Below are 119,581 nucleotides of genomic sequence, written 5' to 3' on the forward strand. Positions count from 1 at the left end.
TATAGAGATGCGGACATGCACGGCTAGATTGCCGCTAGCAAGTAAGGACCAGAAGGTGAAGAGAGCCACAGAGCTAGAAATGGCAGCAGGGAGCAGGTACGTATAGGCTCTTTACAGGTCCTGCTTTGTGGGGTGGGGAGAATAAGAATAAAAATAAAAAAATCCTGGACAACCCCTTTAAAGTTAGTACTAACAGGGCCTGGCACCCATGGCTTCCAGGAATAGGGAGAAAGTAAGGGCCTCCACCAGAACCACCTAACAAGGTGCAAGTCCTCCACAGGTGCCCTTGTCAGGGCCGGCCTAGAGAGGGCGCTGTGACTCCTAGCTCCAGTCCTGTGTGGAGGTCCTCTGTCTCTGCTATTCCCTAATCAGCTCCATTTGCCAGCTTTGCTCTTGGCACTGCCTCCTCGGGGCTTCCTCTAGCGCTGCCGCCCTCCATCTTCTGGGTGAGAAATCCAGCACCACCTGGAAGGTTACAGCAAGGTATGTGTGTATTATGTATATGTGTGTGTGCACTATGTATATGTGTGTGTGTATATGTGTGTGTGCACTATGTATATGTGTGTGTGTATATGTGTGTGTGCACTATGTATGTGTGTGTGTGTGTGTGTACTATGTATATGTGTGTGTGCACTATGTATGTGTGTGTGTGTGCACTATGTATGTGTGTGTGTGTACTATGTATATGTGTGTGTGTGTACTATGTATGTGTGTGTGTGTACTATGTATGTGTGTGTGTGTACTATGTATATGTGTGTGTGTGTACTATGTATATGTGTGTGTGTTCTATGTGTGTGTGTGTGTGTGTGTGTGTGTGTGTGTATATGTGTGTGTGCACTATGTATATGTGTGTGTGTATATGTGTGTGTGCACTATGTATATGTGTGTGTGTATATGTGTGTGTGCACTATGTATATGTGTGTATGTATATGTGTGTGTGTATCTATGAACAGTATATTTCTGTACAGTGTGTGTGTGTGCTATGTATATGTGTGTGTACTATGTATGTATGTATGTGTACTATGTGTGTGTACTATATATATGTGTGTGTGTACTGTGTGCACTATGTATATGTGTGTGTGTATCTATGAACAGTATATTTCTGTACAGTGTGTGTTTGCCCGGTATTATGTGGGTGTATGACCAGTGGCACAGATATACCATGTTGACGTGGTTATGAAGTCTGTCAGTGTATTACCGGACACAAGCCTCTCTCCAGTGTGGCAGATACCTGTACACGTATAGTAGCGCTGAGACCACCCACTGGCTTCCATCTTCCTGCCATTGTGCACCTTAGAGACTTCAGAGTCCCCTGATGAACCTGACACATATATAAAAGGGGAAACGCGTCGGGACCTCTGACATATAGGCACCTACTGCATGGGAAACCTTTTAATAGGAAGGGAATTTATATTTAGGGTGAGTCACCGATAAGCGGGGCCGCCCCTTTCGGGGAGAAAACTCCACTTTTAGGCAGGGACATGGCAGATCTATAGGGAGAGTATCCCAAGTGCCTACAAGCGGATTTTGATCAACGCTGCAGCATCTGACATCCGATTATCTCCAAGCAGGGATGTGACAATGTAATTTGCCCCCAACATCAAGGTCCACAGAACCGTGAGTGACCACAAGTGTGACAATACCTGGCACACCCCACGCCGTATTTTTCATCCGCTGAGTAGATGCCTACGGTATTTGCATTATCTGACACATTATTTTTTGTTATTTTTAATTTTTCATGTGGGAATATCATAATGCAGTTTAATTAAAAGTTATATTTTCTCCTAGACATCAATTGACGCATGTCCTCTACAAACACCCACCACTTAGGGTGTGCAGATCTCATATCTCCCTTTTTTTAGATCCTCCGTCATGTCATACAGCGAGCAGAAAGACCGAAAACCTACTGCTGACCCCACAGTGACACATGACGCACGTCTGGTTTGTGGTGGAGCAGTTGTCACGATAGAAGAGGAAGAGAAGCAGTGAAGGGACAAAGACAAATGGAGGAGGACGATCTCATGTCCAGCACAGAGTCTCCGAGAATTATTACATCCTTGGAGGAATGGCAGATCTATGTAATCACATGGAATATCATCAGCACAGGATGGAAGAGGCAGAATATCTATATGTCTGTCTGTCTATCTGTCTTATATCTATCTGTCACATCACATAATCTATTATGTATCTATCTCCTATCTATGTATCCGTATCTATCCTAATCTATCTATCTATCTATCTATCAAATATCTTTTAATTTATCTAATTATCTGTCACATCACATAATCTATTATCTATCTATTTAGTTTCTATCTGTCTGTTATCTATGTATCAATGACCTTATGTATCTATCCAATTCAAATCAGCGTTATTGGCAGGACTAAATACATTTTAACATTGCTAAAGAAAGTGGGAAAGTATTTTCTATCTATCTAATATCTATCTATCTATCTATCTATCTATCTATCTAATATCTATCTAGTATTATCTATCTATCTATCCATTATTTATCTATCTCACTATCTATCTTAGGGCCCTTTCACACTTGCGTTGGCCGGTTCCGGCATAGAGTTCTGTCGTCGGGGCTCTATGCCGGAAGAATCCTGATCAGTTGTATCCTAATGCATTCTGAATGGAGAGAAATCCGTTCAGGATGCATCAGGATGTCTTCAGTTCCGGAACGGAACGTTTTTTGGCCGGAGAAAATACCGCAGCATGCAGTACTTTTTGCTCCGGCCAAAAATCCTGAAGACTTGCCGCAAGGCCGGATCCGGAATGAATGCCCATTGAAAGGCATTGATCCGGATCCGGCCTTAAGCTAAACGTCGTTTCGGCGCATTGCCGGATGCGACGTTTAGCTTTTTCTGAATGGTTACCATGGCTGCCGGGACGCTAAAGTCCTGGCAGCCATGGTAAAGTGTAGTGGGGAGCGGGGAGCAGCATACTTACCATCCGTGCGGCTCCCGGGGCGCTCCAGAGTGACGCCAGGGCGCCCCAAGCGCATGGATGACGTGATCGCATGGATCACATGATCCATGCGCATGGGGCGCTCTGACGTAATTCTGGAGCGCCCCGGGAGACGCACGGACTGTAAGTATGCCGCTCCCCCGCTCCCCGCTACTACTATGGCAACCAGGACTTTAAGGCTGGTTTCACACGGGCGTGACGGATTTGATCCGGATGCGTTCAGGGTGCGTTCAGTGAAAATGCTGCGATTTTGGCACTAAAACAAGTCAGTTTTGTCTGCGATTGCGTTTAGTTGTTCAGTTTTTTCCGCGCGGGTGCAATGCGTTTTGATGCGTTTTTCACGCGCGTGATAAAAAACGGAATGTTTACAAACAACGTCTCTTAGCAACCATCAGTGAAAAACGCATCGCACCCGCACTTGCTTGCGGATGCAATGCGTTTTTCACGCAGCCCCATTCACTTCTATGGGGCCTGTCCTGCGTTACAAACGCAGAATATAGAACATGCTGCGATTTCAAAGCATTGCAGAACTGATGCGTGAAAAAAAACGCTCATGTACACAGACCCCATTGAAATTAATGGGTCAGGATTCAGTGCGGGTGCTATGCGTTCACGTCACGCACTGCACCCGCGCGGAAATCACGCTCGTGTGAAAGGGACCTAATAGCGTCCTGGCTGCCATAGTAACACTGAAAGCATTTTGAAGACGGATCCGTCTTCAAATGCTTTCCGTACACTTGCGTTTTTCCGGATCCGGCGTGTACCTCCGGCAAGTGGAGGACACGCCGGATCCGGACAACGCAAGTGTGAAAGGGCCCTAAGCAAACAATGCCTACAAATTGACAACTGACTGTTGCCATTCTCCATACCAATGGGACATATACAGTCTGACGCTGTCAGTGATGACGCAGTATTCTCAGTATAGATTCTCCGGATTTATTATTTTATGGAGAATACAAGTATTTTCTGAGGCAGACATGTCCGGAGAGCGGCAGGAAAGTGGCAGGTTCCCTTTAACGATATTCCCTAGCCCCGGAGTAGCCTCAGATTAGATCAGGCCGGATCCCGCTGCTCCGAGTACAATTGCTTTTCCGTGTTATTGACTCTGGCAGGACCCTGTGAAAGGCTCCACACAATGCGGGTATTTCTCAGTCACAGATGACGTTCAAATAAGTCAAAATATTTTTCTTTAAATGTTATTTCAGTACAAGGTGGATTTTATTCTAGAGAGCGTCACATCTGTCCAGGAGGAAAAGAGCTTTCATCACCAGTCCTCATCACTGGGAAGACCTTCTTCAGGGAAAAGGTGCTGAACACCAAGCCTACCACCCCTTTCTTCAGGCTGAGATGGCTATAAGCTGGATAGACAGATAGATAGACAGACAGATTAGTACAACTGCAAAAAAGAGGGTGAGTCAGCACATCCCAGTGCACAGGTGCGCGCTGCCATGGCTAGAAACACAAATGAAAAAAACAATGCATTATCACTCTGCAAACCAAATAAAGTACAATAATGCCATAATTATAGAAAACATTCTGGCGCTAATGCTACGCTTATTCTGTAAATTTGAGATTCTTGGCAAATACAGATACTGACCCCCTTTTTTTGCAGTTGTAGTGGAGCTGTGTGGCTGACTCCAGTTAGGCCTCATGCCGCCGTATAGATCATACAAGTGTATTACTGTACAGCGGCGGCAGCATGAAGCGCACGGCATCATAGCAACCAATGACAGCAGGCCGGGTTTTCACGGACCGTGGTCCACGTATGTGTGAATGAGGCCTTAGTCTTGCACCCCTGACCAGCCTGTCTGCCCCATAGGCTGATTTTAATCAGTGTAAGTATAAAGCTGTAGCCTGCTCTCACTGCATTCATTGGAAGCCGTCTGGCACCAGGAGAGGTATAGACTGGGCTCAGCGTGCATGTTGGTACCTGCATTCCCTGAATTTAATGGAGGCCATTATGGCACATAACAGGTAGGAGATCGCCTTGACGTTTGGCAGACGGGCCCAAATAATTTTGTACAAATTGTATTTGCCAAGAATCTCAAATTTACAAAATAAGCGTAGTATTAGCACCAGAATATTTTCTATACCTAGATAGATTAGGATGGATAGATAGATAGACAGACAGACATATAGATATTCTGCCTCTTCCATCCTGTGCTGATGAAATTTCATGTGATTACATAGATCTGTGCTGGACATGAGATCCTCCTCCTCCATTTCTCCCAGGGTGGAGACGATGTCCTTGTCCGTTCACTGCTTCTCTTCCTCTTCTATCGTGACAACTGCTCCACCACAAACCAGACGTGCGTCATGTGTCACTGTGGGGTCAGCAGTAGGTTTTCGGTCTTTCTGATCGCTGTATGACATGACGGAGGATCTGACATCCCATACATGTCTCTGTGGGATAGATATAGAGGATGGATAGATAGATAGATAAGGGATGGATGTATAGATAGAAAGATAGATACACAAAAATAGATAGATAGATACAGTAGATATTAATTGCACTGGCACTTTTCACAGATGAAACTATTTAATTATGCACAGGCACTTTACAATATAGTATACTTTATACAGTAATGGGGTTGTCCAAGTTATATTTATTGATGACCTATCCTCAGGATAGGTCATCAATATCAGATCGGCGGGGGTCCGACACCCGGCACACCCGCCAATCAGCTGTTTGAAGAGAAGGCGCGCCGTGCCAGCGCCGCCTCCTCTTCGCTGTTTACCTTCTCACCGTTGCATCTGTAATTACACCCAAGCCGTCCCATTCATGTCAATGGTACAGATCGCTTCTATACAAGTGTATGGGAACGTTCTGTACTATTGAAATGAATGGGACGGCTTGGGTGTAATTAAAGGGAATCTGTCACCGGGATTTTGTGTATAGAGCTGAGGACATGGGTTGCTAGATGGCCGCTAGCACATCCGCAATACCCAGTCCCCATAGCTCTGTGTGCTTTTATTGTGTAAATAAAATGATTTGATACATATGCAAATTAACCTGAGATGAGTCCTGTCCCTGACTCATCTCACGTACAGGACTCATCTCAGGTTAATTTGCATATGTATCAAATCGTTTTTTTTTTACACAATAAAAGCACACAGAGCTATGGGGACTGGGTATTGTGTATGTGCTAGCGGCCATCTAGCAACCCATGTCCTTAGCTCTATACACAAAATCCCGGTGACAGGTTCCCTTTAAAGATGCAACGGCGAGAAGGTAAACAGTGAAGAGGAGGCGGCGCTGGCACGACGCGCGCCTTCTCTTCAAACAGCTGATCGGCGGGGGTGCCGGGTGTCAGACCCCAGCCGATCTGATATTGATGACCTGTCCTGAGGATAGGTCATCAATAAATATAACTTGGACAACTCCTTTAAAGGATGAGTTTATACATGAATAACTGTTGTGACATAAGTTTTTACATGATGTATTATTGATGCACCTGGAATCATGTTCACTGTATGTAATTTTATGTTATACACCTAATCATGTATCATTAGTGACCAATTATATAATGACGTATTCTAATCACTTTGTGGGTATTTAAACCTCTGTGGGACCTCATTTGTTTGCTTGACAAGGGCCCCATTGAGCAGGGCTGAAACGTTGCGACGGGGTAATAGACGGGTCCCCCACCCTCACCTTCTTTGGAGTGCTGCCTCAATTTATGTTCTTTTTTTATTATCTGCGGATTCGGACCTGGAATCCAGGAGGGATTGCACCCACCTTCATCCTTGAAGAGAGAGAGCTGCTGTTGTTTTTTTAGATAAAGAGAACAAATCTGGTAGCACTATAAAAAAGAAAAATGGGTGCAAGCCCAAAGGGGCTAGACCAGTGATGGCGAACCTTTTAGAGACCGAGTGCCCAAACTGCAACCCAAAACCCAATTATTTATCACAAAGTGCCAACACAGCAATTTACCCTGAATACCAGTATAGTCTATCTTCCATGTCACTTTATCATTTAGCTATAATAGCCTGCCTACATTCAGTGCGCTGCCTGTGCCGTTCATAGTGCACCCTGCGCTGAATGAATTGCAGGAGAAGTCTAAGGCATATAGGTACACCATAGACTTTTTCCAGGGTGCGGGTGCCCACAGAGAGGGCTCTGAGTGCCCCCTCTGGCACCCGTGCCATAGGTTCGCCATCACTGGGCTAGACTATTGCCAAAGTTGCCGAATAAGATGGGCTAAATAAAGTCTTCACCTTTGGGGGGTTTTGGAGAGCTGCCTATTTTTTCAGTTTATTTATTAAGGATTTGTGGCTTTCCCTAAGGATAGATATGAGATAGGATAGATTACTTTATGACATTTATAACTGAGCATGTGAGTGCAACTGATAACAAGTATTTTCAGGTGAAGTCAGTGTGAATGGCTCCTTATAAGGAGAGACCGGAACCTCCAGGAGATAAACATAGTACATGATAGACAGATATGAGATAGATAGATAGATATGAGATAGACATATAGATAGATAATTGGATAGATAGATAATAGATATATAGATATAGATATATAGATAGATATTAGATAGATAGACCGCAGATAACATCAGAAATCTGTCACAATCACATGTAGAAAAAAGAATATTACAGGAAAAACCCAGCAAGAGACGGCTTCACGATGGTAGGTAGGCAGTGTGATCAGACAATGACTGGGAAGAACGGGTTTGGGACAAGTTTATTCTGCAGCAGGAAAGTATTTTGCTTTGCAGACAGTTCTGAATATGGATCTTTCTTGCAGGCCTAGAATTTACCAAGGTTGTATGGCTGACAATGCTGTAGGAAGAGCTGCCAGGGAACAGGTTAAAATAATATGTCAGCGACTCAGCAGCAAGCATATGCCGGCATAATATGGCATGGTGCATTCTGTATGCATCGATGAAAAAAAATAATATTCTGTGTGTCTACAACTTTTTACGAGTATTAAAGTGAAACTGTCACGTGTCCGATCCGCAGGCTACACATCATACAGCAGGAGGAGCGGAGCAGATTGATATATAACTTGCATTTTATTCATTGAAATCTGTATGACTGTGCATATAGTGTCAACTGCTGGTCACTGTTAGGACCGCCCACTGGACTCCTAAACATAGGAAAAGAAGGGATCTCAATAAATAGAGTTCAAGTTATACTGATTTGTTTTACATAACACTATACATCACTCTGCTCAGCTCCTCCTGCTCTATAACCTGCTGCCTGCAGAAAGGACTGTATATTCAATGTGACAAGTTCCCTTTAAGTTGGTCATGCATATAAAAAAGTTGGTTGAGCCTGCCAGTATGTACAGGATGACTTTCTGCTGACAGTATATGTTTGCTCCACTAACACCATGTCCTGCACCTATATCGCGGATCCCAAATACAGTACTATTCATGAGCCTTAAAGGGTTATTCCCGTCTCAGACAATGGGGCGTATCTGCCCCAATGTCTCATAGCTGTGGAGCCCACCTCTGGGATCTGCACCTATGCTCAGAACGGAGCCCACAAAGTCCCGGACCGCCGTCCATTAATTCCTATGAGAGCGCCAAAAATAGCAGAGAGCTGGGACGGCCCCATAGAAGGGAATGGAGCGGTGTCTGTGCTTGCACCGTGCGCCTCCCATTCATTTCAATGGGACTTCAGAATATAAACTCAGTGTGCTGCTCGGCTGTTTCCCGGCGATCCCATAGGAAAGAATGCAGGATGGCGGCGCATGCGTGGTGCACCCTCCGGGGCTTTGGGGGCTCCATTCTAAATATAAGTGCAGGTCCCAGAGGTGGCGATATGCCCCCAGTGTCTGAGATGGGAACAACCCTTTAAAGGGAACCTGCCACCACGATGATGCAGTGAAATCTGCGGGCAGCATATTATAGAGCAGGAGGAGCTGAGCTGAGGAAAAATTCTGTAAATCTCTGCTCGTTCTGGGCTTAGGAGTCATGTGGGCGGTCCTATCAGTGATTGACAGCTGCCTGTGTATGCAGATATAAAGGGACGGCTGGTGACAGGTTTTTTTAAGTCCCCCCATGCACAATTATATATACATACAGTATATTCAAAAGTAGGTTGATTTCAATGGGAGACATCGGAAGGAATAGCTATTGGCTGTAGCGAATGAGCTTTTGGCCTAAGGTTGCCAAAATACCAAAATTTTGATTCGATTTCGATACCACAAAAAAGTATTGCGATACTCGATACCATTTCGATACCACGCAAAAAAAATAATACTCCAAAAAAGCTGCGTGCATTCGCCATTTTGTGTAATGTCTGGACCATAATAGAACAGTCCGATCCTATTTTTTGGGGGGACAAGGTGACTAAAAAATGGCGAATCGCGCAGTTTTTATTACATTTTTTCTGTTACAGCGTTCACCGTATAGTAGATATTTTTTTATATTTTAATAGTTTGGACTTTTCGGACGTGGCGATATGTAATATGTTTATTTATTTATTTACTGTTTATATGTAAAATTGGGAAAGTGGGTGGTTTATACTTAATATTTTGGTGTTTGTTTTTTTTACTTTTTATTTAATAACCGTTAGCCCCCTTAGGTCGGGTCATAGAGGTCGGGTGCCGGGTATGTGATTCTGCCGCCAGCACCTGCCGTCTATATTTGAATTAATGGGTTAGTTATCTTCATTGGTGGCGGAGTGGCCACAGCCCCTCCCCTCTCCTCTCATTGGTGGCAGCAGGCACACGGGGGAGGGAGAGACTTTCTCCTTCCCCCCTGTGCTGCTGAGGGAACATGGCGCGCACTGAGAGCAGCGCGCTCCATGTTTTGTGATACTAGGCTGTACAATTGGGTATCGATAATTCAATACCCGGTGCAACCCTAGTTGGGCCCAGAGTATGGATGGTGAATGGTGACTTTATTATCAAGCCTTTTATGGCCGGCTTTCTAGGAAATGCATTGCATGGCTTATATCATTCCTCTAATCGTCTTTATAGCAAATATTGAGTCACTGTGTAAATCTTTAAATCTTTTGCTTCCTTATCTTTTCTGGATCCCAAGTTACCTAATGTTTTCCTCTCCATTCATAATATCTAAAGTTGGCCATACATATTAGATAGCTGCCGACCAAACACTAGTTTTCCCACAGCCTTCTCTTCAACCCCTCTATACACACACTCAGCCTGGCTGAGCATGCATGTGTCCGGCAAGACAATGCTGGCAGCAGCTTATCTTTCGAGAAAAAAATGATTGTGCAGTTGAAATCCAACTGCCTGATCCTTACCTACCCCAACACCCGCGGTCGGGGGGGGAGTTTGGATGCCCTTATACACATAAGATGGTCGACTGCTCTAACCGAAATCAGCAAGCTCGGCCGACATTTATTTAATGTGCATGAGTCCTAAAACTACTTTCCAGGAGTAGATTAAGTGGCTCAAAGGCCTTGGACTGTTCCAAGATATTACATACAGCGCTATCACAAATATAGGTAATACAGCGCCACATACCTCATACATCCAGTGATGTCTCCTGTTCTCTTTCCTCATCTTCTCAATTGGGAGCAGACCACCATGATGACATCTTTCAGCCATGTTTTGCCTCTTCAGAGTTTACCACACAGACATCTTAGATTCTTCACTTACCATCATCTGCCCCCTTCTGGTTCCCCAACATCGTCATCCTGCTGCTGACCCCAATACTCTGCCCGCTGTGCTCCCCAATGCCCCGAAATACTATACTGCAGAAATTATACTGCCATACAGATTGTACCCCCATAGTGCTCCCCAAAATCCCACCAATAGTAAAAATGATCATACACACTACCCCCAGTAGTAATAATACCTGCATTAGTTCTTATTCCCCCAGTAGTTCTTATTGCCCCGTATGCACATTTTTTTTGCCCCAGTAGTAGTAAAAAGATTTAAAAAAATATCAAAATACTCACCTCACTTCCACCATCTGCGATGCAGCCAACGAACCTGTTCCGGCTGTGGCCTGATGTCACGGACGTTTCAGCGACAGGTGGCAGGAGATCGGTAAGACTGGCCACACGTGGTTTGATCTGACATGTTTTCCTTCTGGATCAAATGACGTCTGTGTTGTTTCTGGTGCTTACCAAACCTTCTTTCCCCAGGTGTAGCTATTATGGTCATTTAACCTTCTCTATTTATTGTTGTTTCTCCCACTATGCTGTGCGGTTTATAGCTTCTGTTGGAGTTGTGGATAGCTGGTGTGTGGCTCTCGGCTGAGTTTCTGGTGCGTCCATAGCCACTTGAAGTTAAGTGTTTTCGTTCCCTTTTGTATTTTGTTTAGGTTATTTTGTGTGTTGCATTTCCCTGTCATTTGTATTAAGGCCGGAGGGAGACTCCTGTTCGTCCTTCCTTTTGGAGGAACAGGTAGTCTCAGTCCTGACATTAGTACCAGGGTCCTATAGGGTGAGTTAGGACACTAGGTATTCCTGTGTATGAACTCACCTACCTTTGGGGTTTGTTCATACTGCTAGTTAGTCAGGACTTTGATTAGGGTGTTACAAGGAGGTGTCCATCTCCTTTCCCTAGTTTCCAGGCCTTATTCCCTCACCCCTTTCCCTCCTATGTTCGGTGTGGTGTTTCCCTCCCACATCCGAGAGTGACACCTGATCCTGGTGCGGGCAGTCGTGATGACATCATTGCGCTGCACAAAAACTGGAGCGGGCACATCACATCAAGACCGTCTGTGACGCTCTATAGCCTCATAGGGTTCCGGCCTAGTGCCCTGTGCCCTATGACCTTTTAAGAGTGAATAGTGAGGATGGGAGTGATGTGCTCTTGTACCCCGCCATCCCAGATGTCTGCCCAGGGATAATGGCCCCAAAGCTTTGGGCCCCAAACACCCCTATTATAACCTGGCATTGGTATTTTCACATGAGCTGCCTTTGGTGTGGCAGAAAGTTGCACCATCACCACCCTGTAATTTTGCTAGGGTCTTGCTGTGATTGTGGCAAATGAGATACAAAAATGAAAGCACCCCCCCCCCCCAAAAAATAAAGAAATAAATAAAAATCTATTTTAACCCAGTTGTGTAAATGGGATTTTTCAAGAACAGATATCTGCCTTTGATTTCCTGTAGCCAATAAGCAATGCATTGTTACACAGAACAAACTTATACCATATTTTTCACCCTATAAGACGCACCTTCCCATAAGACACACCTGGGTTTTAGAGGAGGAGAGTAAGAAAAAAATATTTTTCATTAGACCTCAGCTCAGACCCCCAATGTTAATCAGACCTCACCTCACATCCCCAATCAGACCCCCAATGTTAAGCGCTGCATTTATTGCATTTCAGGGGGTGGGCCCTTTCTCAGGGGTTATGTCCACTCTACTGTAGTTCTCTCCCTATTACTGCTCGGGCGGGGGTGTCCTTTTTAGGGGATATGTCCTTTCTACTGTCACTCTCACCCTATCACAGTTCAGGGGGTGCATTCTTTTTCAGGGTGTGTGTCTCTCCTTTCTCAGTGGGCATGTCCTTTCTGCTGCAGCTCTCTCCATGTAACTGTCACAGCTTCTAACTGTAGATAAGGCTGGTGGTAGTTGAAGGATAGAACTAAAAATTTGTGACCACCTCAGTGATGTTACTGTTGTGGACAGAGAAATAAGGAAAAGAACAAACAGCAGGTGGCGCTATACATATTCATTTTATTGAATAACTCACTGGCTATACAAAATTTTTAATTACATGCAGTTTTCAGATCCAGGCGCTGGTTTGAAATGGGACAACCCCTTTAAACCTGAATACAAAATACAAAAGCAAATTATTTGCAAGTCACACGGTTGTCATTTGATATTTTTTTAATATAATTGTGAAGTGTGGGGGAGCTGATCAGGACCCCCTGTATGAGCCAAACCAGATGAAATACTGCAACTACTTTTCCACCAAAAGGAACACTGAGCAGCCAATGGCAGCTTCTTCAGGAAAAAAAGCCAAAGATGCCAAAGCAACCACACAGTTTTGTTTTTTGTGGTGTTTTTTCCGTGCAGTTTTTGCAATTTGTTTGCCCTCTAGCATTTTTTTTTTGTCATATAGTTTTCCTCTCTAGAGAGGGTGATGTGAAAAAAACCACCAAGAGCTCTAGCATGCTACGTTTTTGAAAAGAAGTCCAAAAGACAAAAAAACTCCCATTTATTTAAAAACACCAGGCGCCCAAAAAAAACTCCACTTATTTGTCCCACGTTGTATATTCCCAGTAGACCTTCAGCTAACATGAGGAGCTGGCGTTTTTACCGTAAAAAATTCTACAAAAAAATGCAAAAGGGCAGAAAATCGCCTGCCAACCTATGTGTGAAATCAACCTAATAATGCAATAGTCACATGACCATGTACATCCCTAATTTTCCCTTCCACACATCCCGCATTATGTAACAAATGACTATAGGACATCTTCTATTTTGATAGTTCAGTGATGTTCTACATAGAAAAGAATGGGTCTGAATCCGCAAAAAAACAAGGATCGGATGCGTCCTGAACATACAGTCGTCTGTACGGAGCCGTACTAGTCTAGCAGCAGACAACGTCTCCAGTCACGTCCCGGCTGTCTGCAATCTGACATTCTGAGCAGTGTGCCCTGTTTTATGAGGATCACACTGTACATTTCTACTTGATGGTATCAGCCAATGACCTTGTGTTATCTCAGATCGGGATCTGTACTTGTCATTTCACCCCTGTCACTGATTAGGATCTGTTATCTGCTTATCTGCAGTATTCAGATTAAAATCAAAGGTAAGACATTGTATAATGTAACTGAATAATGTGTTCTAATCCAGGACAAATGTATTCTCTTATGTATCAGTTCCTGCCTCTATCTCCTATCTATCTATCTATCTATCTATTATATATCTATCTATTATCTATCTATCTTTCTATCTATCTCCTATATCTATTTATCTATCTATCTATCTCATATCTATCTATTTATTTTTCTATTTATCTATCTATCTCATATCTATCTATCTATCTATTATCTATCTATCTACCTCTCATATATATCTATCTATCTAAATATCTATCATCTAATATCTGCCTTAGGGTCCATTCACACGTCCACAATTTCGTTCCGCAAAAGGAACGGAATTTCGGATCCATTCATTTCTATGGGGCAGCACGACGTGCTGCCCGGACACGGAATTGCGGACCCGCACTTCCGGGTCCGCAATTCCGTTCCCGAATTCCCGAAAAAAAATAGAACATGTCCTATTCTTGTCCGCAATTGTGGACAAGAACAGGCATATTCTATTACCGTAGTGCTAGCAATGTGCGGTCTGCAAAATGCGGAACGCACATTGCCGCTATCCGTGTTTTGCAGATCCGTGGATCCGCAAAACACGTTGCGGACATGTGAATGGACCCTTAGGCTACTCTCACACTAGCGTTCGTTCGGGATCCGGCAGGGTTCATCAAAAACGCTTCCGTTACTGATAATACAACCATCTGCATCCGTTATGAACAGATCCGTTTGTATTGTCTGTAACATCGCCAAGACGGATCCGTCATGAACTCCATTGAAAGTCAATGGGGGACGGATCTGTTTTCTATTGTGTCAGATTGTGTCAGAGTTAAATGGATCCGCCCCCATTGACTTGCATTGTGGGCCATGACGGATCCGTCTTGCTCTGCATCCCAGGACGGAAAGCAAACTACAACATGTTGCGGTTTGCTCTCCGGTATGAGAACGCAACTAAACGGAACGGAATACTTTTTGGAGCGCTCCGTTCTGTTCAGTTCAGTTTTGTACCCATTGACAATGAATGGGGACAGAACTGAAGCGTTTTTTTTTTTTGGTATTGAGTCCCTCTGACGGATCTCAATACCGGAGAACTAAAACGCTAGTGTGAAAGTAGCCTCAGTGTCTTATCCATCCATCTATCGTCTTTATATCCTGCAGGACTGTATTCATGGATTTCTCTAGTGTAATCCGTATATATCAGTGCGGCCTGCAGTTTTCTGACGTACAAGTCATAATGTTTGCAAAAGCTGCTTTTTACTAGAAAATCTTTTTGCCAGTTAAAAAAAATAAAAAGAGTGTGTCTTGGCAGGAACGGTGTAAATTATAGCTCAGATCTCCGTCATCTCACGCCAGCACATTACGTACGTAGATGCCAGCCTTCATGAATTCCCTCCATAGAGCTGGCAGCACCTTAGACACTAGTCCGGGCGTGTACCAGATGTAAATGGGCAGCGCGGGGCGAGAGCTTTCTTATCTGCACTTGTGTCTAGAGTTACAACATTCTCATTTCCTGTTATTCATAGAAATACATACTGAGGCTACTTCCACATCTGCGTTTTCAATTCCGCTACTGAGATCCGTCATAGGGTCTCAATAGCGGAAGAAAACGCTTCAGTTCTGTCCCCATTCATTGTCAATAGGGACAAAACTGAACAGAACGGAGCGCTCCAGAATGTATTGCGTTCCGTTTGGTTGCGTCCCCATCGCGGACAGAAAAACGCTGCGAGCGATGTGGTCCGGAGCAAGATACACAATGTAAGTCAATGGGGACGGATCCGTTTTCTCTGACACAGTAGAAAACAGATCCGTCCCCCATTGACTTTCAATGGTGTTCAAGATGGATCCGTCTTGGCTATAGAAGACATAATACAACCGTATCCGTTCATGACGGATGCGTGCGGTTGTATTATTGTAAGGGAAGCGTTTTTGCGGATCCATGACGGATCCGTAAAAAAATGCTAATGTGAAAGTAGCCTATGAAAAAAAACACGAGGACGTGGATTGTCAGAATCTACAGTTTATTTCACTGTGTGTCAAAGTTTAGAACAATCGCAAATCCCCAGCAAGACTCCAAGAGGCGGGAAAACGTCTGAGAGAAGTAGGATAAGGAGGATGGGGCGCGGAGAAGTCTCCCCTGCTCCGAGGGGTCGTGCTTATCTCTTCACTACCTGCAGCCCTGCAGCTGTTGTAAAACTACAACTCCCATCATGCTCGGCTGTAAGCTGATAGCTGTAGGGTTTCCGGGCATGCTGGGAGTTGTAGTTTTGCAACAGCTGGAGGGCCGCCGGTTGGGCATCCCTGGACCAGAGCAATCAATTAGGATATCTTAAATACCTACTTCTGCAGATTTTGAAACAGATATTGTCAGAATTTCCATGGATTTCACGCTATGCATTGCGAAGGATAGAATCCATATTGATGAAATCCCACGCACTTCGCTGCTGTAAAGGGCTGTGCGCGGTCTGACCGCAATACAGGACTGATGAACAACGTATTTGCTGCATGTGAACAGTCACACCCGTATAGGGCTGTCCAGGTTTTAAGGCTGGGGTTCTAGGGTTAAAGGACTATTCTCATTTGTGACATATCCCTGGACTCCATCCTGCAGACTAAGCAGGGGTTCGGGGACCTCCACAGTGTATGGGTATGTTATAGGGCGCTGTGTATGGTTATGTTATAGGGCGCTGTGTATGGGTATGTTATAGGGCGCTGTGTATGGTTATGTTATAGGGCGCTGTGTATGGTTATGTTATAGGGCACTGTGTATGGTTATGTTATAGGGCGCTGTGTATGGTTATGTTATAGGGCGCTGTGTATGGTTATGTTATAGGGCGCTGTGTATGGTTATGTTATAGGGCACTGTGTATGGGTATGTTATAGGGTACTGTGTATGGGTATGTTATAGGGTACTGTGTATGGGTATGTTATAGGGCGCTGTGTATGATTATCTTATAGGGCGCTGTGTATGGTTATGTTATAGGGCTCTGTGTATGGTTATGTTATAGGGCTCTGTGTATGGGTATGTTATAGGGCGCTGTGTATGGTTATGTTATAGGGCTCTGTGTATGGTTATGTTATAGGACACTGTGTATGGTTATGTTATAGGGCACTGTGTATGGTTATGTTATAGGGCACTGTGTATGGTTATGTTATAGGGCACTGTGTATGGTTATGTTATAGGACACTGTGTATGGTTATGTTATAGGGCGCTGTGTATGGTTATGTTATAGGGCACTGTGTATGGGTATGTTATAGGGCACTGTGTATGGTTATGTTATAGGGCACTGTGTATGGTTATGTTATAGGGCACTGTGTATGGTTATGTTATAGGGCACTGTGTATGGTTATGTTATAGGGCGCTGTGTATGGTTATGTTATAGGGCGCTGTGTATGGTTATGTTATAGGCCGCTGTGTATGGTTATGTTATAGGGCGCTGTGTATGGTTATGTTATAGGGCACAGTGTATGGTTATGTTATAGGGCACTGTGTATGGTTATGTTATAGGGCACTGTGTATGGTTATGTTATAGGGCACTGTGTATGGTTATGTTATAGGGCACTGTGTATGGTTATGTTATAGGCCGCTGTGTATGGTTATGTTATAGGGCGCTGTGTATGGTTATGTTATAGGGCACAGTGTATGGTTATGTTATAGGGCACTGTGTATGGTTATGTTATAGGGCACTGTGTATAGTTATGTTATAGGGCGCTGTGTATGGTTATGTTATAGGGCACTGTGTATGGTTATGTTATAGGGCACTGTGTATGGTTATGTTATAGGGCACTGTGTATGGTTATGTTATAGGGCTCTGTATGGTTATGTTATAGGGCGCTGTGTGTTACTCTTTTATGTCTCTGCCATCGTATAATGTCTATTGGACCTTACAGGAAGCAGGGAGAGATGGAACAGAGTAACGCATGACTGCAGCCGCAGACATATTTGTCATCTGTAATCATGGAGACACATAGACCTGCATAGGAGCTGTAGACACAATACGGTAGGACATTTTTTCTATAAATTATTTAGAACGTTGATTCATTTTTTTTGTTTCAGACACCGTGGACCACTATTAAAAACAATTGTTTGCCAAGCTGGATATGGCCCTTAAAGGCACGGCATGCATCATGCATTGTATTTGGTCTCCATGGTATGTGACGTGCAGGACTAAGTGGACTGTAAATCACTTTCTGATGTTAAGTATGCATGTCATCTTTTCTGGTAAATATACCTGTCCATTAAAAGTTCCATGAATGCCACCTGAAGGCGGTGAATAATAGTTCTTAAAGAGCACCTGCCAGCAGGATGAACCCTATAAAGCCAGGTATATGGCATGTTAGGGTTGACCCTGCTGAATATAACGATAACCGATCTTGTGAATATCTCGACCGCCTGCTCTGAAATGCAGGCGCTGCAGACCGGTAGTGGCATGTGGCTGCACCGCAGGCGACGGTGTGGAACGAGTTGAGTATTTGATTTGTTAGTTTTTTTTCTTGATCATTTAGGGAGCATTAGAGGGGCATCATAAAGGGCAATACTTGGGGGCATTTTTAATAATGGAGGCACTATAGGGGGTATGACTTTGACTGGCCTCACCCACTTGTGTTATCCCTGCATACAACATCGGGCCTCTTTTAGTTTTTTTTTTCAGAGCCACCTTAAAGGGATTATCCAATCCTATACAATTTCCCCCCATATACCGGGCCCCCCACCCTGAATATACTTACCTGGCTCCCCGCTCCCTGCGCCGATCCTGGTCCCCGCACCGCCGCTGCTGCTTCTTGATGAAAACATCCAGTGTCGGGGGTGGGATGGAGCAGCCAATGGCAGGTGGGGATGGGGACGAGCCTTCCTAGCATCGCGGGTGACACTAGGTTGGCTCGTCCCCGTACCCGTCTGCCATTGGCTGCTCCCAACACCAGATGTTTTCATCCGTGTATGGGGAGAAGCAGCAGCGGCGGTGCGGGGACCAGGAGCCGCGCAGGGAGCAGGGACCCGGATAAGTATATTCAGCGTGGGGGGCCCGGCATATGAGGGGGGGGGCTTTTTTTAGGATTGGATAACCCCTTTAAAGGGGTTGAGCCAAGTTTTTAAGTTATCCCCTATTCACTAGCTGGTCGTTGGGGGTCTGACCACTGGAACCCCAAACAATCACAAGAACGGTGGTTCCCTTTCCCTTGTTCTGATAGAGTGGCAGAGTGATCGGTGGGGGCTCCAGTGGTCGGACCCCCAGCAATCTTCTATCCTGTGGATAGGGAATAACTAAGAAACTTGGCACAACCCCTTTCAGTTCCCAGTCTGTCCCTGAAGGTCATAATGCGGAAACCAAAACTTGGCCACATTATTGTCATCTACAACCACCGGTGATAAGATTTACTGTAGAAAGATATTTCACAAAGTTGCGTGGTTCTTCCATCCGTGAGCTATTCCTCTTCCTTTTTGGTAAAATCCTGACTCAACCATGAATCACATGTAAATCAATGTAACAGGCGCACAGCCTTCTTCAGGTGGGAGGTTCATAGTATACGGTGTAATCAGTCACATGCCGGCAGCGTAACCCGAATATGGATTTCACAATAGTTATGGAAGCAAATTATGTACATAGTATTACTGTCTGCATGAAAATCTTGCATCATCTATCTATCCATCTATCTATCTATTATCTATTTATCTATCTATCTATCTATCTATTATCTATCTATCTATCCATCTATCTATCCATTATCTATTTATCTATCTATCTATCCATTATCTATTTATCTTCTATCTATCTATTATCTATAATCTATCTATTATCTGTCTGTCTATATCTTTATCTATCTATCTATCTATCCATCTTTCTGTCTGTCTATATCTTTATCTATCTATCTATCTATCTTTCTGTCTGCCTATGCCTATGTATCCATCTGTCGTCTAGTGTCTGTGATTTGGGCCATATCTCCAGCACATAGAATAGTCCTGTCTATTATGATCACAGCAATATTCCGTCTCATCCTTCTAGGGGTCAGATCTGCCCTCGAAATGAAATGATACATTGTCTGTTTTATTAACAGTATGAGGAGTGTGATATAATACACAGTGTTATTATGGTACAGTAGATTACGGTAGACTGTCCGGTCTGTAGGGAGGTGTACCGTACTTCCGATCAATCATCTGTGCCGTCCCGTGCTGTGTGCACTGTATACGGAGCCACTGGTTTAACCTGTTATTTCTTGTGATTGCAGAAAACAGGAGGTTGTCACTTCGCGCCTTGATACTCATTTAGGGGTTTTCCAATCTTCTGAAGTCATGTCATATCTGTAGGATATTCTACCGGGGGGGGGGGGGGGTCCGACCTCCAGGACCCCCACCAATACTTAGAATGAAGGGGATACAGCACTGAGACAATTTAATATATGATACTATAACGTTGTTATTAACTAGATTCAGAGCCGAATTAAAGGGAGGACACCCGGACCTGAGCCCCGGAGCCACCAGTAATGAGGGAATAGAGGCCTCCACCAGAACGTAGATTATGTACAATCATCCCCTTAATACAAATGTGTACAGGACCTGTTGCTGTAGAAGGACCTGCACAGCTGAGGTCACATGACCATATCTGTGCGGGTCCTAAAGCAAGACGACGGCTCTGCATAGTGTGACCTGCTGTGTGTGCTTGTGATCTGTATTTAGGGGTCCGGTCTAGGGTCTGTATTTGTTTACAGAGTCTCGTGTGGGTCTGTATTTAAATTTTTTTTTTTTTGGGGGGGGGGGGGGGTCTGTTTTTATTTGGGTGGTCTGGAATCTGTTGTAAAGGGATTTTCTGGGATGTTCATATTGTTGGCCTGTCCTCAAAACACTGTTTTTCTTTTGTTGATCTGAGACTCCGTACCAGAGTTATGACGCTATATAAAAATGCATAGTAGGTGTTTAGTGCACTGAGGGTGTCATCGTTGCTCTTGTTGCACCCAAGCTCCATTCTTTTCTGTGGCCAGCCCTTCCCTCGTTGCTTTAATTGACAGGGCCAGGCAGTGGCAAAGCAGCCATGGTGGGGTTGGCCACAGAAAGGAGCGGGGCTTGGGTGGTACAAGAGCAAAGGTGATGCCCTCATTGCACCAAATCCCTAATTTGCATATTAAGAAAAAGTATCATAACTCAGGAAGGGAGCCTCGGATCAACAAAAGAAAAACAGCGTTTGTACCACAGCTAATGAAAAGGCACCGGCACTCGTAGTAGCACCGTGGCCCTCTCCCCGTGCTGTCCATTTGATAGAGGCTGTGCTTGAATTGGGCTGAGCTGTGCCTAGGCCATGAACCTGACTTCACATAGCCTAGGCAAAGCTGTGAGAAGGCTGCTGGGCTAATGAGGGCGCCTGGGCCTTCTCAAACAGCTGATTGGTGGGGGTCCCCAGTATCGTACACCCACCGATCAGATACTAATCATCTATCCAGAGAATTGGTCATCAGTAGAAGTCTCGGAAAACCCCTTTAAAGGGGATGTCGCACCTCAGTAAATTTCATTTATGTAGAGAAAGTGAATACAAGGCACTTACTAATGTATTGTTATTGTCCATATTGCCTCTTTTGCTGGCTTGATTCATTTTCCCATCACTTTAAACACTGCTAGTGGTTTAAACCACTCCATGGTTACGACCACCCTACAATCCAGCAACGGTGGTCGTGCTTGCACTCTATAGGAAAAAGCACCAGCCTATGCACACTCCCACGGTCCCGGCCATTGTGAAAGCACGACCACCACTGCTGAATTGCCATGAGGTCGTAATCCCTGGAAACGAGCAGTGTATAATGTGATGGAAAAATCCACCCCTGAAAACGCCCAAACGAGCCAGGACTGCCAGGTGACATAAGACCCACCAATCTTGGCCATGGGACAGCCGAAATTCTGAAAAATTATAACAGTCTCTGCAAATTGTGACTGTTGACAACTACGGTATGTAATAATGGATTAGGGGCAAGCTGTTCCATTCCGCAAAATACGGAATGCCCATGGGCGTCATCCGTATTTTTTGCAGATCCGTGTTTTGTGGTCGTGTGTACATAACCAGGCACAGAATGTATGTTCATCAGACCCCCAATCTGCTGGGACCCCTCACTGATCCCTACAGCTGGGGATCACTGCCCCCTTAATTCCTTCCACTGGAAATAGTCACTGACAGCAAGCAGAGATCTTGAAAACAGCGAGGAATGATGCAAAATATATATTTTTTAAAAGTATTTGCTAAAATCAGAATAACATTTAGTATCTGTGAATATACTGAAGGTTACAAAAGGCCCTCGATGACCTGGAGGCGGCCTGTGCGATGATGTCATCAACCAGAGCTTGCTCATACACTAGCGTCTGAAGGAAGCAGGGGGGGGGGGGGGGGGCTGCGGTGACTGCTGCACTGTATTTGTAATGGAGGACAGGATGCATGAGATATTAACAACCAGTGCAGTGAGGAGGAGCAGCAACCGGGGCACGCCCCAAACGGGCCATATCAGGACAGTAAGTGTCATTTATTGGCTTCACGGAGGAGGGACCGAGCACATTTTCTCCGTTAGCTCTGTACTTTCTGCCTCTATTTGCTCAGTCCTCCTCCACGTTGTAATATCAGGACTGTACAGCCGCCTGTGGACCTATCTTTACATCCTAAGCTGGAGAAACTAGAAAGGTAAGTGTAAAAATAGCAGATAGAGTCGAGAAGAGTTTGTCGTCATGTCCTATTGTGCTGTGGCTTTACCTAGGACAGCAGTGTACCCGCAAAGTAGGCTGAAAAACCTAAACAACCGATTCGGCTCTGCTACATCTGTATAACCATAGCTCAGTGTATGTACAATTCATGTTTCTTTCCATTTGCTTCTCTTTTACCGGTGACATGGAACGTCGTCTCTGGTTCTGTGCTAATGGTATTCATTGTAGAAACGTATATATTTACTTGTATGTTTACCTGATATATTGTAGCTTTTAGATTTCTATATACATTGACATAGTGCTGACTGAAATGATATATGCTCTTGTTTTTCCTAATATTGTAATAATATTCTTGGTATTTTTTATTGTATATTCTATTGTTTATTCGCTTTTGATATAATTCTAACTTTATTCTTTTCAGTAATTAAATATGGAAAGCGACCAGAAAAGAGTATCCAATGGGATGGAGGATAAAAGCCAAGCTAATGGGCTCGGAGAAGTTCAAGTGGACGTCGTAGACCCCAGCCCACCGAAAAGGTGACTTTTATAATACACAGATGACTTGTAAACTGGAGGTCGCGGAGAAAGGCTACTTTCACACTCGCGGCAGAGGATTCCGGCAGGCAGTTACGTCACCGGAACTGCCCGCCGTATACGGCAATCCGGACACAAACTGATGGCATTTGTCAGACGATCCGGATGCAGATCAGTCTGACAAATGCATTGAAATACCGGATCCGTCTCTCCTGTGTCATCCGGAAAAACGGATCCGGTGTTAATTTTTTTTACATTTTTAAAGGTCTGCGCATGCCGGAGCCGTTTTGCCGGAACACTTAATGCCAGATCTGGCACTAAGACACTTCAATGTAAAGTAATGCGGCGTTCCGGCAAGTGTTCAGGAGTTTTGGCCGGAGAGAAAACTCCAGCATGCTGCGGTATTTCCTCCGTCCAAAAAACGTAAGAGGGACTGAACTGATTTCTCTCCATTCAGGAGGCATTAGGATAGAACTGATCCGTTTTTTCCTGTATAGAGCCCCTAGGACGGAACTGAATACCGGAAAACAAAAACACTAGTGTGAAAGTGCCCTAAGGATATATTAAATGAATTCGCACGCTGCAGATTTGCATTGCGAATTAGGGTACGACCACACCATTATGGGAATGCATGCGGCCGACTGCACGGATCAGGGTGCGGTTTTTTTTGTCCGTGATCGTTTATGGACTGTTGTTTGAACTGTTGTGAATTTTCGTGGTTCTCTAGCATTCGGATTAACTTCAAATAGTGACCCATGTGGTAAAATAGGTTAAATATATAGCGCAAGCGGCTACTCAACTCTATGGCCAACGCGGTCAGCAGCCGCAAGCGGTTGGGCTTGTTTTACGTTCAGTCAGCCGCAGGTACGTGTGTCAGCCGCAGGTACAACAGGCTCAGTCATCACAGTTTGGAAAGTGTCAGGTCTGTCTCGGAAACCTGTTTCTCCATTGACTTCTATTGGAAAACAAGATGCTGCGGTTCCTACCTGCACCACAACCGCGCCGTCTGGTCGTACGTACAGTACATGCTACAGGTTTTCTAAGGCTAGGGCTACACAACGACAAAAAGTGTACAACTACATGGCGACATGTGTCACGTGACATATTTTGTAATGATAGTCTATGGTGTCGCCCTGCGACATGCTGCGACTGCGACACGACAGTCTCACAAAAATCCAAATGGGATTGATTTTTTTGCGACTGTCGTGTCGCAGCATGTCGTATGTCACAGAGCAACACCACAAGCGTCATTACAATAAATGTCACGCGACACACGTCGCCATGTAGCCCTAGCCTAATTCCTAGCATACTGCAGATTTTTAACCCTCGATGAGATGCGGAGAGAATCTATAGCCTGCAAGATCCTTATGTAAGACGTGTATTTTGCTGTGGGAGAACCAAGGTTCAACATACTGTCAGAGTAAGTCTACATGCACACAAACGTATTTTGTTTCCGTGCCCGTTCCATTTTTTTTGCGGATAGGATACGGACCCATTCATTTCATAGGGTCTGCAAAAAATGCGGTGTGCTGTCCTGATCAGTATGTCTGTTCCGTAGCCCCGCTACGTCCTATTCTTGTCCGTTTTAGGCATTGTTACAATGGATTTGCAAAAAAAACGGATGGCATACGAATGTCATCCGTTTTTTTTGGGGGGCAGATACGCAATTTGCGGACCGCAAAACACATACGGTCGTGTGCATGTAGCCTAAGGCTACATGCACACCAACGCATTTTGTTTCCGCGCCCGTTCCGTTTCTTTTGCAGATAGGATGCGGATAGGATGCGGACCCATTCATTTCAATGGGTCCGCTAAAAATGCGGACAACACACCGTGTGCAGTCCGCATCAGTATGTCCCTTCCGTAGCCCCGTTAAAAATAAATAGAACATGTCCTATTCTTGTCCGTTTTGCAGACAAGGATAGGCATTGTTACAATGGATCCGCAAAAAAAAGGATATCATCCGTTTTTTTTGCGGACCACAAAACACATACGATTGTGTGCATGTAGCCTAAGGCCTGATGCACACGACCGTTGTTGTGTTCCGTTCCGCAAAATGGGGTTCCGTTGTTCCATGATCCGTTTCCGTTTTTGTTTCCGTGTGTTTTCCTTTATTTTCGGAGGACCACCAGACATAAAGGAATGTAAAAAAAAGTCTAAGACAGTTTTGCCATGCAAATAATAGGAAAAAACGGACGCGGATGACAATCTTGTGTGCCTCCGCGTTTTTTAGCAGTCCCATTGACTTGAATGGGTCCGCGAACCGTTTTCCACAAAAATAATAGGACAGGTTATATTTTTGGGACGGACTGGAACCACGGAAGCGAATGGCAAACGGTGCATTAGAGGAGTTTTCAACGGACCCATTGAAAATCAATGGGTCCGCAGAAAATCATGAAAAACGGCGCAACGGACACGGAATAAAACAACGGTCGTGTGCATGAGGCCTAAAGTACATGTCCATGGCAGTGTAGATTATGGCGATTTTTGTGTGTTTTTCACCAAAATCCATGTGATGTGCAGATTTTAATTGTGGATTTTGATGCAGATTTGCACCAGATCAATGCAAAAGGTGAAATCTGCACCGACAAACAGTTGACCATGCCGTAGAGTTCAAAATCCGCCCCCTCTCTGCGTTGAAAATCTCTGCAGGATGAGCTCATCATGGTAAGGGTAGGGCATGGGCTTATAATTGGAGTGTCGGCTTTGTCTTCCTCGGTGCCATGGTACATTGCACCTATATTAGTGCCCGTCTCGTCACTGGAGGGGAGGGTTAGGGGTGGTTTATTCTATATTCGTTTGTGCCACAATTGAAGCGCTATGTCTCCTCCATATACTGTGCCTTTATTATTGTAAGCTGGTTGCCATTTATGAAAATGTCTTGATAACTGAATGACCAACCGGACTGTGTATACCCAACCCTATATCTTATGAAGGGTTTTTTCTTTTTTTCTTTTTTATGTTTGTAAATTCAAAAACTGTTAATACAAATTATCTGATAAAAAATAAATAAAAGAAAATCTCTGCAGGATGAAAATGCTGGTAGTGGTCCTGTATTATGCTGCAGAATGCAGTAGGTGCTGTCCGCAGAATGCAGGTGGTGTTTCTAGTAGCCTGTATACCGTGACCGGACAGGAGCTGCCACCAGGGCCTACGTGGAACTGGATATATTTTGCAGTTTATTATTATAAACTATGTAAAAAAAAAAGAGCAATGTACAGACATAACAGTACATTAGGAAAATGCTTGTCATGCAATTCCCTAATATAGTCGGAGCACTTTAGACAGATATTATGGCTCATCCTAGTAACCCCAGGTGTCTTCATCCAAAACCCAAAAGTGGAGGGAAGCGATGTGATTTTTTCTCATTTAACGTTTTATTGAAGTTTTTGAATGTTTCAGTACAACATTCTCTTACAGTATCATTTGATACAACCACGTGTTCATGCAGTGGTTTGGAGCACATGAAGCAACTAGCGCTCAATATAATAATTCACTCTACAGCGTGGAAACCATCAATGGAACAATACAAAAAATATACATTCAAAAGAAGACACAGAGAAGAAGACATTAGACGGTGGGAGGTGGGGGGGAGAAGGGAGGGTAAGAGGGGAACACTAGCTAGATATGTGGAGATCACATTTGTATGTGTCGGAAGGTTTCTGAGGAACGGAATGTGTCCCACGGACCCCAAGTCCTCAGATATCTTGAAGCGTCTAGAGGTGTCACGCTAATTAGATCCTCCATTCTCTGATATCTCCTCAAACCACTCTTCGAAGGAGGGGAGGTACATTTCCAGCGTCGTGGTATTACTGCCTCTGCCGCTTGGATCATATATTTCAGAGTGAATTCTTATAGGCAGGGACATTCAGGTCAAGAACGAACCACAGGAGGTCTTCAGGTGTGGTCTGGATAGGGATGCCTGTTACTTCTCTAATTGTCTTATGTACAGAATTCCAAAAGGGACGCAGAGTAGTACAATGCCACCAGATGTGGATCATCGTGCCCTCCTCCGTCTGACATCTCCAGCATCTGTCTGAACCATTTATGAAGCAATGCGGGTACTCTGTACCATCTGGATAGAATTGTGTAGCTCGTTTCTTGAGCCTTGGTAGAAATCAGTGCATTGAGATGGGGTAGGACGAGTACCTACGGTATGTCCTGTTCCCAGGCCTGACAGAACGGAGGTGGGCGCGAGGAGCATCGCTGGATCAGCAGTTTGTGTATAGTCAATATTGGTCTGAAGACCGCTGAGGGGTGAATACACAACTGTTCCAATGTTGTGAGAGATCGGGTCAGTGCGTGGGTCTTACATATGGCGGAATGGAAATGGTACTCAAAAGAGTTACGAGTTGATGGGGTAGGGGTCCCCAGCAGTTGGGATAGGGGTTTCAGCGAGGACCCAGAAAGGACTTGAGGGAATCTTAACGGGCAAGTCCTCGTGCCCTGGAGAAAGGGCTGGGACGAATGTCCCGGAGGAAAGCGAGGGTGGTCTGTTATTGGAACCAAGGGGCCCTTAGGGTAAATTAGGGAGGCGTGTCGACTAATGGACGCCAAGGTTGCGAATGTGTGGTGGACTGTAAAGGATAGCATAGAGGGAGTGGGGCGAGGTACGCCAAATAGCCACGGAAGGATTGCTATAGAGCAGGGAGAGGAGTCTCGGGCAATATGGACCCAGGACCGGGAAATGTCAGTGCGAGCCAAGTCCAACAGCCGGGCATAGGTGGTGGCGTGGTAGTATAATCAACAGTCCGGAAGACCCCCCCCCCGTCTCCTTGGAACGGGTCATTGTTTCCCATTTTATTCGTGGTTTACCAGGTGACCACACGAACTGTGTGAAACACTGGCGAATTTGGGACCAGAAAGTGGACGGAATACGAAGGGGGATGGTCTGTAGGAGGTAGAGTGGTTTTGGTAGCAGGGACATTTTCAGAATACTAATCCTGTGATGTGATTTTTACATCCCCTTCTGTTGGGAGCAGCCACATCCACACCGCCACACATGCATGATGACCTGCCGGTCCATTCATCTGGTGGCACGGAGCCCCTCGCTACTTATAATCCTCACCCCCATTGACCACCAATAAATTCCCCCCAAAGTTCACAGAAATGTCGACAAGTGCAGCAGGGCTTGAATAAATCCTCTCGCTTTCACAGAATTGTCCCGGGACTGCTGGAAAGTGCCTAAGGACTCATGCACACAAATGTATTTTCTTTCCATGTACATTCCGTTTTTTTTTTTTGCAGATGTATGCGAAACCATTCACTTCAATGGGTCCACAAAAAAAAAAACAGAAGTTACTCCGTGTGCATTCCGTTTACATATGTCCGTATTTCCATTCCGCAAAAAAATAGAACATGTCCTATTATTGTCCACATTACAGACAAGGATAGGACTGTTCTATTAGGGGCCAGCTGTTCCGTTCTGCAAAATACGGAATGCACACGGATGTCATCCATATTTTTTGCGGATCATTTTTTTGCGGACTGGATACGGTCGTGTGCATGAGCCCTAAGTCAGGGGCGGCTATCTTGTTTTTAATAGAAAATCAGATGACTTCACTACTAAAGCTAATTCCAAGGCCAGAAAAAACTGGTGGGGTCCCATTTTCAGTCAAGGGTCATATAATGTGAGGTAAGTTAGGGCCCCGGCGGCACATCTCCATATGTGATCCGGGATGTGTTACCAAAAGCTAACGGTCCATTCACGCCACCTTATGGCCACAGTGCCCGCAAACAGCGGGTCCACAATACACAGACACCAGCCATATGAACTCCGCGCTGCAGTGCGGACCCATTGACTTGAATGGCTCCACGATTGGTAAGATAAAGCACGGATCAGTAGCCTGTGGAAACACTCAGAAGCCCCTCGCGGGCTTTCGGATCCGGGCTTCCGCACCGCAAAAGATAGGATATGTGCTATCTTTTGCCATATCTTGCGGATCGCGGACCCATTCAAGTCAGTGCATCCGCACTGCAGCATGGAGTTCAAACGGCCGGTGCCTATGTTTTGCGGATCGCTAATTTGTGGTCCACAACATGGGCATGACGACTATATGGTCGTGTGAATGAGCCCTTACATGGCTGAACGAGGGAGGAAGGACTTCTATAGCGATCATTCCTCCCTTGTTCACTTTGCATCAGCCTGGGTAATTGAGTGACGATAGATCTGATGTGTGTTAGGCGCCCCCCACCGCCCCATGTTGTCGGCTGTTGGCTTGAACACGGATTTGCGTGTTAGGCTTTGACATGCCCGATCCTTTGTTCGTCGAAGAGATAAGCAGAAGTCTATGGCAGCTGCTTATCTCCTCCTACCATGGCAATAAATATGCTTGCTGGAACAAGGTGCAGGCAGGGGAGGGGAAACCTTGACCCTCAGTAATAAATATTAGTAACAATTGCTGCTATAAGTGTCCGGGGGGGGGGGGGCTCAAGGCCAAAAATGGTTGGAGCCTCGGCAATGCCCCTATTTACCCTCCTTATAGTTCAGCTTTATGTATAAAAATGAGAAGTTACCCATAGCAGCCGGATTTCAGCTTCACTTTGTCCCAAGGCAGGTCCATGGTGACGCTTTCGCTTTTCGTCTGCGTCGCATGTTCTATATGGTAAAAAGTCACTGTCCTAAGCTCGTCATACACTGCAGATGATAGCTGATGATTTTGGCACAACTGGATGATCATCTAATCTGCTGTTATGGGGGTAAAGGGTCAGACGTGTTGTATTTTAAAGAGGACACGCCCCAGACATGCCTATTGTAGTCACTACTTGCATTCCCCATGTAATAACTATTCTGGAGCCTCTAGTCTTATGACTCTATGATGTACCATTTCTCTATTATTTCTACTAGAAGTTATGAAGGATTTGCCAGCAGCTTGCATTAATGGTACAGATGGGTGTTACCAGTTGGGGGTGTGTCCTTGTACAGTCTGACAAGAGCAGCACTGATTGGATAGTGTCAGACACACCCGATACTGGTAATACCCAGCAGGACCTTTTACTGCAGACTGCTGCCATTTTATTTGTAAACTTTTTGCAGAAATAATGGAGGAATGGAGTCATAAGAATAGGGTCTCTCCAGAATGGTTATTACATGAGGAATGCACGTAGTTACTAAAACAGACGTGTTAGGAGAGGTCCTCTTTAACATGCCCAATCCATGTGTTATCACTGGCAGTGGCTTAATTCCCTCTCCCCTTGAAGAACACATGCACACTCGGCCCAAACGAGCATGCATTTCTATGGTGGAGGAGGTGTCGGGAGGAATAACTGTAACCTATTTGAAGAGTATGCCACCTTAAAGGGGCATTTCAGGATATTACTATTGCTGGCAGGGTAACGCATCAGTATCTGGTGGGGATCTGGCACAATCAGCTGTTTCCCAGTAACTCCACAGCTCCCTCCATTGTGTAGTGGACAGAGCTGGTTACTGCAGCACTGCTCCCATGCACCTCAGTGGGAGCAGTGCAGAACAGCCTATCGTTGTGCAGGGTGCTGGACCCCCAACGATCAGATATTGATACCTTATTCTTAGGATAGCCCGCGAATGGTAAAATCCTGGAATACCCCTTTAATTCCATGGCAGTTCTCAGACCTTCAGCTCCTTGGAACATTACATCACTTCTCAGTATTTGGTGAAGATGAAGGTTGTCTTCCCAGGGAGGACATGTTTTTTTTCCGACTGCCTCCATGTTCATGGTCACATAATCACAGGCATGGAACCTGCGAGGGCGTTCACACTTTCAAGGCCTCGATGTTCAAGGTGTTTTTTGACAGAACATGATCATTATTTTATTGCAGAGCAAACAACGTACGGTGCGGTTTTTATTCGCTTTCTCCAGCGCTAAATGTTTGCTTTTCTGCTGCCAAAGTAACATTACAGAGCCGAGCTGATTGCACGGTGACATATTAATGACCACGGGGCAACATGCGGCCATATAGATAGACGGCTCGTCGTCTATCTATATGGCCGCATGTTGAATGAAGCAGCAAGTCAACCATGCAAATTGCCACTCCATTCATCTCTATGGGAGTTCTACTGATAGCGAGTACAGGGCTCGGCTCTCTGGAGCAGGGGCGTAGCTATAGGGGAAGCGGCTGCCTTGGGGCCCGAACTCAGAAGGGGCCCACCCAGGAGGTGGACTAAAAGATTTTATTGTCAGGGCCCCCTCCAATGACATTATATGCAGTGACACAGGAGGAAATGGCTGGACACACGGCCGGACCTACTATTCTGAGAAAGTGATCTTCACTAGTCACTGGAGTCGGAGTTGCGAAGAAGTTGCTGGGGGGGCCTGTTTAAAAGTTTGCTGTGGGGCCCAGTCATTTCTAGTTATGCCAATGCTCTGGAGCTCATTTTGGGGGCCTCGGCCCGAACGAGTATGTATTACTATGGTGAGGGGTCCGTTTGCATATCCACGCCAGGGATCCGCCTTGGGTTACTGCTGCAGATTCTCTTAGGCCCCTTGCAGCCGAGCGCATGTTTCCCGGCCTGACGGGGGTCACATAGCATTATATTGATTTATGATGCTATGTAACCCTTAGGCCTCTTTCACACGACAGTATGTCCATTTCATTGTTTTGCGGTCCGTTTTTCACGGATCCGTTGTTCTGTTTTTTGCTTCCGTTGTGGTTCCGTTTCCGTTCCGTTGTTCCGTTCCGTTTTTCCGTATGGCAAATACAGTATACAGTAATTTCATATAAAAAATTGGGCTGGGCATAACATTTTCAATAGATGGTTCCGCAAAAAACGGAACGGATACGGAAGACATACGGATGCATTTCGGTATGCATTCCGTTTTTTTTGCGGACCCATAGACTTTAATGGAGCCACGGAACGTGATTTGCGGCCAAATATAGGACATGTTCTATCTTTCAACGGAACGGAAAAACAGAAATATGGAAACGGAATGCATACGGAACACATTCCGTTTTTTTGCGGAACCAGTGAAATGAATGGTTCCGTATACGGACCGTATACGGAACGCAAAAAATGGCCCGCAAAACGGAAAAAAAAAACGGTCGTGTGAAAGAGGCCTTAGGCCTCTTGCACACGACTGTATGGCTTTTTCAGTATTTTGCGGTCCACCAAAAATATGGATGACATCCGTGTGCATTTAGTTTTTTTGCGGAATGGAACAGCTGGCCCCTGATAGAACAGTCCTATCCTTGTCCGTAATGCGGACAATAATAGGACATTTTTTATCTTTGAACAGAACGGAAAAACGGAAACGGAATGCATACGGAGTACCTTCTGTTTTTTTTGCAGATCCAACTAAAATAAATGGTTCCGTATATGGAACGCAAAAAAAACGGAACAGAAATGGGAAAAAAAAAACGTTTGTATGCAAGAGGCCTTACAGTTCTGGAATGTATTAGATGACACTAACAGCATTATGTCAGTGACCCCCGTCAGTGCTGGGAGGTCAGGCCGGGAGCAGCGTGACACACGCTCGTCTGCAAGGGGCCTTAAAAATCCATAGTAGATCTGCCCAAGGCAAATCCAACCCAGTTTTACACCTGATTATTTGTACAGTGATTAGATGTTATTAAAGGGGGTTTCCAGGAGTAGACTATTGATGGCCTATCCTCAGGAAAGGTCTTTAAGATCTGACCGGGCGGATCCAGCTCCCAGCACCCACGCCGATCAGCTGGCCACAGCAGCCTCTTCTTTCGTCACGTTCATCAGCCCCCATGGCCTAGGTGCATTCAAGTGAATGGGCCTGGGCTGCAATACCCAGCAGAGCCACTATACAATGGACGGCGCTGTGCTTGGTGAGCTGAGAGTAGGTGGCAGTGCTCACCAGAGCGTTGCGGGAGTCAGACCCCCAGTGATCAGATATTGATGACCTATCCTGAGAATAGGCTATCGGTATTGTACTCCAGGAAGATCCCTTTAACCTAAAACCAGAAAAAAAAACATTTTAAAAGGGGTTAATTTTCAGTCCTTGGACATGTATTGAGCTGTTGTGCACACCTACATTGTTACAGATCAGACAAACACAGCATGCGGCCCCAGGCCGGAATTTCCTGTATTGATGTTAAGGCCTCCTTCACACGGTGAGGGCCGGATGCGTTCAGGGTGCATTGCGGGAAACCCGTGCCAGTAGGCACGCAATTTCAGTCAGTTTTGTCTGCGAATGCGTTCCGATGTTCAGTATTTTCCGCGCGAGTGCAAATGCGTTTTGCACGCGCGTGAGAAAAAACAGAATGTGGTACCCAGACCCAAACCCGGACTTCTTCACTGAAGTTCGGGTTTGGGTGTTCTGTGGATTTTATTATTTTCCATTATAACATGGTTATAAGGGAAAATAATAGCATTCTGAATACTGAATGCATAGTACAATAGCGCTGGAGGGGTTAAAAAATAAAAAAAATGAACTCACCTCATCCACTTGATCGCGCACTCGGCATCGTCTTCTTGCTTCTTCTTTCAGGACCTGCAGAAGGACCTTTGATGACGTAATCGCGCTCACCACGTGGTGACGTCAGCGCAGGTCCTGCTGAATGAAGATAGAAGGACCTGCGCTGACGTCACCGCGCTCACTCACTCACATTACATCATCAAAGGTCCTTTTGCAGGTCCGGAAAGAAGGCGATGCCGGCTGCGCGATCAAGTGGATGAGGTGAGTAAATTTTTTATTTAATTTTTTTAACCCCTCCAGCCCTATTTTACTAAGCATTCTGTATTAAGAATGCTATTATTTTCCCTTATAACCATACAGTGAATACACTTCAATGGGGTTGCTCATCCCTATAATCTCCTAGCAACCATGCGTGAAAATGGCACCGCATCCGCACTTACTTGCGATTTTCACGCAGGCCCCATTCATTTCTATGGGCCTGCGTTGCGTGAAATACACAGAATATAGAGCATGCTGCGATTTTCACACAACGCACAAGTGATGAGTGAAAATCACTGCTCATCTGCGCAGCCCCATTGAAGTGAATGGGTCGGGATTCAGTGCGGGTGCAATGCGTTCACCTCACGCATCGCATCCGCGCGGAAAACTCGCCCGTGTGAAAGGGGCCTAAGGGAGTGCTACCAGAAGAAGGAAAAAAAAAAACTCCCTTGGTTAAAAATATAAAAAGAATAAATAAAAATGTATATAAATTTGAAGCTGAGATATGATGACTGGAAGTTACAAGCCCAATGCCTGAGGCTGCACTACTGAGAGATCCTGAGATTATCACATGTTGAAATAGGGCGATATGTCTGGAGTGGGGGCATTTATCTACAGTCTATATGTGGGGTATTGTTGTATTTAGTCTTTTTCATACATACAAGGTCTCGGTGACAACATTGCATGTGACAGAAATCAGAAGGTGACATGTTGTCATCAGGGTCTCTCAGTAGTGCAGCCTCAGGCTTTGGGTTTGTAACTTCAAGTCGTCATATCTCAGCATGGATTTAAGATATTAGAAAACGTTTTTTACATTTTTGATGCTTTTCTGGAAGTTTTTCATAGGACTTCATAGGTGCAGGGCTTGCAATGTGCCAAGTGTATCGTGGCAGTAATGGCCGGGTCTGCAGCATGTGATTGAAATAGGATTTCACTGTCCCATTTTATCACAGCCACATTGCAGGGGGTGTGGATGTGGCAAACGTATAAAAATGCATTATTAAAGGGATCCGACATCTTTAGGCCTTATGCACACGACCGTTTTTTTTTTAGGTCCGCAAAAACGGGGTCCGTAGGTCCGTGATCTGTGACTGTTTTTTCGGCCGTGGGTCTTCCTTGATTTTTGGAGGATCCACGGACATGAAAAATGAAAAAAAAAAAACTAAGTAAAGTTTGCCATTGAAATGATAGTAAAAAACGGACACGGATCATGGACACGGACGCGGATGACAATCTTGTGTGCATCCGTGATTTTTCACGGACCCATTGACTTGAATGGGTCCGTGAACTGTTGGCCGTGATAAAAATAGGACAGGTCCTATTTTTTTCACGGCCAGGAAACACGGATCACGGATGCGGCTGCCAAACGGTGCATTTTCCGATTTTTCCACGGACCCATTGAAAGTCAACGGGTCAGCGAAAAAAAGCGGAAAACGGCACAACGGCCAAGGATGCACACAGCGGTCGTGTGCATGAGGCCATAAAGTGACAGTACCATCAAAACCTATATGTGAATATTCTATGTATTTATTTCCCCCAAAAAACGAGTGGTTTTCTGGATTTTCTTTATAGTCGTTTTCCTATCTTGAACATGGCAGACAGTCTCGCCTAACTCTCCCAGTCAGACCATCACTCTGGCCAGAGAGCGCTCCCCTTGTAGTGACTCTATTAGAGCATCACATACTACACTAATCAATGCAATGCTCTTCTGTGGACATCTTTATCTAGGCTGATAATGAGAATTATTGAGCTGTTCTACTGTTATCCTAATTCTACACCTACTATTATCACGAGGATTACCTTACAGATTGCATTTTTCCCTCACAGCAGCGGTAAACTGACCATGGATCACCTGTCTATATAGGAGTTTTATTTCTGCATGCTGACTGTTACAGAAGGACAATATTCTGTATTTAATATATTTAAAGGGGTTATCCAATCCTTATGACCCCCAGAATGGTCAGGCCCCTCCTCTAGAGCATACTCGCCTGCTCTCCAGCACCTGGATCCCTGCACGGCCGCCGCTGCATGGATCAAAACATCCGGCGACTCGGGGAGCAGTCAATAGCAGGACGTGAAGGGGACGAGCCTCCGTAGCTTCATGGGTGACGGGGAGATTCAGCGGCGGCCGTGCAGGGATCCGGAGGGACTGCGGGTGTCGGGGATCCGGTAAGTATGCTCTAGAGGAGGGGTCCGGGCATTCTGGGGGTCATTATAGGGATTGGATAACCCCTTTAATGGTATAGTGCTGCCAAAAATTCTTTATATAAAATTGTTTTCTATGAATACTGAGGGTTTTTTTTAAATATCCCTTTATGAAGGAAGTTTCCCTTTAAACAGGGAAAGCTAGCAGGGAGGAGGAAGAAATATTTGCTAGAAATCAATGTCTTTCTTCTCTGCCACATGCGGTCTTCCGGTCGCTCACGGATGTGACTCTTATCAGAAATAAAGCCTTCATCCTGAATCACTGGGGGTTTGATTGTTGCGGTGGGAAAAACAGAGATCACAGACTGGGTAGTGAGAAAAAACGTACATGACAAAGTATAATGGTTCCCTGCCAGAGCGACATCGGGTAGATTGAGATTTCTTTATGGCGTCATTGCACACAGCCGTATCTGATGCACGTATGGATGCTTCTGTGTGCATTCCAGAAAGACAGGGCTATTCTCATCCACAACAGAAGAGAATAGGACGTTGGTGAAATTCTCAATGATTTGTAAAAAAAAACGGATTTGTGCATCGCCCCATTGAACTGTATGGGTCGGGTAGCACACTGAAAGAAAATATGTTCACATGCATGAGGCCTAACGGGGTCTCCGGGACATTTTTTGGGGGTGGCAGTGTAATATTGATGGCCTAGCCTGAATGAAGCTAAACAATGAGGGGGCATAGTGTTGGCTGGAGCACCACGAACCCCTCATTCAGTTGATCGTGGACGCCCAATCACTTTAATCATTGTATTAAAATTGTATGCAGCATTCTAGAGGTAAACAATAAAGTGATGAGAGATAAAAACACAAAGTATATTAACCCCTTAACGCATAATCACGTACATGTATGTTAGGAGGAAGTATGGAGCGGGCTGCTGTGCTGAGACCTGCTCCATATGTTGCAGATGCCGGCACCCGGCTGTAATGACTGGGATCGGCGATGACGCCGAACCCGGTCATTTAAACCCTCAGATGTCGCGTTCAACAGTGATTGCGGCATCTGTGGGGTTAGGCAGAGAGAGGGGGCTCCCATTGCCTTCTTATCGGAGCCCCTGTGAAAATACGGGGCTCCTATTAGTTACCATGACAGCCTGGGGCTTTCTGAAGGTTTTCTGTCATGGTTAACTACCTGTAAAGCGAGACACAGCTCAGCAGGTAGTGTCTCAGAATCTCATAGACCACAATAGTACCTGTTATGGTCCATGGGACAAGCAGTCGGAGTTTTGCAGGTTGTGTTTTTTGTTTTTTTTCAACCCACAAAGAATTTGTTTCCCGTTTTCCAATACAAGAAATGGTAAATTAAATGGTGCCATAAAAAATACAACTTGCCTACAAAAAAAGCTGCAGCTGCAGGATTAAAAAAAGTTATGACTCTTGAAATGTGGGGAGGAAAAAAATGAAAATGCAAAAACTAAAATGGGCCCTGTCTTTAAGGGGTAAAGTTGCACTTTTTTATTTCATATAGTATGATTAACTTTTATTAGCACAATAAACCTATATATAGGAATAGTGATTGCAAGGGGCACAGATCAGACATGGGGAGACAGGGAGAAAGACTGCGATTAAAGAGGTTTTCCAGGATTTTAGAAGAAATGGCCTGTCCTCAGGAGGGGGTCTGAAAACCTGCACCCCTTTTACAGTAGCTCCAGAAGTCAGAGCTGGAACCACACAGCTCTATCCATTGTGTAGTGCAGTCGCCGGGTTTAGGGTGGCCCCAACGCTACACTGGGTCTCCCGGACACCGTCGAGGTGTCACCACGTGTTGCTGCTCTCCGGAAGAGATGGTAAGGCATGGTGCATCCTAATGGTAAATAAGTCCAGAGAGTCAGGGTCTGCAGTAAACCAGCATGCTTCTTTACTGGAGGAATTCAGGTGCAAAACAATCCAGGCGAGGCATAGGGCAGGCTTCTCCAGTCTCCTCCCTGGCAGAAGAAGGGTTTGATGCTGAGGAAAGGCCTGAGCTAGCTGTCCCTCTCCCTCCCTCAGAAGGCTGGTACCCTGGCCAAAGACTGGAGGCCCAGGGTCTGTGGCAGAGTATCCCCATCTCAGTGTCTCCTTCAGGCCACTCTAGTAGTCTGGCAGAGCATCAACCTGCAAACATTGTTCCTTAACTGCAGAGGCTTTGATTGCTCCCCTTATATATAGTTTACAGCTAGTGGGAGGGGTGGAGTGGAGAAACACAGCCCAAACAAATACAATGTTACCACTCCCGTCTGTCATAGACTTGTATTAGAGCTCCAGTGATACTCAGTGACAATTGACACAGTAGTTTTTCCACACGAATACAGGTTTTCAGACATAATAACAGAGCTAAGCTAGAGATTCAAAAGGTCAGTATGTCTAGTTTTAGTGGTAAACAAGTCTGTCTTTTTCCCTCCACAATATGCTCTTTATGGTAGCTGTGGAAAATTACTAGCTTCTCATTATTAGCTAGAAAGTCCCCAAAATCTCTCAGTGTTCATTAACCCTTTGAAGGCTACCTTTTTGTCAAAAGTCATAATCGTGATTTCCTACTGTAGGTTCACCAATTTGAGTATATAGCCTTCAGATCTTCCCTGTGACATAAAATTGTTTATTAACCATGTAAAATGCAAAAAATTTCAAACCTATTTTCATCATGACAGCGTTTAACTGGCAGAACCCAAGAATGGTGGCTTAAAAAAATTGCAACTTGTCCCTCAATAATCAAGGTCTCGTACTTCATTGTAAGGGATCATGCATACGAACGTATTTTCTTTCCGTGTCCGTTCAGTTTTTTTTTTTTGCGGACTGTATACAGAACCATTCATTTCAATAGGTCCACAAAAAAAGCAGAAGTTACTCACCGTTTCAACATGTCCGTATTTCCGTTCTGCAAACAAAAAAAAACGAGAACATGTTCTATTATTGTCCGCATTACGGACAAGGATAGTACTGCTCTATTAGGGGCCAGCAGTTTTGTTCCGCAAAATACGGAATGCACGTGGACGTCATCCGTATTTTTTGCGGACCTCAAAATACATACGGTCGTGTGCATTAGCCCTAAGGCTTATTCACACGTCTGGTATGAAATCCGTAATAAGATGGTTAGTGAATCATCCGTGAAGATTTTCATGAAGAATCCGTGTGTCCGTTTTTTTTCTCTCCATGTGCCATTCATGTTCCATGGACACTACTCAGCTGAAAATAAATTTTCCTCTTAATGGCCTGTGAAACACAGATGAATCTCTGATGGCATCGGTGTTACGTCCATGTTTTTCAGAGACCCATAGACTATAATGGGCGTGATGGATTGGTAAACGGACAAAATAGGGCATGCTTCCGTGCTAAAACCAAGAACCCATGGACTGTGCTAAAACACTGATGTATGGAGAACACGGACACCACACGTCCGTGAATCACTGATGTGTAAATAAGGCCTAAAAGTGAAAAAACAAAACAAAAAAAACTATGTATTTCAAAGTAAAACCAATAAAAAGTGAACAAAAACAAAAAAACGTTATTATTGATTTGGGATATTTAAACTAAAGTTCATCCTGCAGAATAGGACAAGGTTCAGCTCTTCTCCCAGACATGTCCTGAATCTTTTCAGTGCCGCTGTATAAGCAAGAGTCCAAACATTTCCAAACATGGCCTCAGCAAATCTCGTAACCGTTTCTCTTCCGGAATGGAATGTGTGTTGTACTTTATGAACCAGATCTTAATATTATATTCTTTATACATATTGTACATCTTGCCTATTTACTATATACATCTAAAAATCTCAAATGATTCGTTTTAGTTCCCTGGTGTGTTTAGTCGGGGGCAAAAAAAGAAGGCAAGATTTTTTTTTTATGTGCATTTTTAATGTGGTCTGACTTCTTTTGCTGAGCGCTGCTGTTAAAGTTTTTCTAAGACCGTACGTAGATGCTGACGTAAGGGTGGTGTCACACTATCGAGGAGATTTATCTTAGCTCGGGTTATGCAGGAGGAGCACCCGGCAGTTCGTGCGCCTCAACCGAAAAATGTGCCAGCCCCCGGCCCCGAAAACTGCTGTATATAATGATAAACGTTCTAGGGCCACCACCTCCCAAACCGAATGGGTCTATTTTTATGAATCATGGATATCAAGTAATATGTCATTCACTGTAAGTGGAGACCCCATAATGCTCTGCAAATTTCCTGACTGGTAATTCCCCCGGCAGTGCCATTTTTCAGTTGCTAATGTCTTACAATAGAATTATACCCTCATTTACTATTTCCAGACGTGATCTCATTCCTCCTGCCCTTTATGTCATGCCGGGTTCTTGTTTTCTATTGCAGCAAGAAAAAAGGACTTTTCTCCAGGAAAAAAGAGAAGAAAAAAGAAGAAAAACCAAAGATGGTCAGCCCGTTCACAATGGTGAGAAGCCCCGGCTTCATAAATAAATGAATTTAATAAAAACGAGAAATAAAAAAAAAATGAATATTACAATTTAATGACCGGATGAAGTGGTTATGAAGCAGCGTTGCGTTGCTGTGTATCAGTTTACCTACCAAGAATGCCATCCACCACAGCACCACGTTTATAGCACAGTTTGCACCCGCATTTACAGCATCTTTTACTGACCCCGCACACACCCGCACTGAATCCGGACCCATTCATTTCTATGGGGCTGTGCACATGAGCGGTGATTTTCACGCATCACTTGTGCGTTTTGCGTGAAAATCGCAGCATGCTCTATTTTGTGCGTTTTTCACGCAACGCAGGCCCCATAGAAGTGAATGGGGCTGCGTGAAAATCGCAAGCATCCGCAAGCAAGTGCGGATGCGGTGCAATTTTTACGCATGGTTGCTAAGAGATGATCGGGATGGGGACCCGATCATTATTATTTTCCCTTATAACATGGTTATACGGGAAAATAATAGCATTCTGAATACAGAATGCTTGGTACAATAGGGCTGGAGGGGTTAAAAAATAAATAAATAATAATTTAACTCACCTCATCCACTTGTTCGCACAGCCCGGCTTCTCTTCTGTCTTCTTCTTTGCTGTGCAGGAGGTATAGGACCTGTGGTGACGTCACTGCGCTCATCACATGGCCCATCACATGATCCATCACCACTGTGATGGACCATGTGATGGACCATGTGATGAGCGCATCAAAGGTCCTTTACCCAGGTCCAGAAGAAAGAAGAGAAGCCGGGCTGCGCGAACAAGTGGATGAAGTGAGTTTATTTATTTATTTATTTTAACCCCTCCAGCGCTATTGTACTATGCATTCTGTATTCAGAATGCTATTATTTTCCCTTGTAACCATGTTACAAGGGAAAATAATACAATCTACACAACACCTAACCCAAACTTCTGTGAAGAAGTTTGGGTTTGGGTACCATACATGCCGATTTTTCTCACGCGCGCGCAAAACGCATTCAAATGTTTTGCACTCGCACAGAAAAATTGCACGTTTTCCTGTGACGCACCTGCATCTTATCTGGCCCAAATCCATGACACCCGTGTGAAAGAGGCCTAAGTGGGATATAGGACAATTTTTAGCGCATATCTGTTGCAAATTTAGTGGCAAAGGGGATTTGCGGGAGAATCTGCAACTTTTTCCCACTCATGTCAGGTCTGAAAAAGGGGTCATGGCATGGGTGGGGAAGGGGGCAGGCCGGACCAAATGATCTAAATATACGCCAGCATGGAAGCTGTTGTAGATTTAGGCTGGCGATGGATGCGCTGGTCTTAATAAATGACCCCATTAGCGTCTATCCTGTGGATGGGGATAAATTGTTTTAATGGGGCAACTCCTTTGATTGGACAGCTCATTGAGTTCTATGGGCAGTGTGTAGCACTTCATTTTGCCGGTGGTAGCATTGCAGGGAAATTGAACACCCGGTCCCATAGATTACAGCGGATCACACTGTCATGTTCTAATTTTTGGGAGATCCTTGTAATAAAAAGGCAATGCCCAAAGGAGAGAGAGAAGATCAATGACGAACTGAGCTCTGCTACATCTATACATGTGCCTCCCCTCTCATCTGTTTACTTTCAGCGAGAAAAATTGCTACTTAATAATTAAAAAATAGAGCAATGGAGCAATAAATGTGACAGGACGCGTTGCTGACGCCCGACCTATGGGTATTATTTGGCTGCCTCTTCCAGGAAGCCTGGGGTTTCTAAGACCTGATGTCTGATCCAATTAGATTAATTGCAGATAATGATGTGCTTTCATGGCTAATGCTTCAGGCGTCTTACATCTAACGTGGCCCCACACTGCTACAAGGCGCCATCCGTTTTCCTTAATCACTTGCCAGTCTTCATTTTTGGAATAGAATATAAAAACTTGTTATATCCGAAATAAAGTAGGGCCTGAATGGTTTCAATTTCTACATCGTTATGTAAATCTACTATAAGGGTTTTACGGGGTTCTCAGACATCATACAGTACATGATGATCTCTTTCTAACAAAGATAGAACCGGCCCTGTACCTCACATGGATCCAGAGATCTCCACATTCATTGCTAAAGAGGGAGTGTCCTCTCTGCTGCAGCTCATGGGGTGTCCTTTCTCAGAGGTCTTGGCCTTTTGTTGCAGCTCTTTCCCAAACACAGCTCAGGGGCTGGGTCATTTCTGCTGCAGCTCTCTCCGTGTCACTGTACCACTGGTGTGTCCTTTCTGCTGCAGCTCTCTCCGTGTCACTGTACAGCTGGTGTGTCCTTTCTGATGCAGCTCTCTCCGTGTCACTGTACAGCTGGTGTGTCCTTTCTGATGCAGCTCTCTCCGTGTCACTGTACAGCTGGTGTGTCCTTTCTGATGCAGCTCTCTCCGTGTCACTGTACAGCTGGTGTGTCCTTTCTGCTGCAGCTCTCTCCGTGTCACTGTACAGCTGGTGTGTCCTTTCTGATGCAGCTCTCTCCGTGTCACTGTACAGCTGGTGTGTCCTTTCTGATGCAGCTCTCTCCCTGTCACAGCTCGAGGGAATGTGTTCTTTCTGCTTCAGCTGTCTCCCTATCTCAGCTCAGAGAGTGTATTCCTTTTGCTGCAGTTCTCTCCCTATCGTAGCTCAGGGAGAGCAACCTTTCTGCTGCAACTTTTAAAGGGACTGTGCCACAAAAAATAATCTTTTGTAATTGCATGTAATTAAAATTATTGTATAGCTACAATTTATGTATAGCCAGCGAGTTATAAAAAAAAAAAAGGAATCTGTATAGCGCCACCTGCTGTTTCTTTTCCTTATTTCTTGTCCACCTCACTGAGATGGTCGCACACGCTCAGCCATATCTGCTGTTAGAAGTGGTGGCAGTTACGGGGGAGAGAGCTGCAGCCAGAGTAGATGCTGGATTGTCCAGGGTTATTGAAGATCCCTGTAACTATACTGTCATATATATCTGTTTTTCCAGTTCCGATATTCTGGAGGAGTGGACAAACTTCTGATGTTGGTTGGAACGATAGCAGCGATGGCCCACGGTGCCTCTCTGCCGCTCATGATGCTCGTCTTTGGAGAAATGACGGACAGCTTTGTGGATGTTGCGAAGAACATGACCAGTGAGTATATGAGGATTTCAGTGCAGAGTCTGGATCGTGTAAACAGACTCTTATGTGGGTTTCCCTCTGAGACAGCGGTAACTGCTCCTTTTTTTTTCCTCTACAGTGGATGACTTGATAAACGCATCGATTAAATTCCAAGATGACATGACGACGTAAGTACAATTTTAACTTCAACTTCACCATCCTGGAGTTCACAAAACGTTTCTTCAGCTGGTTCTTGTACTGAAACTAGACAAATGCATAACATAATGGTAGGCACATTGACAAATGGCCATAGAAAATGGACAGTTTTTTTATGGCCATTTTGCAACCATTTTCTGGCCATCTGGCTTTTAACGACCATTTTGCAATCGTTCTAAATGGCCAGTTTTTCAAACTGTAGGTTATTTATTTATTAAATATACAAACTAAAACAAAAATGATTTAAAATGAGTTCCCTTTTTTGCTGGTTATTTTGATATATGTGTGTAGCTTTTTTTTCCTTTTATTAGGATTTTATTATATTTCTTTTACTTATGCTTTAATATACTTTTGGCACATAAGAGGTCGTTATTTTACCTCTGGGGGATATTGACACTGACATTTTATTTTTTGCACTTTTCCTTTAGGCTGGGTTCACACCTGAGCGTTTTACAGCGCGTTCTTACGTGCTGTAAAAACGCTCAACAAGGAGAAACCAATGATTCCCTATGGGAATGGTTCACACCTGGGCGTTTTACAGCGCGTACGATCGCTCTGTAAAACGCCCGACGCCCCAAGAAGTACATGAGCTTCTTTGGGGCGTCTTGTCACGCGTTCCCGTACATAGACTTTCGGGAACGCGCGACAATGGGCGTTCGCTTGTCTCTGTATGCACGATTGCAAACGCCGGTACAATCGCGCATACAGAGCGCTCCTTTCAGAACACTCAGGTCTGAATCCAATGTTAGATGCCACAGTTACAGGGTAAACAGTCCCCTGTGGGGGCATTGTACACAGACAGAGCAGATAAGGGTCTGCTAAAATTCTGCAGCTCTGCTGTATCCGACTCTCCCAGCAATCGTGAGGAAGCTGCACTGTCTTCCAGTTCAACCTTCTCTCTCTCTTAGTGGCACTACAATACCCAGCTGCGGGGTGTACTTTTAAAAGCCAGATTACCTGTCTCTTGTGTATGGCTAAATGCAGAATGAGAGCTCAGCCAAATTACCTTTCAAGTGCGTTACCTTCACAGTCTTGTACCACGCACCTCACCCTTTAATGGCTGCTCTACCAACCTGGGTGAGACTTTTCTTCCTGCTTGTTTCTGTTCCCTCTCGCTGTCTGCTCCTGCTATCCCAGCGCTGCTCTGTTTTTTCTTCCTTGCTCGCTCTCTAGCTCCTCACACGCTAAAAGGAGCTACATCCCATCTTCAGGGGATGAATAGAGCAGCCGGTTGTTAACCCCATATGCATGGCTTTTAGGGAGGAAAACATGTCAGAACACAAATTTAACAATTTCTGACCCCTTTGCAGTGTCCACTGGGTCACTGCAAATGTAGGCAGAGAATTTCTTTAAATTATAAAGTGGCTTAATAATGTTATGTCCAGTCTCTGGAACCAGTCTATGAGAAAGAAGGGCCAGAAACCCCTTTGACTTTTGGTTCTCCCGACCACTTACATCATGGCTCGACAGTACAGCTCTGCTCCTTTAAAATGAATAGGGCTGGGCTTTCGTTTCCTACGCAACTGGATAGAAAATAGCTGTATCCTGTATTACAATGGTCTGTAACCTGTGAAACTACAACTCCCAGCATGTGTTATAACATCATTGGCAGCTGCGGAGCCCCCTCTCTTTTTGATCGCTGCCAGATAAAGATATGGAATTTTTAAGATTTCAAAAAATGAGATCAATGGTGTCCAAAGGTGGAGCGACACTTATCCTTATCGGCACGGGGAGACTTCCTTTCATTCTTCTTGGTGTTTATTATGACTGTTGGATGTGATAGTCCCAACTTGAGAGCTTGACAATCCAGGCTGCCCCGCGGGGCCTCCATTATTAGATCACAGGATAGGAGAGTCCTGAATATGGGAAGACTGAAGTTGTTCAGGTCACTGAAAAAAAGAAATTAAAGTTAGTTTTTTTACAAAAATCTCTGCTTTCTGTTAGTGAACGGAAACATTCTTGTTTACAGTGAACAGAATGAAATCCCGTTAACTGATTAAAGGTACATGTCTCATAAGGGACAGTTTACACGTATTGACCACGGTGCGACGCAGTTTTACTGTAGATCAGTGCGGTTTTCAAATTCTTTACGGTGTCTTCACATGCAGCAAAAAATTTCAGCAACCGAAAATCAGTTCTGTTCCTTCCATGTGGATTTCTGCAAACCCCATCCAGGTGAATGGAACTGATATTCAATCGCAGAAACTGTCTGCAATAACATCTGTCACATGTGCAAAACTGTGATAATCAAAGGGGTTCTCCGAAAAAAACTATTTTTCTAACCAGTCCCTGGATCTGGATACTTTTAGTGGCATGTAAATAGCCACTGAGCGATTCAATAAAATGTAGCTATATAGCGCCACCTACTGTTTGTTCTTTGTCCACCTCAGTAACATCACCGAGGTGGTCACACATGCTCAGTTCCAGCCTTTAACTTAGAAGCTGTGTCAGTCACAGGGAGAGAGCTGCAGCAGATAAGACACACCCTCAGAGCTGTGATAGGGAGAGAGCTGCAGCAGATAAGACACACCCTCAGAGCTGTGATAGGGAGAGAGCTGCAGCAGATAAGACACACCCTCAGAGCTGTGATAGGGAGAGAGCTGCAGCAGATAAGACACACCCTCAGAGCTGTGATAGGGAGAGAGCTGCAGCAGATAAGACACACCCTCAGAGCTGTGATAGGGAGAGAGCTGCAGCAGATAAGACACACCCTCAGAGCTGTGATAGGGAGAGAGCTGCAGCAGATAAGACACACCCTCAGAGCTGTGATAGGGAGAGAGCTGCAGCAGATAAGACACACCCTCAGAGCTGTGATAGGGAGAGAGCTGCAGCAGATAAGACACACCCTCAGAGCTGTGATAGGGAGAGAGCTGCAGCAGATAAGACACACCCTCAGAGCTGTGATAGGGAGAGAGCTGCAGCAGATAAGACACACCCTCAGAGCTGTGATAGGGAGAGAGCTGCAGCAGATAAGACACACCCTCAGAGCTGTGATAGGGAGAATGATGCAGCAGAAAGGACACAGTCCCTTGGCTGTGGAAGGGAGAGAGCTGCAGCAGAGAGGACATTCCCCTAAAGCTGTGATCTTAAAATAAATCTAGCAGAACAACGCGAGCAATGAATGAGGAGGATCCATGTGATGTACAGGGCTGGTTCTAGCTTTGTTATAAAGCGAATTTCATATACTATACGATGTCTGATTATTATTTTTTTTACATTGACCATGGGATAACCCCTCTAACATATCGGCACAGCTTTTGGCCAAACCTTGGCTGCACTGTGGTTGCTACTGTACATGTGAACTTACCTTTCCAGAGTACTAAATACTTAGGGTGGACATTTTCCTCTTAGATCAAGTGGTCAGTACTGTCTTACCTACACATTTAGGTAACACCGTCTTGAACACCATTGAAAGTCAATGGAGGACGGATCCGTTTTCTATTGTGGCAGATTGTGTCAGAGAAAACTGATCCGTCCCCATTGACTTACATTGTGTGCCAGGACGGATCCGTTTGGCTCAGTTTTGTCAAGCGGACAGCAAAACCCTGTCTGGTGTCGGCCTCCAGAGCGTAATGGTGACTGATCGGAGGAAAACTGATGCATTCTGAGCGGATCCTTTTCCATTCATAATGCATTAGGGCAAAACTGATCCGTTTTGGACCGTGTGTGAGAGCCCTGAGCGGATCTCAGAAACGGAAAGCCAAAACGCCAGTGTGATAGTAGCCTAATGTAACAGGGCATGTAATTCTGTAATTCGCTGAACTAGGCCTTCCTGTACTACAGGACCAAGTATTTTATCACTGATCCTTGAAAATAAGATAAGACGTGTTCCTTTCTTGCGTCTTCATTGGCTTCTTGGGTGTTCTGCATTATACAGTCTGTCACAGTGCAAAGTGCAGGTATCATAGAAGCCGGGTTATCTATTAACAATAAGATATTTCTGCAGGCCACCTGCATCTGACTGTATGCAGAGATGAGCAAGCTTAATAACATGATCGTAAAAGCGGAAGGCAAAGGGCACGACTTGATCTATGGCTCCCTGTGTGGCTCATATGGCGGCACTTTATTTTAAGTTGACCTTCAATAGGATTACATTCACTGCTTCCATAATATGTCCACTGCAAACTGTCCTTGAATTGGCCATGAGGAATGACCTGACTCCATGGCATCGAGAAGTAGTGGAGATTGACATGCAATGGCAGTATAATGTACCGTATGTATGTAATATAGGCCATATAGGGCATCTGGTACCCATTCAGAATTCCGGAGGGTAAATGGAAATTTTGAGGGGAGGGCGGTTAAACGAACTATTGTGGTCGCATTAGAGCATCCTAAAGAGCTCTGCCATCAAGGGCTAAAGACCATTAGTATCACTTACGGCGGGTTCACGTCACCGTTCTGAAGTTATTGGTTACAACGGAAAATAACGGAATTCGTAAGACGGAATTCAAAACGGAAACTTTTAGAGGCATTCCGTTTTGATCCATCATAAGAGAGGTCTATGGGCAGCAGAACTGATCCGTCTGGTTTCCGTTATGCAGGACGGAAAAGAAAGTCCTGTCGACAGGAAACCAGACGGATCTGTTCTGCTTGCCCGTAGACCTCTGTTATGACTGATCTTGTCCCTGAACAGTGATGGTCAGTGCGCAGTGTTCGCCAGCGAACACATGCGGGCTGCCATCTTTAGTAAGGTAGACCCGTCCGGCGATGCACAGGTAAGCCCTTACCTGTGTCGGGAGCCAGTCTGAAATCAAATGCAGTCAACCGGAAGCAGGCAGTTCCGAGAAAAGCCCGATGAAGGCCCCCCGGCGGCTGTTCTCGGAACTGCCTGCTCCCGGTGACTGCATTTGATTTCAGACCGGCACAGGTAAGGGCTAACCTGTGCATCGCTGGACGGGTGAGTCAAGATGGCAGCACGCATGTGTTCACTGGCGAACACTGCGAACTGACCATCGCTGTCCCCGAACACTGACATAATGTCGTGAGTATAGCGGGACAAGTCAGGATTGACTAGCAGATGAGTGCACATAGTAGTCGCCATCGATATGGCTGTGCCCGTTCTAACACAGTATTTTCCTCCCGCAGGTATTCCTATTATTACAGCGGGCTAGGATTTGCCGTGCTTCTGGCTGGTTATCTCCAGATCTCACTTTGGACACTGTCTGCTGGCCGGCAGATCAAGAAAATAAGAAAGCATTTCTTCCATGCGGTGCTCAGGCAGGAGATCAGCTGGTTTGATGTCAACGACGCAGGAGAACTGAACACCAGGCTGACGGAGTGAGTACTCACCGCCATTACTGTATCCAGCTCAGACTAATATTTTATATACCGTGATGACCGGTCCTACAGCATTGCTCCACAATAGCGGAGTGTCCACCTCCGAGCTTACGGTAATGCTTGGGTCATCCCTAAGTTACTCTCTGGCCCAAGTTTAATATTAATGAGCTGTTAAAGATTAAAGGGTAACTGTCATATTTTTATTTTATTTGCTAGTATATTAGAGCCAGGCATGTATACCTGAGTTAGTCTGTCAATGATTGTCAGAAGATCTGTAATTACCTTATAATAACAGCTTTCATTAATGTCCCCTGTCCCTTTCCACTGTTTCCTTAAAAGACTGTTGCTAGGGCTTGTCTGTCTCCCAACCTAAGTAAACAGAAGACGTTTGCATACAGTTTTCCTGATCAGGCAGGCAGTTCGGGCAACTGAACTGCCTGCCGGAATCAAACAAAGCAAGTGTGAAAGTATGCTATATTTTGTTCAGTGGTGGGAGGGGGGGGGGGGGTTCGGAGCTGCTCCGACTGTTTGTGGGTTGGGTTTTGTGGAGTTTTTTTTCTCAATATATTTCTAAAAATTTATAAAGTAAAAAAAAGAAAGTTACTCTCTGGAGTTGTGATAACTATTCAGGGTGCCATTTTTTTTCACTTTTTTTCAGAGTTATCATTCCCCTTACCTTAAAATGTAAACACCCAATAAAAAATATAACCTAAATAATGCCAAAAACCTAATAATTCAGTTAAGCCCAGTGAGCTGCATTGGGAATAAAGGGTGTCTGTTGTCGGAAAATTCACTGATGAACCAGGCACAATGCCTTGTAGGACCATCAGCTGATTGTGATGATACATTGTGCTTAGCAATCCATTGCTGCATTCTGGAGAAAAAGTACTTTTAATCCGTATGCAAATGACCAGTTAAGTGCACCGAGGGCGGGCCCAAGCCACTCTGTGCACCCTCTCTCCTCCTACTTCCTCTGCTAGCCCCTCCATTTCCTTCTTGATTTACAGGACCAGGCAGGATGACTATGCAGAAACCTGGCCCTGTCAGTCAAGTAGAGAGAGGGTCTGGATGGGAGAGCAGAAGGAGGAAGGGTGCACAGAGTGGCTTGAACCCACCCTCAGTGCACTTAACTGCTCATTTGCATATGGATTAAAACTTTTTTCTCAAGGGATCACCAAGTAAAAGTTACAAGGCATCGTGCCTTAAAACTGAATTTCCTGGAAACAGAGTCTGAGATTTGGGATTTGTTTGGCAGGGTCCTCATACTGACAGCTCCTTAAAGGGTTTCTACCACTTCGTTTGCCCCTATTTAGCTTTCAGACACTAGCGATCCGCTAGTGTCTGCTGTACCAAACAATCCTAATCTAACAGTTTTTTGTCCAGCCGTTTTGCTAAAAAAAGAACTTTTATGGATATGCTAATGAGCCTCTAGGTGCTATGCGGGCGTCTTTTCAGCACCTAGAGGCTCCGTCTACCTTCACATAATGCCGCCCAGCGCGTCCCTCCAGCACGCCCATCTCTGATGGAATCCGATCCTCCCTCTGTTCCAGCCGTACGAAATCTCGCACCTGTGCCGTGCGCGTTGTAATCGGCGCAGGCGCAGTGAATGTCTGACCGCTGCCTGCTCAGACATCTCCACAAAAAACTGTTAGATTAGGATTGTTTGGTACAGCACTGAAGTCACGACTAGTATCAATTAGCGTGGGCGGGGCTAAGCTCCATTCAAGTGAACAGAGCTTAACCCCGCCCACGCTAGTTGATACAAGTCGTGATGTCACTGGGCCAGCGGTAAACAGTAAGAAGGCCGCGGCGCTCCTGGAGCGCCGCTGCCTTCTCAAACAGCTCATGGGCGGGGGTCCCGGCTGTCGGACCACCACCAATCAGATACTGATGATCTATCCAGAGGATAGATCATCAGTTAAAACAAAGTGCAGAACCCCTTTAAACTTGCCTAGCTCGTAATTTGTCATGCAAGGAAGGGAAATCAGTAAGGACCAGCAGTATGAGAACTATGGCAAACAGCACCCCACATCTCAGCTTTCTGGAGGGTAACGTGGGTAGTTGGATGAGGGATACTGGGCGAACGGCAGCCATGCTTCCAGCTTTTTTCTCCTATGTGCAGCATTTATATGGGTGCCGCGCCAGTTGGTAATGAAAGATGATTGATTGCTGAGGATACGTTACAATTATTATTAGATATATTTTTTTTATATTTGCCACTTTACTCCTTTGAGTGATGGCTTCTGTGCTCCTTCATATTGGCACAGGTAGCACATACAATATGGTGATCTGTCTCTTCTTGTACTTAATTACTGTAACCCAGTGGCGAGGTTGGTTTCGCCACACATCTCCCCCCCCCAGGGAAGACTAACCAGATACCTGACCTCACGTCGGTCGGTACCTGAGTTAATCTGGCAGCCCACCCACAACCCAATACTGGACCTGTTGAATTTTGGGGCCTGGCTCTGTTCTGTAGGTCCCGAGCTGTTGAGTGTGCATCTGCTACTCCTTGCTTTGTGGTTCTCCAGCTTGGAGCTGTAGGTACTTGGTGGGCAGAGGCCGACTGCGCTCTGCCCAGATGCCAGCTCTTCCGCTGGGGTGAGGGGGGTACAAGCCAGTCCTGTAACAAGGAGGTCGGTGGAGCAGAGGCTAGCGGCTCTCTGCCCTGATGCCAGCTCTTCCGCTGGGAAGGGATCAGTGGGTATTGCAGGCTCATCCCCTGCCCCCAGAACTCGGTTGGGAAGGAGCTGGGAAGGGGAGGGCTCGCTTACCTCCTCCTCCTGGTATCCCTGCGGAGATGGCTGGAGATCTGGTTGTTGGAGGGGGAAACCGACTGTCTCCTCTTTGGCTAAACAGCCCTGTTGCTGGGGGACAGGACCGACTGTCCCTACCCTCTGTGCTGTGAGTGCAGAGACCACGGTCCCATCTGCACAATTGTGGGGCTTACTGTTTCCCCCTGGTGCGTTAAGTTGCCGCTGGGGAGAGGGGGTAACGAGCTCCTCTCCCATACATACTTCCAGCCGCTGGGGAGGGCGACCGACCGCCTCCGCTCCCAATACAGTGTCCTGCTGCTGGGGAAAGGAGACTGGGCTCTCTATTCCCTGTAGGACACTCTGCCGCTGGGGGACAGGACCGACTGTCTCTGCCCCCTGTAACTCCGCCTGCCGCTAGGGAATGGAGACTGGGCTCCCAATTCCCTGTACATCACACGGCCGCTGGGGAATGGAGACTGGGCTCCCAATTCCCAAAAAATCATGCTGCTGCTGGGGGGCAGGAACAACTACCTCTGCCCCCTGTAACTCAGCCTGCCGCTGGGGAATGGAGACTAGGCTCCCAATTCCCTGCAGGACCGGTGGAGAGACCTCGGTCCAATCTCCACCGGCCACCTGGGGTTCTTCCCAGTAAACATCCACAATATCCTCCCAGCTGAAGGGCTTTGGACCTGGGTCCGACTTCTTGCTGTCCTGCTGAGCCTTCCCAATGGAGTGGAAGAGATCTTGGTAGTCCTGCTCCAGTTCCCACTCCAGGGTTGCTAGGTGAGCCAGGTCTTTCTCTACCTCATGGGGGTCATCCCACTGCTGCCACCAATTGTAACGGACCGTTTCAGCAGACAAGGGGTTAAAATCCGTTTAGGCGATATGCCCCTTTCTGAGAGACAGGCACAGCTACTGCAGAACACCAACCTCCCGAACTGGATACAAAATAGCACTCCAAACTGGAACCTCGCAAATAGCTGCCGGCAGACAAACAGGAAAAGCATACAATCGGCTTACACTCCTGGCAATCAGTCTCCAACAGCATACAGGGAATCCCCCCAATAACGAGACAAGGCTCCGTGTTGAGGGTCAAGCAGTGCTCTGACGTGCTGGCACACCCAGCCTGGTTTTTATTACAGTTGTTGCAAATACAGGTCCGCCCACAGGGTTTTGAAATACAACCAATCAGTAATTTACAACACATACAATGTAAATACAGCAACCAATCGTTCACGCCCCCAGAGGACCAGAAGGGAGACTGCGACACAGGACAGATACAACATATCCCCACAATGCATCACGGTTTCCTCCTCTCTGTCCCGGAGACAACCGAAGGCAATCCAATTATCTCTCAGGACAAAGGGAGATCACCAATACACATGAGGAGACAACAGGACAGGAATCACCACCCAAACACACAATGGCACACCCCCACAGTAAACACAGACATTTAACATATCCCCAGATAGCTCAAGTCTGAGTGCATATCATTAGGTGAATGGCACTCAGAATACACAAATACAATAATATTAGCTATCTGGGTGCCCTCACATAACATACAATTTAACCGAACGCATAATAACATAAAATACAATTCTACAGACAGATTTAAGCTGTGCGGCCGGTCTGTCTTCTCCTTTAAAGTTACTATGGGCCATAATCCTGAGGCAAGAGGCTTTTAAACAGCCCTCTCCAAAACCCAGTGGCGAGGTTGGTTTCGCCACAATTACCTATTACCCGATTTGTTTCTATGGAGACTTCTGGAGGACATGATTATCTCTCATTCATTTACCCGAGAATAGATCTTGTGTGTTGTGTACAGGACTAGGCAGAGGAAGAGGTGACGAGAGAAACGTGGACCTTACATTCTCGTAAAATAGAACTTCAAAATCCTAAAAAGAAACTGAAATAAATAATTAACATAAAGAAAAAGTCAGCTGCCCAAAATGCACCTTTTCTGTCCAGTCTATTGGATAAGCAGCCATTGGTATTCTAGACAAAGGTGTACATAGAATTGAGAAGGTCCAAAACTCAACCTATGCCCGCTCCTCATGGCACCGGTCATGGTACGAAGAGCGTGGCACAACATCAGCAAGACCTTTTATTTGTGGTCCATTGCCCTTGTTGAGGGGAGGCCTTGCTCAATCTTCTCATGAGAAACAAGGACCTGATCTAGGGGGTCTATAGCTACCATATGGGTCACCTCTCTGCCGAGGCTATACCTTGAGCAGCCGTTCCGCGGTGTTGTTGGTGCCGTAGAAGGTGCCTTGTCCTTCATCCTCTCCCAATGATAATTTTTTTCACATGTCTTTTTTTATTTTTTATTTCAGCGATGTCCAAAAAATCAACGAAGGCATTGGAGATAAGATAGCCTTGCTGCTGCAGTCGATTGCTACTTTCATCACCGGCTTTATTATCGGCTTTGTGAGGGGCTGGAAGCTGACCCTGGTTATTCTGGCAATCAGTCCCGTAATGGGACTTTCAGCGGCTATTTGGTCAAAGGTAGGAAATGATGTCTTCTGTGTCTTAGCCACTGCATAAAACCGACCGACAAACGCGTTTGCTGTAAATCGGATTATTTATTCGCAGATATTGTCAACCTTTACTAACAAGGAGCTGACGGCTTACGCCAAAGCTGGGGCGGTGGCCGAGGAGGTTCTCGCGGCCATCCGGACCGTTATAGCCTTTGGGGGGCAAGCTAAGGAAATTAAGAGGTGAGTGCGACTCTTTTTTTTTGTCATAGGGACCCACTACTGACTTGTTTAACCCTTTGTGCCTGTCTTTGGCAGGTATGAAAAGAATCTAGAAGATGCCAAAAAGATAGGCATCAAGAAGGCAGTCACCGCCAACGTGTCCATGGGGTTTGCATTCTTAATGATCTATGCATCCTATGCACTGGCGTTCTGGTATGGAACCACTCTGATTATACAAGAAGAATACACTATTGGGAAAGTGCTGACAGTAAGCAAATTATTATTATTATTTTAATTTTTTGTCAAAATTGTGCGTATGCTGGATAACCTCCCAGTGTTTTAATAAGTTAACTCATTGTGCTCAGAATTGTAAAAGCTGGGTGCTGCAATGTTTCGTCCCTGGCATCGCTGGGTAGCATGGTAGGTTAGTGGTTAAAATGGCCGCCTTGGAACAATGGATATTAAAACCTGGGGCAATGGGTAGGTGAATGAAGCCTGTAGAAGAGTTCAGCTTTTTATTACATGCTTGGAGGAGCGGCATAGATATACACTTTGCTAACTGCCTTTTTACTGCAGTCACTGAGGGGCCTTTTTACGGCGACCTAGTCTAAGCTCTGCAGGGGTCTAATGTGCAGCATAAAGCAGGGCGGCTCCTGCTCTAACTGCCCAGAGCAGCAAAAGGGCCAATCCAGGTCATTTAACCACCTTAGATGCAGCGATCAATAGCGACCACGGCATCTAAGTGGTTTACAGCAGTGGTTCTCAACCTTTCTAAAGCCGTGACCCCTTAATACAGTTCCTCATGTTGTGGTGACCCCCAACCATTACATTTTTTTCCTTGCTACGTTCAAACTAATTTTGCTACTGTTATGAATTGTAATGTAAATATCTGATATGCAGGATGTATTTTTATTGCTACAAATTGAACATAATTAAAGCAGAGTAATTCATCACAAAGACAAAATGTTGGGTACCCCTCAAATAAATAAATCAGTGGTGCTTCAAGTCCCCCCCAAATAAATAAATCAGCGGGGCTTCAGGTCTCCCGCAAATAAATAAATCAGCGGTGCTCAGGGTACCCCCAAATAAATAAATCAGCGGTGCTCAGGGTACCCCCAAATAAATAAATCAGCGGTGCTCAGGGTACCCCCAAATAAATAAATCAGCGGTGCATCAGGTTTCCCCCAAATAAATAAATCAATGGTGCTCAGGGTCCCCCAAATAAATAAATCAGCGGTGCTTCATGTCCCCCCAAATAAATTAAGCCTTGCTCAGCCAAATAATTAAAATAAAATTAGCCAGGCTCAATTAAAACATTGGTGGCAGTGGTGCTCAGCGGCGGTGTCATTAACGAAAAAACTCTGACCTCAGCAGACAGGCTGGAGCCTGACTTACCCGTCCAGACGTCAGGCTCCTTCAAGCACAGGCAGTGATAGGACATCACTTCCTGTGCGCGAGGATAAGGGACCGCTGCCGTTGTGCGGGCGACCCACAATAGGAAGCCTCAGGCGACCCCCCGGAAAGGGCCGATCGACCCCCAAAGGGGTCGCGACCCCTAGGTTGAGAACCACTGGTTTAGAGGAAGGGAGCTTCCTCTACTCCCATCGGCACCCTGCGAATGAGATCGTTGGGCACCAATGTTTTCGCACCCCACAGGCCTGTCTGCAGTGTATTCCTCTCTGGCGCAGCCTGCTGGTGACTGTCGGTATATACATTACACTATTTGAGCCGTTTTCAGAAGTGCCTTTTAAATTCCCCTTGTGTGACTAATAAATGGTTTAAATTTTATGAAAGATAAGAAAATGAAAAAGCCCTCATGCTGCTACATTGATGGGAAAATAAATAAGTTATAACGCGACGTAAAAAATGGAAAAAAATCCTTGGTCACGAAGGCCCTAAAGAGGCTGGTCACTAAGGGGTTAAGTTTAACTGGTTTAGATACCCCGTTCTGAATTCACGGAGGCTGGTCGACCACGCAGAGTGGAGCATGGCTACAAAGAGCGTCTCTCAGTCCGGAGGACCTCTGTGCTCACATTACACACAGCAGTTCGTTGAATTCAGTGGGCGCCATGTAGCGCTTTATTTCTCCTGTGGTGGGCGCCGCTACAGAACTGAATGTGGAATCAATGTGGAACCTTACTACAAAGTAGACAACCCCTTTAACCTTTGTTTTTCTTTTTTTGATTCTCTTAGGTATTCTTTGCCGTCATTATCGGAGCTTTTGCCATAGGACAAGCATCACCCAATATTGAATCGTTTTCCAACGCCAGAGGAGCGGCTTATACTGTATTTACCATTATAGACAGTGTAAGTGTTTTTTTAGTGGAATGATTCTGCAGGAATCATTTTTCTGTTTATATGACACAGTGTGCACATTTTTGATTAAGGCTACTTTCACATTTGCGTTTGTCTTTTCCGGCATAGAATTCCGTCACAGGGGCTCTATACTGGAAAAGAACTGATCAGGCATATCCCCATGCATTCTGAATGGAGAGTAATCCGTTCAGTTTGCATCAGGATGTCTTCAGTTCAGTCGTTTTGACTGATCAGGCAAAAGAGAAAACCGTAGCATGCTACGGTTTTATCTCCGGCGAAAAAAACTGAAGACTTGCCTGAATGCCAGAATGCCGGCTCCGTCCTTCCGGTCTGCGCATGCGCAGACCTTTAAAAATGGAAAAAAGAAAAAAAAAACGGGTCAGTTTTCAGTTTTGCCTAATGACACCGGAAAAACGGATCCGGTATTGCAATGCATTTTTCTGACTGATCAGGCATTTTTCTGACTGATCAGGATCCTGATCAGTCAGAAAAATGCCTGATCAGTCAGAAAAAATGACATCCGTTTGCATACAGTTTGCCTGATCAGGCAGTCAGTTCAGGCAACGGAACTGCCTGCCGGAATCAAACAACGCAAGTGTGAAAGTACCCTAAAAGGATTTCCCGGGAGTAGACTATGGATGGCCTGTCCTCAGGATACGTCATCCGTATGTGATCTGTGGGGGTCCAGCTGCAGACACCCCCGCTGATTAGCTGTTTGAAGGGGCCGCGGCGCTCCGGTGAGCACTGCCGCCTCATCACAGCACAGCGCTGTACATTGCGTAGTGGCTGTTCTTGGTATTACATTCACTTGAATGGACTGAGCTGCACATAGGCTACTTGACCATTGAACGAGGCGTCACTGGCCAAGAAAGAGGCTGCAGAGCTCACCTGATCTCTTCAAACAGCTATAGGCCATCAGTATTCTCCTTCCGAGAAACCCTTTTACTCAATATATGGGGAGGCATTTGGAGCAGCCATGACCCCTTGATCATTAATATCATCTGCTAAGCTTTGCCATGTCATTAGACTCACAAACCGAGTGTGGGCTGTTGGTGGTTGTCCTTTTCTTTTTGGGCCGAGTAGGTCAACAGACTAAGATCTACAGTACTTTGTGCTGTTTTGTGGAACTGGGAGATGAAAGGATACTTCAGCAGAGGAGAGAATGGTGGGAGGAGGGGGATGCAGCTGAAGCTTCTCTCTCTCTCAGCACCAGCTTTCCATCTGGAGAACTTATAGGCACAATGTTTGCCTTAGACTCAAACAGGGTTAACAATGTGTTGTCCTTCTCATCATCTAGTATCCTCTGCAACTTCTTCTTGCATATCCCTGGATGTCCTTCCCTCCCTAATGGCAACGTGATCACTTAATCCTCTATAATAAAATGCCTCTGTGCCTGCGATGTGTCTGTGCGTGTGTGCCGATGTTAAATGCGCATGCGCGGCGCGCTGGCAAATAGAATCGCAGCGCACCACATGCGGCCGCACCGCCCACATCAGCGCACTGGAGAACAGAATAGGGAGAGAAAGAAGCACTCTCCGCTAATTGGTGAAAGAGGCGGTAAGGGGGCATGGTTTTGAATCCCCATCATCGCAAGGGGGTTACCTGGAAGAGAGACCACCTCAGCAGGGGCACGACAGGAGGTGGAGGTGGCATGAGCACAGGCACCAGAGGGAGGAAGGGCATCTGGAGCAGGGGCACTTCAGAGGGGAGGCAACTGAAGGAGGGGCGTCTGGGACTAAAGGGGAGACACTTGGAGCAGGAGAAAGGGGGTCCTGGATGCAGGGAGAGTAGGGGCTCTGGGGAACACCTGCAGTAGAAAGGGGGAAGCTGGAGCAGACAGCAGAGCACCTGAAGCAGGGGCAACTGATGGGGGTTACCTGGAACAGGGGCAACTGATGGGAGTTACCTGGCGCAGAGGCAACTGATGGGGGTTACCTGGAGCAGGGGCAACTGATGGGGGTTACCTGGAGCAGGGGCAACTGATGGGAGTTACCTGGAGCAGGGGCAACTGATGGGGGTTACCTGGAGCAGGGGCAGCTGATGGGAGTTACCTGGAGCAGGGGCAACTGATGGGAGTTACCTGGAGCAGGGGCAACTGATGGGAGTTACCTGGAGCAGGGGCAACTGATGGGAGTTACCTGGAGCAGGGGCAACTGATGGGAGTTACCTGGCGCGGAGGCAACTGATGGGGGTTACCTGGAGCAGGGGCAACTGATGGGGGTTACCTGGAGCAGGGGCAACTGATGGGAGTTACCTGGAGCAGGGGCAACTGATGGGGGTTACCTGGAGCAGGGGCAGCTGATGGGAGTTACCTGGAGCAGGGGCAACTGATGGGGGTTACCTGGAGCAGGGGCAACTGATGGGAGTTACCTGGAGCAGGGGCAACTGATGGGGGTTACCTGGAGCAGGGGCAACTGATGGGAGTTACCTGGAGCAGGGGCAACTAAAGGGAGTTACCTGGAGCAGGAGAAACTGATGGGAGTTACCTGGAGCAGGGGCAACTGATGGGGGTTACCTGGAGCAGGGGAAACTGATGGGAGTTACCTGGAGCATGGGCAACTAATGAGAGTTACCTGGAGAAGGGCAACTGATGGGGGTTACCTGGAGCAGGGGAAACTGATGGGAGTTACCTGGAGCAGAGGCAACTGATGGGGGTTACCTGGAGCAGGGGTAACTGATGGGAGTTACCTGGAGAAGGGCCACTGATGGGGGTTACCTGGAGCAGGGGCAACTGATGGGAGTTATCTGGAGAAGGGCAACTGATGGGGGTTACCTGGAGCAGGGGAAACTGATGGGAGTTACCTGGAGCAGGTGCAACTGATGGGGGTCACCTGGATAAGGGCAACTGATGGGAGTTACATGGAGAAGGGCAACTGATGGGGGTTACCTGGAGAAGGGCAACTGATGGGGTTACCTGGAGCAGGGGAAACTGATGGGAGTAACCTGGAGCAGGGGCAACTGATGGGGGTTACCTGGAGCAGGGGCAACTGATGGGGGTTACCTGGAGAAGGGCAACTGATAGGAGCTACCTGGAGAAGGGCAACTGATGGGGGTTACCTGGAGCAGGGGCAACTGATGGGAGTTACCTGGAGAAGGGCAACTGATGGGAGTTACCTGGAGCAGGGGAAACTGATGGGAGTTACCTGGAGCAGGTGCAACTGATGGGGGTCACCTGGAGAAGGGCAACTGATGGGGGTTACCTGGAGCAGAGGCAACTGATGGGGGTTACCTGGAGCAGGGGAAACTGATGGGAGTTACCTGGAGCAGGGGCAACTGATGGGGGTTACCTGGAGCAGGGGCAACTGATGGGGGTTACCTGGAGAAGGGCAACTGATGGGGGTTACCTGGAGCAGGGGCAACTGATGGGAGTTATCTGGAGAAGGGCAACTGATGGGGGTTACCTGGAGCAGGGGAAACTGATGGGAGTTACCTGGAGCAGGTGCAACTGATGGGGGTCACCTGGATAAGGGCAACTGATGGGAGTTACATGGAGAAGGGCAACTGATGGGGGTTACCTGGAGAAGGGCAACTGATGGGGGTTACCTGGAGCAGGGGAAACTGATGGGAGTTACCTAGAGCAGGGGCAACTGATGGGGGTTACCTGGAGCAGGGGCAACTGATGGGGGTTACCTGGAGAAGGGCAACTGATAGGAGCTACCTGGAGAAGGGCAACTGATGGGGGTTACCTGGAGCAGGGGCAACTGATGGGAGTTACCTGGAGAAGGGCAACTGATGGGAGTTACCTGGAGCAGGGGAAACTGATGGGAGTTACCTGGAGCAGGTGCAACTGATGGGGGTCACCTGGAGAAGAGCAACTGATGGGAGTTACATGGAGAAGGGCAACTGGTGGGGGTTACCTGGAGCAGAGGCAACTGATGGTGGTTACCTGGAGCAGGGGCAACTGATGGGAGTTACCTGGAGAAGGGCCACTGATGGGGGTTACCTAGAGCAGGGGCAACTGATGGGAGATACCTGGAGAAGGGCAACTGATGGGGGTTACCTGGAGCAGGGGCAACTGATGAGAGATACCTGGAGAAGGGCAACTGATGGGGGTTACCTGGAGCAGTGGCAACTGATGGGGGTTACCTGGAGCAGGGGCAACTGATGGGAGTTACCTCGAGCAGGGGCAACTGATGGGGGTTACCTGGAGCAGGGGCAACTGATGGGGGTTACCTGGAGCAGGGGCAGGATCACTAATGGATGGACACTAGAGCAGGAGTATTACTACTAGAGGCAAATACCAAACCTGCGGCAGCCCCCTGCACTCAGCACCTGATACCACTGCCTCTATACACAGAACATCCTCCTCCGAACTCCCCTCAGAGCTGAGCCCCGGGGAGCAAGACCTCCGTTGGGCAGCCTCTTGCAGAAGTGCCCGGGCTCTGGAGGAGGAGGGAGCAGTGTGCACGGACACGGAGCACGAACACAGGGCTTTTATCATTATACATTGTGTGCTTGCTCGGGGCTGCGTGTCTATGCGTGTGTGCCGATAATTGAACTGCATATGCATGGTGAGCCAACCAATCATCACATGGCGCTCCACACGCTGCCCACACCTGCACACCACGCAATCACCACCGCTCGCAGTCGCTACCAGCAGTCTTAGCCACCAGTCAGTGCCAGCTGTCTCCACGATCAGTCAGTGCCACTAGTCACAGTGCGAGCAGTCTCAGCCACCAGTCAGTGCCAGCTGTCTCAGCCATCAGTCAGTGCCAGCAGTCTCAGCCATCAGTCAGTGCCAGCAGTCTTAGCCACAGTGCCAGCAGTCTCAGCCACCAGTAGCTGCCAGCAGTCTTAGCGCCACCAGTCAGTGCCAGCTGTCCCCTTGCCATTTAATATAGACTGTTCCTACTAATGTTTATGCCCTACTGTTCTAGTGCCCGTTATTGTAACGGGCTTAATTTCTAGTTAAAGGGAACCTGTCACCCAAAAATCGCCTATTAAGCTGTTTACAGTACCTTATAGTGCTGTATAGTCGTTTCCTGATGCACTTTTTGTTAGTTTTGCAGCATGTATGCTCAGTCAGAAATCGATGTTATATTCAGCTGCTGCCCCGTGCTTCAAGTCAGGCTTGAAGTCACGGGGGCAGCGGCCTCGGCGTCTTACATGGCCCTCTCCCCGCCCCCTGCCTCTGTGACTGACAGCCGAAATCCGATTCCGGGACCGCGCTCAACGGCCGCATGCGCAGTAAAGGGCGGCAGGAGCGCGGTCCCGGCTGCCGCGCGTACTACGCGCCGTCTTACTTTCGCCGCACTGCGCATGCGCCCGACATCCTGTATCAAACGCGCCCAGATGCCGGGCGCGGGCGCGTTTGATACAGGATGTCGGGCGCATGCGCAGTGCGGCGAAAGTAAGACGGCGCGTAGTACGCGCGGCAGCCGGGACCGCGCTCCTGCCGCCCTTTACTGCGCATGCGGCCGTTGAGCGCGTCCCGGAATCGGATTTCGGCTGTCAGTCACAGGGGCGGGGAGAGGGCCATGTAAGACGCCGAGGCCGCTGCCCCCGTGACTTCAAGCCTGACTTGAAGCACGGGGCAGCAGCTGAATATAACATCGATTTCTGACTGAGCATACATGCTGCAAAACTAACAAAAAGTGCATCAGGAAACGACTATACAGCACTATAAGGTACTGTAAACAGCTTAATAGGCGATTTTTGGGTGACAGGTTCCCTTTAAAATATAAATGCAAATACACAGGGATAAACACTATAGAGTGTATTCATATGTGAATTCCCTCCCAATTTAGTACGTGCTCTTGCCCCAAGGCCACCTACAGGCACAGGCCTAGATTGCCTATAGGTGCCACTAGGTGACCACTTTTGGTATAATTAAGGAGGTGTCCCATAAAATGATCCATTTGTTCTACATGTTATCCTCTTCTATTTCCTGCAGGAACCTAAAATAGACAGTTTTTCCACTAAAGGGTTTAAACCCGACAAGATAAAGGGAGACATAGAATTCAGAAATGTGAAGTTCAACTATCCATCCAGACCTGAAGTCCAGGTTAGTAACCAGTCTTACCACCATAAATCTGTTTTTAACTGGAGTACACTCTGATGCTGTTAACATGGGCAATTTTTGTCGTTATGTGGGTTTTTTATTTGAGGACTGTATAGCGACATTATTTATTTTTACAGTATGGCATTATTATTAATGTCTAGCCTAGGGCGGAATTGGTTTTGTGTACAGTATGACAGTATTATCTATGTGACATGTCTGATGAGCATTATTATATTTGTCATTGAAGGTTTTGAAAGGTTTGAACCTTACGGTTCCCAGTGGTCAGACGGTGGCTCTTGTGGGGAGCAGCGGTTGTGGAAAAAGCACAACGGTCCAGCTCATTCAAAGATTTTATGACCCAGGAGAAGGCACGGTAAGATGGCTTATTGTCTCCTTCCGAGGAATCAGTGGAGAGTGGACCCTCATAGTAGGGAGCACAAACTGACTTTTCCTGCCGACCCCCTCTTAGTCATGGATAGCTTTTCACTGTCTTATTTTATTTATTTTATGCACTTATATAGCGCTACTATATTCCGCAGCGCTTTACAGACATTAGCATCCAACTGTCCCCAATGGGGCTCACAATCTAAGGTCCCTATCAGTATGTCTTTGGAGTGTGGGAGGAAACCCACGCAGACACGGGGAGAACATACAAACTCCATGCAGATGTTGCCCTTGGTCGGATTTGAACCTAGGACCCCAGCGCTGCAAGGCACCAGTGCTAACCACTAAGCTTCTTCTCATAGATCACTATTGATGGGCAAGATATTCGTAATCTGAACATCAGATACTTAAGAGAGATGATTGGAGTGGTGAGCCAAGAGCCCATCCTGTTTGGTACCACTATAGCTGAGAATATCCGCTATGGCCGGGAGGATGTAACCATGGAGGAAATTGTACAAGCCACTAAGGAAGCCAACGCCTACAACTTCATCATGAAGCTTCCAGATGTAAGGTCTAATTTGTTATGTTTCTCTAGGTATAGTGTTTTTGTGCAGTTAATCAATCAGTCTTTTTGGCTTGATGATCAGCCTTCTATCATGATACCAGTTGTTGAGACTTTCCTAATGAAGGCAACAGCTATATGCCCTGTTATCGCATATGGACATTATAGGGGGAAGCTCGGGACCCCCTCATGAGCCTCCTGATGCATCTATCATGGGCTATTAAGGAATACCTGTAATCACGATTTAGGACTTTCTTGTCCCGTCGACAAGACTTTCCTGGATAACGGAAACCAGACCTGATCCGTTCTGCTTGCCCATAGATCTCTATTATGACGGATCAAAACGGAATTCCTCTAAAGGTTTCCGTTTTGAATTCCATCTTACAATTCCGCTATTTTCCATTATAACCATGTTAACGGAATTCGTAACGCTGATGTGAACCTGCCCTTACCCAGGACGGTAACTGCTTCACAATGATGTCTTTTTATCTTCTTAGAGGTTCGGCATAAGTCAGAAAAAGGACTTTGATTGTTGTATTGAAATCCATTTCATGAGTCAAGAGGGAGGAGCCAAATCTTGGAAGAGTCACCCTGGCTCGATTGATGTCCCACGGGCCAGGTGCATCATCACAGGCCACAGTATGCATATGGAGCTGAGGCCAGTGTCACTACTCACCTCTGACTGCCACTGAATGTGGTTCATGATGACGTTCCTAGCTTCTGGGATGTTAATCAAACTAAATTAGGGGACCGTTTAGCATGAATCCTCCAAGAGCGGCTCCCCCCCTATGACTCCTGAAACGGATCACTATACAGCAATCAAACTGTTTTACGCTGAATCTCTAAGAAGATGATAGAATGTCATTATGCTGCCATCGTTCTGGATGCAGGTTGGTGGCAGGACCCTAAATTGTGATTACAGGTTCCCTTTAAAGGGGTTTTCAAGACTGATCCAATGGTTAGTATCTTAACGGTGGGGGTCTGACTCCCAGGACCCCCGCCGTTCATCTGTTTGAAAGGGTACCGGCGCTCGCAGTAGCTCTGCGGCTTTCTTGCAGATTTCCCTAGGCCAAGTGACGACACATTCATCGGTCACAAGGCCTAGACGCAGCGATACCAAGCGCAACCGCTATACAATGGACGGTGCTGTGCTTGGTAAGCTCCGAGAAGGCCATGGTGCTTACAGGAGTGCCAGTGTCTTCTCAACCAGCTGATCGGTGGCGGTTGGACCTCCACCGATTAGATACCGATGACCTATCCAGAGGATCATCAGTTGAAAAGTGTTGGAAAATCCCTTTAAGATGGTTACGTTCATTAAAAGATGTATCTACTTGACACAACCCTGTTAAGATTTGATACATGACAGTCTGATAAATCCAACTAAATTTTTCTGGGAACTCATGTTTGGTGACAACGAGACCCATCGATCTCCCTGATAAAGATAATCAAGACACAAAATTCAAGTAAAGCTCACCCATGGGTAATTATGTTGCATTTGCAGAGGGCCTACTGCGAATCTGTCGTCCAAGGACATATTTGCCAAACATTGCTATATTTGCTACATTGAACATGATTTTATGTATTTTCAGAAATTTGACACTCTTGTGGGAGAGAGAGGAGCTCAGCTCAGTGGAGGTCAGAAGCAGAGAATCGCAATTGCCAGGGCCCTGGTTCGGAACCCCAAAATTCTTCTTCTAGATGAAGCCACATCTGCTCTGGACATGGAGAGTGAAGCTGTTGTTCAGGCAGCTCTGGATAAGGTATTTAATACATTACAGATTACTCCACCTTATAATGCCTTCATTGTGTTGTGGAGCCACTGTGCCTAATATTTAAACACAGTTTTCTCACCCATTTTATTCTCAGGGTTACCAACCATTCACCGCTTTTCACTTTTTTACTTCTTATGTAGGCTAGAGAAGGCCGGACCACCATCGTCATTGCTCACCGATTGTCAACCATCCGGAACGCTGACACAATTGCTGGATTTTATGAAGGTGTCATATCTGAGCAAGGATCCCATGCAGAACTCATGAAAAAAGAGGGAATTTACTATAAGCTTGTCACAATGCAGGTTAGTGGAACGTTAATGGAACGTTAGGAACTAATTAGGTGCTGATTGCAGTACAGTATAGGGAGCTATGAAGGGTTTCAGCATCTGTCAGCAGGTTTGTACCTATGAAACTGGCTGACCTGTTACATGTGCACTTTGGCAGCTGAAGGCATCTGTGTTGGTCCCATGTTCATATGTGCTCTCATTGCTGAGAAAAATGAAGTTTTAATATATGCAAATGAGCCTCTAGGAGCAACGGGGGCGTTGCCGTTACACATAGAGGTTCTTTCTGCAACTGCTGCACTTTCTCTCCATTTTGATCAACAGAGCGAGGTGTGATTTCACTGCCTGGCCCTGTCAATCAAAGTGCAGCAGTTGCAGAGAGGGCAGAGCCTGTAGGTGTAACAGCAACGCCCCGGTTGCTCCTAAAGCCTAATTTGCATATATTAAACTTCTTTTATCTTAGCAATGCGGGCACATATGAACATGGGACCAATACAGATGCCTTCAGCTGCCAAGCGCACATGTAACAGGTCAGCCAGTTTCATAGGTACAAAACTGCTGACAGATGCCCCTTAAGGTTTTTGACTTAAATAAAGGGGGTTGTCCTACTATAGACATTTACAGCCACCTTGCTCCAGATCTCCACCAGATGAGGTAGTCATTGGCCACTACATCCAATAGATAAATAAATGATGGCGTGAGTGATTGGTTGGTTAGTCCTCACTAGTTCTGAGAACAGTGGTCCCCCCTTCCTATCCTTGGTGATTGCCACGTACACATGTAGTCTGCTATACCTATATCTCATGTAGACATCAATGGAGAGTTACTTCACATGCATGACCACCACTTGGTTGACAAGACAATGGGCACCTTCATTCTGAGGTTGTTGGAAGTACCAACAGCAAGACCCCCACCAATCAGTAGCCAAATTAATATCCTATAAATGTATTGTGGTAGATGACAGATATTCGGCCTCCCGATCTCGATGTGGTAAGTTAACGACATGTACACTTTTATTCTTTGTCACCATTAGACAATCAACACCGAGGAAGATGATGGAAGCCAAGTGGAGGACACCGCCAATGAAAAAAGCAACTATTATGCAAACCACACCGAAACCAAGATATCATTGAAGAGGAAATTAAGTCGTCCTCAACAGTGTCAAGACACCTGAAGAAGAAGAGAAGAAAGAGGAAGAATGGAGAAGATCAAGAGGTAGCGAGTGCCATACTCACCATACATGTAAAAGAAACGATTCGGCAGAATTCAGACGGGCTCCATAAGACCTTATAGCCCTTTTTATTTCTAAGAATGCAGGGAGGTTGCATAATATACTTCTTCTGTACCCAATTGACCCTTCAGAGGGGCGTATAGTTGTGCACCCTAGCCTGGCAGTGATGGGGCATATGTCCGCTGTGTCTAAAATGAAATGCCTCTTATTACTGTATCAGAGAAGAGAAATAGCCGTCAACCAAATGCTCTCCGCGGGCCGTCAATACAACAGTGAGATCTGGTGGATAAACATACACATTACACTCCTGTAAACTAAAACGTACCAAGCATTTCACATACTAATTTTATAGACTTGTATTTATGCGTTGTATGCAAGTCGGCACTCATATCATAAAGGAAAGACCGCCACTCACTTCATTGCAATATGCTGTATATTTATTAGTCACATTCTATTGCAAATGATTCTTTTCAGCTAAGAAGCCTTGTGTAATTTGTATTTATGATATGTGGTGGCACCACTTATCGATATCGTTCGCTTCCCTATTTCAGGTCACAGATGTGAAGCCAGTCTCTTTTTTCAAAATCATGAGGTTGAACAAACCTGAATGGCCGTACTTTGTTGTTGGGATCATTTGTGCCGCTATAAATGGAGCTACACAACCAGCCTTTGCCATTATATTCTCTAAGATTATTGCGGTAAGTATATAACTATGGGTCAGGACGTAACGATTGTGCATCACTACAATTTACTTTGCACCAAGTCTCTTAGTACAGCACAATTCCCATAATCAAGAGACCTTGGAAGTAAGGTATATTTGCTAGACCAGCAAGACTTGACCATTATGTACTGGACACTTACCTCTCGTGTGATAAAAACTAATCTCAGTCCCTCTTTGTTGTAGCATATTAGATGGATTATAACCTGTGTCTTCCTCCTTTTCCCTCAGCGAGATCTCGCGCCGACGCGATAACTTCCTCGGCCGGGAATGCGCACTACGATGCCCATTGCTGGCACGGCATCACAGTAGCTTATGCGCATGCCCCGACCAAGAAAGGCAGCGCGTAGGCGCGGGATCTCGTTGAGGGGGAGAGAAGTCAGATGGGCGGGCAGAGGAAGAGGGTGGGCGGGGATAAGAGCCGAAGAGGCAGAGCTGCCTGGGCTCCAACGCGGTGGACGCCGCCCTGGGCACTTGCGAGCCCTCATTTACATATGCATCAAAGTTCGTTTTTGGCAGTTTTAAAAGTCCACAAAAGCATATAAAGGTACCGTTTTAATCATCTGTGTTGCGGCTACAGCGATATGGGAACTGTTAAAAAGGGGTAAATGTGCTTATAGACTCCCTTTAACTTAATCCCTACACCCTCTGAACTGTTCTTCCTGTGACTAGCTGTCCCTTTTATAGGGAACAGTATCAGCACCATCTAGTGGTGACTAGTGTGTCTACATGTGATGGGATTTACAGCTTTACATATTACATTGCATTACAGTTTAGCACATTTATTAACCCTATACTGTGCTTTTGCAGAGTCTTGCGACCGTTAGGAGCAGGACACTGCAGACGTTTCTGAACCTTAAAGGGGTTGTGTCATCTCAGACTTTGATGGCATATCACTGAGATATGCCATCAAAGTCAGATGCAGGTCCCACTTCTGAGACCCGCACCTGGCAAATTCACACCCAAATTTGTCTAAAATTTTGAAGTGATCACCTATCCTCTGGATAGGCCATCACTAGCTTATTTGCGGACGTCCGGCATAGCGGGATACAAAAACTGACAACAGACCAATGGAACATTAGGACAGGATTGATCTTTATAAAAAATAAATAATTGGAGCCCTTTTCTGATAAGAATGTGGCTTAAAGGGGTATTCCAGTAGGTAAAAGTTATCTTTTATTCACAGGATAGGGGATAACTATCAGATTGGTGGGGGTACTATTACTGGGACCCACACCGATCACAAGAATGGGGGCCCTGTACTCCCTGCCGGCCCCAAGCTGCTTCCCTGAAATGACCGGAACCGTGCGGCTGCTCCCTTCATTTCTTTAGGAGTTTCAGGAGATATCCTGTGGATAGGGGATAACTTTTACCTACCGGAATACCCCTTTAAATAAGTGTTTATGACCTAATTTAGAGATAAAGTTTATTAGATGACCTCAGAAAGTGAAAGTACCAGTCACACATCAAGACAAACAGTTAACCCTTTGTGAAAAGAAAAGTTGAATATTTTTAATAAAGACCAATTGAAAAAAATTTTTTTGTTTTGCCCAAAATGAGTAAAATGCAATAAAAAAAATTGCCTCTGAAGTGTACATAGCTTTAAATTTATATCCTTACTCTGCTTGGCTTAAGGCTTGTTTTACATTTGCGGCAAACATCTCCGGCAGGGGAGCACTGCCGGGTGCTAACTGGCATCTGCCAGCCCTATTCACTACAATGGGGACTGGCGAGCTCTGGCTGCAACCCGGCAAACAGGACGAGAAGTGGGGGGCGGATGATAATTGCTGCATGCAGCGGTATTTGTCCGGCCGCTTCTTGGCATATTTGCCAGTTTGCAGCCGGATTGCCGCTGGTCCCGATTATAGTGAATGGGGCCGGACAGTGAAGCATTTTTTGCATCCGGCAGTGTCTGCCGGATTTCTATATCACTAGTGTGAAGCAGGCCTAAATCGGTAATAATCTTTTTTCTTTCCTTGTAGGTCTTTGCCGGCGCGGAGGATGAGATAAGATCCAAAAGCGACATGTTTTCTTTGATATTTTTGGGACTGGGAGGCGTCTCTTTTGTGACTTTTTTCCTCCAGGTAATTGTGCTTCATTTCACAGCTCATCTCTTATACCTGCAGGACAAGTTGAATATCCTTCCAAATGCTTAGAATTTTTTTTTTTATCTTATTTTCTTTTCAAAATTCAGCTGGTCGCCCTTGGAAACTGACAGCAGAGTGTGTCCATGTTGTTGTCAGACATGTAACCAAGCAGCAAAAAAACTGAGCTCCCGCAGTGCACAGCTCGCTAATAGTGGGAAACCAGTAGAATTCAGAATTTTGCTTTAGACAGGAATGGAGAACAGGAGCTGAAAGTCATGACACATGACAATACTAAAAATCAGTCCAGAATTTAAAGGGGTTTTCCAGGTTTACAGTGGTGTTTAACAGATTTGTTGATGTGGTTGCTTTACTCATGTACATCTTTCCCATTTTTTTTAATTTGGACTCTCCTCTGGTCTGTTCCCATCCTGTATGTAGCACTTCCTGTTGCCGTATCCAACCAAACCCATGATGCACTTCTCCTTCCTCTGCCACACCTCCAGCACCGCCCCTAACAACACCCAGCGAGTTTATAGCTCCTCCCACACAGCTAGTCACATAGACACGCCCCTACCCATGGACATAACATCACAGGAAACAAGAAACAGCTGCATGGACATGGTCATGTGACCTCAATCCAGGACGGGAGATAGAAGCAATAATGGTAAAAGTAATACATTACAAAATTACCGCCACCTTTATAAATTATTATTTTATAGGGTGTTGATGCAAACCGGAAAACCCCTTTAACTATGAAATGCTGCAATTTTCTCTCCATTACATGAAATCTCCATACTGGGAGCATGTGGTCATATCCTGATATCTTCTATCCCTCTTGTTACAGGGGTTCACGTTTGGAAAGGCGGGAGAGATTCTGACCACGAGACTCCGGCTGATGACCTTCAAATCGATGTTAAGACAGGTATGCTAACTGCATTTTGGACATTGTCTCATCTTGGGGACGTGTCGCTAGGATATGCTCCCAATGTCTCATAGGAGCGGGTCCAGGAGGTAGAACTTAGAACTGAGCCTGCAAAGTGACAGAGGATGCACTGCGCATGCCAGCCGCCCCTCCATTCATTTCTATTGGAGCTCCAAAAATAGGAGAGGGCTGGCTCGGCTATTTCCGTAAGCCCCATAGAAGTGAATGGAGCCGTGGACACGCTTGCGCAGTGCACTTACCATTCATTTCAATGAGACTTCCAAAAATAGCTGAGTGTGCTGCTCTGCATTTTTCGGTACTCCCATAGAAATGAATGTAGGGTGGCCGTGCAAGCGCGGTGCATCCTCCGTCACTTTGTGGGCTCCATTCTAAGTATAGGTGTGTGTCCCACACCTATCAGACATTGAAGGCACATCCTAGCGATACACCCCTATTGTCCATGATGAGACAACTCCTTTAAATCGGAGGGCGGTCCTAAGACCCTCTAGAGCTTATGGGGATGTGTTGTGTAAGGTAGAATACCCCTTTAAAAAGTAATGTATACCATTTAAAATGCCTTTACACTATTTACTGTTATGTGTAATTTTTCAGGATGTGCATACTAATCAATAAGTGTTATCCAGATATGATTCCAACCTTTTGGTTACCGTGGGCTTAGCGAGTCCAGGAATTCCCCCCCAAACCCACCCAACAGCCATCCCCATCACCACCAAGCCACGGTTAGTCATACTGTCACAGCAATGCTCATAGCTCCGCCTCAATCCAGGGCGCAGATTCCTGTACGCTGCCACCTGCTGATAGGGAAGGGTACTGCTTGAAGTAACGTCTTATACACCCCTGTCGTCTATAAATAGCAGCCTAAATATTCCTAGAGCACCTAGATAAGGGATTCCTAACCCCTAATTAAAATGTCAACTCCCATGGATCCCCTTTTCCTATTCTCGGTCTAGAGCTGTGTAATGCGTTGCCCAATCTACCGTACTCTGTGTCCGGGATATGCTGATTGCTATTCCTGAAGAATTCTTCTCTTTTTGTCTTTGATATTTCAGGAGATTGGCTGGTATGACGACAAGAAGAATAGCACCGGAGCCTTAACTACACGACTGGCCACCGATGCATCCCAAGTTCAGGGGGTAAGCGTTTATGCTCGTCTTTTCCCATAATTATACCTAAAACGGTCTTCTCCTGACCTGTCTGTTTTAGGAACAACTTGCATTCACGTTGTAATATAAATTCTGGAGCGTCTTCTCATATAGCTCTTTGTTGTGCTGTTCCTTTATTATTCCTGTTAGAAGTTTAATAATAAATTGCTAGCCGTGAAGGGTGGAGGGATCCCTGCACAGTCTAACATTATCCAATCAGTGCTTTTAGCGTCAGACTGTGCAGGGACACACTCCCAACTGGTAACACCCAGCTGGACTTCCATTGCTGGTAACTCAATCAGAAACTTCTAGTAGGAATAATAAAGGAATGGCACAACACAGAGACATAGGAATAGATGCTCCAGAAGTGTTACTACTACGCGGGGGATGCAAGTGGTTAGTAAAACAGACATGTTAGTAGAGGGGACGGGTGATCTGTAAGAGGACGGCACCACAGTGGAGCTTTACCTTGGACTGAATGGACCTATGTCCATGCTAGGGATCGTGGTGTGGGGCCCCATTCCAGGGATTGCTATGGGACACCTTTGGGTTATGGCCCAGGTGCCCTCCCACTGACCATATGAAAAGGAACAAGTTTTCCCTGCGGTTCTGACGGCTGCAGGCTCTGCTCAAGTCTTCACCTATAGCCATGGCCAGTTTATGAGATGTTTGTCTGTATTGCAGGCCACCGGGTCCAGACTGGCCATTATGGCTCAGAACATTGCAAACCTGGGCACTGCCACCATTATATCCTTCATCTACGGATGGCAGCTAACCCTCCTTATCCTGGCAATAGTACCCATCATTGCAGTGTCTGCGCTGCTTCAAATGAAAGCATTTACTGGACATGCCAAGAAGGACAAAAAGGAGCTTGAAGCCGCTGGAAAGGTGAGTTCCAGGATGTCCGCTGTGACGTGTGCAGCCTGTGTAGACTTTATATCACTTCCATTCATCTTAAAGGGGACGAGCATGTGGATTTCTGCAACCTCCATTCTGCAACAAATCTGTGTGTGAGCATATTGTACTTTTATAGGGGTTTTCTGAGACTTTTATACTGATAATCTATACTCTGAATAGGTCATCAGTATCTGATTGGTGGGGGTTCGACACCCAGGACCCCCACCGATTAACTGTTTGAGAAGGAATCGGTGCACCGCAGTCTTCTCGCAGCTCACCAAGCACAGCGCCATCTAATGTATAGTGGCTGTGATTGGTATTACAGCCCAGCCCCATTTACTCAAATAGAACTGAGTTGCGTCTAGGCCATGGGTGCGCAACCTTTTTTTGGTCTTGGGGCCGCGAAAAAAAAAGTTAATCAGTGCTTGTTTGCATCTGCCTATTACACAGGCTAATGCAAAGTGACTGGGGTGGAATGATCGCTACCACAGTCATTCCTCCCTCATTCACTTCTATTGATTATCGGTAGCCAATCCCTGATTACACGGTGAGATGGTCTGACGATAATTGTACATCTTTCATCCTGATAAAATATACAAATCAGCCGACAAACGAGTGATCCCTTGTTTATCAGCTGATCAGGGGCACGATTATACCGGCCAGATATCAGGAATGAGCGCGACTATGAACACCTGTTCCCAGTAATTGCCCTGAATATCGTGCCGTGTAACAGGGGCTTAGAGATTTCCTGGTAAAAAATGATTATTAACACGTTCCTACAGCACGGGCCTGAAACAGAAGATTCGTACTCTCCTGCTCCCGCTGCCTCCATCTTCCGGTCCCCGTGCTGTTTACATCCGGTTGGATATGGGCATAGTCACACGCACCTCTCCAGCCAGTGACTGGCCTCAGTGGTGATGTGGCCACAAGCAGCGTGTCACCGCTAAAGTCAGTCATTTGCTGGAGAGGTGCTCCGGGACCGGAGGATGGAGACAGCGAATGCAGCACGGAGCAGGAATCTTCTGTGTCAGGGACAACGCTGCAGGAACTGGTTAAAAATCATTTTAACTTGGAAGCTCCTTTAAGTGGCGACATTTCCTTCCTGCCTCCTATTGACAAATGAGCGCTTTACTTCACTGCAGAGGCCGGCGCTCACTGGTTATTACCGCCTCCTGCCCCCAGTTATACTATAGGTGCCCTGCAATAACCAGTAAGCACTTTCCCTGAGGGTTCACGCACAAAGACATTTTTTTAGTCCGCATCTGAGACGTGTTTTTTGTTTTTTTTGCTCGGATGCGTACCTATTCACTTCAACGGGGCCGCAGAATGCAGAACATGCCTGGTTGGTGTCCTGCGGACCAAAAGATAAGGCACGGTCGTGTGTACGAAGCCTCACTAGCTGGGAAAGCACTTATTGGTTAACCCTTTAATGACCAGTCCTGAAAAGGCCTTAATGACCAGTCACTTTTTTTGTGGTTTAGCGCACGGGGTTCAAACACTTGTAACTTTTTTATTTTTTGGACGACCAAAATAACTTTCACAGCTTTTTATTACATAACACAGGGCTTTTTAATATATTATTTTAGTTTTATTAGGGGGAAAGTGTACAATTCTCTTCTTTTTTTTTTTTTAAGTCATTTTTATTCAAACTATATCTCATTATTTAAATATGCAAATTATTATAATTAGTTCCCTATATCTGTTGGCTCGTTTTTATTATACAATATGTATAGTTTCACATGAATGGGGTGATAATTGTAATGGTTTTGGTTGGTGTGGGAGGTTTTTTTCTTTTATGTATTTTACTATTCTTTTTTTAAACTTATTTTCTTAATATATTTCTGCTACAAAAAGACCTTTGGGGGACACTAACTTTTTATTTATTTATTTTTTTTGCACATTTTCCTTTTTTTTTCTTTTATTTGTATTTTATTTATTTTGTAGCTTTAAATTTTTTATCATCCCTTTTAATTTAGTTTTTTTTATATATTTTTGCCACAGAATATAACAGTGAACAATTTTATTTTGCACTTTTCCTTTTTATAGTTTTCTTACCTTTTCTCTTTCTTTTTCAGCACTGTATGTCCCCCAAGAAGTCTTTAAAAGTGTGGGACTAGTTTTTTTTTGGCACTTTTATCTGTATTTTTTGTACAGTATATTTTCTTCCAATAGACAGCTATACAGCCAGATGGTGGACAGCCACACTCCCTCAGCGCTGCTCTGTGGCACCCTTTTTCTTGTCTGGTATCGTGCAGGCAAATCTGACATCTCTTACCAATTCCACTTCTCACTTGCTCTGCTGCAACGCTTCAGATGTCCATGCTCGGACTCTGCTCTGGTGATTTGTCTCCTGATCATCATTACCAGGGTGACTGCCTCACTTTATCCTAGTCAAGGACCTTGCTCCACAACGGGTCTGCAGCCTGTGCTCCCGGGCCCGGTCTGTGGCTCAGGCTTCAGCACATCCCTGGCATAGGGCAGTGCTCCACTTTGATATCTGTGAGTCTCGTGCACCTTTGCTAGTCTTTATGCTGCTGCATCCCTCTTCTGGCGCCCCCCTAGCAGAGGATACACATGACATCCCAGCATGGCTGTTCCACATTCTGCAGGAAACACTCTTCTGGTTCTGTTACCTGGATGAAGGAGCAAGTGCAGCAAAGCATAGTGCTCACTCGTCCTCAGCTGAGTGCCTTAACACGCGGTATGCACTGCGCAATATGCCATTATCAGGTGCTTATGAGGGGATGCCTACTGTCCTTCAAATTGGGTGACATACTGGATATGTCACTGCTTATCACTACAAGGGGGCTGCCAATTTTGTCACTGAGCTCCCTGCATGAAGCTGAGCATAAGTCCCATCAGCGGTGCTACATCTAGTGGCCAAACTGTGGCATTGCATCCAGGCCATCATTATCTTCCAGCGACAGAGCAGTGCAGCATTGTAACCGCAACTCAGCTTAGGACCTCAGAGGAGCGAGGCTTTGTACAGGGCAGAGCTGGTGAGGCTCTGCAGTCCTCTGCCACCTAAACTTCACAGCGCGCCACTCGCCTGTGTGAGGAGAAGGCAGAAGCGCTGATACACTGCTTCTATCCAGAGGATAACACACTAGGTAATCCATTCCCCAAAATGTAGGCTTTGATATTGCAGCTCTGAGGAGGACATCTTCCTGTCCACTACCCTGTCAAGCAGCAGTACCTGGACAGAAAATAGAATGCCACAAACTACGCTGGAATTCTTCTGGCAGTGCCAGGTTACCAAACTGGGAATATTACTGTGACGAAACCAACCTCGCCACAGTGTTTTGGAGGGGGCTGTTTGCCAGCCTCCTGCCCCAGGATTACGGCCCTTTGAGATACTTTTGCTAACTTTTAAACCCCTGAACCTATTCGAGTGAATTTTGGATGGGTTTGTCCCCAAGTTATACTGGTTGGGTTGATGTGGGTTATGTGTATGTACAATGTAGGCTCACAAAGTTGTGGCAATTTATGAGAGGTGTAACTTTTCAGCTTAGGAGATAGTTGGGTAGATACAGAGATTGACTCAATTGTCTCCTAGACAGAGGGGAGGAATATGCTGGGTGTGTTTCTATTGTCCCATTGTGTGTTTAAATGGTGATTTCTGTCCTGTTGTCTCCACATGTGTATTGGCGATTTCACTTTGTCCTGAGAGATAATTGGATTGCTCCTCGGGTGTCTCCAGGGCAGAGAGGAGGAAACCATGATGCATTGTGGGGATGTGTTGTGTCTGTATCCTGAATTGCTACATATCTGTCCTGCGTCGCAGTCTCCCTTCTGGTCCCCTAGGGGCGTGAACGATTGGTTGCTGTACTTACATTGTATGTGTTGTAAAATATTGATTGGTTGTACTTCAAAACCCTGTGGGCAGTACTATGTTTGTGGTTTGTGAATAAAAGAGGCTGTACGTGCAAGTACAGTCAGAAGCTGCTTTTATACCTTCATGAAGTCTTGGCTCATGTTTGGGGAATGCGATAACTACACTCTTGGGGATTGCTATATCACAATACTCCCGAGTATAAGCTCTTGTAAGAGCTTGTTCCTGGTTCCTGTCTCTGCATTTAGGAGAGGTTCACCCACTGGAGCCTGGAGCCTTGTCGTAGGTCCAGGGTGGGTAGGAGACGGCGAGACCTCCACCAAGCTTCGGCGGTTCGTGGGGTCTGCAGTGCTGACGGTGTCAAGTGGAGTGCTTGGAGTCCTCGGAAAGCACTAGGAGCATCTATCGACGGAGGTACCCGGTCGGGTTCTAGGCGTTCCGTTACATTGGTGGCAAGCAGTGGGATGGCGTCCTAGTGTGAGGAGAAGCAGCTCAGAGACACCGTTCGTGGAGTAAATTGAGGGCAACGCTAGTATCCGTACAGCGCCCCTGGCTACAGCAGGATGGAATCGGGTAGTCTTCGGACAGCGTTCTATGACGAGGAGGAGGCAGCCGCGGACTACAGGGATGCAGACAGAAAGGAAGTCTGGTATGATGCCCTGGAAAATGCCCAGCGGCGGCGAGGTGAGAGTCTCCCCAGTGAGGAGCAGCAGTTGCGGATGCGAGTGGCCCTGCGAATGCCCCTTCTGGGAGAGAAGCCCCTGGATGAGTGGGTGACAGAACTGGAGAGCCTGGTATGGAAGGAGCGTTGGCTAGACAACGCCTACCAGGCACTCTGGTGGGAGGTGATTCGGCACTCCCCCTGGATGGCTGAGCACGACAGACCCGAGGGTGGGGATTATGATGGCCCTGGCCTGTTGTTTGAGGCCTTCGCAGAACCGGAGTTTGGAGATGCTGGAGAGTCCCGGTTCTGGGATATCTTTGACCACAGGGAGGCTATGCATGATTGGGCTACAGCGAGAGAGGTGAGACAAGACCTGGCATCTCTAGTGTCAAAAGAGTGGGAGCTGGAGCAGGATTACCAATACCTATTCAGCTCCATTCGGTCCCAATATACACTGCCAGAGAGCTGGGTGGCAGTCCCAGACCTACAACCCTACAGCTGGGAAGACCCGACTGAAGTATCCCCTGCTTCAATACCAGCTACAGAGGTAGGGGACCTCATAGACTGGTCCTGGGGGGAAACCCATATGGCAGGTGGAGATGGGACCGAGATCTCTCCACCGGCCCTACAGGGATGCTGGGCAGTCGGCCCAGATCCCCAACGGCAGTCGGAGTTTCAGGGAGTAGGGACAGTTGGTCCTGCTCCCCAGCGGCAGTATGTTTTGCAGGGAGAGGAGAGCATCGTCTCCATTCCCCAGCGGCAGTGTGCTTTGAAGGGAGAGGAGACAACCGGTCTCTCTCCCCAACCACAGGGGGACAGCACCCCTAACTCCAATGGTGCAGATGGGACCGCAGTCTCTGCACCAGACCTACCGGGATGCTGGCCGGCCGGTACAGAGTCCCCACCAACCCCGCAGGAATGCCAGGAGGAGGAGGTAAGCGATCCCTCCTCTCCACAGCTGATCCGCGACAAGGTCCTGGGGGTAGGATTCCCTGACCCCATCCCAGCGGAAGAGCTCCTCTATCCTCTTCTCCAGAGGCTGACTTCCCACAGGCTTCCCCAGCGGAAGAGCTGGCATCTGGGCAGAACACAGTTGGCCTCTGCCCTCCCCTATCCTCTTCGCCAGAGCCGGACTTCCCACAGGCTACCCCAGCGGAAGAGCTGGCATCTGGGCAGAGCGCAGTCGGCCTCTGCCCTCCCCTATCCTCTTCTCCAGAGGCTGACTCCCCACTGGCTACCCCAGCGGAAGAGCTGGCATCGGGGCAGAGCGCAGTCGGCCTCTGCCCACCAAGTACCTACAGCTCCAAGCTAGAGAACACCAATGAAGCAAGGAGTCGCAGATGCCCACTCAACAGCTGGGGACATACAGAACAGAGCCAGGCCCCAAGATTCAACAGGTCCAGTATTGGGTTGTGGTTGGACTGCCAGACTAACTCAGGTACTGACCGTGAGGTCAGGTATCTGGTTAGTCTTCCCTGGGAGGAGGAGATGTGTGACAAAACCAACCTTGCCACTGTGTTTTGGAGGGGGCTGTTTGCCAGCCTCCTGCCCCAGGATTACGGCCCTTTGAGATACTTTTGCTAACTTTTAAACAACTGAACCTATTTGAGTGAATTTTGGATGGGTTTGTCCCCAAGTTATACTGGTTGGGTTGATGTGGGTTATGTGTATGTACAATGTAGGCTCACAAAGTTGTGGCAATTTATGAGAGGTGTAACTTTTCAGCTTAGGAGATAGTTGGTTAGATACAGAGATTGACTCAATTGTCTCCTAGAAAGAGGGGAGGAATATGCTGGGTGTGTTTCTATTGTCCCATTGTGCCATTGTGTGTTTAAATGGTGATTTCTGTCCTGTTGTCTCCACATGTGTATTGGCGATTTCCCTTTGTCCTGAGAGATAATTGGATTGCTCCTCGGGTGTCTCTAGGGCAGAGGGGAGGAGGCCATGATGCATTGTGGGGATGTGTCATATCTGTCCTGTGTCGCAGTCTCCCTTCTGGTCCACTAGGGGCGTGAACGATTGGTTGCTGTACTTACATTGTATGTGTTGTAGTGTATTGATTGGTTGGTTGTATTTCAAAACCCTGTGGGCAGTACTATGTTCGTGGTTTGTGAATAAAAGAGGCTGTACCTGCAAGTACAGTCAGAGATGCTGCTTTTAAACCTTCATGAAGTCTTGGCTCATGTTTGGGGAATGCGATAACTACACTCTTGGGGATTGCTATACCACAATACTCCCCTGAGTATAAGCTCTTGTAAGAGCTTGTTCCTGGTTCCTGTCTCTGCATTTAGGAGAGGTTCACCCACTGGAGCCTTGTCGTAGGTCCAGGGTGGGTAGGAGACGGCGAGACCTCCACCAAGCTGCGGCGGTTCGTGGGGTCTGCAGTGCTGACGGTGTCAAGTGGAGTGCTTGGAGTCCTCTGGAAGCACTAGGAGCATCTATCGACGGAGGTACCTGGTCGGGGTGCTAGGCGTTCCGTAACGATTACATACTGTGATTTTGTAAAATTTGCGAAAACTTAAAGGCAACCTGTCAACATTCCCGACATGTCTTGTCTTGCATTCCACATATGCAGCGTGCCGGTCCGCAGGGGTACAACACGTGAGGTTCACACAGTGGCGGATCCAGGGGGGGGGCAACGGGGCAATTGCCCCCCCCCCCAAGCTGGCGGCGGCGGGGCACATGGAGATGAGCGCTTCCATTGTGAAAGGGCTCATCTCCATAGTCATCTGTATCGCCGTCCTCAGGACAGCGATACAGATGACTGTGCTGAGGCAGGGGAGGGAGAGGCGTGTCCCTTTCCCTTCCTCTGATAGGCTGCCGGCACTAGGCCGGCAGCCTATCAGAGGCCGGCGCAGGAGGCGCGATGACATCATCGCGCCGCCTTAGCCATACAGCGCGGGACACAGGCCGGAAGAGGCCTGCATCGCATCGCTGACATGGAGGTAAGTATGTGTTTTTTTTGTTTTTTTTTTATATATACAATACTTTTACTGGCACATGGGGGGGCTGTTATTGCTGGCACATGGGGGGGGCTGTTATTGCTGGCACATGGAGGGGGCTGTTATTGCTGGCACATGGGGGGGGCTGTTATTACTGGCACATGGGTGGGGCTGTTATTACTGGCACGAGGGGGGGGGGGCTGTTATTGCTGGCACATGAGGGGGGGGCTGTTATTGCTGGCACATGAGGGGGGGCTGTTATTGCTGGCACATGGGGGGGCTGTTATTACTGGCACATGGGGGGGGCTGTTATTGCTGGCACATGGGGGGGCTGTTATTGCTGGCACATGGGGGCTGGTATTAATACTGGCACATGGGGGGGCTGTTATTAATACTGGCACATGGGGGGCTGTTATTAATACTGGCACATGGGGGGCTGTTATTAATACTGGCATATGGGGGGCTGTTATTAATACTGGCACATGGGGGGCTGTTATTAATACTGGCACATGGGGGGTTGTTATTAATACTGGCACATGGGGGGCTGTTATTAATACTGGCACATGGGGGGCTGTTAATACTGGCACATGATTGGGGGGTTGCTCTTGTTACTGGAACATTATTGGGGGCACTATAGGGGCATCTACTGAGGCCACAAAGAAGGGATATTTTATATGGGCGCTCTGTACAGTACAATTTTATACTGGGACACATTATGGTGGGTACTATGGGGAAGGGGGGAGAGGAGTACTATGGGGTCATCTACGGGGGGCACTAAGAAGGGGCATTTTATACTGGTACATTATGGGGGGCACTAGGAGGAAGGAGGGTGTGGAGCACTATGGGGGCATTTACTGGGGGCACTATATAGGGGTATTTTATACTGGCACATTATGGGGGCACTATGGGGACATTAGCTCACCTGGGGCATTACAAGGGGGTATGTTTTGCACATTATAAGGAGAATTATTTCTACTGGGGGGGCATTATGGTGGGCTTTATTACACCCCCATGGTATGACCCACTAGTAGCAGCACCAGACTCTCCCTGCTCTGCTATCCCTCTGCCCCTTCTCCAAATCCTTATTATGAAATCTTTCTCATTAGGATAAAACACAACATCAGCTCCACCGAGCCCCCGGCCAAAGTGTGGAAGTGGTGTCCGAGATCCCCAAGGGCCAAGCCAAGTAATTGTAAGTTTTCATGTGGAATATGTTTGTTATACACATATAGCATACACTGTGCCACACAATATACAGTATACTGTACCTCTACACTATGGAGTCTGTTCTATAAGCACCATTGTTTTGTGGCGGCGGACAGAAAATAATCTGGAAGTGCCCCTCCCGAGACCAGGCTCTGGATCCGCCACTGGGTTCACGGTGGGCCAGAATGTACATACAGTTCATCGGTTACTCACGGTTTAGCAGACGCCTCCCTGGGCCAGCAGTGCAGTGAAGGGGAGAACAGCACTGGATTCTCCGGGTCACACTCTATTACAGGGGACACCAGCCATATGGTGATTGAGGTGCCCTTGATGATGAATAGGTGCTGAGTGCTTGTGCGGCTGGGCCAATGGTTCAAGTAATGTTGTGACGCCAGCACCTTGGTGGTGCAAAATGTTGATAGTGGTAGTGGTGTGGAGTTAGAAGAATGAGGCAGGTTTAAATCCAACTGGGAACTTTACTATAACCAGGTTCTTGATAACCATCTACATCCAGTAATAAAACAGTCTCTGATACACATGCAAGTAGGATGTGATAAATCCTAGTAACAGGCTGTGCTGGAGGTAATGTGTCAGGCTAGGGTGTTGTAAGTTATGTACTCACTGAGAAAACGGCTCTTGGCCTTGCTTCAGTCTTAGTTGAGGTAGTCCCAATCAGTTATGGTCAGATCGCAGTGTTTGCCAGTGAACACATGCGGGCTGCCATCTTTAGTGAGGTAGACTAAGCCCTTACCTGTGCCTGTGCCGCGAGCCGGTCTGAAATCAAATGCGGTCACTGTGAGCAGTCAGTTCCAAGAACAGCCTGATGAAGGCCCCCGGCGGCTGTTCTCGGAACCGCCTGCTCCCGGTGACCGCATTTGATTTCAGACCGGCTCACGGCACAGGCACAGGTAAGGGCTGACCTGTGCATCGCCGGACGGGTAAGTCTACCTTACTAAAGATGGCAGCCCGCATGTGTTCGCTGGTGAACACTGCGAACTGGCCATCACTGGTCCCAATCTTAATCTTCTACACAAGTGACATGACAGAATACGGTGAGGCTGCCTGAAGCTATTAAGTTCTTCACCAAATTACAAAGGTGCCTAGAGCCTATAACAATGGCTTTGTCCTTCCTTTGTCTCAATCCACTAAATACAAGAAATTCACTTGTTGCTCCTGAAGAATAAAGGTAGACTTCCCTCCGCCTGTCTTCCTGGCTTAGATCCTTAGGTGTATCATGGCTTCTCTGGGCCGTGAAGCTCCAGAGAGCTGGGAGGAGAGGGAACCTCTCCTTCCCCCTGTAGCTCTTCATTCCACCCTGTGAAGTGAGAGTTGGGCCTCTTGCACGCAAACATATTTTTATTTTGTTTCCATTCCGTTTTTTTTTTGGGGGGGGGGGGGACTGTATACGGAACCATTCATTTCAATGGGTCTGGAAAAAAAACGGAAGGTACTCCGTGTGCATTCCGTTTCCATATTTCCGTTCCGCAAAAGAATAGAACATGTCCTATTTTCCGAATTACGGACAAGGACAGGACTGTTCTATTAGGGGCCAGCTGTTCCGTTCCGCAAAATACGGAATGCACACGGATGTCATCCATATTTTTGGCAGATCCATTTTTTGCAGACCGCAAAATACATACGATCGTGCCTTGGTCATAAACATAATAGCCTATTGCATATAAAAGAATGAGGAGAGTTATGATTTACTGAACCCCTTTGGTTGAGAATTAAATTTTCTTCTATTCTAGATCACCACTGATGCTGTAGAAAACATCCGCACCGTGGTCTCCTTAACACGAGAGAGGAGGTTCGAGGACATGTATGATGAAAAGCTGATGGGACCCTACATGTAAGAGAACACATACTATGTACACGTGTGTGTCTGGCAGAATACTGTGGAGGTCACCTGTAGAGAGACAGAAAAATCTTCATCTCAGATTAAATAATTATCTAATTCATTGTGTCTGTGTAGGAATTCCATTAAGAAGGCGCACATCCATGGAGCGACTTTCGGATTATCTCAAGCTATCATGTACTTTGCTTATGCCGGGTGTTTCCGATTTGGGGCCTGGCTTGTAGCAAACAATCACATGACTATGGAGAATGTATTCCTGTAAGTCTATCTATCTATCTAGCTATCTATCTCTATCTTACCTACAAACAAATACATATTTCTATCTTTCCATTACAGGGTATTTTCAGCCATTGTATTTGGAGCCATGGCATTGGGTCAGACCAGTTCCTTTGCTCCAGACTACGCTAAAGCAAAGATGTCAGCTGCTCATATATTCAATCTGCTAGAGAGGCAGCCTCTTATAGATAGTTACAGTGATGCCGGCCACAAACCGGTAAGTAGACCTGTAGTTGTGTTAGTAGACCTGTAGTTGTATGAGTAGACCTGTAGATGTGTGAGTAGACCTGTAGTCGTGTGAGTAGACCTGTAAATCTGTGAGTAGAAATATACAGTACATCTGTGAGTAGACCTGTAGATCTGTGAGTAGACCTATACATCTGTGAGTAGACCTGTAGATCTGTGAGTAGACCTGTAGATCTGTGAGTAGACCTGTAGATCTGTGAGTAGACCTGTAGATCTGTGAGTAGACCTGTAGATCTGTGAGTAGACCTGTAGATCTGTGAGTAGACCTATACATCTGTGAGTAGACCTGTAGATCTGTGAGTAGACCTGTATTGTAGATGTGTAAGTAGACCTGTAGATGTGTAAGTAGACCTGTAGATGTGTGAGTAGACCTGTAGATGTGTGAGTAGACCTGGATATGTGTGAGTAGACCTGTATTGTAGATGTGTAAGTAGACCTGTAGATGTGTGAGTAGACCTGTAGATGTGTGAGTAGACCTGTAGATGTGTGAGTAGACCTGTACTGTAGATCTGTGAGTAGACCTGTAGATCTGTGAGTAGACCTGTAGATCTGTGAGTAGACCTGTAGATGTGTGAGTAGACCTGTATTGTAGATGTGTGAGTAGACCTGTACTGTAGATCTGTAAGCAATTGTCTTGTGGACTTTTCTATTTACACCTATTTTAAAATACACATTTACAGTATGTCCACATAGTAATGTAGCTATATATAACAGAGGGTAAAACCACCCTGATTCTTTAAAAAATGTGTTCAGGATTAATATAACATGGTTGCTTTCTACCAAACACAGCACCACTATGTAGTATTGCAGCTCAGTCCCATTCATTTCAGAAGAACTGAGCTTTAATATCAGATATGTGGGGCTCTGAAAGAAAGGGGCCATGTTCTTCTAGTCGTGTACCACTCCTGCCTGCCCATGAATGCATTGACTGAAAAAACTCTTACTTCCATTGCCTGCAGTCAAAATGTGATGGGAATGTCAGATTCCGGGGAGTTCAGTTCAACTATCCAACACGACCAGATGTGCAGGTGCTTCAAGGACTAGACATCAGCGTGGGAAAGGGAGAAACCCTGGCGCTGGTGGGCAGCAGTGGATGCGGGAAAAGTACCACCGTCCAACTTCTGGAGAGATTCTATGACCCACATTATGGACACGTGGTAGGTATAGCCTATAAAAACAAATTCATTTGAAGTGACCACTTCTCAGTGTCAGGTTATGTAAAAGGACCCTTCGTGACCACGAGCAAGTCCCAATGTTGACTACTTAAAAGGACTCTTAATGCCCATTGCCAACATCTAGTGTGATTGTATGGCAGACCAGTGTTTAGTCTTTCATTTCCAGTCATTAGTGTCTTTCTTGTAGACCGTGGACGACTCTGACGTGAAAGCTATGAACATCCAGTGGCTCCGGGCACAGATGGGCATTGTGTCTCAGGAGCCCATGCTGTTTGACTGCAGTATAGCGGATAATATCGCCTATGGAGATAACAGCCGGGTGGTGCCCTTCGAAGAGGTTGAAAGAGCAGCCAAGGCGGCCAATATCCAGACCTTCATTGAGTCGCTCCCCGATGTAAGTTTTTAAAACTAGAGTGTCTGTCTGATTTACAATATGTCATTCTTAATGCTTACCTTTTGACCAGGGCTTCACATTAAAACTGGCAGTAGTACCTCAAGAAATTTGCAGTCGACTTGCAGTGGTTGCACGAATTCTGACCGTGCTGATCCATGGTTGCACTGCTAGCTTAGGCGCAGCTCGAATTTTATCATGTTTTGTGCATCAGGAGATTCAGAGTTTGGTCCGAATTTTGGACATGTAGTTAAGAGGTGGATATTCGTACCTGTGGATAGAGGGCATAAATGTCTAATCCCCAGGGGTCCAGCCACTGGGGCCCCCACATTCCCTCACTGGAATTGGTGATTATACCTGCGCGCTGCCACTCCATTCAATTTTTTGGTTATCTCCAGCAGTCCCCTAGAGTCGAATGGAGTGGTAGTGCACATGCATGACCACTGCTCCTTTTGCTTAGGGGAAACATAAGGCCTCCATTCTCAAGATCGAACCAGTGCTCAGACCCTCCCAGTCAGACTCTTATCCCCTATTCTACGCATAGGGGATACTTTTTTTTATGGAACAGCCCATTTAAGGCTACTGGAGATGTCCATGTAATGTCTGATGCCTGTCCTAATATACAGACGTGGACAAAATTGTTGGTACCCTTTGGTCAATGAAAGAAAAAGTCACAATGGTCACAGAAATAACTTTAATCTGACAAAAGTAATAATAAATTAAAATTCTATAAATGTTAACCAATGAAAGTCAGACATTGTTTTTCAACCATGCTTCAACAGAATTATGTAAAAAAATAAACTCATGAAACAGGCATGGACAAAAATGATGGTACCCCTAACTTAATATTTTGTTGCGCAACCTTTTGAGGCAATCACTGCAATCAAACGCTTCCTGTAACTGTCAATGAGACATCTGCACCTCTCAGCAGGTATTTTGGCCCACTCCTCATGAGCAAACTGCTCCAGTTGTGTCCGGTTTGAAGGGTGCCTTTTCCAGACTGCATGTTTCAGCTCCTTCCAAAGATGCTCAATAGGATTGAGGTCAGGGCTCATAGAAGGCCACTTTAGAATAGTCCAATTTTTTCCTCTTAGCCATTCTTGGGTGTTTTTAGCGGTGTGTTTTGGGTCATTGTCCTGTTGCAAGACCCATGACCTGCGACTGAGACCAAGCTTTCTGACACTGGCTAGTACATTTCTCTCTAGAATTCCTTGATAGTCTTGAGATTTCATTGTACCCTGCACAGATTCAAGACACCCTGTGCCAGACGCAGCAAAGCAGCCCCAGAACATAACAGAGCCTCCTCCATGTTTCACAGTAGGGACAGTGTTCTTTTCTTGATATGCTTCATTTTTTCGTCTGTGAACATACAGCTGATGTGCCTTGGCAAAAACTTCGATTTTTGTCTCATCTGTCCACAGGACATTCTCCCAGAAGCTTTGTGGCTTGTCAACATGTAGTTTGGCATATTCCAGTCTTGCTTTTTTATGATTCGTTTTCAACAATGGTGTCCTCCTTGGTCGTCTCCCATGTAGTCCACTTTGGCTCAAACAACGACGGATGGTGCGATCTGACACTGATGTTCCTTGAGCATGAAGTTCACCTTGAATCTCTTTAGAAGTCTTTCTAGGCTCTTTTGTTACCATTCGGATTATCCGTCTCTTAGATTTGTCATCAATTTTCCTCCTGCGGCCACGTCCAGGGAGGTTGGCTACAGTCCCATGGATCTTAAACTTATGAATAATATGTGCAACTGTACTCACAGGAACATCTAGTTGCTTGGAGATGGTCTTATAGCCTTTACCTTTAACATGCTTGTCTATAATTTTCTTTCTGATCTCTTGAGACAGCTCTTTCCTTTGCTTCCTCTGGTCCATGTCGAGTGTGGTACACACCATATCACCAAACAACACAGTGATTACCTGGAGCCATATATATAGGCCCAATGGCTGATTACAAGGTTGTAGACACCTGTGATGCTAATTAGTGGACACACCTTGAATTAACATGTCCCTTTGGTCACATTATGTTCTGTGTTTTCTAGGGGTACCATCATTTTTGTCCATGCCTGTTTCATGAGTTTATTTTTTTACATAATTCTGTTGAAGCATGGTTGAAAAACAATGTCTGACTTTCATTGGTTAACATTTATAGAATTTTAATTTATTATTACTTTTGTCAGATTAAAGTTATTTCTGTGACCATTGTGACTTTTTCTTTCATTGACCAAAGGGTACCAACAATTTTGTCCACGTCTGTATATATATATTAATATACATAGGTATTAGGTCTCCCCTATGTCATCTTCATTCCAAACTACATAACCCCAATTTTGATATTCATTCTGGGCATGGTGCTTTGCTGTTCTATATTTTTGCTTTATTTTCCCACCTCTGAGCTCACACCAGCTCTGCTACAGCGGCACACAATATTCCATAGAAATGATTGTACTTTAGGTAAGGAGCGCATTAACATTGTTTTTATTCTTCTTATTATTAGTATTTATAATGGAGAACAGGTATATGATTTCATCACTAACATCCTTTATCTCTCCTACAGAAATATAACACCCGTGTGGGAGATAAGGGGACGCAGCTCTCCGGGGGTCAGAAGCAGAGGATTGCCATAGCACGAGCGCTGGTCCGTCAACCGAAAATCCTACTGCTGGATGAGGCCACATCTGCTCTGGATACAGAGAGTGAGAAGGTAAAACAGAGAAGCACAGCAGGTCATTGATATTCTGCTATTTAGGTATGGAGCTTAAAAGGGTATTCCCAGCTGAGACAATGGGTGTATATCGTTAGGGGACCCGCACCTATACCGAGAACAGAGTGGGAAAGGTGGTGGCCAGAGGACCACCACCAAGCGCTCTCCCCATAGTAGTGAATGGGAGCGCACCCCGCTTTCTATGGGGCCGACGTAAAAAGCCGAGCCAGTACTCGGCTATTTTCACTGGCCCCATAGAAAATGAATGGAGAGCAGCTGCGCATGCGCAGTGCGCCCTCATTCACTTGCGGGGCTCCGTTCTCGATATAGGTGCGGGACCCGCACCTATAAGACAATGGGGGCATATCCTAGCGATATGCCCCCATTGTCCATGATGAGACAACCCCTCTGAGTCACTTTTAGGGGTTTACATAATACAAACCGGATTCCAAAAAAGTTGGGACACTATACAAATCGTGAATAAAAACTGAATGCAATGATGTGGAGGTGCCAACTTCTAATATTTTATTCAGAATAGAACATAAATCACGGAACAAAAGTTTAAACTGAGAAAATGTACCATTTTAACGGAAAAATATGTTGAATCTGAATTTCATGGTGTCAACAAATCCCCAAAAAGTTGGGACAAGGCCATTTTCACCGCTGTGTGGCATCTCCCCTTCTTCTTACAACACTCAACAGACGTCTGGGGACCGAGGAGACCAGTTTCTCAAGTTTAGAAATAGGAATGCTCTCCCATTCTTGTCTAATACAGGCCTCTAACTGTTCAATCGTCTTGGGCCTTCTTTGTTGCACCTTCCTCTTTATGATGCGCCAAATGTTCTCTATAGGTGAAAGATCTGGACTGCAGACTGGCCATTTCAGTACCCGGATCCTTCTCCTACGCAGCCATGATGTTGTGATTGATGCAGAATGTGGTCTGGCATTATCTTGTTGAAAAATGCTGGGTCTTCCCTGAAAGAGATGACGTCTGGATGGGAGCATATGTTGTTCTAGAACCTGAATATATTTTTCTGCATTGATGGTGCCTTTCCAGACATGCAAGCTGCCCATGCCACACGCACTCATGCCACCCCATACCATCAGAGATGCAGGCTTCTGAACTGAGCGTTGATAACAACTTGGGTTGTCCTTGTCCTCTTTGGTCCGGATGACATGGCGTCCCAGATTTCCAAAAAGAACTTTGAATCGTGACTCGTCTGACCACAGAACAGTCTTCCATTTTGCCACACTCCATTTTAAATGATCCCTGGCCCAGTGAAAACGCCTGAGCTTGTGGATCTTGCTTAGAAATTGTTCTTCTTTGCACTGTAGAGTTTCAGCTGGCAACGGCGGATGGCACGGTGGATTGTGTTCACTGACAATGGTTTCTGGAAGTATTCCTGAGCCCATTCTGTGATTTCCTTTACAGTAGCATTCCTGTTTGTGGTGCAGTGTCGTTTAAGGGCCCGGAGATCACGGCATCCAGTATGGTTTTACGGCCTTGACCCTTACGCACAGAGATTGTTCCAGATTCTCTGAATCTTTGGATGATGTTATGCACAGTTGATGATGATAGATGCAAAGTCTTTGCAATGTCTCGCTGGGTAACACCTTTCTGATATTGCTCCACTATCTTTCTGCGCAACATTGTGGGAATTGGTGATCTTCTACCCATCTTGGCTTCTGAGAGACACTGCCACTCTGAGAAGCTCTTTTTATACCCAATCATGTTGCCAATTGACCTAATTAGTGTTAATTGGTCTTCCAGCTCTTCGTTATGCTCAAATTTACTTTTTCCAGCCTCTTATTGCTACTTGTCCCAACTTTTTTGGGATTTGTTGACACCGTGAAAATTTGAATCAACGTATTTTTCCTTTAAAATGATACATTTACTTGGATTAAACGTTTGATCTGTCATCTACGTTCTATTACAAATAACATATTGACATTTGCCATCTCCACATCATTGCATTCAGTTTATATTCACAATTTGTTTAGTGTCCCAACTTTTTTGGAATCCGGTTTGTATAAACTGACAATAAATGACCCCATTTTAGAAACTACACTACTCAAGTTATTCAAAACTGATTTAACAAACTTTGTTAACCCTTTGGGTGTTTCGCAAGAATGAAATGGAAAGGAGATCAAAAAAATCAAAATTTTGCTTTTTTAGGCAGATTTTCCATTTTCATATATATATTTTCCTGTAACCCAGCAAGGGTTGAGATCCAAACAAATGTCAATATCTATTACCCTGATTCTGCAGTTTATAGAAACACCTCATTTGTGGCCGTGAACTGCTGTATGGGCACACGGCAGGGCACAGGGTGCAAGGAGCAACATATGGATTTTGGAGCGCAGATCTCACTGGAATAATTTTCAGGCTCCATGTCACTATTGAAGACACCCTGATGCACCCCTACAGTAATACATCTCAAAAAGTGACCCCATTATGTAAACTACACCCCTCAAGGAATCTTTCAAGGCACATAGTAAGCACTTATACCCCAAAGGTGTTTCCTAGAATAAGGAAACACTTGACTGTGAAAATGAAAAATTATTACAGGCCTGAATTAGGCCTGAATTGGCAGACATGGATTTTAAGTACCATGTTGCATTCAAAAACTTTCTGAGGGCCCCAGAAATTGAAAACCCCATGAAGTGACCCCATTTTGAAAAGTGCACCCCTGCATGAACTTTTTAAGGGGTGGAAAGGGCACTTTTCAGCAAACAGGTGTCTCACAGAAGGCAGAAACACTTGTCAAAGGATTTAAAAGCACTCGGCTGTGAAAATGAAAAAATACAACCAGACCCCAATGTATCACTTTCACAAGGGGTAAGAGGAGAAAATGCACCCCAGTATGTGATTCCCATTTTCTCCCCATTCTGAAAACGCCCCATATGTGCTTGTAGCCTGCTGTATGGGTGCACAACAGGGCTCTAGAGGCAAACTGCAAAATATGGATTTTACAGGCCTGAATAAACAGACATGGATTTTAGGTAACATGTTGCATGTTTAAAAATTCCTGAAATCCCCAGAAACTAAAAACCCAAAGAAGTGACCCCATTTTGGAAAGTGCACCCCTGTGCAAAAATTTTAAGGGATGTAAAGGGCTCTTTGGACCTAACCCTTGTCTCACAGAAAAGAACATATAGTGGTTATTGGAAAGTGGATAGGCAAGCAAGGTGGACTAAATCAGAGATATGGAAATATTACAGGGGGTATAAAAGGTTGAAATTAATAATCCATGGATGAGTGGTAAATTTGGAAACAAATTCCCCTTTTGTAACAAACCCGGCATCTTTTTTGGGTCTTGTCCCTTTTGTCTAATCTGTTTGTGGGACTTCACCAGGGAAATGTCCTGGTACAACATGGGCTCCATGACCTCCTGAAGTACTCAGGCCCTCTCCTTCCTGACTTTGGAAAATGAGGGCCTTGATGACCATCTATTGGAACTGAAGGAAAGTTCCTGTGTGGCCTGCAGCTCGATGTAAAGTGTACGCATTGTACAGTGTACACGGCCAGCTTTTTGTACCACACCTTAGTTTTACGCATGGCACTGTAGGGCTTCAGAACTTGATCAGACAGATCAATCCCTTCCATGTGCTTGTTGTAATCAAGGATGCAGTCTGGCTTGTTGACAGGGGTAGTGGTGCCTCGCACTCGGGCTGGAGAACTGGTGTGAGTGTAAATGGTGGTCAGTACAAGGACATCCCGCTTGTCCTGGTACTTAACCGCCAGGATGTTCTCATGGCACAATCGGAATCAACAGAATCTTATATCAGGCACGCAAAACCCTAGCTGCTAAATGGATACAGCCGCTTTCCCCAAGCATATCAGAATTCATTACCAGAATGAATACAGTCATAAGATTGGAAAAAGGAGTATACATGAAGCGTAACAGCATGTCGAAATTTGATACCGTTTGGGGCCCCTGGATTGACAGATCTGGAGTTTGTAGTACATGGCTATCTAGTCTGAGGATCTTCTCGGGCTAGCCCGGGAGGGGAGAGATAGGGCTGATTGTGTTTGTTTAAGCCTAGTGTGCTGACGCTTTATAGAGCATAGGTGATGTCATGGTCCGTTACTAAAACAAATAGGTCTCACACATGTTTATGCTTCTACTCACAACAAGGCCTCACAGTGGGTGGGTGGGGGAGTTTGGTTGTTGGATCTTTATGTTAAGGATCCTATATATAACCTACATAGAGAATGCCAGACCGCTTATACTGAATCAATACTTTATTACATAAATCACAAATGCATTAACAGGCATGATTAAAAGAAAGTGGTGCAGGAGATAAAAGACGACGTCACTGGAGGAAACATACAGTGCATATGAGTCCATTATGGTCCATCATGATTACATCATTCAATAAAGTGCAAATGCAAACAGTTCATCAAATAAAAGGACATCGGACATTTACCCATACTGTGTCTCCTCCAGGATGGCGCCAACCCCAACGCGCGTTTCGGCGTACCGTGCTCGCTTGCTGGGCAGGTACTGGCGGAATTTAACCCTTCCTTTAAAATGTACAAGGGACTCATCTATGCTAATTTCTTTTTCTGGGGTTAACATCTCTGCTGGGCGTAAAAATTTGTTTGGGTCACTATCAAATTTATGAAATCGTCAGAGAAAAAGATTCCGAAAAAATCTATTTCTGTGAAACCCGTGCAGTCAATCTGGATTCCAGAGTTTCCCACAAACTCTGGAATTTGGGGCTCATAATCTTCAGGCGGTGTGGCCCCTAGGGGATCACTGGGGGGGGGGGGCTACTTCATCTCTCCTGGGGCATCTCCTTGAGGGTCCCTCATCACCAGATGACGATGATGGAGTAGAGGAATGTGGCATCCTCTTCTCCCTCATTTGCAGACTCCGTTTCAGAGGCAAAGATGGCAGAGTACATTCTCTGGGATGGACGGGACATTTTTATTTTTATTGGTGTGCGTAAATTGAAAAGTGTCGGGGGGGGGGATGTATGTAGTGATTTAAAACATGAAGGGGTTTATAATGAATTTAAAATAAAATTTATGATAAAGAAAAAAAGATAAGTGAAAAAATAAGATAAAAATTTAGAAAAAAGGCTCCAAAAAAGCACTGAAACCTGAGCAGACGCTGTCAGTAATGGACAGTAATGACCCATCCAGCACAGATGCACTAGCGGCCAATCAGTCCACTGCAGCCAATAACAGGCCTCAACAGGCACGCGCTATACTGCTTGCGATGGGAGGCATGACGGCAGTAGCACAGCGTATGACTGCTGAGGCAACTGATTGGCTCCACAGGTCATGTGGTGGACACTTGTAAACAAACCGGAGGCCTTGCTGGCAGGGAAATTGAGAGATGAGTAGTGTGTTTTATTTATATTTGATAAAATTTGCTGTTTTTATTGTTTAAAGGAAGATGTTGTCAGTAAATAACTTCATTAGTTTTGTGAAACATATTCTTGAAAAATTCTGGTAATTTTTTTGTCTTTTTACTTTTCCATTTAACTGTATTAAAAAAAAAATTGCAGTTTTTACTCTGGCCACTGAGCCTCATAATGGGAAGATACTTCCTGTCCTGTAAAGATTACTGCTCAGCAGTCCTCTCGTTATCATGATTACAATGACAGGTAACACCTTTGTATATCCAAGGATCCACCATGTGACAATCACAGCTCATCTCCCCCGTCCTGCACAGTGACCTCTGCACAGGTCACAGAGTGGGCCTAGAAAACGCTTCCATAGATGTCACTGAGGTCCCCTCCTGTCCTTTGTGTCTGTGGCCCATGCTGTACAGCATATCTTTAATTGCTGTTAAAAACAACTCTGGCAAGATGGCCGCCCTCATAATCACATTCCGGAAATTTTAAAAATCATAAAATAAAAACATATTACAAAAAAAGGATGCGTGTCGCTATCTGGTTTTAAGTGGCATAAAAAAGATTTCCGCAACACATTCCCTAATAGGGTGGTTATCCTCAAAAAAGAAATGATCACGCCAATTTACATGATGTATTTTATGTGTATTTGTAACTGTATATAATGTTCTCTCGCCCCCTAAGGTTGTACAAGAAGCTCTGGACAAAGCGCGGGAAGGTCGCACATGCATCGTCATCGCTCACCGACTGTCCACCATTCAGAACGCGGATAAAATCGCCGTGATCCAGAACGGAAAAGTGATAGAACAGGGGACACATCAGCAGCTCCTGCAGATGAAGGGGGTGTATCATTCACTGGTCACGATACAGCTCAGACCCACATGAGAAGGAGATAAGACCGGACATTATGACCCCGCTCAGGGGCAGGAAGACATTTACACATTCAAACGGTGTTAATGTGAAACCAAAGACCATTAAAGGGCCAGTACTATGGACGGAACCCTTGTGCCAGGCAGGCTGGACCATAGCAAGTGCAGATCTCTCTCTCTCTTTAATCCTACATAAAAATGACCAAATGTAAAATGACAAAAAGTGATGTTATATTGTATATAAATTTGGTCGCTACTTGAAAGAACTGTGGCCACTGAGCCTCATAACAGGCTGATACTTCCTGTTCTGTAGAGATCACTTCTCCACAGTCATCTCATTATCATCACAGGCAGGATTACAATAAGAATTGATAACACAGGGTCCACAATTCACAATAAGTAATGATCACAGCTTACCTCCTCCCCCTCTCTGCACAATGACCACTTTACACTACCACTACTTCGCAGTGTATGGCGGGAGGAAGCAAAGGTGCTAGAAAAGGTGCTGATATAGGGAACAGGATAATGAGAGAGAGCTGTACTGTATGATGGCAGAATGTACTCTTGTCATATGATGGTTGGAAATGCCAAATAATTTGCTTATTCTTAAGTTAAAGGGGTCCTCTGTGATTTCAATAAAGGGTGGGCAGTTTTTTCTGCATGGGCTATGTACGGTATTGAAGCTCAGCCTCATTCGGTCCTGAACTGCAATACCAGACACAGCCTATGGAGAAGTTACTGAAAAAACTGCCCACCTTTTAGTATAATCTCAGAGGACCCCTTTAACTGTAATATTTTTGTATTAATTTTTCCTGTCACCCGCTTTTCAGTAATAAAACGACCTGCAATGACAGCAAGGTGTGTTAACACCATAAGGACCATGCCTGTACGTCACCAGTGTGTCCAGTGAATGCCCAGAAAAAGACTTCCTATGCAAATCAGATCCAAACTGCCCTGTGGGCGGGATTTCCTTTTCAAAGTGCCTAAGCCCTCCTCTTTTGACCGATGCCTGCTCCTCCCCCAACTCCCCTACCCTTTTTCCCATCTCCCCTGACGTCACAGCGGTTTGATACCAAAGCCCGCGCAGGCACCCTCTGAGCCCCTTCTGGTGCCTGAAGGATATGCTCTGCGCAGGCGCTGGGACCCTACGCCTTGGATGATCAGCGCATCAGAAGGGCCCGGCGCAAAATTTGTCAAGGGATGGGGGAGGAAGGCTTGGGAAGTTAGAGGAAGAGTAGAGAACGGGGAAAAGAGGAGGGCTTAGGCACTTTGAAAAGGAAAGCCCGCCCACTGGGCACTTTGTATCCGATTTGCATAGCGATAAAAGTAATTTTTGGGGGGATTTACTGCACACACTGGCGACTTAGAGGTACGATCGGACTGGTTTTACCATATACCTCTGGCCATTGCAGGAAGTTTCATTAGTGAAACGTGAGTGAGAAATTCCCTTTAATATTTTGTATACTGTTAAGGTATTATATATCTCTTATTTAATAACTGGTTTTGATCACTTGATAATTTGCAAGACAGAAAACAGAGGGTAGTTCTGTCGCTGCTGCTGCTACCTCTCCATTTAGGTTTTTTTTTACCACTCCAGCACTGGAATTAAGTTTTGTTGAGTAGAGTTTTTAAAAATAAATATTTTTTCCTTAGCATTTCAATTTGATGGTTTCTTTGAGTTTACTTTACAATAAGGCATATGATGAAAGGGCCAGGTAACGCCATGCAGCTAGCTTGGAGGACTTAGGCTACTTTCACACTTGCGTTCGGAGCGGATCCGTCTGGTGTCTGCACAGACGGATCCGCTCCTATAATGCAAACTATGGGATCTGTTCAGTACGGATCCGTCTGCATTATCTTTCAGAAAAAATTCTAAGTCTGAAAGTTAGTCAGACGGATCCGTCCAGACTTTGCATTTAAAGTCAATGGGGGGGCGGATCCGTTTGAAATTGCACCATATTGTGTCAACTTCAAACGGATCCGTCCCCATTGACTTACATTGTAAGTCTGGACGGATCCGTTTGGCTCCGCACGGCCAGGACACCCGAACGCTGCAAGCTGCGTTCGGGTGTCCGCCTGCAGGGCGGAACGGAGGTCAAACGGTGCCAGACTGATGCATTCTGAGCGGATCCGCATCCACTCAGAATGCATTGGGGCCGTTCGGGGCCGTACGGATCAGTTCGGGGCCGCTTGTGAGAGCCTTCAAACGGAACTCACAAGCGGAACCCCGAACGCAAGTGTGAAAGTAGCCTTACCAGTAATTGAGCACACCCCTCAAATCTTTGTAGATATGTTATTCTATCTTTTCATGGGACAACACTGACGATCTGACACTTTGCTACAATGTACAGTAGTCAGTGTACGGCTTGTATAACAGTGTAAATTGGGCGTTCCCTCAACATAACTCAACACACAGCCATTAATGTCTAAACTGCTGGCAAAAAAAGTGAGTACACCCCAGCACTGTGTTAACTCTCTTGGGCATGGAGTTCACTAGAGCTTCACAGGTCACCACTGGAATCCTCTTCTACTCCTCCACAACGACATCACGGACCTGGTGGATGTTAGAGACCTTGCGCTTCTCCACCCTCCGTTTGAGGATGCTCAATAGGGTTTAGGTCTGGAGACCTGCTGTAACACCCCAGAGTTCTGTTACTACATGCCTCTACCTCGCTACTATCTTCTAAGCGCCTCTTATAATGTCGTCTGATGTAATTTATATTAGGTCCTCCAAATTGTGCATATAAAACTATATTAATACAATTGTTCATGTAATTAGCCTGATTTACCAGCAGGTGGCAGCAACACATTGGCAGAGACAGTTTAGTGCATCTAGGCTGGAATGGTTTATTCTAGCTTAGCTCCCCTCTGTGGAGAAGTGGGTAGGTCCCTTTTCCTGCAGCAAAGGAGGGAAAAACCAGTTAGAGCGAGTTCTAGTTTACCCCCTGTTGGGGAAGGTGTGTTAGAGTAGTTCTCCCTCCTTAGGGAAAGAAGTAGGGGCACGTCTCTGCTAGAAACGTGGCCATATATCCCAGCCAGAACACCTTTAACTCTGCTGGATTTAAGAAGCAGAATCTACAGACCAACTCTGGAGTTCCAGAAAGGAAGCATTCCTTGAGAACCCATCTGTGAGAGAAGTCCAGTTCCTAGGAGAAGCCTATCCCTCCTCATCTAGTCTCAGGAGAAGGTACCAAGTCAGTGCAGAAGATTAATTCCTGCCACTGTTACATAGCTAGAAGCAAACGTCTATCCTGCAAGCTCCACATAGAAAGCAAAAGTGTACATTCCTGCCAAATATTGCCTACACCTGCTGGGTCAAAGAGACCAAAGCTGTATACTGTTTGGATGCAAGTTATTTCAAGTAAAGCAACGTTGTGTGAACTTCATCTAAAGGTCTAGACATCATTTATCCTGCACAATTCCTCTATTACTCCTACTATCACTATACTCAAATTTATTGCAAGTGAGCGAGGAGTCCGGCCGTACCCAGGTAGGAGACACTGTGACACAATTACCACAAAACTACAGAGACATTATAGGCCATTACACCACTCTGGCATTCCTAATCTGGGACATGCGTTATAACACCTTGGAAGGGCCATGGGGTATTACCCTGCACACGCTGAAATTGGCAGTCACGACAAATACAGAATATTATCCACCCATATCTGGCCACTGCAAAAGTGGCGTCACAAACAGGATTTACCTTTGTGCCTATATACCACAGGCTACAGTTATCACCAAACCCCCAGAAAAAGAGACTTTTATTGCATGTACTTACTGCTGAAGAGTGTGTGTCAGCATCAGTTGCAGCAATGTGGCAGAGCAGGGGTTAATCGGCCATCTTAGATATAGGACATCAGCTCTGGAGAAGTAATACATCCACCCAGCAGAGGGGAGGGAACTAAACAGCCCGCTTCCACAGGGAAACCATTCTTACGGCAGCAGGAACTAAGGTGCTGGATACAAGTTTCCAGGAGGACAAAGAATTCGACTGCAATGCCCACACAGGAAGTGAAGCGGCAGCCATCTTGGAAAAGGAAAAGATACAGTCTTTCTACTCTGGATTCTGGAAAAAAACACCATCCGTGCATCTGAGTGGGTACTGCTGTGAAAATAACCTTGCTAAAGACTGTGAGGGGTTATAATCTGTCTGCCAGAGCACCATACTCCCCGAAATTGAGCAGTTGCAGCGACTCTTAAAGGAGCCACGCACCAATTCTGCTGCCGTCGCCCATAACAACGTGCACCTAAATTGCATTTTAGCTGACACTGACCCCTCTAGTCTGGTACTGGGTATCAAGAGCCATATGTCTGACACCGAAGATAGCACCCACTTGGATCGCATAGATGCAGCAGCTGCAGCCACCTGCATCATGCCTCTTACTATGCCATACTATTTTGGGGCACCCTGGCTCCCAAGTTACTCAGGAGAACACCATTCACTCAGGAAATTCCATGATAAATCGCTAGCCACGTTTAAGCTATATCCAGTATCACAGGATCAGAAAGTGGAAATCCTGATCGGCCAGTTACAGGGAGCTGCGCCCCGGGAGGTCAAGTCCTGGCATCGGCCAGAGCGTAAAACCGCTGAGCAGATCCTAGATCGGCTCAGTACCACCTTTGAGACTAGGACCGCCTATGAACTTAAAATGCGCTTTATTGGAAAGCGGCAGCAGTCAAAGGAGACCTTGAGAGACTTTGCCCTGTCTCTGTAGGAAGCCCTGCGAGCTGTTATCCAGATTGATCCCAGTGAAGCTGAGGGACAAGATCAAACCCTCAGGGAACAGATTATTGAAGGTGTCCTTGACGAATCCCTTAAACGTCAGCTGAAGATGCTGTCAGTTCAGCACCCAGATACCCCTTTTCTTGGATTTTAAGGAACTTGCTATTGACATCCTAGGGGAATGTCTCCAATCTGAACCCCCTAAAACAAGAGGGCAGGGCCCGCACTGCGGCCTGCTACTTGCAACCAAATAGCTGAGCATGGGGCTCAGGCACCCCTTCCAGATGCCGTTGCAGCTCTGACTGCTCAAGCCTCCCTCTTAGCTGAGAATATGGAGAGGATGAGGAAACGGCTAGAGCGACTGGAACAGCAGCCCAAGGTGGAGAAAGGGACTTCTGCAACCAGCGACTGCACTACATCCGGTCCACGAGACTACGTGCGCCAGCTGGCCGGTAGGTTGCCAGACCCCGGTTATCGAGGAACTAGGAAATACCTATGCCTGCATTGTCAGAGGTATGGACACACTGAAAAGGACTGCAGTCAGTTAAAGGGGTATCCCCTGAGGTCAAGGACCGCCCCTCGGTTGGAAGAATACTAGGTCTCAAAGATCCAGCCTTTATACCTAGATATGTGGGCGCCCGCCCCGTGGTTGAAGTTGCCAACAACGGAGTGAAGTTTCCTGCTTTACCGGATCTCAAGTGACTACCATTCGCCAAGTAGCATTTGAAACATGCCGAAACGGAGCCCAGCTGACGCAACCTCCCGAATCCTGGCTCCACATCATAGCTACCAATAGCAATGCGGTGCCTATTCTAGGTTATTGGGAACCTACTTTACAGATTGAAGATACTGAACTCCCATGCCAAGGGGTAGTTGTGATTCAGGTCCCGGAAGATGACCATTGGCCTGTGGTCCTGGGGATGAATGTACTCGGCAACTGTTACCCTGAAGTGCTGAAAGCCTTAAAGAAAACCTTACTGACTACACCCCATGCAACTCAATGGGTTATAAACCAGACCATTCAAGTGCTAGCCGCCCAACAAAAATTCAGCAATCAACAGGGCGAAATCTGCCGTGTCCGCATCAAGGATGCTCAACCTATCAAACTCCAGGCTGGAGCAGAGACTCTGATATGGTGCAAGGCTTGTATCGGTATCCAAGGCCAGGATTATTAGGCCCTTGTGGAACCTATACATCTTCAGAATCACCCCATTATCTTAGCCGCTGGGAGCGTGGTCACTGTGTCCCAAGGAAAGGTACCCATATGCTTAGTCAATCTAGGTGATGAAGCTGTGGAATTAAAGAAGCACTACCCAGTGGCCTACCTATATCACATCCGTCAGCAGGATATCCTGGATCCACCTACTGCTGCGGCCCAACAATCACTCCAAACTGTGGAGGAAGACAAAGACTCACCCGAACAGCTCTGGTGGGTCGAACTACATGTTGGGGATACCACAACCGCTGCCGAACAGATCAACGGTGTGCTGGACTTAGTCAAACAGCATCAAGTCTTCAGCAAACACTCTGGACTATGGTCAGACTCAATACAGCACACCATTCCAACCGGCACTCATCCTCCAATCAAAGAGAGATACAGACCAGTACCTCCTGCCATGTACCAGCAGGTGAAGAAGATGGTTCAGGATATGAAGACAGCTAACATCATCCACGATAGTCACAGCCCCTGGGCTGCTCCCTTGGTCCTGGTAAAAAAGAAGGATGGAACCATCCGTTTCTGTGTGGATTACCGTAAAATCAACAACATTATGCAGAAGGATGTGTACCCCCTGCCACGAATTGAGAAGTCCCTGGCAGCTCTGGGATCCGCTGCTTAATTTTCAACCCTGGATCTAACCAGTGGCTATTGGCAAGTCCCCATGGCACCAGAAAAAAAGGAAAAAACTGCTTTTACCACCACAATGGGTCTGTTCAACTATATGCCATTCGGTTATGCAATGCCCTTGGGACATTTCAGAGTCTAATGGAAAGATGTCTTGGGCACAGAAACTTCGAGACTTTATTGCTGTATTGTGATTGTCTACTCCAAGACCTATGAAGAGCATGTACAGCACTTGGCGGAAGTGTTCCAGACTTTGACCCAACATAGACTGAAAGTTAAACCTTCAAAGTGCCACTTACTGAAGCCCCAGGTGAAATATCTGGGACATGTGAGTGCAGAGGGCGTGAGACCAGACCCCAACAAGATAGCTGCAGTACAAAGCTGGCCGGCCCCCAAGACAGTCAAAAAGGTCAAGAGCTTCCTTGGATTTTCAAGTTACTATAGGAGGTTCATCCCGCACTTCGCTCAGATTGCGGAGCCTTTCCAGGAGCTTGTGAAAGGTCACCCTAAAGGCTGTCAAAATGCTAAAATACCACTAGAGTGGAATGAGGAGAGAGAGGCTGCTTTCCGACTGTTGAAAGAAAAACTTGCAGAACCACCAGTCTTGGGATACCCTGACTATGGACTACCATTTTGCCTCTATACTGACGCAAGTAAGAAAGGTTTAGGAGCCGGAAAAGCTGGAACTGAAAGAGTCATCACATATGCCAGCAGATCTCTACAAGAGCCAGGGCGGAATGACCATAACTACAGCTCGTTCAAGCTCGAGTTTCTAGCCTTAATTTGGGCTGTAACTGAGAAGTTCAAGGATTATCTAGCTGCCACACCTTTCAAGGTCTACACCGATAATAATCCGCTGGCTCACTTGAACACTGCACGTCTGGGAGCTCTAGAACAAAGATGGGCCTCTAGACTGGCGAACTTCACCATTAAGTACCGGACGGGCAAATCTAATGATAACGCTGATGCTTCATCCAGGCTACCTGCCCAGGAAGAACCCACCCCTACCGGTGATCAGTGGGAAGATGTGAAAATGCCAATATTCTACTCCCGATTTGCCCAGCAGGAGGCCCTACACATTTGGCATCTGACCTCTAAGGTCACTTGTTTTCCACAGACCTGTGATCCCTCACCTCCAGTTGAGAAAGAACTCTGGCTCAAATTGACAGATTACTGGGAGAGGGTGGAGAAGATCCAGCTGTCATGATCCATATCGGAACCAATGACAAAGTTAGAGGAAGGTGGAGAGTCCTTAAAAATGATTTTAGGGATTTAGGTCAAAAGTTTAGGGCAAGGACCTCAAAGGTAGTGGTTTTCAAAATACTGCCTGTACCACGAGCCACACAAGAAAGGCAGCGGGAGATTAGGGAGGTTAACAAGTGGACAAACATATAGTGGCAAATATGGGGTAACTGCTCAAACCCCAAACACTGTAGCTTGTTTATCATTGGGGGAGCAGTCCCACCGCATGTGAACCACAGAAATATAGTGGCAAATATGGGGGAGCTGCTCAAACCCCAAACACTGTAGCGTGTTTCTCATTGGGGGAGAAGTCCCACCGCATGTGGACCGCAGCAAACGACCATCCCCAGCAAATCATGCGTACAATGGAGGACGCCGGCGCGGTCCACATGCACCACAAAGGCATCGTACACAAAACGGAGCATTGTGCGGATGAAAATATAATTATATAAATCACAGAAGAAAATGCACCAAACGGATATGCCACTGACTATACTAGCTGGTCATACAAGCAGATATTAAAAGCTGAGACTTTTGCCAATATATTCCTGTCAGGAACACATCGGAGCCCATCATGCACCACGTCACGGTCTCTCAGCATGGCAAGGGTCCTACCACTACGCTAACTGTGGTGTGAACATGGTCTGAAGGTGATGAAATCCAGCTCACAGCCAAGCTTCCACACAACCGCCTAGCAGGACAACTAGTGCAATGTGAACAAAGCAAGACTGTAAGCCACACCCATATCAGACCATGTGATGGAGGCTAACAGGTGCAAAAGAATGTTTAAATGCCAGATAACAGTCTCAGCTTTTAATATCTGCTTGTATGACCAGCTAGTATAGTCAGTGGCATATCCGTTTGGTGCATTTTCTTCTGTGATTTATATAGGTTAACAAGTGGCTCAAGAACTGGTGTAGGAAGGAGAGGTTTGGGTTCCTGGAGAACTGGGCCGACTTTTCAATGGGGAAAGATGGCTAGAAGGTTGGAGGAGTGTTTAAACTAGGGACTGGGGGGAGGGTATTTACGTTATAGGATGGGAATATCGTGCAGATAGAGACCGGGGGCAAGGCAGTAGGACTGGGGGAGGAATGGAAGGAAACATAGAATGTGTCGTCAGATAAGAACCATTTGGCCCATCTAGTCTGCCCAATATACTGAATACTATGGATAGCCCCTGGCCCTATCTTATATGAAGGATGGCCTTATGCCTATCCCATGCATGCTTAAACTCCTCCACTGTATTTGCAGCTACCACTTCTGCAGGAAGGCAATTCCATGCATCCACTACTCTCTCAGTAAAGTAATACTTCCTGATATTACTTTTACACCTTTGCCACTCTAAAGGAGGGACTAGAACAGTTCAGAAGGAAAGGTGTAGGGTAAAAAATATACATAAACCTCTCAAATGTATGTATACTAATGCCAGAAGCCTGACTAATAAAACTGGGGAACTGGAATTAGTGATATGTGAGGAGTAGGGTTGAGCAAACTTTAGGATTTTTGGACCCCGGACCTAAACCCGAACATTTCAGTAAAAGTTTGGGTTCGGGTACGGTATTCGGTGAGGTTATGGCGATTTTTGAAAGGCTGCAGAGCAGCCAATCAACAAGCGTTTAACTCTGTGCCCTTAGAAGCCATTACAGCCATGCCTACTAATGGCATGGCTGTGATTGGCCAGTGCAGCATGTGACCCAGGCTCTATATAAGCTGGAGTCACGTAGCGATGCACTGTCACTGTGCTGTTATGGAGAGGATGCTGCTGCTGTGAGGGAGAGATATGGACAGAATCTTTAATTAGAAGTGCTTGCTAACTCAAGATTTTGTTTTGTAGGTGCAGTGCACAATCTTTTTACCCTGCACTGAGCCCAGTGACCCAGAAAAATAACTTTTATCCGTCTGTTAATTCGGTGGGCTTGAACTACTGCAATTATATTCAGGGTTTAAAAAAATCATCCATTTTTGGCAAGACCAAACATCTGTGGCCTTTGCAGCATTAGCCAGTGTGCAATTTAAGCTAGAAATATAGCGATAATTTTCTGGGTTTTAAAAAACACCCATTTTAGTCAAAATACAAAATTTACAGCCCTTGCTGCATCCGTCAGTGTGAGATACACGCTTTAGATACCGCTGTCATATTCTGTTATAAAAAAAACACCCTTTTTGGGCAAAATACTTAATTTGCGGCCTTATCTGCATCTGTCAGTGTGAGATAGACACTTTAGATACTGTTGTTCTATTCTGCTATTAAAAAAACACCCATTTTGGGCAAGATCCTAAATTTGAGAAGATGAGGAGAGGTTTAAATAAGGGACGTGGCCCCGGTCGTGCTGCTGGTGTTGGTGGAGCTCCTGTTGCAGGGCGAGGACGTGGTCGATCTGTGCCAGCTACATGCACAAGTGAAACCCCTTCCTCAGGTGCGAGTAGGCGACAAAACCTTCAGCGTTATTTGGTCGGGCCTAATGCGGGTCTCTGAATGGTGAGGCTAGAACAAGTACAGGCGGTAGTAGATTGGGTAGCGGGCAGTGCCTCCAGTTCCTTTACATTGTCTCCCACCCAGTCTCCTGCAGAAAGATCAGAGTTGGCAACAGTCTTTCACCTCACCCCCTTGCAAATGCGTTATAACACCTTGGAAGGGCCCTGGGATAGTACCCTGCACACGCTGCAATTGGCATCATGACAAATACAGAATATTATCCACCTATACCTGGCCACTGCCCTGCTTGTCCAGCACCTTTACCCTCAGTTTCTTTAGCAAGGCAGTGGTCTTCTTGGAGGTGTGTTTGGGGTCGTTATGTTGGAACACTGCCCTGCGGCCCAGTTTCTGGAGGGGATGATGCTCTGCTTCAGTATGTCACAGTACATGATGGCATTCATGGTTCCCTCAATGAACTGTATGTAGCTCCCCACAGCTGGCAGCACTCATGTAGCCCCAAACCATGACACTCCACCACCATGCTTGACTGTAGGTAAGACATTATTGTCTTTGTGCTCCTCACCTGGTTGCCGCCACACACTGCTGACACCATCTGAACCAAATAAGTTTATCTTGGTCTCATCAGACCACAGGACATGGTTCCAGTAATCCATGTCCTTAGTCTGCTTGTCTTCAGCAAACTGTTTGCAGGCTTTCTTGTGGTTTATCTTTAGAAGAGGCTTCCTTCTGGGACGACAGGCAATGTGATGCGGTGTATGGTCTGAGCACTGATACGCTGACCCCCCACCCCTGTAACCTCTGCAGCAATGCTGGCAGCACCCGTACAACCTCTGGCTATGACGCTGAGCACGTGCACTCAACTTCTTTGGTCGACCATGGTGAGGCCTGTTCTGAGTGGCACCTGTCCTTTTAAACCGTTGTATGGTCTTGGCCACCGTGCTGCAGCTCAGTTTCAGGGTGCTGGCAATCTTCTTATAGCCTCGGCCATCTTTATACAGAGCAACAATTCTTTTTTTCAGATCCTCAGAGAGTTCTTTGCCATGAGGAGCCATGTTGAATTCTTAGTGACCAATATGAGAGAGCGATAACACCAAATCTAACTCACCTAAGACTGTAACACTAACGAGTCACATGACACCGGGGAGGGAAATCGGCTAATTGGGCACAATTTGGCCATTTTCACTAAGGGGTGTACTCACTTTTGTAGCCAGCGGTGTAGACATTAATGGCTGTGAGTTATTTTGAGGACACACCAAATTTACACTGTTATACAAGCCGTACACGGACTACTGTACATGTATCAAAGTGTCAGATCTTCAGTGTTGTCCAATGAAAAGATAGAATAAAATATTTACAAACATGTGAGGGGTGGACTGACTTTTGTGAGATACTATAGATGATTTTTCCTTAAATGGGTTGCACCATCACTGCATCTCTTGGCCTATTAGGGTATACGGGGGCATATGGATGCCGTAGACGGGAACCTTGCTGAGGCTAGTGAGTTAGCGTGGTTAAAGGGTCTCACACAGGCTGCTTGGAAACGAACGTTTGTAGGAACGTTCGTTCAGCCCGATCATTGTCCTGGGTAAACATCCCACCAATCGGCTAACAAATCAGCAAACGATCGTTTCTCGGTTGATCGGATCTTTGTCCGAGCAGGGAAATGCTAGCTGGTTGGTAGCACCTCTCCCCATCTATGTAGCTGCTATGTATATGTGTGTATATATATATATATATATGTGGTATAGGGTATGTGCTGCTGAGATAACGTAAAGTGTATATGGGATGAATGATCACAGTAACAATTGTTCATTCCTCTTGCAATTCTTAGGCTTTTTTAAAAGATAAAATAAGTTGATCGGCCTCTCTTTATGGCCCAGCATTAGGCCATGTAAAAGGACATTAAGTGTCGCTGCACACAGTGCAGATCTGTGTACCGAAAATGTGCAAGAAATTTGCCCCCGAACCACAGAAAAAACAGACATAAATGTGCACTATTTATCACAGTTTGGTGCAGTTTTTGGTCCACATTTTTGTGTATTCTTTCTTTTTGTTAACAACCCCATTGAAGTCTATGGGGAAAACCACTCTACAGAAGGTGCTGAATCGCACGACCAATTTACATGTTGCAAATTTAAATATCCGCACAACAGGTCAGTGTCCGCACCTAAGAAAAAAGCATAATGCACATGTAAGCCGTGTACCGAGGTGGGCTCCACAGGATACAGTGAAGTCACAAACGAGGAAAGTAACCCCAACACCAGCTTCTGCCAAAACAGAATTTGACTTAAATGTGGCCGAGTATTCCTTCTGAGCAAAACGCCAGCCTGGCTTGAGTTTGTGGGAAGTTTATCAGCTCTCCGGTGTGAAATGTCACTTTAAGTTATGGAGTCCTTGCAATGAACATGTCACAGTCAGAGAAGACACCGGACCCGTAGCGGAGCCGCAGCGTAGGAGAGGTAAGGACGTTTTTTATTTTAGTCTGATGGGAGTCTAAAAGAAAAGGGCCGATTTGAGGTCTGTTGGGGGTCTGACATAGAGGACTGATATGGGGGTCTTATGTGATGTCCTGCTATTTATGGGGATCTGATCTGAAGATCTGATATGAGGTCTGATTAAAAATATATTTTTCTTATTTCCCTCCTTTAAAACCTGGGGTGCGTCTTATCATCAGGTGTGTCTTATAAAGCGAAAAATACAGGTAGTTCAGTAAAGCCGGCACAGTCTATCTGTATTCCGGAGCTACCCTCAAAATCCAGAATTTGGGGCTGATAATCGTCAGGGGGTGGGGTCCATATGGCTCACTCTGGGGGGCTGCCTCAGCTGTTGTTCTGGGGCGCCTTCTAGAGGGTCCCTCATCAGCGGATGAGGATGATGATGAGGGGGTAGAGGAAAGTGGCATCCTCTTCTCCCTCACTGGCAGACTCAGCATCGGAGGCAAGCATGGCGTATGAATCTTCAGCTGAGTAAACTCGTTGGGACGGACGGGACATTTTTATTTTATTGGGGTGTGACGTGTGAAAGGTGTAAACGGGGTTTTTATGTTGTGTTGCAGACGTGAAGAGGCTTGTAAAAAATTTGAAATATAGAGAAAAGGAGTAGAAAAAAAAAAAAGTTACAAAAAATTACAGGTGCAGGATGCACGCACACACAAAGATGTTGTGTGCGTGCAAAAACCTACACTAACACTACCTAACTATATAGAGAGATTTCTCTCTCTCTCTCTCTCTCTCTCTCTATATATATATATATATATATATGCTTGAGAAAGGCTCTGGATTTTGAGCCGAAACGTCGCCTCTGTGCCACTGTGGCCCAATAAATTATCTTTTTTGTTCTATTTGGAGTTGCTGTCCATTTTTGTCTATATATATATATATATATATGTATGTATATGGATATGGTACTCAGGGTTGCAGAACGCATGCAAGCTGACAATTGGTACATCCGTGCAGACACTGCAGTATAAAAATTTACAAAAGATACAAAAAAAAGAACACTATCTAAAAATCAACATATATATATATATATATATATATATATATGAAGATTCTAACTATTACATCTTAAAAAAAAAGCACAGATGAAAAAAGAAATATCTGCACCAAAAAAGTGAGCCCAGGTGCTGAAAAGTGGATTACGGACTGGTCAGCGCTTGGCGTTCACAGCTCGCACACAAAAAAGTGGTCCAGAGCTGAAAAATAAAAAGCCAGATAAAAGTGACAAAAAAGTCAAAATTTGTTCGCTGTAGGCAAAATCGGACCGGGGGTGGGGATAGGAACAGGGATTAGGGCTGCAGCAGATGTTCTTCTTTCTTCTTCTTTACAGGAAGCAATAGATCGCTGTGGTGGTGAACCACAAGTCCCAGCAAGCAGGCACAGCACAGAGAGGCACAGGTCCACTCTGCTGCTGTAGTGCTGCCATTGGCTGTAGTGTTTTTCCAGCCAATTGCCACGCTGGCAGGGGATGCCAAACACTGGAGTCCCCTGGCTGACCTCGGAGGAGACTGATGCTAAACTAGTCAGCACCGGTCCCCTCCCCATGACCCGACCCCCCCCCCCCCTGCAGCTTCCTTCTGCTTCCGGCACTGCGATGTCCCAGTCTTCATTGACCGGCAAATCGCAGCGCTTGGAGCTGCAGGGGGGGGGGGGGGGGGAAATACACCATGCTGCCCTTACCCAGCATGGATGCCTGCCGGTAAGAGCAGACATGATGCCCCTATTCCCCCCGCGATCCTACCTCAGCACCCGGCGGACCTTGCGCTGTACATGTACTGCGCTGGTCCTTAAGGGGAACCTGTCACCGGGGTTTTGTGTATAGAGCTGAGGACATGGGCTGCTAGAAGGCCGCTAGCACATCTGCAATACCCAGTCCCCATAGCTCGGTGTGCTTTTATTGTGTAAAAAAAACCTGATTTCATACATATGCAAATGAACCTGAGATGAGTCCTGTACATGAGATGAGTCAGGGACAGGACTCATCTCAGGTTAATTTGCATACGTATCAAATCGTTTTTTTTTTACACAATAAAAGCACACAGAGCTATGGGGACTGGGTATTGCAGATGTGCTAGCGGCCATCTAGCAACCCATGTCCTCAGCTCTATACCCAAAATCCCGGTGACAGGATCCCTTTAAGTCACGTCCAGCTGCACCGTACATGAACGGTGCGGGTCCTTAAGTGGTTAAACCCCATGCTTTTTGCTTCTACATCCATCCACAGGCTATGGAAACCTTTGGAGCCATTTGTTTTTATCACTGCAGTCTTCGTTTTTAACAATTTGTTTTATACAACTTTCTGTTTTACTGCATCTGCAGGCTGTTCCTTCTCCTTTGTATTGAATCTGTCAGAAGCTGCCCTTATCTTTACTTTCCTAACAGCTCATAAACACTCATTATACCTAAATTCGTATCAGTTTGCTAAGAATGTAGCTTAAAGGATAACTGTCACACTTAGACCCTAATTCCAATGTTCATATCTGTAGTTACTAATCACATGAGATTCCAGTATCAGTTACTATTAGACTGACTTACCCCATATTTAATAAGATTCAGCCCTTAGCAACCAGTCTGCATAACCAGTCAGTTAAGATGGCCGCCACTGCCCTCACCCTGAGGCTAATCCCGCCTGCCCTCACTAGCCAGTAACAATAGCCCCCCAAAAGTGTCAGTAACCAGAGCCCTCCACCTAAAGAGTTAATCTCCTGCAGCACAAAGGGGTCCTCTTACCACATGTTGCTTTCATGTATACACGGAGCAGACGGCAGATCTCCCTTCCCTGCTCTGCTTCAACTCTGCATTGTCCCAGCTCTGCTGAGTGAGGGAGCGTCTGCCAAGCGCAGGGACAGGGAGAAGTGCACACAGCCCAGGCACTGTTATCAGCTGCTGGGGAGGACCTGGCTTTAATCATTTACTTACAGTCCCTGGCTGTCTGTAATCTGACCCTGCAGGCTGCCTGCTTCTGCGTCCTCCGTCCTTCAACACATAGACGGACCCTGCATAGCAACCTGATTTTAGGCAGAGGTAAAAGTAGGCAGAACAGGGAAGAAAAATGTGGGAGTAAGGGGTAATTGAATACACAGTGAAAAGTTTAAATAGGGCCACCAAGGAGATATTAATTACCACAATCCAATGCGCCCAAAAAAATAATAATAGGACAGTTATACTTTAAACGGGTGTTTATGAGCTGTCGGGGAACTAGAAATAAGGGCTAAAAACCAGGGCAGCTCTCTGACAGAATTCTTTGAGAACGAGAAGGAACAGTCTGCAGATACGGTGAAACTGACAAACTTTCTTTTTTAACGGGGTTGTCCCACAAAAAATATTCTACAGTATTCAAACCAGCACCTGGATCTGAATACTATTATAATTACATAATAAAAAATTGTGTATAGCCACTGAGCTATTTAACCACCTCCGGACCGCCTAACGCACGGATGTGTCCGGAAGGTGGTTGATTTACTCCTCCTGGACGCATCCGTGCGTCATCTCGCGATAGCCGAGATTTCCTGTGAACGCGCGCACACAGGCGCGCGCGCGCTCACAGGAACGGAAGGTAAGCGAGTGGATCTCCAGCCTGCCAGAGGCGATCGTTCGCTGGCAGGCTGGAGATGTGATTTTTTTTTTAACCCCTAACAGGTATATTAGACGCTGTTTTGATAACAGTGTCTAATATACCTGCTACCTGGTCCTCTGGTGGTCCCTTTTGCTTGGATCGACCACCAGAGGACACAGGCAGCTCTGTAATAAGTAGCACCAAACACCACACTACACACCCCCCCCTGTCACTTATTAACCCTTTATGAACCACTGATCACCCCATATAGACTCCCTGATCACCCCCCTGTCATTGATCACCCCCCTGTAAGGATCCATTCAGAGGTCCGTATGATTTTTACGGATCCACGGATACATGGATCGGATCCGCAAAACGCATACGGACGTCTGAATGGAGCCTTACAGGGGGGTGATAAATGACAGAGGGGTGATCACCCATATAGACTCCCTGATCACCCCCGTCATTGATCACCCCCCTGTAAGGCTCCATTCAGACGTCCGTATGATTTTTACGGATCCACGGATACATGGATCGGATCCGCAAAACGCATACGGACGTCTGAATGGAGCCTTACAGGGGGGTGATTACCTCATATACACTCCCTGATCACCCTCTGTCATTGATCACGCCCCTGTCATTAATCACCCCCCTGTAAGGCTCCATTCAGACGTCCGTATGATTTTTACGGATCCACGGATACATGGATCGGATCCGCAAAACGCATACGGACGTCTGAATGGAGCCTTACAGGGGGGTGATTACCTCATATACACTCCCTGATCACCCTCTGTCATTGATCACCCCCCTGTCATTAATCACCCCCCTGTAAGGCTCCATTCAGACGTTCGTATGATTTTTACGGATCCACGGATCGGATCCGCAAAACACATACGGACGTCTGAATGGAGCCTTACAGGGGGGTGATCACCTCATATACACTCCCTGATCACCCCCTGTCATTGATCACCCCCCTGTAAGGCTCCATTCAGACGTCCGTATGTGTTTTGCGGATCCGATCCATGTATCCGTGGATCCGTAAAAATCATACGGACGTCTGAATGGAGCCTTACAGGGGGGTGATCAATGACAGGGGGGTGATCAATGACAGGGGGGTGATCAGGGAGTCTATATGGGTGATCACCCCCCTGTCATTGATCACCCCCCCTGTAAGGCTCCATTCAGACATTTTTTTGGCCCAAGTTAGCGGAAATTGTTTTTTTTTTTTTTTTTTCTTACAAAGTCTCATATTCCACTAACTTGTGTCAAAAAATAAAATCTCACATGAATCCTCACGGAATCCAAATGCGTAAATTTTTTTAGACATTTATATTCCAGACTTCTTCTCACGCTTTAGGGCCCCTAAAATGCCAGGGCAGTATAAATACCCCACATGTGACCCCATTTCGGAAAGAAGACACCTTAAGGTATTCCGTGAGGGGCATATTGAGTCCATGAAAGATTTAAATTTTTGTCCCAAGTTAGCGGAAAGGGAGACTTTGTGAGAAAAAATAAATAAAAATAAATCAATTTCCGCTAACTTGTGCCCCCCAAAAAAAATTCGATGAACTCGCCATGCCCCTCATTGAATACCTTGGGGTGTCTTCTTTCCAAAATGGGGTCACATGTGGGGTTTTTATACTGCCCTGGCTTTTTAGGGGCCCTAAAGCGTGAGAAGTCTGGGATCCAAATGTCTAAAAATGCCCTCCTAAAAGGAATTTGGGCCCCTTTGCGCATCTAGGCTGCAAAAAAGTGTCACACATGTGGTATCGCCGTACTCAGAAGAAGTTGGGGAATGTGTTTTGGGGTGTCATTTTACATATACCCATGCTGGGTGAGATAAATATCTTGGTCAAATGCCAACTTTGTATAAAAAAATGGGAAAAGTTGTCTTTTGCCAAGATATTTCTCTCACCCAGCATGGGTATATGTAAAATGACACCCCAAAACACATTCCCCAACTTCTCCTGAGTACGGCGATACCACATGTGTGACACTTTTTTGCCGCCTAGGTGGGCAAAGGGGCGCACATTCCAAAGAGCACCTTTAGGATTTTACAGGTCATTTTTTACACATTTTGATTTCAAACTACATACCACACATTAGGGCCCCTAGAATGCCAGGGCAGTATATCTACCTCACAAGTGACCCCATTTTGGAAAGAAGACACCCCAAGGTATTCCGTGAGGGGCATGGCGAGTTCCTAGAACTTTTTATTTTTGTCACAAGTTAGCGGAAAATGATTTATTTTTTTTCTAACAAAGTCTCATATTCCACTAACTTGTGACAAAAAATTAAAAATTCTAGGAACTCGCCATGCCCCTCACGGAATACCTTGGGGTGTCTTCTTTCCAAAATGGGGTCACTTGTGGGGTAGTTATACTGCCCTGGCAATTTAGGGGCCCATATGTGTGCAAAGTAGTTTGAAATCAAAATCTGTAAAAAATGGCCGGTGAAATCCTAAAGGTGCTCTTTGGAACGTGTGCCCCTTTGCCCACCTAGGCTGCAGAAAAGTGTCACACATCTGGTATCGCCGTACTCAGGAGAAGTTGGGCAATGTGTTTTGGGGTGTCATTTTACATATACCCATGCTGGGTGAGATAAATATCTTGGTCAAATGCCAACTTTGTATAAAAAAAATGGGAAATGTTGTCTTTTGCCAAGATATTTCTCTCACCCAGCATGGGTATATGTAAAATGACACCCCAAAACACATTCCCCAACTTCTCCTGAGTACGGCGATACCAGATGTGTGACACTTTTTTGCAGCCTAGGTGGGCAAAGGGGCACACATTCCAAAGAGCACCTTTCGGATTTCACCGGTAATTTTTTACAGATTTTGATTGCAAACTTCTTCTCACGCATCTGGGCCCCTAGAATGCCAGGGCAGTATAACTACCCCACAAGTGACCCCATTTTGGAAAGAAGACACCCCAAGGTATTTTGTGATGGGCATAGTGAGTTCATGGAAGTTTTTATTTTTTGTCACAAGTTAGTGGAATATGAGACTTTGTAAGAAAAAATAAAAATAAAAAATAAATCATTTTCCACTAACTTGTGACAAAAAATAAAAAGTTCTATGAACTCACTATGCCCATCAGTGAATACCTTAGGGTGTCTACTTTCCGAAATGGGGTCATTTGTGGGGTGTTTGTACTGTCTGGCCATTGTAGAACCTCAGGAAACATGACAGGTGCTCAGAAAGTCAGAGCTGCTTCAAAAAGCGGAAATTCACGTTTTTGTACCATAGTTTGTAAACGCTATAACTTTTACCCAAACCATTTTTTTTTTTTACCCAAACATTTTTTTTTAATCAAAGACATGTAGAACAATAAATTTAGCGAAAAATTTATATATGGATGTCATTTTTTTTGCAAAATTTTACAACTGAAAGTGAAAAGTCATTTTTTTGCAAAAAAAATCGTTAAATTTCGATTAATAACAAAAAAGTAAAAATGTCAGCAGCAATGAAATACCACCAAATGAAAGCTCTATTAGTGAGAAGAAAAGGAGGTAAAATTCATTTGGGTGGTAAGTTGCATGACCGAGCAATAAACGGTGAAAGTAGTGTAGTGCAGAAGTGTAAAAAGTGGCCTGGTCATTAAGGGGGTTTCAGCTAGCGGGGCTGAAGTGGTTAATAAAATGTATCTGTATAGCGCTTCCTGTTTTTTCCTTATTTCTTCGCCCTGCTCACTGAGGTGGTCGCACATGCTCAGTTTTATCCTTCAACTGGCTCCTGAGCTGTGATGGGGAGAGCATGGACACGCCCCCTGAGCTGTGATAGGGAGAGCATGGACACGCCCCCTTAACTGCAGCAGCCAGGCAACATTCCTCTGGAATTCTGGGACGAGGTTACACAAATCAGCTCTTCGCAAGCTTTGCCTCTGATGCCACCAGCATCTCACATCTGGTGGCATTAGGGGAAGATTTGCATACCCTCTTCCCAGTAAATTACAGCAAATTTATGAGACTGGCCCCTCTGGCCAAATATCAGGATGCTGGGGGGTAAACCTAGCGCATTATATTTCTGCCCTCCAATGAGGATCTTATCGGGGCATTTAGTGCGTGCGTATCATGTCCTACTCATCTCTGCAGTTCTGTATGAGTTGTAACAATGACGACAAATACAACTGCAACCAGATTTTAGCAGCCGGAGCAATATTTACAAACGGGCCCCCCAAGTATCATGTGCCATTTATAAAAGAGAGATCACTACTTCTGCACCCGCTGTAGCTTCTCCCCTGCCTGTTGCACGTTTATAGCATGTCCCATTGGGGTTCAGATGGAGCGTATCGGTGGACGGAGCGAGACAACCGCAGAACATTTCTGTTTTAACGCTTTATTTTTTTTCTATGTTAAAATTCTCATTTAATAAGAGCAAAGTCAGAGCGGCGACGAGGCCTTCTCCTGAAAAGCAGCACCGAGGTTGGAAGCACACAGATAAAATTACATTCATCAGTACGGTCATCAATCTGATTGCATGTCATCATGGTAACTATACAATTTCCTGAAGATTCATAACACACAGGCTAGCGCTACCGCAACCGACCGGACGCTCCAGGGTATGCTACCAATGAATATCCCCATGATAAGATAAGAGTGCCTGAGGCTACAAGCCTAAAACCTAATGCTGCATTTAGCGGCGTACATGGGGCTCCATAGCAAAACCTTTGTATGCCCCCCCCCCACCTAGTTTCTCAAAACACGTGTGCAAGGCAACGCAGACTGCAAAGCACGACTCCTCGGATTTAAAAAAAAATTATTATTTTTTTACTATTTTATTAGGTTGAAGATATTTTGGAAATTGGAATAATAAAAAATTAAATAAAAAAAAAGGTCAACCGCTGTCAAAGGTCAACCGCTGTCTCACCCATTTCATCCTACTTTGAAATAGGTACTTCAGATGGAATAGGTGCTTCAGATATAGCGCTCATTCTGAACACCTTATTTCTTGACATTTACACCAGAAATCTGCCATAAATAAACTGATAATCTCCTCCTCTTCAAACAGTATTACAACACCGGCTTCTAGCAGCCACCACTAGGGGGAGCTCAGTGAACAGGAATGTATACAGTTACCTTTTCTGCAAATAATGTATTTGTCTTTGCACTGAGCTCCCTCTAGTGGTGGCTGCTGGAAATGGTAGTGAATCTATGTCGGCAACTGGAGAAGCAATTTAGTGTCAGGAGCCCCCTCCCCCCAGGCCTCACGGCGGTTGCATGGTCTGCCTCCATCTGACTTCAGGACCCTGGTACAGAGTTACCAACCTGTTTATGCCAGCTTTTGGCATACATTTAAAAAAATAAACACAAAACAAATAAAAGTACTTACATTTGTATATATATATATATATATATATTTTTTTTTTACCCTCAAGTGACAAGGAAAGTTAGTGTGGTTTCCCAAGCGGTGAAGTTTAAGTCAAGTTTTACTAAGCGGAGGAGACATTACATCAAATTTAGTAAGAATAATGTAACTTTTAATACATTTAGCACAAACCTCTCCCACTACCCTCACCGCTTTGACTAATGTACAAGACGCTATTATTAAAAGGGGTTTCTCGGGAATGATTTAAAATGGCCGCCAGCAACCTGTCCTAAAATAGGAGCAGGACTGGTTTGCTCCATTTGCAGAGCTGCCCAGGGGATTGAGCGGACGGGGCCTCATTACATTGCTGTACAATAGATAGCAATGATGTGATCCTGCCTATGATATGCCATCATGGCTGAGCAGCCTGACAGGAGCACTCACCAATATGTAGTATCTCTGGCAACTATATGACTGACTGTAGAAATCAGAGGGGAATCTCTCAGTAGTGCAGCCTCAGGATTTGAACCTGTAACTTCAAGTCATCATCTCTAAGCATAGAAGATATTAAAAGTTTTAATTTTCGTTACATTTTTATGTACACTAAAGATCTCAGGATTGTCCTTTATTCTTAGTGACACTGCACATCCATGCGATTGATTCTATACTGTCACTGCAATTTAGGACAAGTCCCAAACTAGGCGACTACACCTCGCTTGTCTGTGGGAGTCAAACTGGTTAATACGTTTTCCTAATGTGTCAGGTGACGCGGTCGACCTAAGAATCCAGAGTTTTGAGTGAAGCGACTTCGGATGTAGCATCCAAAGCTCGCTTCGCTCATCACTAGTCGTAACCATGGAAACGAGCAGTGTATAATGTGATAAAAAAGTGAATCCCGCCAGCAAAGGAAGCAACATGGACAATCACAATACATTAGTAAGTGCCTTGCATTAACTTTCTCTACATAATACATGCCACCTGCTGAAGTGATAAAACCCCTTTAAGGAATGGAGGCTGGGCTGACTGGTTGCCATGGACAACATTGCCTCTCCTGCACAAATCTCTATGTGTACAGTTTAGGGACTGGTGACCCCTAGTGGTGATAATATGCAAGTAGTCCAAACACCTTCACATCTAATTGGTCATAATTTACCAGCCTAAAACATGTGCATACCCTCCATACTGGACCGTGCAGCACTGATTCTGCACAGGCTCGACCAGCATATTGTGTTATTTCTTTAGACTGATGGTGTTTTTTTTAGTAAATATCAAAGAGTATTATTATTATTATAAACCATGGGATGTTATTTTTAAGATTTGTTGTTAATATTAAATTTCAACCTATTAGCCATATTGTCTACTCATGTCATGGCTGGGTTACCGCAGAAGCCACCTCCCTGCCCCCCACCCCCGAACATGAATGCTTACATAGTCCATCTATGTAGTGAAAGGGGGATAAGGTGCTACCAGGCGCCGCTCATCTCCCATGGGAACAAAGGATCGGCATGCTGAAATCCAATATGCCAATCGGGGTCCAGCAGGCAGACTGGCCGGCGCCATGTACACAACAATCTACAGTCCCTGACAAAAGTCTTGTCGCTTCTCTATTTTGTAGAACTCCTGCTAATAACCTGACTTTTAATTAATCAATTGGTGTTAGAAATAGCTCATATGAAAAGCTAAATCCCTCCCAAATGATGTTTAATGCACTGAAATAAATTAGTTTCACTGAAAAAAGATTTATCATTTAATCAAGACAGACAGGTCAGATTTTGGCAAGACAAAAGTTTTGTCGCCTATACAGAAATTGAACAACTTTACTGCAAATCCAAAAATATGTCAGCAAATTAAGTAGTGGTGCTGTGAGATCCAAATTTAATATCTTTTATGACTTCCGTGAGCTTGAAGGACAGCATCCATGCGGTTTGGCAAGGATTCATACAATTTATTGATGAAGTCATCAGGAATAGCAAAGAAACAGTCTTGCATGCCTCCCAGAGTTCGTCAATATTCTTTGGTTTCGTCTTCCATGCTTCCTCTTTCATCCTACACCACATATGGTCAATGATGTTCATGTCTGGTGACTGGGCTGGCCAATCCTGGAGCATCTTGATCTTCTTCGCCTTAAGGAACTTTGATGTGGAGATGGAAGTATGCGATGGAGGACCATCCTGCTGCAGAATTTGGCCTTTTTTATGGTTGGGAATATAAGAGGTAGCTAAGATTTCTTGGTATTTTAGACTATTGATGTTGCCTTCCACCCTGCAGATCCCTCGCACACCCCCATACTGGATGTAACCCCAGACCATGATTTTGCCTCCACCAAACTTCACTGTTTTCTGGGTAAATCTCGGCTCCATGCGGGTTCCAGTAGGTCTCCTGCAATATTTGCGGCGACTGTGGTGTAATTCAACAGAAGATTCATCAGAAAAATCCACCTTCTGCCATTTTTCCAGCGTCCATCCTTTTAGCAGGCTGTGGGCCTTGGCAAATGCCACACGGTTTTTCAATTGTCTTTTGTTTAGTGCTGGCTTATGGGCACTGATTCGACCATGGAGGCCATTTCGAGACAGAATCTGACAATCTGTTCTGGTTGACACAGGGACTTCAGGTGACCAGGTCTCGTGGAGCTCTGCTGCAGTGGAAAATGGTCTGGCCTTGGATTGTCGAGCCAACAAACGGTCCTCTCAAGCAGTTGTCTTGCGGGGTCGGCCTGACCTGGCCTTGTCCAAAACGTCTCCAGTCTCTTCAAATCTTTTTTATCCTCTAAACTTGACCCTGAGACACATTGAAGGTGTCTGCCACATCAGCAGTGGATCTGGTCTTCAGCCTCTTGATAATCAACACTTTAGTCTCCGGGTGAATCTTAGGCATGTTGCAGAGGTCTAATTGCAGTTGATTTGAAGGTCTAGTGTACTGGGGCTCTTTTTATACACACCTGAGACCTAATTTAACCAATTATTAGTCACAGGTGAAGCTCATATGACAAGGCGACAACACTTATGTCTTGGCAAAAATTGACTCAATGGGCTTCACCAAGCTGTGAACTTTTTGTCAGTTTCGTTTTGCACTGAAACATTATTACAAAAGCTGTTGGGATTAAATTGACCCATTTCTTCACAAAATCTTGATTAGAAATATATTTTAGCGGCACTTCAGGTCAATTTGTACACCATCGACAAGACTTTTGTCAGGGACTGTAGTGTGCGTCGACAATTGGAAAGGGGCTCAAACTTTCGGCAGGTGCCAAATTTTTTGTTTATTTTTTCTCATTATTATAAGTTAATGATACAATGAAATTTGTAGAAATATGCAAACTGATAAGAGGTGCACAAACTTTAAAGGGGTTGTCACACGAAGATTATTCTACAGTAAATCACAGAAGCCCCTGGATCTGAATATTTTTGCAATTGCCTGTAATTAGAAACTTAGTATAGAGGTATTTAATAAAATGTATCTCTATGGCTATTGCCTCCGGCTGAATCTACTGTTACAGGTAGAGGGCTGCAGCAGAAAGGACAAACCCCCTGAGCTGGGATAGGAAGAGAAATGTAGCAGAAAGGACACACCCCCTGAGCTGTGATAGGATGAGAATGTAGCAGAAAGGACATGCCCCCTGAGCTGTGATAGGGTGAGAGCTGCAGCAGAAAGAACACAGCCCCACACCGTGATCTGGAGAGAGCTGCAACAGAAAGGACACATCCTATGAGCTGCCAGCCTGAAATAAATCTAGCAGAGCAACTGGAGCAATGAATGTGGAGATCTCTGGATCCATGTGAGGTGCAGGGCTGGTTCTAGCTTTGTTAGAAAGAGATTGTCATGTACTATATGATGTCTGATTTTTATTTTTTATACATTATTTATGGCATAACCCCTTTAAGAACTGCACTTTTGTGCCTCAGTGATGCCCAAGGATCTTACCTAAATATGATTCTTATGCTACAAAATTTTATGTTTCTGCTTCCAGATTTGTGAGGTTTCTGATGATATCACGTTCTGAATTATCAACAT

At 45.8% G+C, this 119,581-nt stretch overlaps 1 protein-coding gene across 1 annotated transcript; it reads left to right on the forward strand.

The window, feature by feature from the left end:
* The first annotated feature begins 22,162 nt into the window (after positions 1 to 22,162).
* Positions 22,163 to 95,746, forward strand: ABCB1 (ATP binding cassette subfamily B member 1). Its single transcript, XM_044295578.1, has 29 exons — positions 22,163 to 22,316; positions 22,758 to 22,873; positions 39,981 to 40,059; positions 43,041 to 43,185; positions 43,292 to 43,340; positions 48,454 to 48,645; positions 53,732 to 53,903; positions 53,991 to 54,115; positions 54,191 to 54,362; positions 56,288 to 56,401; positions 62,304 to 62,414; positions 62,659 to 62,784; positions 63,158 to 63,361; positions 64,947 to 65,117; positions 65,270 to 65,431; positions 66,447 to 66,573; positions 67,119 to 67,132; positions 67,196 to 67,342; positions 69,345 to 69,446; positions 70,294 to 70,371; positions 71,442 to 71,525; positions 72,219 to 72,422; positions 82,824 to 82,924; positions 83,048 to 83,188; positions 83,267 to 83,423; positions 84,412 to 84,609; positions 84,815 to 85,021; positions 87,578 to 87,724; positions 93,776 to 95,746. Exons 2-29 carry the CDS (start codon positions 22,767 to 22,769, stop codon positions 93,974 to 93,976), a joined length of 3,837 nt encoding a protein of 1,278 aa, XP_044151513.1. The 5' UTR covers positions 22,163 to 22,316; positions 22,758 to 22,766; the 3' UTR covers positions 93,977 to 95,746.
* The last annotated feature ends 23,835 nt before the right edge of the window (positions 95,747 to 119,581 follow it).

Source organism: Bufo gargarizans, chromosome 5 (genome assembly GCF_014858855.1).
Source record: "Bufo gargarizans isolate SCDJY-AF-19 chromosome 5, ASM1485885v1, whole genome shotgun sequence".
In the NCBI taxonomy this organism is placed as follows: Eukaryota; Metazoa; Chordata; class Amphibia; order Anura; family Bufonidae; genus Bufo; species Bufo gargarizans.

What these genes read in the sequence shown, in the direction of transcription:
- ABCB1 (XM_044295578.1), top strand. Translation starts at nt 22,767, where the DNA reads ATGGAAAGCGACCAGAAAAGAGTATCCAATGGGATGGAGGATAAAAGC. An exon ending in TCATCATGAAGCTTCCAGAT is followed by an intron (nt 63,362 to 64,946) that starts GTAAGGTCTAAT and finishes ATGTATTTTCAG; the next exon opens with AAATTTGACACTCTTGTGGG. An exon ending in TCAAATCGATGTTAAGACAG is followed by an intron (nt 70,372 to 71,441) that starts GTATGCTAACTG and finishes TTGATATTTCAG; the next exon opens with GAGATTGGCTGGTATGACGA.